Here is a 144179-nt window from a genome sequence, read left to right as displayed (position 1 = left end):
CATTTTACTCACCCCACCCTGTACAGTAAACTTGTGTGAAATCTAGGTCACTTTATCCTAAATGTACGTACACCTTCTGTAACAGCTGGGGACGTGGAAACATAAGTTTATTGGTTTATAGCAAATGGATATCCACAAAATTGCATTTTATAATAGCACCATTGGGCTATTTAGGGGTTTGGCAATGACTCATACATTTGTTCACTTCACCAGCCCTAGTTATTCTATTGTTTTTTTTTTTTTTAGTTTTCATTTTTACTGGGGTGGAAGTTTTTTTTAATATTTTTTCTCCAATAAACATCCTTCCTTACCAGTGCAAACAAGGCCTGCCTTAAGACCACATGTGCAGCAGATTGCTCCTTCTAGTAAGAACCAGAGCTTACCAAGGCTGGAGGACAGGCATGGCCTGTGCAACACCACTATCCCAGTGTTCAGGAGCAAGGTGAGAATGCTTGTGCAGACTTTTGTTGTTACCATCCTGATAACCTTTAGAGTTTGGGTACATGAACAGCTGCTGCTTCACTGTCAGTGAGGAGCTAAGCCTAGATTCTATAAAGCCATCTCCATATAGACATCTCCAGACATCCTCCAGACATATAAGCCTCATGTTGCAGCCTAACAGAGGCTTCACAGGATGTGGTACTGTACTCTGTAAAACCCCTCCCCAGACACATTTCTAGCAGATGTTTTTTTAACCTCTGCACTACAGAAAATGAAGTGCAAACTGTTTAAAAAAAACATAATTATTTTATTTAAATCATTGTTTGAAAGAGGAATAGGATAAAAAAACACACAAACAAAACAAAGGCCAACAGAAATCTCTATGTACACCTGAAATTTACTAGTTACAGAAGTTTGGTGGTAGAAAAATATGTATTCCCTTTTTCCTAGCCGCTCCATCAGTGAGGTTTTCTTCAATGCTTCAATGCTGTCTTTCAAAAACAGAAAGCAGCCTGTACATGAAATTTTCTCTCTGAGTGTGAATGTTCCTCTGTGGGTGGCATGTGGGAGAAGGTCTGTGGCACCTGGCTCAGTTTTCAGCCTATAGAGGGTGAGCGATATTTCACATCCGAGGTGATTGTCATCAACAATCCCATTCAGCTTGAGGACTTTGAGAAGAGCATAAACTACATATTCAAAACATTTAAAAACCAGTAGAGATTTTGCAGGCTTTGTTTATGTTTTAAATATATGTCATTATTTTGCCAGATGGATTTCTTTTGGAAAAACTGATTCAGGTTATGATTTCAATGATTTGGGTAAAAGTTATACTTAAAAATACTTTATTTCTAGCATGAGTTATTTTCCCAATAAGTGCCACAAAGTCATTCCATTTAGATAATAGGAATACTTTTTTATAGTTTTTACAATTATAAAACTATGATGGTGCCTTTTAATGTATAGTAGCTCCAGAATGTAGTAATTCAAAGGATGTACAAAACCTGTTTTAATGAATAAGTAAAAATATTGGGAAGAAAGTACATGATTTTGGATGTCACCAATGATATGCCCTGGTACTTTATATTGAGAATGGTTTGTTTTCTTGGCACTGACAAGCTGAAAATGATTGTTTTGGCTCCTGGCTATTATGATGACTAGTAGCTTAAGATCAAGACAATTTTGCTATTTGTCACCCTGTCACAGTCCACTGGGCCAGGGCAAAGTTCAGCTGCTTTTGCACTCTGCTGGTACATATAATTTTTTGTAAATCAATGTAATCTCCGAATCAGATTTGCCATTGAGCCAGTAATGCCTTCTGGTGCCGTTTTCTTCAAAAATTAAACTGAACTTTGTAGCGGGGGGGGGGCAGTTAGCTCTCTCTAGTTTTAAAAGGTATTGCTTATGTATCACAGCATGAAATTGCATATATAGGAGTATGAAAAGTATCATAGTAACATCACACACGAAAACCCATCCCAGTCCATTAATATATCAATAACCCCAACATTTAGGTTGTGGTCAATGAAAAGGCTGATGTAGAAAGTCAATAGGGACAGTTGTCAGTTCTAGTGGCTCTATCCCACGTAATCAAGCATATCAAATCATGTCTTTCTTTAAGTTTTATATCTGGGAGATATTTTCAGGGGAAGCAGAAAGTTATGAGCTACATTTTTTAAAATACATGGTGAGAAAAGCAATTTTTTTCACAGCATATTTTCTTTTTTGGTGTTATGTGAGAGCCACTATCATGAAATTGCTGTCTTGTGTAAATAAACACAGTAAGAATAATGTAAGGTTTAAGAGAAAAAAAAATCTGTAACTGCAAGAATGAAAACAAGTATGCAGATTTTCTGCATGAATATGACTTTGAAAACAATTGTGATTTTTTTTCTCAGGATATTCCCTGCTGCAATACATTCCAAAGTTCTTCTGTTATTTTGGCTGCTGTTCCGGCATCCCCCTGCCAGCAAACTCCCATAAACACACTTGATGCTGAAGTTCAGACTCTGCAGGGGGCATTCCATGAGTGTCAAAGCTATAACTGCTTTCGTCTTTCTAACAAAATCCCACTGTCCTCTTGGTCTTTTAGACCACAGGCAATCCCCAAAAAATGAATTCTCAGCATTTTACCTGATGAAAATAAGTGGATTTAAAGATTCCATTGCTTGCAGTAACAACTTTTAATTGTTCTCTGCTGGATACTATGACTTCTCATTTCCATTGTTAACTTCATGTTCTTGGGAAACTGTGTCTGTTGTCTGTTATACAGTGAATTGGATGCAAGCACTTTGTGTTTGTGATAACTTGGCTATTCGTTTTCCTAAGTGAAGTTGGAATGGTTATTCTTACACTTCATATCAAATGTTCACAGAAAGTAGAAAGGAGAAGAATCAGACTACAGTAACCCCATTTTAGCTGATACGGTACCTATTGAAGTAATCTAGAGGTAGTTCATACTGAACAGAATATAATATAAACATACTGTATTAATGTTTTTTTTCTAATTCAAGTTATGTTAAACCCCTGCAAGTAAATAACTTATATAGAATCTACAGGATCAGAGTTGAGATGCATCAATAATGTTGAGGGTTCTAGTACTTTAAAGCCTAACTAAATATTCAAATATTCCTGCTCACCACACATTCCTGTGGTTTGTTTGACTTGAAACATTTTTTTGAGGAAATTGCTGCCAAGTTACCATATCTTTCTCTGACCATCTATATGTGTGAATGCTTAATGCCTATAAAGTAGAAATATTAGAGAGGCATTTAGCTTTTGTTGTATGAGCAATCCCAGCACTGTTCCCCCAGTTGTTCATGCAACTGCACAATGTCATAAACGAGTTCATAACCAAAGTTTTACTATTTGAAACTTTCCAAACTTTAGAGATTAATTTTGATGAGAAAGACATCTAAAACTGGTATGATTTATGTTTTTTACTTCTCTTGTAATAAAGTGACAGTTTGGACTTGGCCCATAATGGAAATTAAAACAATTCGTATACAGTATGTCAACATTTTGATATTGTTTTCATCATATATTATTAGGTTTCACCACCGAAAAACCAAATGAAAAACCAAATGAGCTTGCTGGGTTTATTTCCTTAAACATTCAGTTTTTCCTTATTTAATTTAATCTAAATTTATTTTGAAGTGTGTTTGAAATATCTGTAATTTGTAGCTATTTGATGGAGTTTGTATGTCTATATGGGTTTCCTCTGGGTCTTCCAGTTTCATCCCACAATCAATGTTAATTGGCTTCTGTAAAGATTGGCCCTGGTGTGAGTGTGTGATCTGTGATGGACTGACATCCTGTACAGGTGGTATCCTGCCTTGCACCCATTGCTTTACAGGATAGGCTCTGGCTCCCTCGTGACAGTCTATTGGATAAAATGGTTAGGAAATAGATGTAAAACTAGTACAATCATTAATTTTTGAAAACCTGAATTGCCCAAATTTCAGAGTTACTATTAGAATTGCATATTGCCTCCAGAGATGAAAAGTTATGTAAAATATGGTGAACTACAGTAGATGTACAGTGTCAGTCAGGATCTAGACACAAATAACCCCCCCCCCCTCCCCTAATGTAGCTTTCTGCCTTAATAAATCTATAAAAACAGACTCAATCCTTTTTATGATATTATTAAGACGAAGAAGGGATATGATTTGAACAGGGAATATCATTGGCATAATTTGCCAGTCTGAGGAGAATGAAGAACATGTATCAGAAAACAAGAGAAAACGTATCAGCAATGCAATTTTTAAGTTACAAACACTAAATATGAAAGCAAGTGGAAATTTTAAGACTAAAATGAAAGATCCGACAGAAACCTTAGTAACATTTCCAAGTCAACAAGGGGGAGGAAATTCTCTTGAAGAATGTTCGAATGAGAGTGAAGAAGAAGAACTAATAAGAAACCTGTGATTACTGAGGCAGAATTCTCAATTGCAAAGCAATGTTTATGTGTTTAAAGATTAGATTTGAATCTGATGTAGACTTCAGACCTTCAAAGGGCCAGCTGGTTAGAGCTAAAGAAACTACTAAGTACACGTTAATGTGCACAACCTCCAATTTACATAATAAAATGGAAAAAGTTTCAATGTATGCGCAGAACCATATTGCCTTCTTTGTGATTCAGATCAAGGTAACAAAACTTCAGATGGCACGAAAACTGCGCTATTACAGTACATTGTAAGCATGCTTTAGACCAAACGAATTTTGTTACTGTATTAATACTAAATTTTTTCATGAAACCAATACAATACATAAGACAACATATCTTTTACATACTTAAAGTATAACAAAAAAAGCAATATTCCAACCAATTAAATATATTCATAATAATGTTGTTGGAAGACTTTTGGAAGACTTGTTGCTTATAGAGACTAGTGAGTAGGAAGGGCCTCTTTCACGCCAACTCCCGTTCTCACCTATGGTGATACCAGCAGTTTGTCGTCTGCCTAAGACAACGTGGCAACCATACAGTTCTTTCACAAAATTCACAATTTTACACTTCATTTGAAATGTGTAAAATTTTGCGATATTGTCAGTTAATTTATTTTGGTACTGAAATTTAATTAACGGTCTAAGAAATTGGGACTGCAGTTTTATTTTAAAGTGGCATTATTTATAATGCATATGCTGGACATGAGACTGAGAGGATTAGGACAGATTTGGGCTTGAATGGGAATCCCAAGGAAGAGTAGTGATTACAGCTTGTAAAACACAGAGGAATCTGAGAAGATTCATGAGGCGAATGTGACACAAACATTCCTCCTCTATAAGACAGTACAGCATATGGACAGTGCTGAGCAGTGGAAAAGCTGGAGGTCTTCAGGAGATGAAGCAGTCATTATAGATAAGTGACGCCGTTTCATTGCCTCTGAAGCAGAGGCTACACACTTGATTCCACTGGCAGTTTACAGCTGCGTTAACACTGTGGTGCAGAATTTTTATAGCAGAACAAGAACAAAGGATCCTAATGTGACATTGTGCACAGTGTGGTTTAAGTTACCAAGGATGTTTGACAGCTTGTGTTGAATGAGAGTGAAAGAAAGTGGAAAGAATTACCTTGATGCAGCCAGGCTTGGAATCCTGAGATGGGACTGAGGAATATGTGCTAAATGGGACCCATTGCCAATGGACTGAATAAGATACCCAGAATAATACCGTGCATTTGGCCCACAGTGATATAGTGAACTTCAGGAAGTGTTCCTACAGGGACAGCACAAAGCAAGGATTAGGGAAAGGAAAAAAACAACAAAGATTTTGCTGGGACCAAAGGTATTGTGGGTATGATATCTGATGATGAAATGGGAGGGATGGGTGGTAAAGAAACTAGAGAACTGATCAGTTATGGATTGTAGACTGAGAGAGAAAGAGATGTGGAGCAGCTTTGACATTTCTTTGTGTTTTTTGCTGACATTTAACTTCATTCACCCTTGAAAGTTTTGATTAAAAATGTTCACTTTAAGAACATTTCAATTTTCTTTGGATATGCAGGGAAGAGTGGAAGAAAATAGGAGGGATGGGTTAGACCAAATAAAAGAATCTGAGAATAAGTAGGAGAGGTGAATGGGGGCCTAAAGAGATCTGGACAACAAATAAAATCTGTATAATCTGTAAATGACTGGTGTCATAAGAAAGAGAGCCGATTGTAATTTCTGAAGCAATTTAAAAGATATATTTGGTTTCTGATGTCTTTGTGATATGGGAGTCTTTCAATCCCTGTAAAAGAACACAAATGGAAAGAAGAGGTCATCACTTCTCTAACACGTTCCTTGAAATTGTTGTCCATTCTTGATTGATTCTATTCATCAATGTAAATGACAAGCATTTTCATTTGCAAGAGACGGATAGTAGGTAGACCGTAAGAAGACTGTAGATTTGGTGATTGTAAGTATTAGATTATGTTAGTATATGTATATATACAGTATGTATGTATAATATATGTTAGTCAGCCTAAGAAAAAGGTGGAATATCAAAAGGACTTTAGTTTGATAGCTTTATGAATAGAAATCACGCTAGAGTGAAAGAATTATACAGAAGTATCAGTTCAATTCATGAATATCCCTTTGTCAATTAAAAAACTGCATTTTAAAGGTTTGGTTTTGAAAGTCAGTCTCATTGCTGTATAAATGACAAAGTCTAAGGAACAGTGAGAAAGGAGGAGAATTTTTAGTATTTTTGGAGTGGAAGAAGGTGTAAAAGAGATAACTGTGTGAATCTGCTTTATGCTGAAAAGAACATTTGCCAAAGAATCTATTATGAACTACACACAGAAATAAAAATTACAAGACTCCTGCAAAAAGGTATCTATCAGACAAAGCTTCAGTGTAACAAAATCTTGTAACTACAATAGGGTTCAGTTTACTGTAGGTTAAGTGGTGATTGTGTCACATTCTGTGATGTAAAAACCTTGGTAAAAATATTTTTCAAATAGTTCCACTTTTGAACTATTCCACATTTATGACAAATCTTTAATTGCTACCTAACATTCACATATAAAAAAATTAAGTGCAGTATTTCTGATGTTATCTTTCCAAATGATCAAAAATTGTTAAAAACAATTTTGGTTTGATCTTTATGAATCTTTTTGCACTTATTTGAAGCCCAGCAAAAGTCACAGTTAATTTCAAATGATTTGGCTACCTGGTTTTCAGTCTAAAGGGAGATATCATCAATTAAGCCATTTCAATTAAATTGAGTTGAAAGATTATTAAGCATTCAGTGATCGATGTGGTGATTTAATTATTTATTAGATAAGTTTCATCCAATGGAATTCATTCACCTGTTGAGAATTCATTAGGAAAACAAAAGCACCGGTGAATTTTACCGTGCCTTACATAGAGTATAATCTATCCATTTTCCTTATTAAAATTAGTTCATCTTTAGATTTTTTAATAATGTTGTCATCTGGGAGACAGAAAGGTAAACTTTTTTCACAATACCGCAATTCTGCATTTAATTTAACCTGGGGTTATACCGTTTCAAATGCCATGGAATCAATTAGAATGAGAGTTCTACTTCTTTGAGAAGGTTTTTCATTTGAAAATAGAAATCAGCTTCATCCTAATAAAACTGTAAGGAAGAGAAACTGGGTGACGTAAGTTGGTCTCACAGGATGAATTTTTAAGCGCTACAGGAAAAATATATGGTGGTGCAATGAATGGCATCACTGCCTTGTAGTGTTGGGGTTCTGGGTCCAATTCCAGACCTTGGCTGCTCTCTTCTTGGAGTTCGTATGTTCTCCCTATGAGCTCAGGGGTTTCCTCTGGGTCCTGATTTCTTCAAACAGTTAAAAAACATAGTGGTAGGTTAATTGGCTTCTGGGAAAATTATCCCTGTTGTGAATGTGTGCTCATCTGTGTTTGTGTCTGTGGGTCTGCCCTGTGATGGACTGGCATCCTGTCTTGTGCTCTTTTCTTGATGGGATAGGCTCCAGCTCCCCCGTGACCCTGCTTTGGAAGAAGCAGATTGAAAAAGGATGGATATTAAAGTGATAATGAGTCCATTGTGTTCTGGTATCATATTACAATTCTAAATATATTTAAAATGTGAAAAGAATGAAGGCCAAACACTAAGCACTTTCAAACCTATACTGTTTTTTGTTGCCATTTAAACTATTGTCTTATACAGCGCTGAACCAATATTTCTTGTTTCAAGTACTCAAGTATAGTGTTAATGTTTTCAAATTAATTGAAACTTGTAGGAAGTCTTTATCTTGAGGTATGAAATATGCACATGAAAAATGTGCTTCTGAATTCAGACACAATTTGCATTATTCAAGAAATGCCAGCTTCCCAGTCACTTAGAAATTGATTTCAACCACTTTTCCAACCTCAAAATGCGAAGGATTGTCTCATGTTCCTTGGCTTTCTAATAGAAAACACGCCCTAGCAATAATACTGATTAAACTGGCTTGTAGCCATCCACCATCACTGGCTAACAGCATATTGTGTAAATGTCTGCTATAAAATTCCTAGAAAGGAAGGTCCTGCCAGTCTCGTCTCAGGTAACACACAACCTTGCATTGACCAGAGCTGTTCTTGCCTCTAGGAGCCAATCAGAGAAACAGACTTTACTGTAATCAAGAAATGGATGATGACTGAAACCTGCTAATGTCAACTGACTGATGATGACTGAGGAAAAGGACTGTTCCTTTCTTATTATTATTCATCTTGCCAACTGAAACAGAACTAGCATTCCATACATCTACTCACACACACCTGTACAGACAGGTATTTGTATTGATACATTCAACTAGTGACATACTGTGGTGCTCAATTCACCTGCTAAGTTGGAAACCCTGGACAGCTTAAAACATATTTTTACAGATTCTCTAGAGGGGTTAAGAAATATGAAGGTAAAAAATTACATTGTTATTTTCCAAAATGCAAATTGTACCCTTACTATCAGTGTATTATGCACAATGTAATGTAATCTATTATAATAAAGTAAGGTAAATGTCTGAGTATGTTATCTCCCACACATTTGTCAACTTGCAAAATATCATATCACATTCTGAATTAATTTCTAAAAGTAATCTCTATAAATGTACAGTATAATAAAGTATAAAGCTCTGAAGACATGCAAAAACATCGAATAAAAACAAAGAAATGAGCATCAAAATACTCTAAATATGTTGTTCATTTCTATTGTACCATTAAAAATTAAGGACATCAATCTAAGTGAATAAACCGGTAACAAGCTTAACAAGCTGTTAATTGAAAATAAACTGGAGAATCATCTCTTGTATATAGTGTCATGCTTACCCAGCTGCTGCTCTACAGGGTGAGCTAGCTGAGTCATGGCAGTTGGTTATGTCATCGTCCACCTACCTCCCTACCATGGTTGCTGTGGATACTAATCACCTGAAGAGTTGGAGCACCTGGAGGCGGTTTTCAGCCATGCCCGTCTCAGGTGTTCTTGCAGATAAATACTCTGATCTGTTAAGTTTGGGTCTCTTTCATTGAATTTAACTGCTGAGCCCTTTGTGTACAGTTTGAGAGTTCTGCCTCTGGATGCCCCCCCCACCCCACCCAGCTGTGTTTTGTTTGGTATTCTGACCTTTGTTTTTTCTCTCGACATTGTCTCTTGGATTTGCCCTTGCTATGGACTGATTCTGGTGTTTTCTGTCTGCGTGTGCAGTTCTGCTACACCTCTAAGTCTCAAGCTAGCCACAGCACCACATCTGCCTGAGTGCCTGATTCGTTCAGCTTGCCTGTCAGTGAGCAGCCTGCTTCCTGTCTCCCGAGTGCATGCTTCTTGCTCCCTCTGGTTCCAGTAACTCACAGCTCTGGGATATTCCCTGCATGCTGCTTGCAGGATTCCTAACTCAGCCCAGCACTTGGATGTTCATGTTCCTGGATCACGCTGTAAGTTCATTCATAATAGCATGACATTACATATAGAAACAGGACTCTAGGACATAATCTTTATGGATTTAAAAAAGTAATTTGTTAAAGTTCTTTGAACAAGCAGTAATAGTAATGGATATACAGACTATACAATATTGCATATTTAGATTTTTTAAATATCTTTTTAAGGCTCTTTTTAACGTTTTTTTTTTTAAGTTTAATTCTCCAATTACAAGCAGTAGGCATTCAAGCACTAAGTGTGTTTGAGATCTGTTTAATGGATGAGGGGCAAATGCTGCAGTTGTGATGTACTGTACTTTGTGGAGTACCACGGGGATCCACATTGGGTCTGTTCTTATGAAGAACATACTATCCTTCCTAATTGATATAAATGAATGATCAAGATTCTGATATAGCTAATAAAGTAGTGAAATTTGAAGAATATATCCATAGAGGAGTATTATCAAATGCTGTAGAAGCTGTTGAAGATTTAGATGGAGTTCTGGCAGATGAGTTAATATAGACAAGTGGATAGGAAAATACACAAACTATAGATAAAATATGAAATAATAACCTTCAGAAAGATACTTACAGTAGCTGTTTATATTGACACATTATTTTAAACTTTCAGGCACTTTTGGGAAGCAATTAAAAAAGGCAAACAGAAAGAATACATACATCAAAAGTATCCACTCCCTTGGTCATCTGACACACTGGAGATTACTTTTCAGTCTCTCTGACAGTTTCATTGCCTGCTTCATTACAGTGGGGTGTGCTTATCGTGGAGGCAAAGAGAGAAAGGAGGATTCATGTTATTTATTTTAACTGATTTCTATATGTTTGTGATCTGTTGTTTCTTTCAGTTGATGTTATTTAAAGACAATGAAATAGTACTTTAATTATCTTATAAAGTAGGGCTACCCATGTACTTTAACCATAATACATACTGTATACTGTACTTTATTACGCAACAGTATAGGGGTGGATTCACTTATATGAGAATCTGACTATTTGAGACAGTTCTTTACACCAAACTCTCATGTTGAGACCCTATTATATTTAACCTGAACTCATGTGAAACACCTTAATTGCACACAGATGGACTCCATTCAACTAATTATGGGACATCTAAAGACAATGAGTTGCATCAGAGCCTATTTAGGTGCATTATAGTGAAGGGGTGAATACTAATGTAGTTTTTTCCATGTTTTTTATATTTATAGTTAAGAAATTAATTTTTCACTTTGACATTCTAGAGTATTTTATGTCGATTAATGGCAAAAATTCCAATTAAACGTATTATGATTCCATATTGTAACACAATGTGAAAACCTTCTAGGGGAGTGAATAGTTTTGAAAGCCACTGTACTGTATATCACATAAATATGTATGAAGAATTCAGAAATGTTTTGGTTCTGTAATAATGATAATATTGCAAAGCTAGTAAGAGTAGGTTTTGTCTACTGCCAATCACCAGATATATTTCATTTCAGACACCACATATGTCTACTTCTGTGCATATTTAATTTTTCCATCTCTTCAAAACCCACTCAAACTCGGCTACAAAGAGCAGAGACAGTGTCTGTGCTAATCTTTACATTATTTACCTATTTTCTCAGTCTGTCCTCCATAAGGAACACCATGTTCTCACCATTAGATTTGCAAGGGGCTCAAAAGATCTGACTGATAACATCGACATACTAATAAACAGCTCCAAGCCCCCGTGCCTGTGCATCTCCTGTGATCATGGCAATAGGATTTTAGAAAGCCGTTCATTAAAACAGAAATGTGTGCAGCACTTGAAGATGGGGATAACAAGGCCCTTGAGTCACCTGCACACTAAGTCTTCAGTACTGAAGTGCAGTAAATGCATCCTTTCATCTCATCTCACACAACAATATGAACACCTTCCAGCTCAGCAGGGTGCGTCTCACTGCCACTAATTCAGACATGCAAATCTGTGTTACTTTTTATTTGCTGAGAAATCTTTTCAAAGGTGTTTTAAAGAAAACCAGTGGTTTTGTAACTTTTAAAGGAAAGTGATAAGGTTAAAAGACAATGCACCTGTAGTAAGGAAAATGAATTTTACATAATTAACCCAATTAAATAGAATTTAGAATATGTATCCTATATACAGTACACACAGTATGTGTTTTACAGTATTTTGCTGTAGCCGCTTTATAATTTCAGATAAAGTGTATGGGACGTATGTGCGGACAACATATGTGGCTTTCTCTGAATTTGGAAATTCATAATACCTAACACTGATATATAACCTTCAGGCTAATAAATATGACTAAGGCTTCTCTGAGCCTCTTCTATTGTTAAAACAGTCAAGTGGGAATTCTGGGAACACAGCCCTCACCAAATGAAAATGACAACTAAACTAGCACTGTGCAGACATTTCTAGTTTAAAACCTGCAGTGATGCTTTTGCAGTTAGACTTTACAAAAGGAACTGAATGCATGCAGTAAATGGCTCCTGTGAGCACCTGTGTGCATACACATAAATGTAACATTTAGATGCCAATACAATCTGGAAATACCTCCAGGAGCATAAACAAAAGAAAGTGTTCTCTGTGCAGCATAGTATCAACTACAACAAAGCCTGTGTATTGACAGCATTGCCCAGTGAACTGGGCAAACAGATAACAACCAGACCCTCATGGTATGCCAGCACACTGGGCCCATCCAGATGGGGATGGCAGTCCCTAAACAAGATAACACAGAAATTCTAATCTGAAAAGCAAAATACATTGTGGGTCCTTACCTCTGAGTATGTTGGAATATATTTTTCAGTACTCAGAACAATTATAGATCACAAACATTCACATTCTAAACATCAATACCTGTTGCCAAATGGTAATGTAAATAATTGTTAGTTCCAATACATGACCTGATGCTTTTCAGCCACTGTAGTCCCTATGATCAAACAATATGTTCATTATGGATATTCATTTAATTACTAGCCATGATATCCAGAAAACCTGAACCAAAGCAGTAGAATAGGCTAATAAGGACACTTCTTATGTGGCTGAAGTTCATTTTACCAACTGTTTATACTTTGAGGTTTTCAGATTGGATTAATGGTTCATAATTTCTTATCACTGCCAACCATCTTGTCTCCGAAAGGACTCGAGTAAATTGTGGATTATCATGCTGAATTTGCTCAACTTTTCTTCCAGCTCTCTCCGGGAGATCTGTGAAAGCCAGTTCAAGATGGTTGACAGTTCTTCAGGACTAAGGCAAGTTATTGTGAATTTCAAATTGTTTCAGGACCTTTGCTGCCAATATAGCAGGCTCTCATACATTTCTTACCTTTATTTCTGTAGAAATCTCAAATCCTGATTAATAAAGAATGTGTGGCTTTGCATTGTATCTTATTTCTTTATTCCCCCAGTTTGCTTGCAGGACTCTTTGTCTTGTGTTAGAGTTTAGAAACTGTACAATTAGTAATAAAGATTAGGCTACAGGGTTAGAAAGTTTAAGGGGTAGAACTCATGTGCTTTAAAACTTTACTGTTCTCTGCTTTACGATCCAGCTCTTCATTAAGTACATTTTCAATAAAACCCACAACAACTATCCCCTCACTTATTTTGGTATGCCATAAAATTCTGATGTTTTTTTTCTTCATTCCCTTTTTGCCAGGTCAACCCTTTTATTCTTCACCTCTTTTTCCATCTAAAGTCAAGGTGTTTTGTTACCTCTGCATTGTCATAGATGGGGTACTACACAGTATTCACTTCATATTGTAAAATAAAAAACAATGTTGGACTATGCCTAATATTTCTTGATTATCTGTATGTACATAATTTTGTTTGTCAATTTGATTGCACTTTTACTGGTTAGTTTGCAAATATTTTAAATATTTACCCAATAGAAGTAGAAATAGCATAGTAAAAATACTATTCTTACCATACTATAAGGTTTTTCTTGAGGATCGGGCATGTAAAGTTTTCACTTTTAGCAGTAAAATGCTAATAAAAATGTGCTGTGTCTTGAGAGATTGCTTCCAAAATTCAATGAGGTAAGCATGTTCATTTTGTTTTGTACAATTATTGAACAAGCCAAGCCTTTTCATGCTTGGGAAACTTGACTCTCAGTGCTGTACTTTCAGTTACAGCAAGAGGTTTATTGGGAATCTTCTTTTGTTGATATACAAGCTATAGCTTTGTTCAAATTCATCTGAAAAGCAGTCTCTAAATCCAATAGGTATTTTGAAAACCAAACCTGTTGGTGCTGAACAAATCTTAGTGTGGGGCACATTGTCAGAGTTGGTCTGGAAGCCAAAATGCTTCACCACACACCTCAGGTTAATTGAAATGCATTAATTCATACTATCAATGATGAAGTTAAACATTCCAGCTCTGAATCTTTCCATACTATACTTCATAGATCTGTGTTCTGGGCATTTCACCTGTTCATGTTTTGGTACAAAATGCTTGTCTCTGTAATAGGTCTGTGGTGTAGGTGCTGGTTTGTTCTTGAGCATGTTTCCTGTTTGTAAAACTGATCTCTTAGATATGTTGAAGCACAAATACACACCGACCCCAGGAGCTTGAATGCAGTCAAGGTTGATATCCCAAGCAGTAGGATGTAATTCCACAAATTTACCATTAAAGTAGTGTCAAGGAAGATCCACTTGGGCTTGCAGGAACTGAGCTTTTGTTTGTCACACCAGATAGAGTGGAGGCTTTGCTAATTTTTTGGTGGATTTACCATTGCAGGACCAAGAAAGACACTTTAGCATCAAAATCCTATTTTCATTTGCCTTCAGCCTTTATGCAAAGATATTCCAGCGAATGCATTGAGCCAGCAGAAATGGTCATAAGTTGTTGAAGAAAACCAAAAAGGTTCACTGCTTGGAGACAGTACTGGACAGATTACCAAAAAGATTGAAAAAATATACCGTATAAAGCATGTAATGTGCTTTAGCATGTAAAGACCTTATCTGTTTAATATGTGCCTGTAGTCTATAATATCTTCCTGCCATATCTTCCTTGCATTATCAAAGGTTGTTCACCACAATCAGAAATATTAAAGTCTAGCTCATTTAGTATGTATCACGTTACTGCTGAGATTTTAAATTGGCACATATTTCAGAACTTGTTTGGTGGTCTTTCCACTTTGGTTAAAAAAAAGTGGCAGGGAATGCCAACTCATCAACGTGAGAGACAACTGACAGCAAGTGATATTTTGCAGTTTTATTTTCTTTCTGGATAAGTGATTGTGCTTTCTTGCCCTTCACCAACATTAAGTCTTCACACAATGAAAGAAGTATACATTGTTTTCCATGTCCTTTTTTGTTTCCATTTTTTAAAGGTGACTTACAGGAAAGTTTCCAAACTTGGACATCAGTGTTATGATTCCAAAATAAGATTTCTCTTATGAGTAGATTCAATTATTTCATCATCACTACAAAATAAGAGATCTTTTTTATTGATAAATCTAATTACCTCTGTAGTTCACATACCCTTCACCAATACTGCTTTCCCGTCTGTTCAGTATGACTGCAATGACTGAGATCACATAAGTTAAAATAATTATAGCCTATTGCTATTCTCATGTACCAAGATCTTGAAAGTTGGATGAGCCCAATCACTCATGAGTGGGGGCGTGCCCAGTGTGTAGGCAAAGCCCCAGTAGAAGGGTGATGCCTCGACTTTGTTTCTCAGCTGTCTTGGCTTCTAGATGATGAGCCCCAGCTGGGCAGGTCCTATAAAGACACACTGGACAGCCTCCGAAGGGACGAGCAGGGCCAACTCAGAAGGAGGAGTTGTACACCGACAGTCCCAGAAGGGATTGCACCCACGTGAGGTTTTCTTTTTCTATTCTTTTTCTTTTTGCCTGTCCCATGACGCACTTTCATTGGGGCAGGCACATCTTTTTCACACACAAGTTTTGTTTTGTTTTTGCCTTATGCGCCCTGCTCCACTAGACTGGACCCCGCTAAATAGGGTCAGTCTGGTCACCGCTGTGCTAGGGGCTCTTTTTCTCCCAGGCTGGACCCCATTAAATAGGGTAATCCCATCTTGGAGGCACAGCGGTACTCTTTCTCTTTTATTTTTGGCCCTTGCTAACCTCAAACCAGTGCTTCCGTCCCTCAGATATGGGTGTTTTTTTCTGATGCACTTGTGACTTGGATACCTGCCCCTAGTGCTCTATTTTTGAACTCATGTCATTAACTATTTTCTGTTTCCCACAGTCTACCTCAGACTCTCATGTTATTTTCTTTAAAAATCCTCACTCCTCACCTCTCACACTTTATTTGCAGCTGTCATTATCTCTTGTTTTAAGCCTCCTTTCTCTCCCACATTCCCCATCATCCTGAGTTTTGCTTATCCCTTGTCTACAATAATGTTTTTCTCTCTGTTTATTCTCTTCTAGAGGTAAAAATACCCTGCCCTTTCAGGTAATATGTGGATCTCTTAGCCACTGAAATAAATATAGAAATATATAGAGCCATGCTGCAGTACCATGATAAATGCCTTGAGACTCCAAAATCACTAGGGATGTAAGATGGTTAAATAGATATTGGAATTATGTGACTATAAATATTTTGTCTAACTTAAGTTTAGTTTGTTAAACAAAAACTATAGAAGCAGCAGTTCAGGAAAAAGATTTATACAAAATTCCAACATCTGGCAGGTGACATTTAATGTAGACACATGTAGAGCGTTACACACAGAGACAAGCTATAAATATGTAATGGAAACTACAAAACTTAAAGAAGCTAACTTTGATCAAATTAAGTGTTTGTACATTACTTTCCTACTTTACACACTGTGTGAGAGCAATAAAGAAAAGGCAAACAAAATTCTGACAAAATGTTGTTTTTGGATGTTATATTATAATTGTATAAGGGAACAAGTAATAGGTTTATTCCGTGCTGAAAAGAGAAGAGAAAACACAACGTTTCGGCTGTGAAGCCTTCTTCTGGTTTAAATAGCACAGGAGAACACAAGCTGGGAGAGGGGGGGAGGCAGGAGGGGCAGAGAGGCAGAGATGACACTCAGGAAGTGCAAAGTGGAGAGGGGTGAAGACAGGTGTGAAGTCAAAACCGGCATGAGAATAAAGAAGGTTACATGAAAATAAGTCGGTCATTGAGAGAAGGGGGAAGGTGTGAACCCAGTTTCAGGATGAGTTTAGTTTCTGCACTCTTTCTGCTATGGGAGCCGAGAAAGCCTTCTTTGAGAACAGAGATCAGTGTGATCATGGCTGTCTGGGGTGAAATGAGAAACTGTGGTCTTGGAGAAATCTTTCATCTTCACAGCCCTATCATGTTCTCAGAAGCGGTCTCCTAGTCTCCTTCCTGTTTCCCCAACGTATATAGCTGGGCATTTTTTGCAAGATATACAGTAAATGAGGCTTCTGGAGATACGGGATGTCGCCTGGGTGATCCGGAATTGACCTGAGGGGCCCTGAATGATTGTGTTGTTAAATATGTATTTGCAGGTGATGCAGCGAGTTCTGTTGCAGGGGAAGATGCCTGGTGGGGAGCTGTGAACAAGAAGTTTATGTAGATTGAGTAGTCGGCAGTAAGAGATGATTGGGCAAGCAGAAAGAAGGGAACTGATGGAAGGATCACCCTGTAAAATGGAGTTGTTGTTGTTAATAATGGTCCTGGAGGTAGAAAGTGTGTTAGAGTGGTAGTGAAACACCGAAGGAATGCGGTTGTGAGACCGGGGGTTCCTGATTGAGTTGATGATCCGAGGGCTGTTTTTGGCCCGGGTGAGGGCCCTATCGATAACATGGGTAGGGTATCCTCTGTTGAGGAAAAAAGAAGATTTTGAGTGCTTGGTCCATGTTATAAATGTAGAATACACAGGCAAGATGTTATTTAGATTATTTGTATAGTTTCTGTTAAAAATTGCAACAACAAAATTGGTGTTTACAGAAGTTCAGGAGGAAGTCAAATTCTAATGTTGCATGTCCATTCCTCTATGCATTAATGTTACCTTGCTGCAGACAGTGCTGTGCACATCTTTCTAGCATCCAGCACTGCTCAGACTTTATCTTTATTGCGTTCATCTCTTGCAGGCCACGACTCAGGTAGCTTCCTCTCCTCTTCAGCCTCAAATTCTCCACCGAAAACAAGAGCTCTACTTCCTTCCCCTTCAGTCTTTTCTTATACCCACTTGCTCCACTATCCCTCCTTCCTCCCTTTTGTCTTGTCTCTGTAATAGACTTCTGGTTGAACACAACCCACACCTACAATATTTGTTGCTTTGTCCCTTCCTTTTCCCCAGCCCTTCTTATTGTCTTCACAAAAGCCCCCCTGTCACTGACACCCACTCTGCCCTGTGCATGCTAGTGTACACTGTTATTCTGTACTGGATCCAGGCCTCCTTATTCATAGCTCCCCCTGTTCCTGCCACCTTCAATGGGTTTTCTCCCCATTCATCTCCTCTCTCTCTCTCAGTTGGTGTCCAACTGGTGCAGTGTCAGCCATCAACTCTTCCCCCTTCCAAAGCATCCATCCGCAAACATAGCTGATGTTTTCTCTTTTGGGGGGGGGGGGGTACTCAGAATACATTTGCATCCATTCCATCTAGCAAATTTCAGCAAGCAGTATCTCTCTTCTGAACATATCATACTACTCTTTAGGTTGCCGTAGAGTCATTTGCTGCCCACCACAGAATCTGAATTTCAAGCTAACCGTATGTATTGCATCTATAAATATACTGTATATACAGTACATGATTATATAATGTATTGCTACTAGTGCTGCTAGCTGTTACTGCTGCCACCTGTTTTCTGATTCTTTTTCTATCACCCACATCATCTGTGCTTCTCATTTACTTTATTCACCGTCTGTGTTGCTTGAAAACAGTTCATATCCAAATGTACTTATTCTGACAAGCTCAAGACTGCGCCATACATGCCTCTCATTCATTTCATGATTTGTGCAGGTCTTGTGAAACTGCAGTCGAACTGACTAACTCTTATCTCATTGTGAGAAATTTGTGTCAAGTGTTTTGGGGGATGCTTTGGGGAGATAAAACAGTGATGTTCTCTTACCAGTGCTGTCATTTCATCAGCCAAGCAAGTTAATATCAAGCCATTAAGTATGATATCCTTTTATATTCATCAACTTATTTCATCATTCCTCGCCTAATCCTTTGTAAGTGTGTGTAGGGCAGGTTTGTGATGATGATCTCCAATCAGTCATTTCCTCAGGTAGGCAAGTTAATTCCAAAGTATTAAGTATGCTATTTATTTATAGCTCTGTTTTGTCAACAATGTGAGTTAGCCGATTCTCAAAGTTAGCAGAACAGTTAGTGTGTAATGTTGATAGCAAAATTTCCACAATTGTAACCATGATGAAGCATTACAACATCTGTACTTTGTGCCTGATCTATGCAGCTGTGAATACATAGAGTGGTGTTAGTGACTCTCTTTTACATCTACAAGAAAATGGCTCAGGACTGTACATCTATTACAATAACATATGAAAATTTATTTAGTCTATCCCCTTCTTATTGCACATGAGTTCCAAATGTCTGTATGCATGTACAAAACCTGAGTTTTGATGTTATAATTTAAGGAAAACACAAATAGCATACATAAGTTTATGGTACTGAATTTATCAGAATGTTTTATTTTTCTATATAGGATCATGTGGAATTATTTGTTTAAAGTCTTTCTGACAAATGTAACCCCTAAACAAAATATTCACACAGAGCTAATGATTTCATCTAAAAGTAAAACTGAATTTTATTTTCCTATAAACTGTTTGAGGTACTTCAATATTGAATTAACTATAGCCCAGTCCATATATAACAAAACCACATGTGATTCCTGATTAAATCAATTTACTGTATACTGTATGTAATATTTGCTTATGGGCCTACATGTTTAAGGACTAATATATACAGTTATGCTGTATTTTTTACTTGACCTTATAAAAGTGAGCCAGCCTTTAAAAATCAAAAGAAATCAATCTAGCAGGCTGTGCCGTGATCCCATTTTCCAACGTTATAAGTACATCAAAATTATCTTTTTCCTGCATTGTGCTTGTGTTGCCTAAAATCATTACTTGATGTAAATGAGATATTAAGAAACATGCTGTTCACTTATGTTAAGTTTTAAAATCCCAGATTCATACATACAGTAGTGCACCTTACTCAGTTTTGAGTGAGTCTATTTTGTCCATGGTGAGACAATCAGGAAGACTGCTTTCAGTGCATCTTGTTAAATGCCCTCAAATAATTTGTGGCCTTTAGGTTAACTCCCTTTCAACAGAGTCCTGAGGATTTTTATTTTTCTTACAGAACCCCCAACACCATCTCTTACTATTAACACCTCTATAAAAATTATATACTGTACATTACATGCATCACCCCCACAGTACATGACAGCTATATAAAGCTTCTCTCAATAAAGATTTTTATCTTCAGCTATTCAGTAGCAACCATTCAGATTTATTCTTTAATTCATAATTTGTTTTGAATAAAAACTGCTAAAAATATTTTACCTAAATTTCAATGAGTCAAATTTACTCTATAAGATAGTTTACTGTATGCTTGAAACTACAGTTTTTCAGACATGAGATTTAAGAAATTTCAAAAGTTACTTTTTTAGTGTGTATTGTTTCCTAATTTAATAACATTTCAGAAATGCAACACTGTGCATTAGACATACTTAAAGACTATTGCCAAATTGCAGTGACAATCAAGTCATTCACATTAATACTGGATTAGGGTACATACAAATATAAAAAATCAGATGCCTTTATAAAAGAAAGACAAGTTTGAAAGAGATCATCCTGCTAATGAGGTAAAATATATGGGATGAAAGAATATTGTTTTTAAAGTATTTTATGTTACCTTATCACAGCCACAATACAGAAAACTAACATAAAGTTACTCTGGAAACTTCTGAATATTTACAGATCTTTCTAGCATAGCTGGTCACTTTATTTTAACAGGAATAATGAGATTATTTTAAGTGAAGTGCTTACTTGCTCAGCTATACAAGACAAAAGGAAAAATGCAAAAAGAAAATAAATCTTTAAAAAAACTCGATAACTAGCCCAAACACTCTTAGGAGTGTATTGTTGGACTAATAAATTTGTCCCTTGGGTTTCTGGCTTTATTGAAGGAGTGGTCTTATAAATGTCTGCACTGTGTTACGTTTTCACCCAGGGTATCCTTAAGACCAAAAGGCAGACTGGTAAATGATGATGAAGTCAAAGCTGTTGCGCTGTGGTTATTTAAATACTTGGACAATGAGAGCATGTAGTGGCGAAGAGTCAAAGCAGACTGGGCAGCTTGTGAGAATTCTGAGCCAGTGAAGGGGAGGGCAAAATGTGTTAATAATGGATCAGGATAAAGAATGAGACTTGGCTGTGTTTAAGCAGCATTTTATGCAGAGTTTTAGCCTAGAAACAAAGGTCATTTATTCATTTTTAAACAGCTGTCAAAAGGGTACAGTGTTTGTGGATGTAATTGTTTGCTCAGTTGTGTTTGCATTTTTAAGTAATGCCATACTGATCAGTATGTATTGAGTATGCTTCTGTTAAAGTCTGAAAGATAAAATCCCTTTCACTTGAACATGAGCAGGCTTTTTATGCTAAATGTATTGATTTGTTAATTTCATACACAGGCTAAAGGTTATGAATATTGAAGTCATCAATGTAGTCAATGTCTTAAAGGTGTGTGTCTTTTTTGAGAATTGCATGTTCATCTGATTTTGCAAGAATCTTGTAGTTTTCAGAACGCAATTTGATCATTGTTTTGACAATCACGACTGCCAAAGCTCAATCAATTGAAAAAGCACAATTAGCAAGTACAGTAAATGTCTGTGGTATAGCAAAGTCACCCAACTAGGCAACAGACTAGATGTCATAGAGCTGAAGTTTACCTTGGATTAAGTACAGTTTTTGAGCACAGTTTCAAGTTTAAATCACAGATGTTAAATGCATGACCTGCTGGCTAGAGTTCAGAATTATTTTACACCCTGTTTGCTAGATAACACATTCAAGGGGGGAAAATTGGAATAGGCCTATGTACTCATTGGGTGCTGCTGCAGTTAGACAACGGGGGCAGTTAGACCCCACAGCTGAACAACTGTCAAGAGGACTGTATCCCATCTTCTAGACTAAATGACCCAAACAAGTCATAAACTTGTTTTGGTAGCCAGCAGCCATATCACCCTGCAACTCACAACTGGCAACCCACTGAAGCTAAGCAGGTGTGAGCCTGGTCAGTACCTGGATGAGAGACCTCCTGGGAAAAACTAAGGTTGCTGCTGGAAGAGGTGTTAGTGGGGCCAGCGGGGGGCGCTCACCCTGCGGCTCATGTGGGTCCTAATGCCCCAGTATGGTGATGGGGACACTATACTGTAAACAGGCGCCGTCCTTCGGATGAGACGTAAAACCAAGGTCCTGACTCTCTGTGGTCATTAAAAATCCCAGGGCGCTTCTCGAAAAGAGTAGGGGTGTAACCCCGGTGTCCTGGCCAAATTTCCAATTGGCCCTTACTAATCATGGCCTCCTAATAATCCCCCTCTATGAATTGGCTACATTACTCTGCTCTCCTCCCCACTGATAGCTGATGTGTGGTGAGCGTTCTGGCGCACTATGGCTGCCGTCGCATCATCCAGGTGGATGCTGCACATTGGTGGTGGTGGAGGGGAGTCCCCATTACCTGTAAAGCGCTTTGAGTGGAGTGTCCAGAAAAGCGCTATATAAGTGTAAGCAATTATTATTATTATTATAATTAAACCTCTTACTAAGAAGCTTTAGAAATATATCAGTCTATTTGATTAGTCCAAGACATCACACACCTCAGAGCACCCAAACCATACAATCCAAACAAGTACAAGGCCTACTATAACACTGGGCCCTCAGGTCAGGGGCCTTGAGCAATTTCACCTTCACTACAATATACTTGTCTCTAGGGTGGTAATTAGGAGAAATACTGTAAGTGGACCTTCCTTAACTATACTGCTTCTTCACTGTTTATAGCCTGAATACCCAAGGTCCCTTGGAATCCTATGGAAGGAACAGGGCTGATCAAAGAAAGGCAGTTAGCCTTCAGTAGACTGAAGTCTTCTGTCAACAATCTCCAGCTGTAACCTCCTGAGTGCCATCAGTCTGGAATAACAATGAGTGTAGAGCAGTTTCCTAACCTTTGGAAACATGGTCAACATGCAAGAGGCAATTCAAAAGACTTGAGTCACATCACCAGGACTGTGCTCATGTTTTTAGGTATCAGTTGAAATGATAGACACAACAACATTAGTGTTCACTCTTAACACAGCACCACAAGCATTAAAGACATGATCATCCTCTGGAGCCCCTTTTGGGATATATTGTCAAGATGTCAGAACTAAGCCAAGACAATAACAGCAGAGGAGGACAGAAAAGGCATAGAGGAAGAATATCTATGATAAAGCTCAGCAGTTTAAGAACCAAAGTTAACAGTAAGAATATCCAGAGTATCAAAGAGTTCACCATGACTGGATTGTATGCAGTATGCTTACCTTGTTGCAGTATGCAATTAGATATCTCTCAAGATATCACCTGATCAACCTGCCAGAGAGTGTACATATTCCACATTGTCATTGTCAACTTCTTATGGAAGGCCATCATCCTCAGCTACAAGGGAGAGCCCATGAATGAATACTTCCTATGATCTAGCCAGCTCAAACCACCTGTAAAAATGTGAAACAGTAAAACAGTAAAAATGTGGTGGTCAACACTGTGATCAATTACATCTAGGACATTTTAACCAAAAAAATATACAATGAGAAATATAAAGACAATCTATGATATGAGTTCTGGCTTGTTTTCAATATATTTGCAGTGAAAATTTACTGCATTAATATTTACTAATTTCTGAACTAATGGCAAGCCAGGTTTACATAGTTGCAAATTTTCATTGTACCTTTTAAAAACATTTCTACATTTTATTGACACTTTTTTAACATACAGTCTCTGTTAGCGGTGTATATTTTGAGAACTCAAGTGAAGACTTCAATTAGACTGAAACCTGGCACTTTGGCGGCCAAGGTTACATCGTAATAACACCTAAATACTGCAATAAAGATTGCTTGTATTACATTGTTTTTTTATATTGATCCAGGGGTCTGGGTTTAGTTGAATTTGGCTTGGGATTGCCAGCAAATGTGCCAATTCTCACCTCATATACAGTCTATATTTTAACCTGTCACTGAGCTTTTAAGGTCTCTGTTTTTCATGGCTAGTTACTGCAATTATATAGGCTTATTCCAACTATGATATTTCAAACATGCTACAAATTTGATCTTTTTACTGTACATACTCCTGCTGAGTCTTTGACCTCATATTACAGTATGTAATCAATTTATTCCTGATTATTAATGTTTTCTTTTTTAATCACATATACTTTAATAAAATTTTAAGTGTCTCTATAAATCCTCTAAAATTTAAATGTTGTTAGAGGGTTGTATGTTCAGAGAAAATGGAGACACTTGTCTGAACCACATTCCCCAGAATGCTGTGGGAAATGAGCTGCTACCCTCAGTCACTTAACAGTTGGGAGAAGACAGACAGCAGATCATTTATTGTGTGTTTTTACTAGGGAGAAGCAAAAGACTAACCATGTTACGATGGAACTTGCATGTGAAACAGATTTGAAGTAGTCTAGGTAGAAGCTCAAAGAAGAGCTTAAGCTTTTGTTTTGTGATTTTTATAAATCCCTCTGCACTGTAAATAAAATAACGGCATTTTATGCCCTGCAGCAGCATCTAAGTCTGTTTTTTTTAGAGTTGATTAATTAAAGAAATCATTTTCTATGTTATCTCAACCCTTGGTGTGTAACAGTACTTAATTAAATATTTGGTATGGCATGGTTGCATGTTAGCTGTTGATTTACAGCTCTGAGACTCCATGCTTGATCCTTTATCAGACATCTTTCTTTGTAGAACTTGAATATTCTAGTTGTGAACATGTGTTCCCCGGGTTCTGTAGTTTTCTTCTTCCTCCCAAGGAAATGCTGGCAAAGTGTGACCAGCTATTCCAAGTCTTCCATTTCTCTCTGCCAGTAGGAGGGACAGGTGTCTGGTCCAGGGAGGCAGTAATGCTACTGTATGTTCTCAGTCCCACCTGGTCTAGTTTTTAGCTATGATATTTCCAAACACCTGCATAGATTCGTATCAGCTTATTTTCTAGCTGAAGAACAATTTATTTCAATGTTTTTGACATTTTATTATTGACACTTCATACAGTCTCTGTTAGCAGGTCATATTTTGAAAACTCAAGTGAAGACTTTAGTTTGGCTAAAATGTTGCACTTTGGAACATTGCAATAACACTTAAGTACTGCAATAAAGATTGCTTGTATTACATTGTTTTTTTACATTGATCCAGGGGTCATTCTGAACTTCTGAACATCCTGTCTGAACTTTTATCGCCCTACTCCCCACCTCGCAACCTCCGCTCTTCAAATTCTGCCCTCCTTACTGTCCCCCAAGCCCGTCTACATTGTATGGGCGACAGGGCCTTCTCCTGCTATGCCCCCAAGCTCTGGAACTCTTTGCCCAAGGATATCTGAGAGTCACCTTCTCTAAACTCCTTCAAATCCAGACTCAAAACCTTCTTCTTCAGAAAAGCCTTTACTTAACTGGTTCCATTCTTCACCCCTCTGCTCTTCTAAGTACCACTTCCACGGTCTCCTCTATTGTTATTGTTGTAAACTGTGAAATCTTCTTATTTATTGTAAGTGTCATCCTGTAAAGCGCTTTGAGAAGCCACCTTTAAAGGTGCTATATAAAATAAAGTTTATTATTATTATTATTATTATTATAATTCATGTCAGCTTATCTTCTAAAACAATTCATTTAAATGTTTTTGCTAAGTAGAATTTCTATCAATAAAAATGACACTTTCCTATTACAAAGACATGTACTGTATATCCTGACAGTACACAGGGGTGTATTTTCTAATTCCTTTAGGAAGGGATTTAAGGTCTGTTTGGGACAAACAGATTTCTGGTAAAATATTTCATGTAAAATGTGAGCCAAAACATCTGCACCGTTACAAGAGTAAAAAAAAACCTGAAACAAACAATGTTGGAGAATAAGTACAGTGGCAGAGTGGTATATAAACTAAGAGCTCTCTTGAGCTTTTGTGGTTAATAGATTTACTGGAAACGGGGGTGGAGAAGGGAGGAGGGCCTTTCAAAGAGAACTTCCAAAAAAATAGACATTTTGTCTCTTTATTGCAGGTAAAACCACAGAAAAATTCTGCTATAACATAAAATGTCTACATAAACAAACATCTTTTATTATAGTTGTGGAACATACAAAAGCTTAGTCTCTTTTTTTTCAGCTTCTTTTTTGCACACGTGTCATTTCATTCATATCATAGAACTACTGGAGATCCAAAGCACTGTGCATGCAGTCACCCCCAACAGAATACCTCGCTGAGGCTGCTCATTTCATTCGTGATCAATTAATTATTTTCCCTGACCACCTCACTCAGTTCCCATGAACCAATGTAAATACAATGGCAGAAACCTCATCATTTTGGTATAAGAGAATGTCTTGAATTCTTTTACTATACTGTAATTATGTCTTTGTTTTATGATTTTAGTTAACCACGTTCATGTGGAGGAAACTCTTCAAGCTTTACACCATTTTAGAGTGTCTTGCAATAAAGCTATATCCTGGTTGTCCACATTACTTTATTGTTTCCTTTATTGCAGTAATCCAATTTCCTGAAGCAGCAATAAAACATAAGGCCCTGTATGCAACACTAGACTGCTGAATTCACAACAAAAGAGAAATGTCACAGAAATGTAAAGAAATTAACTTAAACTGTTAATTAACAGTTTACAGTGCCCTCCATCAAAGGTGGTTGAATAAGTTTGCAGCCTATTTATTTAAACAATTTTTACATTCACTAAGGGCAGTATTTTGGATATGGCTGGTCCCAAGAAATGGGAGTTTTAACTGATATTCTGGGAGAAGGTCCCACCCTAATCTCACCCATTTCTTCTCTACTGCACATACATACTGTATCATAACTCTTGAATAACTTTCTTACCTGCACTTGATCATACTTCAGTTACTCTCACCTACTTTTCTTGTCTTTAAGATTCTTCCATTTTTTAACTACATATGAATCTCTAACCTTAATTGGAGCTAACTGATTCCAAATTCCTTTTCTCTGGCCAGATCAACTCCATCTCCCAACCCCTTTTACCTCTTTCAAGGGCTGTTACTCTTCTCATTCTTTACTTCCATCCCCCAGCTTCCACAGTCATCTACTAACTTGAATTACTTCTTTGTTTTCAGCCCTTTATCTCTCAGCTCTCACTGACCAACCAAGCCTACTGGAAGTCTGGAATTCTAACCATCAATCTAGCGTCTCCAGTCTGTCTCTACAGTTTCAGAGTCCATCACTGCAGTTTGTAAACCTGTTGCTACACCATCTACAGTATGAAGTCCCCGTCACCACATCCCTTTCAACTTCTTCTCTACTGCTGTACTAACAGGTGCTGTATGCAATATCCCTACACTTTTACAAGAACAGCTTTGGAGGCCCCTACACCTGCACCTCAGACCCACACAGACTTCTTTACGGTTTCTTGCTCAAGGTCTGCACCTCCTGCCCTGCATCAAGTTCTGTCTCCAGTCCATTGATTCCCCCTGACTTCAGTAACAGATAATCTAGGATTATCATCCTCCGTGACTTCCATTCCCACACCACTCTGCAATGTGATAGTCCCGATACAGCCTGAAGCAATATTTAATCTTCCAATAGAAGCTCAGAATAGCAACTAATCCATTAAAAAATTTAACGTACACTGAGAAGCCAATGATATTGGTTCTAGCGTTGATAAATTTGAATTGAAAAATTAAATTTTTTAACAACATAATCAATAATGTGGCATGTGATGACAAAATTCTCACGAATATTTTTTTAATTTAGCTCAGGTGGGCAGCTGCGTCAGCATGCGTAGGCTACAAAGTAACAAGTAATAGGTTTATTCCATGCTGAAAAGAGAAGAAAGAAAACACAACATTTCGGCCATGGAGCCTTCTTCAGGTATCAGGTGTTCACACCTGAAGAAGGCTCCACGGCTGAAACGTTGTTTTCTTTCTTCTCTTTTCAGCATGGAATAAACCTATTACTTGTTATTCTTTTAATTGGTCTACATGTAGAAAAATGACAACTACTTTGTCCATCAAGTGCTTGTTAACAATATTCTATGCTGTGTGTGGTCAGTTCAAGCTGTAGCACTAAAGATTGACAACAGAATTGTGTTCAATCAAGGAAAAGCAACAAGATCAGGTGAAGAATGGTTCAAGCATAGTATTACCATAAAGCACTTTGCTTCAACATTATGGTTATCAGAAGGTGTGCATGGTCTTTATTCTTCATGCAAGGTTTGTAATGGTAAACAGAATCAACTGACCTATTTCAGGTTGGCAGGAGATAAAAAGAACTGAATATCTCATTTGTCATATTGAATTCGAACTAGCATGTGAGCCAATTGTACGTAATGTTAATAATTTTAATTCTCAAATTGGTAATGTCACTTGTTACTTGCACTTACTCATTGAACATGTTGAATACCAAAACTGCATTTACATTATTGTTCTGCACCCACGCTCTGTATACTGTTTTAGTTTATACTTTTTAATTTCCAGCTTCATGCTTTTGTTTTATTATGTTGCATGATTGCTTTCCCTGCACTTAACATATAATGTCAATTTGTATACATAATAAGAACTTTTGTTAAGCAAATAAAAAATGACCAATTAAATAACAGTTTTGTAGTGTAATAGATAAATGAAATGATTATACTATCCAACCAGTACACATTTGTGCCACACTAACTTAAAAATATAGAGTTCAAAATATGTGCTGATTATTAGTTGCAGGGTGATATGGCCAGCAGCTGACGGTATGGATGAGACGTAAAACTTGGGTCCTGACTCTCTGTGGTCATTAAAAATCCCAGAGTGTTTCTCAAAAATAGTAGGGGTGTAACCCCAACGTCCTTGCCAAAGTTCCCATTGGCCCTCCTAATCCCCATCTATGAATTGGCTTCATTATTCATTACTCTGTTCTCCTCACCACTAATAGCTGATGTGTGGGGAGCATTCTGGCGCACTATGGCTGCCGTCGCATCATCCAGGTGAGGCTGCACACTGGTGGTGATGGAGGGGATTCCCATGACCTGTAAAGAGCTCTGAGTGGAGTTTCCAGAAAAAGCGCTATATAAGTGTAAGCAATTATTACTATTATCATTACTATTTTCTTAGAACCATCAATTATGTGTTTCATATAATGTCTTTTTTTTTGCAATCAGCATTTGCAGTTTGTAACCAAACATATGATTGAATTTAGTATTAATCAGAGTTCTTTTTAATACCATAATACAATCTTTATATTCAAGGAGCTCTTCCTTGCTGCCAGGCAATGACAAGCAGATTGTGTTCCAAGACAGGATAAGTGCACCGACCCATTAAATCATAGGGATACACAGAACCAGTGAAAGAGGACATCATAAACACATTACCTAGTCCTAAATACAAGAGAAGAATTGCTAGCATTATTTATTGGATGCATTGTTGCTTCCAAAACATGAAATCTAATTCTTGAGATTGGTTTAGACCAATGTTAGTTATTGTGTTAGAAAAAAGAGGTGAAACCTCAATTGTCTGTCTTGGTGCCAGATAACTAATGTTTTGAGCAAACACCAGGACAGATGTTTCATAGTTGTTTTGAAGCTGGGGGACAGTGAGAAACAATATTGTTGTTATGCTATGAAATTATAAAAATAAACTTCTCATCTATTTAAGATAAAGCACATGTTTTTGGAAGCTTACTCTCTCTCTCTATAATAATCTGATACTAATTTTAATAAGCATACAATGCAATGTATTACCAGTATTCTTCATAATAGCAAACCCAGTCCAAAGTCTAAATGCTGAACATTACGCATTGGATGAATAACAATCCCTACTGTGTATTTGATGTTTAGGTTCAGATTTTAGGAAAGAAGGAACATTCTAATCCAGATTTGAGGAGTCCCAGATTCATATGACATTTCTCTGAACCTGGAACTTCTTTTCCCTTGGAATCACTCAACAGACAATCCATTCCCATGAATGAATGAGACAAAATAATTACTTGCAGCATACAGAAAAATAACGAAGCCTGTGTTGTAAGCAAAAGTGAGTTTATATTTTCTTTCCATCTGTACTCATCTTATGAAAAAATGGGCTAAGGGCTGCTACTTTCCTCTGGTATGATAGGTTCAGTATACTCACTTTAATCACATTATTTAATCAATTAATCACATGATTTGAAAGACTATGGGGTTTACAAGATAGTATACATATTCCCAACGTCAAAAATGAGACAAATTCAAATAGCTGGTTAATGATATTCACATTATTTTATGATTTTTAAAGTCCTTAACCTGTTCATTTTGGTAGAAAATCACCCAAGAAATGGGTGGAATTAGGTGCCTCTGACAAAGGATAAGTACTGTACATAGAGCATAATGTGGAGCATGGGAAAATACCTACACTAAATGCGCTGCAAATTCTTACAACCAGGTATTTTGGAACATCAAATTCTTTTGTGAAAGAATTTACCAACCCAAACTTATAATAACTAGGTATAATACAAAGGTATCATAACTGATAAACACATATTTGCAACATTAACCACAACACTGTAACGACTCCCAAGCTATAGGGAAGAAACCAGACATAAATGCAAATCGTAAGTCTTCACCGGCTTCACGCGTGGTCCATTAAGGAGAAGACTAGGCATGTACAGTGTAGTGTAGAGGTCTTTGGCCTTCACAAGGTGGGGGATGGTCTCCAGTGAAACAAAGTAATGAGAGAAATACTGTCTAAAGTGAGAGTTCACAGGCAAACTGGGCTTATTAGGAAATTAACATCTCCTTTCACTTATCAACCCACCATTTTTGCTGATGGTGTGTGGGATTGGAAGTGATGATAATGGTTAATCTTATTCTTAATGTCATTCTTATCATGAACAACAATAATAATAATAAACATAGTGGTGTTCACATCTCTCAGGCGCTGGGTTCATTTCCACTTGTTTCAGAAGATTATGACTACGTACAGAGGTTTCTTCCCACTCTCCAGAGACATGCTGGCTAAATTTGTGTATTAACAATGTCCCTTGGTATGTGTGCCTTGTAATGGACAGCCATCTACTCCAGAATGTAATCCCACCTGGCATGCTGTGCTTCTAGGATAGGTTCCAGGTGTAAATAGGCAGTTTTATGACAGTGGATGGAATTATTAATAGAAGTAACAGTAATTATTGCAATACATGAGCAATGCTACAAGAACGAGACTACAGGATAAGATTCTGTATCCATGTTGTGTCAAAAAATTCTAAGTCATACAGAATCATTCTTTTGTTCACCATGGCTCAAGTAAACTACAGAGAGACACAGAAATTCCAGGGATTAGCAAAGTCTATACACACATACTGCACAGGTCACAAGGGCTGAGTAGGGGAAGTATTTACACATTCTTTGTAATTCTTGCCATTGCACAGCAGGCTTCAATAATGGACACACGCCTTTCTCTGATATCGGAGCAGGTATTAAAAGCCACATGGTGGCCTTCAAGTCTCTACTTAAAAGAAATATAGTGGATTTTAAAAGAAATGTACTGGATTTCTTTTAAAACGATTCGATTTTGTTTTACAAGGGATAGAGAGTACCTGCAGAGCTGTTAGAAACCTGTCATGGTCAGTCATTTGATATCTGCTCATGAAATTTTGTGAGAAGGGTGAAACTTTAACAAAGTTGTTCTCCTTTTCCAAGCTTGAAATTCCCCTGAGAAAGAGCATTGAAGTCAACATTTAACAAATAAGAAGTGTAAGGCCTATAAATAACACCCACTGAAAGATTGACTGACGTGCACCTTATTTGGATTATTACTGTAAACTTGATAATTGTATAAGATTGAACTTTGGTGAAAAAGGTTAATTGTAACAGCATTCATTCATGTGAGCTTTCAAAGTAGGAGAAAAAGTCTTATTAATTTCTTTACCTAGAAGTGGTGTTTATAGCTCAACATTTTGACAGATGGATGAACTTTTCAATCAATCTTGTTCAATCAATATGCACAGCAATATACAGTTTCAAAATGCTGATGCCAACCTTTTCTTAACCTCATACTATATGTTACGATGCTTGAAACATATTCTTTACTCAGCATAGTTTGAGATTTTTTCAGATTACATCATTGCTTTCAAGCAAAAACAAAATTCCTAGTGTCCTCTAGTGGCAGGAAGAGCAGAACTTTTCTGTCTATTCATAATTTAGTCATTTCAGAAATATATTAATTTCTAAAAGCATTCCTCTTTTATGTGTTTTAAAGTTTGCAAAAGTGATGTAATGACTTCAACTAGTTAAACCATGATGCAATCAATAAAATAACCATTTAATTTTTACATCTAGTCACCAAAGCAAGCTCAAGCAATGTTTATTTTGGCTTGATCCATATGCAGCTTTTTATGTTTGTAATGTTTATAAATACACAATACATAAATAACAACATGTAACCTTAATTACTAGATGTACTGTAGTGTCAGCATTGAAAGCAATGGTAGTAAACCTTCTTGTGGTAAATGTTTAAAATTAAGTTGCTATGACAGTAATGTATTTGAAAACCAAGAAAATGCCTTCCATTTTTTGCTTACCAATTTACACCTAAAATGGGAACATTATATGATGTGTGATATATTAAATGCGCTTTGTGCATATGGAGGGGTGTTATAGCCATCAACTATCATCATATCACTTTGCAGTTTTGGAAGACCTGAGTCCAGTGGTTGACAAGGAATAATGCATCATCTCCAAAGATTCCAAAGTTTCTTATTGATACGAATCTTATACAGACAGATTAGGTTTGCTTGGACAAAATATTGTGCAGATCCTCCTCGCGCTGTAGATCCTAGATTCACCATTTATTAATTATATGGCAAAAACATCACATCATTCCATTAATGGGTTGTTAAGAGATCAGGTAAGGGTATTTACAGTGATCAGGTTTATGGTATCTCTTTCTGATTACAATGATAAATATTTGCTTTATTCACAGAAGATAATGCACCATTAAAGAACCCTTTGGTACCTGCATATTGTTCAATTACATTACCCACAGGTAGAATCAATTTACAGAAACTACATTACACTACAGTGTTATACATTGTACATCAAATACTATGGGAGCAGCTCTCCATGAGAATTTGAACTATTGTATCAGAAACCCACAACAAACATAATGCCAGCTGAAATTTTTATAATGTTTTATCAAAAAATAGTTTTATTTTAATTTTACTAAAGTATATTACACAAATATCCCTAAAAAGTAAAACAATGACACATCTCGATATCTTGATGTGAAATTTCTTTAAATGCAGAGGTTTTAACTGTTCAGCTTATTTTTCCTAAGTAATGAGATCATACTTGTGTAAAGTACCTCAGCAGACCTGCCAAAAACCCATGACATTTTTAATTAGAGAGTCCATCACTCTCCTCTCTATAGGGCGAACACATGTGAGCTCAAATCGCCAACCATTTTGTAGGTAGCAGGTCAAAAATGAAGAACTTCTCTGCTAATCAAGACAATTGAGGCGTCCTTACTTTTGACTAATAAGCCAAAATATTCTCAGTATACAGTATGTTGTGCAGTTCTAAGTTGTTTAGCAGTCTGTACCTGGAGAAAAAAAGAGCTATGCAATGGCCCTCGCCTCAGAACTGTAGGATTTCAAATGAGGGAAAGCTCAGTGAACCAAAAGCGAATTACTTTTTTCCCTCTGTGACAGGCTTTCAGATATTTACAGCAAAACAGAAATGAAAGGAGGGCATAAATACAGCTTTAACATTCAGTGAGGCAATCTGCCTGACCTCTTATATCCCAGTCCACCAACACCACACCCACGGCACTCTGCGTCGGATTCCACCCTAGACAGACCAGGTTGCCAGAGCTACACAACTCCCACCCATTAGCTGCTTGAATCCAAGATATCCATGGCAACCAGTCTCTCACCCCCAGGGAGACGAGCAGCAGAACTGAAAGGCTCCATTCAATTTCCACATCCACAGCCCACTGAACTGACAGTCTAGCAGCTCCTCTTGTTCCATTAGGGTGGGATGTGGGCTCATTAAAAAAGCGAACACACACCCTACATAATCTCTGGATTAGATCTTTTCCATTTGTTTCAATATGCATGAATTGTGTTTAATATTCACAAATAACACATACCTGTATTTAAATCAAGATTGCTGGGTATTTAGTTGAGCTTATGCCAAATATGTATAGTTGGTTCAGTAAATAATAGGGAATGAAGAATTCTTAAATATGATTATTTGATTGGACTAAAGAACAATTGTTTTTGGAACTATTCAAAAAACAGATAAGCAGACAATTTTAGTATTTCAAAAAATGCAAAAGTAATTTGAATGAAAGTATTGGTTTTCAACACCATAATTGAAACACAACATGTTTTGAAAACACATAACCAAATATAAAACAAAATATATTTTGTTGGCCATTATATTATATGCACTTAATATGTCTGACCATAATAGACTATAACACTGTTACACTATAACAACATGTTTGAAAGGCAGTATTTTTATGTTATTGGACTTGATTGTTGCTCATGCATTGTACATACTGTACCATGCTTCTCTGGTGTATTTATACTTTATTTTCTCAGACAAACAGTAGATTATACCTCTGCTTACTTTTTGACAGAGATGAGCGTTCAAACTAAGAACAGCAACATAAAAATATACAGAATCATTTACTCTGCACATGTTCATATCAATTTTTAAATGCCCCAAATTAAAATACGGGTTTAACAGTAAACCTTCTGCTGTGCTTATGATGTGATAATTGATATGACATGAATTGGTTAATATACAGTAATATGTCATAACTGTCAGTTTAGTAGCTTGGTCAGATTCTAATGAATGCCATAGAGAATGTACAGCATGCAGAGAGTATGCGGTGTTACTCACCTAGCTGAAAGAACCCCCCCCCACCATTTTGAATATTGAGCTAGGGAGTTGCTGCAAGGGTCTAGAAGCGTGAGAGAGATGCAAAAGAGAAGTGAAGTACAACAAGACATACAGTAGGTGAGTGGAAGTGTGCGAGATTAGGGTCCCGTACTTGTGCTATATACTCCATTAAGAGGCGGATAAAGATCAGCACAACTAAAAGCTGATGGAAAAACAGGTGGAAAACCAAACCTGAAGCTCAACAAATAAAAAAAGGGCATTTCATGTGGAAAATAGGATAATGTTCTAAAATTAATTTCATGTCCTGTCACTCTTTGAGTTATCCTTAGAAGTATTGGTTCCTGATGGTATTTTCCCTAACAAAATGATGGTCATTCATAGAATATTTCAACTTTTTTTAAGGATGGGAGCTGTACCTGTTTTCTTTAAAACCACAGAGGAAACAATTATTCATTAAAAAAGGGAGATGAAACTGAGCTAGAAAACAACAGACCATTCATAAAAACATAAAAAGTTTACAAATGAGAGGAATCTGTTATTAATAGCTAATGGATCCAAGAAGCTCAATTAGTTGTTTCTGGAAAGCAGCCTGGATATCAGCTTAAACAACACAATTGAATAGCTTGTTCCAGGCCCTTACAACAATTTGTGTAAAAAAATCACCTGCTTTTCTGTTTAAGGACATCTATATAGTTTACACATACATCCTCAAATTTGTGTTGTTTGCTTATGAAAGAGTCAATTGGATATACTTTACCAATGTTGTCTTTGAATTTTGAGTACTTGAGTCACTTCATTTAGGTCTCTGCTCAGAATCAAAAAGGTTAAGTTTTTTAGTATTTTATCAATGTATGACATTCTTTTAAGCCTGGAAATTAATCTAGTTACTCTTATCTAGACTGATTCCAGAGCGGCAATGTCATTTTTGTAATGTTGTAACCAAAAATAGTAAAAATAGCGCAATGTACTTTTCTAACTTAACATCCCTTGATTTATTATGAATCTTACCTCTGTTATGGTAACATTAAGGAAGCAATAGTGAGAGTTCAACTAGCAGGATACATGCAACACAATGGGATTTTAAGAGACAGCAAACATGTCTTTAGAAATATGGTCTTTTTTACTAGAATTCATTGAACAACCATTAAGGTCTATAACTTTAAATTATATGATTTGATACAGTATATTTTAAGTCTTTTGAGAAGGTTAATTTCTCAATTTAAAAGCCATAGGAATTCAAGCTAATTCATGCACGTGGAGTGTGAACTGTTTAAGAGACAGGAAAAAGTGTGCAATCTTAAGGAGCACAACAAATGTAAGCATTGGTGTACTGCAGGAGTCTGTTTTAGGCCTGTTGCTCTTTCTGATCTATCTCAAGACCTTTGATCTGGTATAGTCAGTAAACTACTTAATCTGCATGTAAAACAAAAACAGGGGGAGGTGTAAACAAGAGAACTAGCAATGGAATTACAAAAAGACATACAGTACAACTGGTATGCCACTGATTAAGAAGGCTCAGCTGCCAAAATGTTGTGTTTCTTCTTCCATTTCTACATCCATTCATCTATTTTCCAACTGCATTGTCCAATTCAGGGTCACAGGGGAGCCAGAGTCTATCCCAACAAGCAATGGGTGTAAGGCATAATACACTCCGGACAGGGTGACAATCGACAGAGTCGATTGGAAAATAAAATTTTACATGAATAAGTGCAAAATTATTCACATTGGCAATATAAACATACAATATACATATTGCATGTGTGCTTCTGAGCTGCAGCAAGTTACACATGAAAGGGATTTGGGTGTTTATGTAGATTCTTCTATGTCCAACTCAAGACAATGTGAGGAGGCAGTAGAAAAACAAACAGGATTTTTGGGTGTGACAGCAAGACAAAGTGTGGAAATTCAGTCAAGGGAAGCTTTACTCCTTCTTGTGCAAAGCACTAGTAAGACCTCACTTACTGTAGAATAGTCTGCTGAGTTTGGATCACAATGGTCAATGATAAAAGTCAATGATAAATCCACTTCTTTACACAAAGAATTGCGAGTATCTGGAATTGTCCTCTCCTCCTGTCCAGACGGCCGTGGCTCAACAGGATCGGTGCAATGAAGAGGTGTTAGTGGGGCCAGCAGGGGGTGCTCACCCTGTGGTCCACGTGGGTCCTAATGCCCCAGTATAGTGATGGGGACACTATACTGTAAACAGGTGCCGTCCTTCGGATGAGACGTAAAACCGAGGTCCTGACTCTCTGTGGTCATTAAAAATCCCAGGGCGTTTCTCGAAAAGAGTAGGGGTGTAACCCCGGCGTCCTGGCCAAATTTCCCATTGGCCTTAACCAATCATGGCCTCCTAATAATCCCCATCTATGAATTGGCTTCATTACTCTCTGCTCTCCTCCCCACTAATAGCTGATGTGTGGTGAGCGTTCTGGCGCACTATGGCTGCCGTCGCATCATCCAGGTGGATGCTGCACATTGGTGGTGGTGGAGGGGAGACCCCATTACCTGTAAAGCGCTTTGAGTGGAGTGTCCAGAAAAGCGCTATATAAGTGTAAGCAATTATTATTATTATTATTATTAAATGACTAGGAAGCAAATCCACCAGAAGATAATCCACAGACTGGATTAGCTGCAGTGTCACACGTAATATAAGGAATTTAGACAATACAGAGTTTTATCAAATTGATTTATTAATAGAATGGAGTAGCCCAAAACCAAATTGTCATGGTTGCTCAATTTTTAATGGTTTATTGAACTAGATAAGTCAAAGGAACAATATTAACATTTACAGTGCCAACCTGAAGAGTACCCATTTACAGTATATAGTAGGTGTTTTACTGGGGCAATATTGCTCAATGTTACCACAATAGCATCAACCTAATTCAAACCTATGGCCATCCAACAGGATGTCTAGATCCCTGGCATAAATTACATAAAGAAAACCCTCTTCGAAAATGCAAACAGACAAAACAGTCAGTTAACAAGCACACAGTGCTCCAGATCTGCAAGACAGAGAGCACCAAACACTCTGAGGCTTTTTTATACCTGGTGTCTTCCTAAGAGAGCCAAGTTATTGATTGATTGGTCAATCATAAACCACATTGCTCTCATTCCCAGGCCAATCCCTGCATCAATAAGACTCCCTGTAGTGCAAACATCACTCAAAGATCAGTACCACAAATTAATAGGATGCCAACTATTAGTGGTTTAGCATATTAAAATAGACAAGGAATGTGGAGTTTCTTGTATAAACAATGCTTTATCCTCCCAAAATGCTTTATATTCCCAAAAACCATTAAACGTTTTTTAAGTAATAGATGCAAAACACCTCGTCTGTCTGTGGTCAGTAATCTGTTTTGGTAATTACATACAATATGCATTCTAGTTTAAATGCATACTAGATCTTCACCCGTCTTTCTGTATGCTGTAAGAGAAAGTCATGTCAGTGCTCTGGCAGATGTGAGGCTGCAGAGGAAGTGGAATATTTGTTTGGCCTGGGGGTTCACCTTCTCCCAGCAGGGAGCCATCTTCTGAGTCTGGTCAGCACTACGCCCTTCAAGGCAGCTGTGTGGGGCTGTGGGCCTGCAGAGAGGAAACTTGATTCTGTAATGTGAGGGAATTTGAAGGGCGTGGAAAAATAAACAGGATGTACCGTTTCATTCTCAGTGGATTGAGGGATTTTGATATTAAGAAGGAGCATTTCTGTCACTTGCTCTTTTTCTGATTGTCACACAAGTAATATAATGTACTATATACAGTAAGGGAATCCTTCAATGTTTTTGTTAGTGTAGTGATATATTTGTATTGTTTAGAAAAAACTGTAATAGAATACTATTTTATCAATTAAGTTCAGCTCTGTAATTACTGAATCACTTTTTAAATAGAAATGTTACATGCAATGAATCTGTAACAGCCAAAAAGTTTTTTCATATCAGTAATGTGCAAAATTAATTTCTGGTACAAATACAGTAATGGAGAGTGACATGGAGACACAGTGGTTATCATTGTTGCCTTGCAGAACTAGGGCCCTGGGTTCCAATACAGACCTGGAGTGGTCTATAGGTGAAGTTTGTACAGTATGTTCTCACCGTGTTTGTGTGAGATTCCTTCCACAGTCCAAAGACATACTATACAGTAGTTGTAGGTTAATGAAAAATTGGCCCTGGTTTGAGTGTTTCTGTGTCTGTCTGCCCTGTGATGGGCTGTCACCCTGTCCGAAGTGTATTATGCCTTACACCCATTGCTTGCTGGGATAGACTCTGGCTCCCCTGTGACCCCGATTTGGACAATGCAGTTGGAAAATAGATGAATGGATGTAGTAACAGCTTGGAGTAGAATTTAAATTTTGTAGTTCAAAAAGTTTACTTAGTAAGAGAGAGGATTTCTTAATTTTACTCTCTAGTAAAAGACTATTTCAACTGGATAAACAAATGTTGATAAAACAAAAATAAAAAAATCCTACAAGAGAAGGATGGGGATTAGCAAGGCGGATCTCTTCCTTAGTTCAGTAGAATTCAGTGATGAAGAGTGGGGATAATATTCTGTACGAAAGTCAGTTCTTCCGCTTGGCTGACAGGAACACCCTGTCCAGGATAGTATTCACTCTGGGCTTTTAGCCAGTAGCAACAGCTGAGCGCCCTGGGATATATTAGCCAGCAGACTGCTGGGAGCATGGACCACCACACCCAAAGGCCAGGGTTCTGATTTTACAAGGTGAGGAAATCTATCAACAAACATTTAGAGAATACAAAGTACAAACATAAAATGGCTTAATTAGGATATTATCTAGCTACGATAAAATTCTGAGAACTCTCGTCTGAAGAAAGACCATGCTCATCTAAATTCTTCATTAATTTTGAATTCATCTGAAATCTAAATTTGTAGTCAAACGGCTTCATTTGGGTATGTCCTTAAGTGAAATCTCTGTGCATTAATTTCTTATCACAACAGCTATTGTTGCTTAACTAAAATTTGAATGAGTCTAATTGATGATGTATGATAATGTATTGAAAAACCTTAGATTTTGAAAATACTAGAAGTGCAGTGCATGTAAGATATTTTTTCTAGCAACTTTAAGAAAAAACTAACACTTTTTATAAATGATGTTCATAATCATTTCATAAATGGAACATATACAAAAAGTATGGTATAAATAAGGTGGTAACCATATTATACTGTATGTTAATTGGATGATATTAACAAATTCCTAAAATCTTGACCACGCCCTGTAATCACACCCTTAACCCTAACCATAGGTATGTAATAATGTTCTTTAACAAAATGATTAATCACACGCGAATAGGCTATTTATAGATATTAATGGACACAAAACTTTAGTGTTAATACTGAGAAAACCATCTGAAACATTTAAGAGAAAAAGTCCACATTTTACATCTACATGTTATCCTCTTATTAGTGTCACAATAAGCCAAAGGTTATCCCAGACTTGTAGGCTGGACTGAGAGCACTGGACCCACTTGTGTGATGGGATGCCAGTCCAGTGCTGGGCCACAAAAAATGGACAGTTTAGACAAGCCAATGCAACCTTGCCAGCATATCCCTTGGAGGTGGGAGGAAACCAGATCATTTAATAAAAATGCAGAGAACATGGGACTGACAAACAGACACATGCCCAAGGCTGGAATCTAACCCAGAACCCAAGAGCTATTAGTCAGCAGCACTAATCATCACACCAATTTTCCTTCTAGTCCTTTTTTATTGTATAGACAACATATAACTTTTATTCTTAAGTTTCACTTATAAATTATGCAAATATATATCAACAGTAAAATCATTTTGTTACCTTAAAAGTCTTTGGTGCTGTTGATTGAAAACAACTGTATCAGACCAGCTCTTTGGCTAATTGGTAACCTTTTTTTTCACTAGAAATCATACTAAATCCAGAAAACAAAACTCAATTTTGTAGATTTTATCATCTTACAGAGCTGAAGAACAAATCAAATAAACTGATTTACAGTTTTCATCTGTCTGTCTGTGGCCACATTTTGTGATTCTTGATCTAATGTGTGTACTGAGCCTGTTACAGGTGACATCACCCCTTGGAAAGCTTGTTGGAGTTGAAGATGCTTTGACAGGGGATCAGCCTCACAGTGAGGCAGAATTCACTGCTGCCGGGAAGTGGTGCTGTGTGGCTCAGCAGCTGAGGGTGACTGTTATGTCCCAGTGAGGTCTGTGTGTGTTTTTGTTTCTATGTTCCACGCTTCCTGACTTTGGTTGTTCTCCCTCCCCATTGGTTTATTAATTCATCCACCTTGCTGTATTACGTCATTCATATTCTGCTTCTCGACCGATCAGCTTCTTCTGTATTTAACCTGGAGGTTTTCAGAATGAAGGGGCCTTTTGCTTGACTTCGATTCTGCTCAGCTTTGGCTTCGTTTCGCTTACGTTTTGCTTCAGCTTTGTCTCTCTTCGTTTTCGTTCGTTTCGCTTTGCGTGTGTGTTTTCATATAGCTCCGGCTCTGTTGGTTCGTGTTCGTCTTCTTGTACTTTCATTTGTTTGTATTATCCCTTATTTTGCCATTACCTTGCCCAAACTTGTTATGTTAAATCTCTGTTTTTTTGTACCCTATTCCTTGTCTACACTTGTTTTCCTTTATTTGTATTTATATCTCACTTGCGTATTTGTGTGAACTTTTGTGTAAAGAGTTAGTTAAGGTTGTTGGGTACATTGTGCACACGTAGTTGGTCTTTGTATTAGTAACACTAGTTTAGGATGGGTGAGTGCCTTTTGTCTTGTATGGTTTTGGGTTGTTAGTGAAGGTTAGCTAGGGCGTTAGAAGACGCCAAAGACCGAGTGTTTCTGGTTTTGTTTTGTAGTTAGGTCAGCTTCCCCTCACTTAATTAATGTGCTCTGTTTTGTTTGTTATTTTTCGTTCCTTTGGCACCACCCATATTTCCTCTTCCCCCATATCAGTTACCTATTCAAATTTAACATATTTCACTTCTTTTTACCTATTCAAATTTGTTACAACTATCTTTTCCCCACACCAAAGATTTCTTCCTGCACACCTGAAATTCCCTTGATGTCGCACTCCATAGACCCCTAGACTATCGGGGTGCGTAACAATGCCCAACAGCATATCTGTTTCAAATTCGGGCATGGGAAGAGCTGCACTAGTCAAATACAAGTCAGAAGTTTGAGTTTGAAATTCTGTGGTAAAAGGGATGGATAAAAAGAGATTCCTGACTGGAGATTGGAGGAATCATAATTCCTGTGTTCTTTTAGCTTCCACTTATTTATTTAGTGAGTTATTTTAATGTACATGTTTATGAAATCAACAACGTTTTCTGCCTTTTGAGTTAGATTCTTATGAAGAAAGTATTTTCATAGACTTAGACTGGTTTACATTAAGCTTTTCAAAATTGATCATTTTGATTTAACACTATCTACTCTAGGTCTTTTTCTTGACCAGCTTATCATGATGAAAATCATTTAGTGAATCACCATGAAGAAAGTCTTATACAATTTATCAGCTCTGAAAACACTGCAAGATGGCTTGAATAGCCTCCTCTCATTTGTAACATTTCAAAAATGAAATGCACATTAACTGCTATTCCTTTCTGTCTTCCAATATAATCTTTCCTCATTTCAACACTTGGGAAATGCACAGGGTGAAAGGTAAGCATCTGGACTCATAACTGACAGGTTACCGGTTTGGGTCCTGCAGCTGACAGGCTGTTATATCTTTGACTAAAGTACTTTACCCCATTTGTCCCTGTCCACCCAGGTCGATCATTATATACTGCTTGGAGTAATCCTTTTGAAGGACTGACATCCCCTCCTGGAGGGGAATCACACTCTTTCAGTTTTGTTAATGCTACAGAAAATAGGAAGACATTGACTTTCCAGTTTTACCTACCATTTCAGTACATGTATTGGTAATGGGTCAGTTATACAAACCACATACCAAAAGGTGTTTGTACCAAATCATCCTACACAGTAATTCTAGCAATTGAATAATAAAATCCCGCAATAAGGTTAATACCTTGTTTTTTTAATAGCAATTTACTGTACTTGTTTTACTGACAAGCTCTAAAGGAGAAGTTTAAATGCATGATAGGCAAATGTTTCATTAACTTCATAGATCAGTATGGTCTCATGAAGAGTGTAATCTTAATAACTTATCTTAAAAATCACATTATTTTTGTTTTCTATGCATTTTTATAAGTTATAAGCCTCACTACCAAGGTATCCTAGTACATGTTGTCATACAGAGGATAAATGATAAACAGAAAATAAGTTTAAAGTTTATCATATACATACAGTTGCACTTCTGAATTGACTGTATTTAAAAAAAACTGCAAAGGCCCCTTTTGTTATAATGTTGTCACATTGTCCAAGCTACTATAACACAAGAATGTCATGAAGATTATAAGTATTGTTGTTTTTTTTAATTGTGTCCCAAGGCTGGGAAAACTATTGTAGAGATTATTTTTTCTGCACTTTTGAAACTCAAAGTCCAGGCAGTCTTGCAAGTCTTGCAGTACCTTGCAGTCTCACAGGTACACACAGACAGGTCATCCATTATTTTTTTAAAAAGTAGTGCATCAGCCCTGATAATGACCTGATGCACATATTTCAAAATCATCTTCGCCAATTGGATAGAAATTTGATCGTTATTTAACAAAATAAGACTAGTGCTCTGAATGTCAAAATGATGTTCCTGCATAGACCAAGATAACTGTCTGACCTCTTTTTCCTTCTTGACTGTTGTAAGAGTTTTGTGAATTTGCTGGGACAATTTCTTAATTGTAACAATAAATCACGTGGTGATCTTTTTGGCTATTAGGAATATGCATTTAGTATACCATTAGTTATACTATCTTGATAGTCTCATTAATACCGAATCTACATGAGATTCTCATAAGTAAATACATTACTTATACGAATTAAATTAATATAAACCTCTGTTGAGATACAATTGAACTCTCGATCGGCAATGTAGAATAGTAGATTTACTTATACAGTACGGATTTATATCTCCCGGCACGAACAGCGAAGATCAGCTGACTGGATCTGTCAATCCAATAGGTGCTCCGCTGGCTCGGGGACAACCAAGGAGAACTTTCTGCTGCTTCGCTCCAGCAGGGGTTGCTCTCCAGGGACCCGACTAGTTAGCCTTGAGCTGAACTAGCAAACTCTGCACAGGAGTGACTGCTCCAGTCAAGGCAAGTCATTTTTTAGGCGGAAGAAACTTGGTTTGGCAGTGGCTACTTCTGAATAAAAGCATTTAGATGTCGAAAACGTTCCAACCGTATGGCTCCGGTGATCAGGTGGATGCACGGTGGTGCTAGCAGTTCGTGAGGTCCTAGCTGCAGGCTTTGATCACGGGCAGAATTTAGTCTTTATGTACGTCTTCCTCTGGCTCAGCGCTTGGAACAAAGTTGCATGTCCCACACTCAGGCAACAGCGCTGGCAGTCACGTGACTAAGTCGGGGAGAGCGTGAGAGCCACTGAGCTCTGTGCAATGCCTTTTAACTGGGTGACAATGCGGTTGGTGCTCGAGAGGTAGCCAGGCAGGTGAGGTTTCCACGCCCTGCATGTTCCTACTGGGTTGGCCAACTTTAGGAATGAGTAACCATGACCTCTAACTCTAGGACCATTAACCGGTTGTGATAAGAGTCTCACTCAGACAACGAGGCACCAGGAATGGCTGTCCATCATGACTAGTTGGGCCATCATGACCAGTTGGGTGCATCCCCAATCCTGGGAACTGTTCGTTATCCGGATGGCAAACATTCCTGAAACAGTGCACAGCATTAATGGCTTGAGAGAGATGGGGCCTCGCTGGGAAAAGCACAGCAACACCGTCTTATTGTCTTATTGCTGCTACACTGTCCATACTCAGCCTGTAAAACTAACTCCTGTTCACAATCCATGGCCAACCAACTCCAAAGTTCGTATCATTTGAAACACTGCACAGGGCACAGTGAGGCAGCAGTGATCTTTTAATAGGGAGCTCTCTGGAAAACAGACACACAAACTGATCTGCAAGATAAAGTACATACAGTAGTTCTCTTTTGCAATAAGAAAAAAAAGAAGCAAATATAACAAAAGCTCTCTCCAAACTCTGTTTTCAATGATTCTTTCTTCTTCTCTAGACATGACAAAGTTGCAACTAAGTTGCTTATTGGAATCATAACCCAAGGTCTCTGTCTCAAAAAACCCAGTTCAGAAAACTCATAAGTGTCTACGATTTCATCACTCAGTCTCTTTGCTCTTCCTCTGATGCTGTGCATAATAAAGGCTCTGCTTTCTTTCTTAGAGAGCAGAGATTGACAATCACTGGAACCCTCAAATTCCTGATTTAATCTGTCATTGAAGAAATTCTTTCATCAATTTGTCAGGTGAGCAAGGATGGCAGGTCTTTCTCACTGCTTCCCTTGGAATGTAGGTTCAACAAGAATCACCATCTTGCTTCTATCTTCCATGTCCTTACACAGTCTCCTGAGCCCTTTACATCCGATATAGAGTCTAGGATGGATTTCCATTTTGTTTTCTTGTAAATAAACAACCCCTACAACAATATCCTGAGCACACCATGATAAACATCATGCTAATAACACGATTAACATGTTCAACTGGGAACCCTGCTTATGGATGAGTTCCATGTTTTTCTCAAGCTTCAAACTTGTCTTAAGAACTGCTGCAATGATTGACTTGAAACTCGGCACATCATATTAAAACCTGTTTTAGGCATTTACATCACATGTTGCAGTGAATCTTTTTATGCATACAGTCATCACCTGCACTAAACTCACCCCTCGCTGCTAATGACTCCTTAAGAAACTGCTTGGCCAATAGACTCCAGACAGTAGCTGTCATCCTAGTTTTCCCTTACAGTTCACTCACACTATTAAAGTACATAGACACTGCAAAACTGTTTTCATGTTTCTAGCCTTTTTTTGTTTTTCTCATAAACGTTTTCCTAAAGAAGTTGCCAGGTTATTGATGCTCATTGGCCCCATTACCCTGGAAAAACAAAAAATTGCATAAATGGAATAAGCATTCAGGCTGAGCTTTCTGAAATAAACCCACACCCATCTCTTTCTGCCAGTCCTAGAGTGGCTATAGTCAGGGTGTGACGTAGAGGGGTTTGTTAGCAATTAATTCAGGGTGTGCCGTGGGCAGCACACACAGCTGGCACAACAGCACACAGAACTGTCAGGTCAGCACAGTAGAACACTATGTTTTTAGCGAGGCAAACAGCTGGAGTGCCTGGAGTTACAGATCCACAATGCTGTTTCTGTGCTTCTAATTTTAATGAACCACGTGCAAAAACCTACAAGATTCCAGTGGAGAATGGGCATAAAATATTTTTTCTCCTCATGCAGAAATTTAAATGTCATCTCAATGCAGACCCTTTGGACATCTCCTAGAGAGAGAGAGAGCTGCCCTGTTTGCATTGTTTTAACCTTTCCTTAATTTTGGTGTAGCAGAATTGTCACACATCCACTTCACAGTTATTTGTCATGTCAAACTCTGAAGTACTTCACAGGACAGTCAGTGCAGGGAAGTGTGCATGTCTCACTGTAGTCACCACAAGCTTTCAATGAGCTTTGGAGCTCATAGCTTCCACGAAAATGTTGTTGTGCTGATACTTGGTCAATTAATGCCCACCTATCCCCAACAGCACTTAAGTGCATTACCATGTGAGGAATCACAGTTTAAGCTGGCTAGTGACATGGCTCAGGCTGGAACTGATGACAAGTCCTTAGAAGCACCAGTGTTTAAGTAGTATATGTAAAACTAGAACTAAAACAGAACTGGCTTGGTCACCCACGTTAAATGGTCTGTGCGGGTGATTTTTACCTGAGGAGACAACTGGAAAATTAATTATTTCAGGTTAACCTCTACACTACAGAAGATTTAAAGGCAGCACATGAAAAATAATTTAATTGAGTTTTATATAACTTCAGAGTGAATGGTAGAAATTGAACTGGCACTTGCAGAACCGTATTATGTTTGAATTGAGGAGAGGACATATTGAACCTGAAATGGAGTTTGAATCTGCAACAATGTCAAGATATCCTGTCTAGGTTAATTGGTGTCTTTAAATTGCTCCCCTTCTCTCTCCCTGTATGTCTGTGAGTGAATAAGCCTGTGCTGGATTGAGCTTCAGGTCACTCTGGCCATCCAAGGATAAAATGGGTACTGAAAATTGATTGATGGACGCATACTAATCTGGGTTTTATTAAATTATTATGGCTATGCCTAATAGTCCTATGAATAAGAAATTATTATTGAGTGCTAGTAAATGGCTAATACAGGTCTTATTAGTGATATGTGAAGGCTGTGTTGCAGGATTATTACTGATGAAAGGTAATTGAAGTCAGGCATTATATAAGGGTTGCCCATCATGTGTTCATGTACTATTTTTTTTTTATTCACATATTAGCAGCCCATCTTTACAAGTGTTTTCTAAAGTGTTACCCTCAGATGATTATTGTATCACAAGTCTACAACAGATTCTATGCTGAAAGAGACAACCAGCATCTTTTTAAATTTAGTTTTATTTTTTTATTTCTTCACATCTCTCCTGCATTTTATTAGTAAATGATATGATGGAAATATTTCCAAGCCAAGTGAAATATTTACTAAACACCTCTGACACTAAATGGTATGACTGTCCTTGTGAACATTTGCTCGGCTGGCAGTATCTCAACACAAAATTGCTGTTTTCAATTTTTTTTCGGACAAATATTGTATACAGCTTGATTCATATGATCTGTTTTCAAAGTACTTTCCCAAGTTCTCTCTAGTTGATCAATAATTGCTAATTTTTTGCTCATATCATGCAAAATCTTCTAATGTTTATCTGATGAACCTCAGACAACTTTTCTAATTGAAGTTCTGTGCTAATTACTTTTTGATTAATTTTACCCACAGCAATTTTTAAAAACTAGCTGGTGTGATTAATACCAAATATGATTATGAGGCATGTTATTCCAGTATTTCCAGTATGCAGGATATGAGCCTGTCACCAGGGACTGTTAAGTCCCAAGTCCTTAAGTCTCAAGTCCTTAATTCAACTGGAAAATCGTTCTCAATGAGAATATATGGTAAGAACCTTAAAGCATATTAGCAACAGTCCTGGAACATACTTATGTCTGCTTAACCCTTTCACCATTTTCTAAATGTTATTTTTTTATTAATTGTGTCACCCATCTATTTTCAATCACCTCTTAATCCAATACAGGGCCATAGTATACTATCCCAGTAGAAAAAGGTTGCAAGGCAACCCTGGACGTAACACGCTATTTCAGAGCACACACATACTGTACACACACTCAAACTGAAGAACAGTTTAGAGATAGTTCAGGTGAGTAGCTGCGTCAGCATGCGTAGGCTGCAAAGGAACAAGTAGGTTTTATTCCATGATGAAAAGAGAAGAAAGAAAACACAACATTTTGGGTGTGGAGCCTTCTTCAGGTGTGCAAAAAATAGGGCAGACAGCAAAGATATTATAGCCTTGGAAAACAAGCCAGGACAGAGGAGGAGGAGGGAGCAGGGGAGAGGCAGAGTGGCTAATCAAGTGGTGTGAGATTGAGAGAGGTGGGGAGAGGTGTGAAGTTGAAACCTACAAATGAATAGAGAGAATTAGAAGAAAACGAGTCTGTCGTTGAGAGGAGGGGGAAGGAGTGATGCTAGTTTCAGGATAATTTTGGTTTCGAATGTCTTCAGGAGTTAAGAAACCCTTCTTTGAGAACGCAGATGGAGAGATCAGTGTGATCATGGCCGTCAGTGGTGAAATGAGAAACAATGGGCTTGGAGAAATCTTTCATCTTCACAGCCCTAACATGTTCTCTGAAGCGGTCTCCGAGTCTCCTTCCTGTTTCCCCAATGTAGATGGCTGGGCATTTACTGCAAGAGATACAGTAAATAAGGTTCCTGGAGGTACAAGATGTCATCTGAGTGATTCGGAATTGTCCTGAGGGGCCTTGAATGAGTGTAGTGTTAGATACGTGCTTGCAGGTGATACAGCGAGCTCTGTTGCAGGGGAAAGTACCTGGTATGGATGATTGTTGAGGACGGTCAAGGGAGTTGTGAACAAGAAGGTTACGGAGATTAGGTGGTCAGCGATATGAGCTGATAGGGCGGTCCTAAATTATACCTAAATTAATATCTTGGTTCTAAGTAGGTGTAAAGAAGAAGAATATGACATTTCTACTAGTAGTATTGAAAGGCAAAAATAGTGACGACTATGTCAACCTAGACTGTATTCTATATTGAAAGGGAAAGGGAATGTGATGTTAGGATTTGAGTCAGAGCTCTGCCTAGGGCGGAGCTGTGGCACTGTGGCTAAGGATCTGTGCCTGTGGCTGGAAGGTTGCTGGTTCAAATCCCATGGCTGGCAGAGAAATCCTACACTGTTGGGCCCCTGAGCAAGGCCCTTTACACCAACTGCTCCAGGGATGCTGTACAATGGCTGACCTTGTGCTCTGACCCAAAGCTTCTCTCTGTGTCTGTGTCTCATGGAGAGCAAGCTGGGGTATGTGAAAAGACAAATTCCTAATGCAAGAAATTGTATATGGCCAATAAAGTCATCTTAGCAGATCCAAGATCCCCACCACCCATATAAGAGATAGCACCAAACACAATGGAAGATATTTGTATAACCTGATATACAAATATTTAAAATATTTTTTTAAACTGTAAAAAAAAAGTTTAATTCTCTTAAAAGAATACTTAATCATTATTAGGTTTATTTTAAGAATGATAGCTCTGCCCAACAAATATCTTCTATAGCCCCCGTTCTGAAAGTATACAAAAGCATTATCAGATCTGTCCTATATTATACCTCTGGATATGAAATGCACAAGAAAAAATAAAATCCTATCAACAGTGTGAATGTGTGAATTCATTAACTAAAAAATTTAAACATTAACGGTGAAGCACCAGAAAACCTGTCTGTCAAAAGTTCCACTGCTAATTGGTTGAGAACAAAAGAATCTGCAATTAAGCCAGTCTCACAGCTGGTCTTCAGCCTAGATATAAGTTTGACTAAAATGATTCCTGAATAACATGGAATATTATGCAGTTTTGTGTAACAGAACATTAAAAAGGGAATGGTTTTCAAAATTAAAGCTTTTAGAAAAAGGTCACAGCAGACAGCCTGAGACGACATGACTCCTGGCGATAGCCAGCAAGGAGGAATCTTGGGAAGCTCCCTTCGGGCTCTCCGCTGCTTTGTTCTTCTCCCACGAGGGCGGATGATTAATTCTGAAATGTATCAGGTGAGCCCAATGATTTCAGAGAGGATGTGTAGTCAGTCTCCAGAGATTACTGGTGTGCTTTCTAAGCAGCTGTAGATTGTGACTGAAAATGCTGCTCAGAAAGACCCTTAGGCGGAATTGCTTGACAGGTACACCAGACAGAACACAAATTGTATATAACACTGTCTGTACAAATACAAATCACCAAATATCACCATCCAATTGTATTTCTATTCTCTTTCTGGATCTAGCACTGCTGCTTTTCATGCCTGGCTTTTTCTACTGCAGTTTGAAGCTTCACATCAAATCACTTCCAAACAGGTACTGTACATGCAAACATATTTGTAAACTTGTCATATGCATGTGGCACAACCTCCATGTTATTTTTTCACCATTCTTATTTACATTGCTTAGGATATGAAAATACAAACATGAAAAAATTCTAGTGTTGTGATATTAATGGGAGTCAACAATACTTTCAATAAGCTAGAATAAGCCTTTATTATACACACAGCTTACATGCATAAAACCTAATATAAAGCAAACACATTTATGTTAGAACTTAAGTTTAAATTTCTCTTGGATAAAAACAAAACAGCAAAAAAAAAACCTTATCTACACTCCATATTCCACTTGGCTACAACTAGCACAAATGAAAATATGATTTTCGGCTCATGTTACATCTCTCATGCCAGATATTGCTGTATTTAACTTTGGTCATAAACATCTTGTAAAATTCATAATACAAAATCCTTCACCTTAAACATTTACTTTTAGGCAGAATACTGTTATCTTGGACATTAAATCTGTTCTGAGTCAAATTATTTAAATTATTGAGTTATATGTACATATTTTGCAAGTTAAATTCACAGGATTCAGCTTTTCACACTTCTGTATACCTAAATTAATATCTTGGTTCTAAAGTGCTTCACTTTAAGCCTCCTATAATTGGTTTTCAGGTATTTTAATATTTAAACTGATTAACACTGTAGACAATTACATCAGGTATATGTAGAAGAAACTACTGAATTAACATCTGTGATATGTAAGAAATATCAAACTTCTTTAGCTGAGATGGACAATCTTAGCTTGATTAAAAGGGGCAAGTGTAAATAAATATTAGAAGACTATAAAAATGTTATCATGAAAGGTATCATGCAAATGATCATTTCAGCATTCAGAACAATCGTTTTTAAAAAACAGGAAAGGAAAGCACATACAAAATTGTTGTTCTGATCTTGTCCCCACACAGATGAATTGGCAAAGAGAGAAATGGTACATTGGATAACAATGAGCTGTACTGTGAATCCCTTGCAAGGGAATGATCATGAAAAATCTTTCTTTGATTTGGGCAAAGGGCTTCCTTTACCTAGATGAATGTGACCCTTAATTGTGAGAGTATTCCCTCTCTTACAGATTAACAAACCACCTGTTTAAGAAAGGACTTGCATATTCAGAACAGTTACTATTAACAAAGCTGTACCAAAGTATTTACTCCACTAATTTTTCTTTCCCAATGGGAGTCATTTGTGTCCTGTTATAAGCACTGTGGCAAAGTATTGATGTCAGGCCGCAACTAATGTGTCCCTGGACTACTCTGCTCTCTCTCTCTCTGCCTGTCAAGCACTTTGAGCCTCTGCAACAGAGGAGCTTTCCCAATTAATGATTGTGGATGAGGGTAAAATTCTATGTAATTTTTTGCATGCCTAGGGTGTTAACAAGAACATCAGTACTAATTTATTATTTTGAATCCTATATTTTTAGAATAAGGAAATTAAACATACACTTGAAGCCTGATTATTGTAAACAGATGACAACACACAATCTAATTTTGCAAAAGACTGACCCCCTGCATTGTTTGGTTTTTCTCGGATTCTCCAGAGCTGTCTTTGTTTTTACAATTTTAAAATCAGTCAGCAAGCAACTTATAGAATGAGGCCATATCATGAGTGATTCCTTGTCAACAAAATGACAATGTGAAGATGAGTCTGGTATGTGAAGAATTAGGGAGTCTTGCTCAGCTATAAAACATCGCTTTTGCACAAGAGTTCGGCATTTGGTTTGCAGCATGAGGATTATTAAACCACAGTCATGTAGAATGTAACAAAAAGAATTACACCTGAAATCATACTTCTGTAAAAAAAATATACTCACCAATTCAAGCCAAGCCATTAACAGAATGACCACAGTTTAGCTCTGGTTGTTAAGATTAATTTGTAGAGATAGCATCATAACACTTGTGCAATTTCAAGTTAACTTAGTCAACCACTTCAAGGGAAGTGTTTCTGAAACATGTAGAAGAACATGAGCACTGACCGTGTGATTATTACACAATTCAAGTTCCTCTGTGGATCGCACTGTTAGCAAGGCACAGCACCTGGCCAGGTATCCCTATGTGAATACTGTCCATTTTAAATTACCCATAATAAAGGCAACATGACATGTGCATACAGTAGATGAATCATACAACAATTCTGTCCCTGCAGTGTGGGAAGGCAACTACAGCTATGCCCACCACCATCCTCTGCTCCTGTATTACTCAAACACAATACAATTTCAATATCTGAGATTATTTTCTGGCACTGTCTTCCATCACACAGCAACTGAGAAAGAGCTCGGCTGGATTTGTCCTTCTAGCTCCTACATGTTCTGCTGCAGCACCAGAAGTCATGAAAAACACATTTTGTTTTCCATACAGGGCGAGCTAATAAAGGGCGCTTTGAAATCTGGTAGATGTGTCTGAATGCAATACGGCGCACACTCATCTTCCTGACACTCTGTGTGTCCCGTTCAACAGTGGAGTGGAGAGAGGACACGAGGGAGCAGCCTGGCGGGACCCTCAGGTCACAGGCTGTGGGCTGGATTCACAGCACCTGCGTCTCATTGTGCTCCATCCCAGCTGCTCCCAGAGAAGCTCCTCTGAAGCACAATCAGACTACCAGCACTGCTTCTGCTGAAACAGTGGGAGCCGCTCAAGCAATCCCGACACGCAGAAACTAACCAAAACACTGAGACAGAATCAAAATGTCTTACTTCAGTTTAGCAGAATAGCTCATTTTGAAAAAATTGTGCAAATACTGCTTACCTTTTGGGTTTTTACAGTTGATACCTCATCGTATCAGACTTATTTGCTGAGGTGTGACAGAGGCCACATCATCCAAAACATGTAAGTTTACATTAATGTGTTATGCTTTCAGAACACAGTATTTTCACATTATGGAACAAGTAATAGGTTTATTCCATGCTGAAAAGAAAGAAAACTCAACATTTCAGCTCCGCAGCTGAAACGTTGTATTTATTCTTCTCTTTTCAGCTTGGAATAAACCTATTACTTGTTCCTTTGCAATTTATGTATGCTGACGCAGCTAACCACCTGAACGTTTTCACTTTTTGCTAAGTTTAGTTCCAGACCAGGAAGAGTATAAGCTGTTTATGCATGTATTGGGGGAATTGTTTTAATATTTCTCTCCACTTAAAAACCAACTGAATATTTATATATAACACACACACATGCATATATACATTTTCTTTTCAGGGTTCAGCCTTTTCTCCCGATGCCTTCCAGTCTTAAGTTGCAGAGCTTAAAGAACGATGTTCTCTGACACAAGCAATAAGAACAGCCTTATAAGGCAAAAGAGCACCTACCCCCATCCCCCACTGAAAGCACAGTTCCAACCTGAGACAGTGTAGGCTTTTCTTTTTCATTCTCTATACTTATGAAGCACTGCTTCTATATTTTAAGATCCCTAACAGTGATAAATAAAATCATGTAATAAATGTAACAGAACAGGCCCAAGAGATCATTAAATGTTGTTAATAATAAAACAAAAACCATCAAGAGACTATTAAGTGCACATTTCCAGGAATACCAAGCTCACATTGGACTTTCCCTGTATCAAGGCATTTCCCCAGCAATGTCACTGTTATCACGTGGGAACAGAGATGGAATGTGTCCTTGTTTTGGATGCAAGATAATTCTTTAACATGAAGACTTAAGATCTGTACCATGCAACCCCCTTTCTCACTGAGATATCTACTAAATGAGTCTTCCAACTAAAGAAAATATCCGGACGTACCACACACTGAACTGCAAAACAGTAGATACTATCTTCATGAGCCCATTTCCTTTGTTTCCTCTGACGATGAGCACAAAGCAGCTGAATAGAATTAGACTGTGACCAGCCTTTTTTTCTGAAGCACATACACACCTAACGTGGAGCCCTGAAGACAAAATCAGAACTTTAAAGGTCAAATGAACATGTACAGTCTGCACACATCTTACTCACTTGTCATTGTCATTTTCCATTTCAGAGCTTATTGCTGTACATTTGTATTTAAAAGACAGAACTTTTATACCAGTTAACACTACTAAAAGGTACTACGACAATCGTGTGTGTAGAGGCATTTTCTGTGTAGCTTTTTTCACAGGAAAAGTCTTTTAGTCCTCACCTGTTTTTGAAACGTTTTTGACAAAACAAATTACTGTCATTGTAAACCAGCACAGAAGATTCCTATGAAACAATAATACTGCAAGACAGAAAAGCTATATTGTAAGCATACAGTATAAAAAAATTAAAATCATTTGAATTAAAAACAAACTGAAAGATTAAATTTAAAGCATCTTCAGTTTCTGTTGGAGGGGGAATACAAACTAAATTTATTTTTCTAAAAATGAACATTGATAACTTATTTGATTAAAAGGCCAATTAACTGGCCTGCACTGGAGCCCTGGGACATGAGAAACTGGTATAACAACACACAGTAACACCTTATCCTCTTAGGAGACTCCTAGATTCTTCCAAGATTGATTTGCATCTAGTCTATGTACTGTATGTCTAGACCTGGGATGTATGGAATATATAAACACTTATAGTTCACCCTGTCCTCCTTATATGAAGGGAATAGATACTTAATCCCGTGTGGGAAATTACAGAATACACAACTGATCTGTCATCAATAATGGAAAAAGTGTATAGTGTATACAGTACCTAATAGATAGATCAACATAAATATGCCCAAGGGCAACAGTGGGTAAGAGAAAACAAATCCAGTATCACACAGGTTTTATACTATAAAAACGAACACAAAGCATGTACCTTTAGTTACTGAGTGCAGTACCCCCCTGGTTGGTGTGATGAAACAGGGGAGATGCAATGGTCGACAATGGGGAAAATCCATGCGAGTGAATTTTGAACTGAGCCCCGGAGATGCCTCTCAGGCCAGGCACAACCACATACCTCAAGCATGCGAAACCATGGATGGAAAAACCATGAAGGAGGATGAAGAGGTGTAATACATGAGAGATGGACCTTTTGTTTGGTACCTAGAACCTTATTAATTCTTTAATTGTGTTAACTATTTTCTACAAAGATCTCACTGAATCATACTCCATAACAATGAATTTGCAGCCATGCAGTACGAGCCCATAACAACTTTGAACAGGTTACGGAAACTATGTTGTGTTTAACTTTCATGTTTAAAATTTAAAGTATGTGTTTTGAATTGATCTTCACGGTCCATTTCTTCACTACCTTAAACTGATTGACCCATAATGCTCTTCATTCTAAACTAAATAAAATCAATTATTTTTCAGCTACCCTGAGTTTGCCCATACCTATAATCCATGGAGTTAGACTGGTCGGTGTTCTTTGGTGTTCTTAAAAGACTATCGTCTTTCACCAATGAAAAACTAAGTCATGTTCCACATCTGGTCAAAGCAGAGCAGTTCCACCAATTACTTCATTTTGTAATGAAACCAAAATTCTCAGACATAACAAGATACAAAAATTAATTGTATTTTTCATTCTGTTTTATTGGTGTTTTGTAACAATGTAATTTACAATGGCTATTTCATTGCCAAATGATTCCTGGTAACCCCAACATCATAAAAACCTGCACCAGACAAATACTATACAGCAGACAGTCTTCTACAGTGAAAGCTGCATCATGTGCTACATAGAATAGGAAATGACAGAGGATGGGCAGCACATTTTTTTCTCAAACACTTAAGTATACCAGTACATCAGTTTACCCTTTACCCTTTTCTATATTCACGTTCTTAATTTTCAAGGACTACATTGCATAGTGATCATTAATAACTTCTTGAAGTTTCATTAAAAATACTGGTTGAGGAAAGCAATGCTAGTTTTGGCACTTTGTCAGAAAAATGCTTAACTAACCAAACATAAAGAAAACAAAACAATAGAAGATAGTCTGTATCTGCAAACAAACTGAAATGGTTTGGAGGTGTTTTTCTGAGGAGTTCACAAAATATCTTGTAGCATCTAAGATTTTGTATGAAGTTACAGAAAACAATCCTCACAGACAAAATAATAAACATCTCTTTAAGTCCTAGTTAGTCCACAAAAATAAAATGTGACTTGGAAAAGATAACTCTCTCTCTATAGATTTAAAATGGCCAATCATTAATTAGTTCTAATTTTTGGTGGTTTCTAGATATAGATAATATCTTAGGCCAGGCAAACACCAGTAAATTCCCAACCATTTCAGAATCCAGTAAATCTGAAAAAGAAGCTGCAGTTTCTAAATAATATTTGTCAATTATCTGGACAATATTTACAAATATTGATAAACATCACATTTCTGGTTCATTACCTACTACAGGTAAAAGCAAGTACAAAACTTCTTACTGTAACAACTGTGGACTGCAGTGTCTCATCTTCCTGGTGGATGACCTGAGCCTGACTAGAACCTGATGAGTTTAGCGTGTGTTTAAGAAAGGATCAAAACAATTTTTTGCAAAGGTTATGAAAAAGAACCAACACATCATGAAGATAAAAAACAGAGCAAAAGCAGACCAAAAAAATGCTTCACAGGGGCACAGAACTTTCCACTTTGAGTAATATTCTAACCTCACTGTTTAGGTTTGTGAACAGCTGCAATGCTGCTCATGGTTTCTCACACCGAAGTGTGATCTGACTTTCTCAGGTTAGACAATACCGAAAACAAAAAAAAGGCAACATCCCCATCACAGAATGAGCAAACTAACAATAAAAATCAAAAAGCAGTAACAGCCTTGGGGGACAGAATTTGTCTAGTGTGTCTTTCTTAAAGAAGCTTAGAACACCTACACTTACAAAAGAAATTAAATCATGAAAAATTATAGATACAATGTCCATAAAATCTGACTGTAAAGCACTTTTTACTTTTTTCCGGACACTATCTACTAGCATCAGTTGTGTAACTGCATAGCATGCAATCTGTGATCACACCAGCAAAGTTTGCATTAAACTTACAGTATAAGTGTCATGATGAGAACTGGCAAAGGAATCACTAGACTGCAGCTGTTAATTACCTCTGTCTAACACCAAAGTCTGCAACACAGGAAGCCAATGACTCTCGCGACTACAGTTTTGAATTCTGACTGAACTTTGGGTTTAGCTTTTCTTGTAAGAAGCCAGTAATGTTTTTGGTATCACACAGCGCTACAGAAGTAGCTATCCCTTTGTTGCAAATTCTATGTTGTGATGGAAGGCTGTACAGCTTTTAATATTCAGTGTTAAGAGCAAAGCCTTATGGCCAGTTTATTTGATTCCACACATATATTCTTTTTGCACAAAACAGATTTCATACATGCTGTTCTTTGGAAGGGAAATACATTCAACATTTTTCAAGTATTTTCAATACATACAACATTGTCTTTTGTGTGTCCCAAAATAGAGTATATGGAATAAGGTTGTACATGAAAAGCAAAATTTAATTTCAAAACATTGCAATTCACTTTGAATTATATTATTGTAAGGTACTTAAACCCCATATTTCAACACAGTGATTTTTTCCATGAAAAAACAAAAGGTTTTCTCATGTCGAAATATTAATTACACTTACCATTACACTGTTTCATTAAAGAAAAGCTCTTATTTGCTTGACATTCAAGGATTATTTGTATGATACAGTAATGGACACCCAGGTGAAGCTCTGTATTTCTACACTGATATTACAAAGGCCTGCAAGCTTTAACTGGCTCACAACACTTTGCTTTCAAAATGTCATAGGCCAAAGCTTTTAAAGTCTCTGTAGGCAAGGCTTTTTTTCCTTATTTATTTTTTATATTCATCCAAAAGGGAATAACATACTGCATGACACCTTACCATATTTCAGCATCATGGCTTTTTGTTTCCTGGTTTTGCTTTGCTATTTGAGCCACACTTAATCTCTGTCAGTTCGACATCAGACAGCATGTCTTGTGGCAGGCTGCTCCGCATGCGCTCTATGGTCTTTTGGTAGGCTGCCTTCTCCTGCTCCAGTGAACGAATCAAGTGCTTCATTTTACTCTCCCGAGTTAGAAAGTTTTCCATGGTAAGTTCCAGGCTCTGTATTTTAAGACGGGCAGCCTGCAGTACAAAAAAAATCCTTCTGTCTTATGATACACAAGATCTTCTTCTAAAAACCTATATCTGCACAACTCACATTAAGGATAAGATAACCACACACTTATCCATTTCTTGTCAAATACTGTGGATCAGGAGGACTTTGAAAGGATCTTCACAAGTTCCATTCCATATAACAGTGTTGTCTGTTCAATCAGCTTATTAATGTCATTGCCAAAGGATTCAAACAGATTGTAAAAACTATGAAGAAAGTAATATGCTACTTTGAGGGATGTACTGTGCAAAGGCCCGGAACTGATAGTTATGTGTTTTCAAATCTAGAATTAAAAAACTATTTCTGAATTAACACTATTCTGATTAATTCAGTGCATTAAAAAATACAACTATGAGAAATGGAATACGAAATAAGTATCTGAATGATAATGAAGTGTGTCTTTGGATTCCTTTTTATGATACCCTTGCTATTTTCTTTTTCTTAGTCTTACATTTATAACTGTATAAAAGCGCCATCTGCTGGAAGAAAGTTCAACTGCTAAACAGAATCCCACCTTTTTGCAATGTCCAGTGACCAATCAGTATATAAAGCTCTCAAAATAGGTTTCAGGTATTCGATCACTTTCTTATAATGCTTGCACTGTACTTTGTTACAAAATGAGAACAGGTAAACTGTATGTTCATTTGCCATTTTACAAAATTCTTCAGGTCTGTGAGTTTTGATTTTAAAAACACTCTCTTATTTTGGTCTTAGTGTGACACAATTATATTAGTCACATTTAATTAATGCCTTCACGCTGAGGAACTGAACAGAGTACAGAGTACAGAGTGTTAAAGTGCAGGGTTTTTAGGCCAAAATACCTTTTTACCAGTCCTGGAAATTGGATATTTCTGAACCACCTTCTTAAATGTCTAACATAGCACTAGATTCTGACATGTCTGCTCACTTCCTCTTTAAGAAGAGAAAAAGGGGTCTAAAGTGAGAGAGGATTATTGTTGGCCAAGAAGGACCTCACCTGTAGTTTTTCAAGCAGGTCCATGTTCTGCTTCTTGAGCTGACTGTTGGCCTTCTCTAATTTCTCCAATCTGTCCCCATCTTCAGTAGGTGAAGATGCTTCCAGCATTTCATCCTGTAGCACATGATATTCGACCTCATATGCGTGGAGCTGCTTGGAAATGTCCATCTCTAACACCTGCAGCCAGACAACAATGATAAGGCTTAATCACAGTAGTTTCATTAGAGGAGCACTTAGCTTGGTTTTTCATAGTTACATCGGCTTGCACATGTTTCTCTGGATTTTACCTTTGCTCTGGCCTCACTCAAATATATACCTGGTAATATTTTGCATTTTGTACTTTAAGCTTTTAGGACACTCATAGAAAGAAGCTGCAACTAAGCAATCGTTGAAGCAGTTTTTCACATCTCTCTGCCTATGATGTACAGTATAGTGAGATTGTTGGCTGCTGTGCATCACCAAGCTGACCGAAGTGGATCCATTCCTGTATATAAAGTGGTCTGTGATCCTTTGGGATAAAAAGCTCTACATAAATTCAATTAATTATTTTTGTGATTTCTTCACTCCTCTGGGCTTTAAACCTTACAGCAGCTTACTGGTGCCTCACTTTCAAACCCTTTTCAGATGTTAATTATGCTTCAGTGATCTATCTAATACTATACAGTCTGTAACGGTGAACATATACACATGGTCAGAATTAATCCTATTATTGTAAATTAAATAAACAATGATAAAGCAGGATGAACATCTACAGGGCTATTTTCGATGTCTCTCTGTGATGCACATTACTTTTGGTTATTGTAAAGAATAAAAATACCCTGTTTTCCAAACTGAGACATGACTATAAAGAATGCAATTTCCTGCCACTTTAAAGTACAAGTACTGGTATTGTTATTTTAAGTTTGAAAATAACATAATTATAATGAAATTTTAACAGTAATATTAGGATTGCTATGCAAAAGTAGCACAGTTCACATTTAATATACCTATATATGCATACATTTTTCTCAAAAAAAATTATTTTTAGTAAAATGGTATTTACTTCACTATTTACAAAAATAATATAAAACATTTTTGTTTCACACCTGGGAGATTGTCTTTTCCATCTGAGCTAAGGTCAGATTTGGGATGGTACTCTTCAGAAAGTCCACAATGGTCTCAAAGCTGTCACATTCCATAATACGCGATTCATGGCTACTCAGCAAATACAGAGCCACTTTAAATATCACTTCGGTCCCCTGAAGAAATATTAGATCTGCAACAAAAAGGAGCAAAATTTAGTACTGAGGAATGGAAATAGCTCAATAATTACAATTGATTAAAATTACAATTAGCAATTATCAATTAAAACAACAGCAATTATTAAAGGCAGGATAGCATTGTTTATAGTCTATAGCATTCTCTTGTCAGTGTCTTTGTCTGTATTTGCACCATAGACCTGGAAAATGATATCCCGCTCCTCTGTATACCTGTAAATGGCTGGATTGACAAATAAGCTTGAACTTGAGGATGTATGAATATATGTGGCATTCTTACCCTGTAGGTTTCAGACCCAGCAATTCCTGTTTCTTCTCATGTTTCTTTCCAAAATAATCACTAAAGAGATTACTTGAATCCTACAAAATATTCTGATTTATCATTGGAACGCTTTTAGCATGTCTTACAAAGGTGTGCATTATGAACTCCTCAGCAAACTGCAACTAAAGTTTTATACTGAAGCCTCAGATCTTCTGAAGGAAGGACTGCACAATTATTTTCAGGCAATGTGTTCTAAATACTCATTGAAATAACAAAAAGAAAAGGTGCTTGAAAAGATATTGCAGAAACAGTCACAACTGTCACTAGGAGAAAGAGTCTTTCCGTACAGTGTGTATAACCACAGAGAACTTCTCTGAGTGAGAACCTCCTTCCCCTATAGGTGTATTTATGCTCTCAGTAAGGGCTCTCAGTTTTCTGTGCCTTAAAACCACAACAATGAAACTTGTTTAATTACACTTGAATGCTTGCCTTCATATTATAACCACAAAACCATTCAACAAAACTAATGCAGTGCAACAGTTAAACACTATTTTTTTTATTTGCATAACAGCATTTATAACACTTTGTAATAGAATGCTGTATTACTTACCAAATTAACAGTTAATCTTTAAACACAGTTCTGTTACATTTTCCACAGCTACTATGCTTTTAAGAAGTCTTAAATCATAACTTGTGTAGGCATTTAATTTTTGCCAGACAATATGTTCAATAAGTGTTTTAAGATTTGGTAATTCCACAGTATTCATATACCTACTCGGGTATATTTTAGTCTATAAATAGTAACAAAGCTTTACAATCTGATCAATAATCAGATACAGTGAAAGACATCATTTCCATCGTGTGGAAAAACATTTCTGTATATACAATTTCTGTAAATATGATGGTTTTAATTGTTTAACTTTAACTGAGTCAATCACTTAGTATAAAACTTTTCAATTTCTTCTTTGTACATTTTGTGCACTACTGGCCAGAAATGCTTAGACTCAGCCAACCACAGTAAGCTACAAGTAAATAAAAGATTATCTACTCTGTACACCAATGAAATAATAACTGGTAAGACATCTAAAACTAAATCAAGCCACAGTGATCAGAACACTCAGTAACACACTGCTGTATTACACAAAAAAGATTCATTCCACACTATCCTTACAAGGAAAGCAATTGGAGTTAAAAAAAAACAACTGTAAAAGGAAGTGGCTTTTAAATCAAAAGACAAAGAAAGACTGACACCATATGAAAATTAGTAACCAAATCGGTAACAATCCACCCATGGTACTTACCATAAATGCTGGCCACAAAGCCCAGAGGAAACTGAGAAGCAAAGAGAGTGAGAAACCAGGGAGCAGCATAAAGGCTTGGGCTGATCTCATTCTCTTCTAGGTGATCATACAGATCCCTGTGGTAGTCATGGAGCAGTCGGGAAAGCTGGTACATCTGGATCTAGGAAGCCAAATTGATTCGCAAAGTACAATGGACAAAAACAAAAAGATCTGCTGTGAACTTTGTTCAAAACAAAAGCAGATAAATGCACAGTGGAAGTAGTTAAATATTACAATACTTGGTGATAGATTAACTTCTAACTGACACAGGTACGTTAACATTCACAGAACGTTAGGGAAAAAGAATGTGTATATATAACTAGGATCACAAACACCCGATTATATACTAATGTATGTATCGGGTACCAGCTCATTAGAAAACCCTATACTCTACTTTTAAGGACAATCTTCTTAGTTTTACCTATTTTTACTGCTAGTTAAAAATCCTCTCTTGGATAATTTTGTTTTTTTGTGCAGAATGATAAAAGAAAAGAGATATTCTTTTCATCTATCCTTCAAGCTAAGTGACATGGCTGGCATTGGCTGTTTCTAATTTATATGCAAGACTACAACAAATGACATTTGCACTTGGCTTAAGCATGAAGAAGGGCTAACAAAAATCTTAGTTTTTTCAAATCGCAAAGTAGGCTATGATTTTTTTTAGTCATTGCCTGTTAGTCTTATACAGAAAGGACAATTTATGCCCAGAGCCTCTGTAAAGCTACAACTGCTTTTAATCTCTATTTTAAATGACATGTAAAGTTTCCTCACCTGCAGGGAGACCATGTCAGGCTTGTACTGCTTGCGGAAGCCCAAATCGTACATTATGAACTTGAGCATCTCAAAAGCCTGCTCTTCACTCATGTGTAACAGCAGCACCCCAGCCACAAAGCTGATTCCCTGGCAGTAGCCAACCTCCATGTCCAGCAAAGAGTAAGCCTTCAGAAGATTGAAGAGTGACAGCTGGCCGGCACCCAGCTGCGTGGAGAAGTACTGGTGAGTGGGAAATGTCCGTCCTGAAGGACACAACAGAGAAGCACTTGATTATTAATTAATTAAATGGGAAAATCACCAAAACTAATGTTTGAAAGTACAAGTCTTTAGGAAGGCACTGCAACATTTGTTCAAGCAAATACCAGCAGATCAGTACACAAAAACTGACACCACTACAGTGTAAAAACATAAGCCAAGAGTGAAATATATTTTAAATTAAAAAGTGCTGGGGTCATGAGGGTCTTGTGAAAACTGAAAAGGGGGTGTTGTGTCAAAAAGTTTGGAAATCTCAACCTTTCAAGGTTGAGGTTTTATGGCATCATGCTGACACAAGGTGGCACTGTACAGCAACAAGAGAATGCATTAAAATAATTTAAGCACGTTCTTTCTGTTGCTCCTCTCCGTTGTGTTACTAGTACAAAGGAAGCATAGACAGATCAAAAAATATTTATATTAGTCTCAAGCAGTGGTTTTTGGTCTGTCATGGTGAGCCACAGGATTATGCAGACCTCCTTAGTTTCTTAAAAATCCCTCATTGATATGTTTGCACTAATAGATTATCCTAACACTTTTATGTATCTACAGTACTTGTTTATTAGTGGTCAGTAGGGAACATGACTACACGGCTAGAGAAAGTGTATGTATTTTACCGGCACCTTGGCACTTTACTCGTTGTGAAATTAAGCTTCACCTCCTGCTCTACAATAGCCTCTGAGCCACCATTGGTCTCTATATTACAAGTTCCAAAACACGCCTCTGCTTAGGTCCACACATTTCCTCTTATGTGTGTCTTCACTTTCACAAAACTTTGCCACATTTTTATTTATTCAGACCTTGAAGAGTTTTCTGTATGCCAACCTGTGCAACTCTCAATTATCCAGAGACAAGCAGCCAGATGAGGAAACTACTTTCATTTGAAAGTAGATGTTATGCAGTAATTACCAACTGTTTTGTAGAAGTTTCTATTTGTAACATACTGTACAGCACCATAACGTTCTGTAATGTAAGGGTTCCACATAGTTAAAACAGAGATTAGAACCCTGCACTGCTCTTCGAAGTTCAAAAACAAAGTTTATATGTGCTGAACCTTGCAAATACACCCATATCTGTATTAGTCTAGCAAAATGTGGACATACTAAGCATCTCCTAATGACAATAATGCAGACTGGAGAACCTGTATTTCCTTTTACGGTTCATTGGTCGTCACTGATTTACAATCAGGCAGGTGCTGGTTACTAGTGATCAGTGGCTATACCATTGAGAAGAAGAGATGGGAAGCAGAGCTTACCAAGATCTACAAGGATGGCATGCTGCTGTGCAGTGAGCTGCTTCAGGAGCTCTTTATAAGAAGTGTCGGGAGGTTGCTGTTTACAGGGAAGCCGGTGTCGCAGGCGATACTGGTGAGCCAGAAACTGCCAGATCTCCCCACGTCGATTCTTTGGTACACCTACATACAAAAACAAGACAAGTGTGAGAGGGTGGTGGGTACAGACAAGATGGAGACTCTCGTCAGAACTACATTCACCAGAATGCTGTATCCTCGATAAAATTTAAAAACCAGTATGTAGAAGCAGATGGTGTTTAAAGTTTTGAAGACAGAGGCTTTGTTTTGGAGCTGAAAAGCAGCTTAGGTACCCAGATACTGATAAGAGAGTCTTCAAAGAAGAGTTTGGAGGATGTTTGGTTTGTGTTTTGGAAATAATTACACCGCATACTGTAAATAAAATAGCACCTTTTCTTTTCTTTGGCTGGTGTGTGCGTCTGCTTCACCTAAAGCCTTTGTCACAGTACAGGACTCGACACAACTTCTAGTCGGAGAGCATGTCAAATTTAATGACTGCAGTTGATGAATCACCCTGCTTTTTCTTCCTGCCTTGTCTTTCTCACACCTGAAGAAGGCTCCACAGCCGAAACGTTGTTTTCTTTCGTCTTTTTTTCAGCATGGAATAAACCTATTACTTGTTCCTTTGCATAAAACTATTTGTTGATGTAAACAGACACTGTCTGTAACTTAACACTGCTTAGTACCCACACACAATAGCGCTGTGACTGCTATATAACTTACACTGGAATCCAGAATCCAGAGCTCACCTTGACTCAACGCACTGTGGATCTCCTCCATATCACACCGCGCCTTCGCCCGACCAGGAACACTCAGTCTCTTGTCCCATGCTGCTGAAACATCCTTTGGACACTGGCCCACTTCCTGATAATCAAGCTTTATCTTTCGGGTATGGAGTTCATCTCTGCTGGCTGCAACACAAGAGTAAAATCAGTTCTTACTGCCATCTAAGGATATTGCAGTTAAATGTCTTATAAAAAGATGAACAAAACAAGACCTTATCAGCACCAACCAAAACAAAGGAAAGAAACACATACAGGCAAAAACCCATTGTCATCATGTAATCCTAAATCACCCAGGTATATAAACATACCGAAACAGTTTAGAAACACAACACATATTTCAACCCCTAATTCGCAGTTCTAAAATACTAAATGATTAACCAGCTTCAGAAATCTTTTGAAAAACAGCTTTGATATGCCAGTAAAAATCTTAGAGCCAGAAATATGTGAGAACAGTGTTGTCAGAAATGTATATTGGTGAGTCTGAGCATTCATCGCACATGCATAAAAGCACACACTCATCACTTTACTCACACAGCAAGAATGCCAGTCCTCAGTGAGAAAGAGAACCTATGAGAAGCGAAATACCAGGACATTCTGGATCCATTTATCTACCATCACTAGACTACAGCAGTGCTACCATCTGACAGGAAGCAGTTGTAATCAGCTTAAACCCAATCCACTGCATATAACAACCCAGAATACTCCACCTGAGGGACCACTTCTGCGCAGTGACGACTGTGGCTGCTAACAGAACTCAGTATTGTGGATTGACCCACAAATCCAACTTAATTTATCAACCTGCTTAAGTGTTGCCACAGTCTGTCATATAGGTACCCACAGGATGGTAACATTATGACTCAATGTCATGGGGCAGACTGGCAGCATCGGAAAGTCTATTTAAGAAGTCCTGGTACAAGGTCAAAGCAGTGATTTGTATATGGGAAAAACAATGTTTTAGTGGTGGATGGTCATTAATGACAGGCTAATATTTTGCTGGTTGCAGATAATGGTAATCTCACTGTATAGCGCTATGCTGACAGCAGTCTGTGACCTGTGCTTGGCCTGTTGGTACTCCAACACCATAGGCAAGACAAGTACCTCAGTGTAAAAAGTTGGGTAGATGTATAAGTTCACCACCCACAATAACATTGCTGCTCTGACAGCTGCTTGTCCTATTAATATGTATTACGTGTGTTGAATTTTTCTTATCAATAATTTTCAATTTGATGAAATGGAGAAACACCCCCAAACCCACAGAAAACCTAAATTAGTTCTGTAATTTTTACTTTAAATATAGGGTTGGATTTCTAAAATGTTTCAGCTTATTTAAATGCGTGAAAAGGACAGAGGACAAAATAATTTCCTTTAATTAATGTTAATAAGATTTAGGTTTAATTAAAATTGTTCATTTCTGAAGGACAAAAAAATGGAAAAGTGAAGTGAACCACATGCCAGAAGAAAGTTTCCTCTGTTATCCCATAATAATACCGAAGCATGCCATCGTATTGATTAGTGCCAAAACCTGAGGGTTTTTTCTTACCTTCTACTTAAATTGAATATTCACTGTTAATTCATCTCAAAAGAAAAAGGAACAGGAAACAAATAAACTGACAGAAAAGTGAACATCAAACTTCATCAAAGCTTTCTTGACTTAGTAAATACATGTAGAAGGGCATCTCTGCAATTGTAATTATTTCCACAAGAGGATGCTCTCGCCATTAAAAGCCACTTGACCACTGAGCCTCCCTTCAGTTCGTAAGACCAATATGGCTTTTGCTTTCTGACAACAACACATTACAGAGTACTACCAGACAAACCTGTCAATATACGGTGTTTAATCCACTATAAATACCTATTGTACTAAACAAATCTAATAATATTTCCTAACAAAAAGGGAAAATATCAACACAACAGAGCTGTAGCGTTTTGGATCTCTCATTCATAAGTTCGGTTTTGTTGCTAAAGCATCTATGATCCGAGGAAGTGTCTCTATCCACGGGTATTCCCACTGGGAATGAGCGAGTGACTGACCTTCAAGCCGCTGGTTCTCCTTCTCCATGCGCAGCAGCAGGATCTGCTGGTGGATGGCCTTCTTCCACAGGGCCCTCAGATCCTCTGCTGTGTGCCTGGGCCTCTTCTCCACGAAGGCCTCCTCAGGCTGGAGCAGAGCGGCCAGGGGGTCCTTCTCCAGAGCGGGCGCCAGCGGGGACAAAGGCAGAAGCTCAGTCCCATCCAGTCGGTCTACAACCCAACAAAAAGACGCCTGTAAGGATGCACCTTATCGGCAGGCCTTTCTGACAGAACTCTCAATGGAAATATTACTCATACATTAAATTTGGCTGACACTTTTATTGAAAGCAATTTATATTTGCACCCATTTACACAGCTGGGACAAGTTAAGTAAATGCTCAAAGGTACAATAGCAGTATCTCACAACTGCTTCAGAACAACAACCATGCAGTTACAAGTCCGGGATCCTGACCACTATGGCCACTGGTGCCAATGTATACATTTACAGTCAATGCCTCTAAAAGACTTGACGGAGTTTACACAGATAAGTTTGTGATCAGTTCCCAATACAGACAGTCAGAGCTGAGAAACCCTTTATTTATTACAGCTTTCAGGATAGCAAATTAAAATTCTGAGGAGCTAAAGTTGAAAATTAAATATTTTTAGAAATGTACAGCATGGTACTGTATATAATTCTGGTAATATCACTCCTAACAGTTTAAGAGTCTGTTTTACAGACTTGAAAAATGGTATTGTGAGTGGCGAATTGCAGCTTTAATTTACACCCGAAGAGGGCTGCACAGCTGAAATGTCGTTTTTCTTTTCTTTGCTTTTCAGCATGGAATAAACCTTTACTTTTTCATTAATTTAAATTTATTCATTCTGCAGACACTTTGATCCAAAGCGACTTACAATTGAATGCAGTCAGACACAAAGGGCCCAGTAACAGCAGCCTGTACAGAGTTTGAAATCTGGTTAAAGTCTGCGCATTTGAAAGCAATGAGACAGACACCTGTTATGTGTAATATTTCCCAAAAAAATGTGACTTTTAAAAATATTGTCCCATACTGAATACAGTATGGCAGTCTGCATGTAGAATTTAAAGGTTAATCCTAAATATACACTGGTCCTGAAATACAGGCTTCTCTAAAACTGGCATTTATGGTAACTAAGAGAGATGGTCTCTCTTCTAAAAGTATAAAAGATGCTTTCTTGCATTACAGTGTGTTCCTGTTCTTCTCAAATTGCCCTTTTCATAACAAAATAAAACGTTTGCTGAACTGCGCTGTGACTTCTTGCAACCCCACATGTTGCAGCAATATAATGCAAAACCACAAGACACTGAAAATGAAAACAACTGAAGGGACCTTTCCGCTGCATCGCGGCGGGGGACTTGTTCATGGGCGAGGCGACCCTGAGGAAGATCTTCTGGCGCCAGGAGATTCGACGGGGGGTGACGGGAGGAACCCCGGCGCTCAGGGAGTCACTGCTGCACCCCGAGAAGGTCCTCTTCCTGCCTTCACCATTGCTGCAGGACAAACGCCACTGTCACCGACAGAGAACAGCCCGCACACACTTCTGCTGAGCAGCTCACGCAGCAGGCCCTGCTAGGGTTTGAACTGCGACACATTAAAACTGCCGGTCTGTTAATTACGCCCAGTCGGAACAAGATGCTCTCTGCTGGAGATAGCAGCTTATCCTCAGATGTTTTATTGTCTTTGTTTTCCCTCGTACATTTGAAGTACTGGGCAACAGTGCTTAAAACATATTATTTTTTTTCTATTCTAAGCACAAGTAGCATTAACTACCAGACTGAATGGCTTCCTCTCATTTTAAACCTTTATTTTCTTTTGAGAGTCAATAACAATCATGGAGAAATAAAGTTTTTCTCTTAATATAAATGTACATTGAACATAATGGTTTTAACTTTTTATTGATGTCACAATCCACCTGTTATTCTTGCATTATAGAACTACAGGTATTGGACAAAAAAAGTTGATACCTGAGTAAATGAAGGACACCAAGATTATTGAGGGCTGCCTATCACCCACACAGAGGTGGCTCATGGGCTAATTGAGCACATGACATTCAATCTGCTTAGGGTTACGTATAAAAATGCAGGACAGACCTGGTTGACTACAGTTACGGCCAGCATGGCTGTATGAGACCTCAATGACTTTGAAGGAGGGGCGATTCTCGGGCTGCATTTACCAGGAGCTTCAGTGACAAAGACAGCTCAACTTGCCAATGTTTAATAAGTCAACACGTCTAAGATCATGTCAAAATGGAAATTGGAGGGAATTACATTATCAGCAGGCAGCAACAGTGGGCAAAAAAACTTATTCCAGGACTGTGGTATCTGTGGATTAATTCAAAGTCCGTGTCAAAACAAGCGAGAAACTGCAGATCACTTGACTGCAAATTTCAACCTTGGGTACAAGCAGCTAGTTTCCTCAAGGAACAGTCAGCTGAAAACTGTTTAGTGTTAAAGGCAGCATTTTACTGGCATGACTTGGGTGCATTTACTACTTAATGGTACTGAGGAATCATCTTCACTACATATTTTATCATTTCTTTCTTGCTGGTAGGGATGCCCTAATCCACAGAGCATGCTGGTAGATTTTACACCATGGTGCAAACAGGCTGCGCTGAACCCATGTAGTGACCCAAAACTTTATTAAGTGACCTTACATCGATATTTCCATTTTTTGTCCATTACCTACATGTTTTAAAAGTTGTGTAATAAAATACTATGATCTATGGTTCAATATTTCAAGGAACTGATTGGTATATTATATTTTAATACTAATTCCCACTCAAGAGAGGTATTCCAACAGGTACCACAAATCACCTCTTACCTAAGACAGGAGCAGCTAGAATTATTTTCCAAACAGTTGATACCTACATAATTATGCCCAAAGCTAGACAAATTTATAATGGATGTCATATACAGTATAACAACAGTTTAATGTGTGTTATTTAAATATAATTCAAATAAGTAATGACATAGATTTCAATATTTAAATATTTTTTAAAAATCACCAAAGCTGTATTAGATAATAAAGAAAAACCATTAGAAAAACAAAACATTTTAGTCACGTACAAAAACAAAAAAAATAAAGTGATATGATTAAATACAGCTTGATTAGTACCTTAATAATTAGTAAAAAGCTGTAAGAAGAAGCTGCATAACAAACATAGTAAGTCAGATATCACAGATGCAAAGTATTCAAAGTACTGAATAAAATGTCAAAAGCTTACAGAAGTGTTTATTTTTCAAATCTCTGAGAGGTTTCATGCCTCTCAGCCTAATACCTTTAGGCCTTAAAGTGCATAAAGAACAGGTTTCTGACAGAAGTAGTTAAAAGTCAATGTGATTAATGCATTAAGTTTAACCTTAAAGACTTTTCAAGGTGAATAAGGCAATAATGCTCAGAAAAGCATTTAAGCTACTTGACAAAATAACAAGGACCTCTGTTCAGCACACAAAGCCCACTCGCCCTACAGTGGAAGTGTTCACTGCAAATGCCATCTGGCTTTTTGGCTCTTCCTATTAATTACCTTTTTATTTGGCAGTAATCTCCATTAACCTGCCACACAAGTATGAAGAAAAATCTAAATTGGAAAGCATGAGTTAGCCATCCAATTGCAATGAGATGATGCTTGGTAGAAGTCTTATTAGTTACAGACAAAGCATAATGCACCACTGTTTCATCTTCGAAAAGTGCACAGAAGCTCCTCCTGTTGCAGCACAACCTGGCATATTCAGACAAAAGTAAACAAAAAAAAAAACGGAATTACAGAACAGATTTAATTGATTGTCAAGGGCGCAGTGGCTAGCCTTGCTGCCTCGCAGTGCAGGGGCCCAGGAATTCCAATTCGATTCTGAGTGGAGTCTGCATGTTCTCTCTGTGTTCGTGTGGGTTTTCTTCAGGTGCTCTGGTTTCCTCTCACAGTCCTTAAACTTAACAGCAGGAAAACTGCCCTGGTGTGACTGTGTGCGTGTTTGTGTCTGTGTGTCCTGTGATGGACTGGAGCCCGGTCACAGGTATAACCTGTCTCGAGCCCGTTGATTTCCAGGTTAGGAGTGGTTAGACAATGGATGGATATAACTAAATGTCACCACAAAAGCACCCCACTAACATAAGTGTGTGACCTATCAGTTTGAGTCACACAAACTAACGTTTCTAACGTCAATGAAACCCTCCATTATTTTATGTCATGTCCATTATTTTAACAAGAAAATAAAAAAATGAATTCAATTGAAAATAACAATATACATATAAATTCACTGAAGATATATTTCACTCACCCAACAGCCTTTAACTGCCATTTCATAAAGCATTTCAGTTATATGAGTTGAACCATAATATCTAATATTCTCCCACCGAGACTTTTTGGTTTTGTATTCAACAACTTATTAAACACAAGACTAACACCTTTGCAAAACAAAGACTAAACAAAACTGCCGAGGAAATGTCCTATCAGATCCTATTTACTAACCCAAAAAACAGAAAACAAAGCAGATAATTGTCAGTTTAAAACAGTTTAGCTTCCATACCCTACTACAGAATAATTACCACACAAACACAATATTTTCGTGATCATGGCAGATGAACAAATCTGAGAATCTTCCTCCCAAATAAATTACAAATATAAATACTAGCACAGCTCAGTTATATTTCCTTGTTAAAGGCTGAAAGAAAAAAAATGCCTAAAAAAATGACATTCAAAAATAGTAACAAACTGTATAGCAATCTCTTTTACCACACATAGCTTCTTGTGTGTATAATTGTACAAAAAAGAAATATTGTTTCTGTCAAGGAGGTAACCACATTATAAAGAACTTACTACACCTTATATAAAAAAGATGTTGATCGCACAGCATACATTGCCTTCATTTTGTTCTAAATAGTTTCTAAAACAATCTGGAGCATTTGCTCCTGTTATTTGGCGAAGCTTACAACAGAACAAAGGCTACATTTACAGCTGAACTTTTTTGAAAGGGGTTTCATTTTAAGTTCCTCAATTAATAATTAGTGTCAGCTGATGAGAAGCCCACATACGACAGGCGGCACGAAAAGGCTGATTCTTCCTCGCTATCAGCAATGACATCACAGTCCTTCAATGACAGGTCCTGCCAGATTTACTTAATCCAGAATCTTGATCATTTAAGACAAAAAAGCATTTGTCTCTATTCACTTTAGGTTCTTTTATCATACTGTAGTTTTGTTCTGATAAAGCTGCTGTTGACAGACAGAGCAGACTAGACTGACATGGGAAAGGGCACTCCACAATCACATCTCATTTCACATTTTAGTTCCCATTTTCTGTTCCATCAGCTTAGTTGGTTTCTACTGATATGAAGCTTTTTTCACTCCTTTTCTTCTTAGGAGCTACAGTTACTTTTATTAAATATATATTTTTAATGATCTTATCACCCTCTGGTTTCACTCCAAATTAAACATTGGCAGTACGATATGTTCTTTCATGTTTTCTATTAATTACAAGCAAGCCTATATCACTACGTCTCTAGTTGCGTAAATTATAACTTCTCATAACAAGGTATGTCACATAGTCCTAATTTCACAGAATGTCCTCTACAGTATAATTTTTTAAATGGTGACCCTAAAGCAAGTATTATCCTCATGAAAACCTTAAAGGATGTTCACAGGTAAAATGAATAAACAAACGAATAAACCAGCTATTACCAATCAATTCCAAAACTACAAAGATAAACAATTTTTACATTAATAATAAAAGCAGAAATTAAACGGCTGCCCTCTTCAGGGTCTATGCTGGTCTCCACTTCCTAAATTCATTTACAAATCTCTGCTGGCCTTTAGTAGACAGACAGGGCACATTGCTTATGTTAGTCCACTTATCATATACTACAGTATTAGGATATTAATTAGCACATCACTGATTTTTTCATAGTGGAAAATTCATTCGCAAAACAACAGGTTACAATGCAGCGCTAAAATAGAAAGACCTAAAGCAAGGGGTTTCAAAGCAAAATCTGACACCTAGCTTTAAATTTTTTCACCGGAGAGATACAGGAGAAAATAAACCGTGACAAAAAAGAGCCTGAAAAAGCTGACTTTCCACTATGGAAGTTACAGTGATTAGACAAATTAGGAATATAATTAAAGGCAGGAAACAAGCACTGAACAGCGGAGCCCCCTTGATGGCACCATTCACCCCCTGAAACACTGCTGATGGGGCAGAGTAGGGGTGGGCCCTCTCACCTCTTGAAGTTCCCACTGTCGGCCAGAGGGAGGGGCCGGCTGGAGGCCTGGTAAAGGTTTTTCAGGAAAGTGGGAGCTGAGAACGAAGCGGGGATGCTGGAGGAGGAGGAATCGCTTTCAGAAACACTGCGAGTGCGCCTCGAGATCGCAATGGGGCTGGGTAAGGCCAACGAAAAACACATTTTCACATTTAACAGAAAGGACGAAAACAATGTTAAAAAAAAACAAAGCTGTATATTTGCTTTATTGTATATCTGTATATCAATTTTCTTGATGTTAGGGACATTAAGTAAGGGTAGCACTGGTCAAGAAGTCTGCTAAGATAAACAAGCATCTCGGTGGTGAGTTCCAGCAACTGTAATATAATCTGAAATTCTGTTCTGGGCTTCTAGCATCTCTACAGACTTGGCATTAGAGAGACACAAATCTGTCTAGATCTGTGTGGAATCTGTCTTTAAAGCATTTAACACCCAGACTACAACTATATAGCATATGCAGTAGTGGATTCCCATTAATAAATCTCCAAAATGAAACGTGCAGTTTAATTACAACTTCTTTTTTAGCTACAATAAGATTTTTGGGACAGTCATACCTTGTTATTTGCTGGAGTTTTTGAAAAATACAACAGATAAGGAATTGCCGAATAATGAAGCAATTACTCACACAAAGATTAATGTAAAATAGTTGGGTCAATTTCAGGGACTTACATACATTTGCAACAGTACAGTGTTCTTTCCTTTGATAGTTGCACAACACAACAACACAGCAATGAAACATAAATACAAAATAAACCAGGCCAATGTTTGTGTTTTAATGTAACCTTACCTTTTGTATCGTTGTTAGAGTTTGGTGAACTTTACACTAATGTACACGTTACTTATTTTATTCTGATTTGCTGTTTGCTTGCAGGCAAGTTATCAATCTTTGAAAAACACTGAATGTGCATGCAGCACAACGAATTGTAGTCCATGCTGTCGTCTGCAGCCCATCAGCCCTACTTTAGTTGGGCAGCTTAGGAAGCTGCTGGTGGAACATATCACAACCATGACCCTGCGCTGCAGCAATGATGAATAACAGGGTTTGAAATAAGTATACCAGCAATGGATAAAGATTAAACAAGTAGCATTGTGGGACTGTACATACAAATAGTATGTTGTTTAACTAAATACTAAAATAATGTTTAAATATGAGTAAATGCCTTCTAAATATGACTAAATAGATACTAGATAGTATCAATTATTCAGATATTTACATGTTTGGTACAATAATATAACAATAACAAGTGTTCTGTCATAACACTTGTCATGAGGTTACATCATAAAGGTTTCTCCTTGCTAAAGCTAAAAGCAAGCTCTCTGTTAAAAAGAAAAGTTTGTACTGTGTTTGCATTAAATTAGTACCAAACTACAACAACTGGGAGTTATAAGCCACTTTTCTCATAAGCAGTGTTAGCTCAGATGGTAAAAAGCACGAGATTAAATGTGAATTAAAACATCTTCCATTCAAATTCATATCTCATACTTTTCTCACAAAATCAATTTGCTTGCCACTCTTCAGCTATTTAAGATGAGTTTTTTATATAGTTTACTTTACTACAATATATAACAGACAGAACAATACATGTATTTTTTTCTGTACACTTCATCTGGCATCACCAGTCTTTCACAACAGGCCCTATAGTATTGGGGATGACAATAAGAATCATAACACACCTTCTATCGTCTGCAAGTTCAGAAACAGAAAATTTGACAACAAAATTCCTACAACAAACTACATTCCTTCCTATCTGAGTCTGTTTTGCAAAGGGTAAAAAGAAGTTACGAGAGAAAATTAGATATAAGGTCCACAAAACCAAACGATGTAGAGAGTATTGCTGCCTCAGGCAGAAAGCGCGAGCTGGTTTTCACTGTACCTGCTCTGCAGCAGCTCAGGCGCCACAGACTGCTGCCTCTGGATGGGCGATCTGCTGCTCTGAGATCGGGAGTCTGGGAAGGAGATCCTCTTCTTGCTGGAGGGTGGGTGGCTGAAGGTGTGAGCTCGTCTCCTGAACTGCGGAGAGTCGGGGTCTTCCTCGGGGAAGGCCTGTCCCAGCGAGGACACTGGGGAGGCTGGTGGGGTTGTAGGGGGAGAGTCCCCGGGGGAGCAGTCCTGCAGAAGGAACCATGCAGCTGACTTTCAGAGGTCTGAGCAGCTCATGGCAGGAAACATGACAAAACTCTTGATCCATACACACGGAGCCACAGATCTATTGTATGTAAATTTTCTGCTGGACTCACTTCCTGTGACTCGCAGCGACACCACCTCATGTTTTTCTAGAATCATACTTGGAACCAAGTCTACTGTAGTTCTTTTTTCCACCCACCAGAGTTTTTTGTAAATAAAAAGGGCACATTTTAGGAGTTCAGCAAACCCTGTGTAGTCGGAAAACACCCCTTGACAACTGAATCAGTGCTTCCTTTTCATATCAGCAACATATTTCCTGTAGCCTTCCAAATATTCTGGAAGACAAACTGTTATTTCGGGATACCACTACTCATCAAAAAGAGATTTCAGGAAGGCAGAAATTTTCGAACAGTAATGTGACAAATGACACCAGAGACAAAAGTCATCCCTGTTAGGACAAAAGCCCAAAAAATAAAACAAAAAAAAAAACCCACAAATATCCATTTGACATCAGTAATTCATAGCAGTTAAACCTTCTGTTCGATTACACATCTACTTTCAGCTATATCATCACAGAAAAAAACGTCTGAGGAATGATATCTTAGAGCTAGTGCTTCTAATAATTTTCCATAATCTGACACGCTTCAGGATTTGATTTGAACATTTTATTAACTCTAACAAACCAGGTCAGAGACTCAGTTAAAGGCTGCCATCGCATCTCATGCACAAATCCCACAAAGACTTAAAGTGACAGATACATTTTGAATGAGGTCTCATTAAATACATACCTTATCGGAGGCTAGGCTGCTGGACCGCTCATAACTGTCCATGCTACCAAGACGACCTCTCATTCTGCTTGCTCCCTGTTTTAACGATACAAGATTAAACCACTCTAAAATCTTGTTCTATATAAATAGAAAATAATAAGTTCAAAAATCGGGATTAACCTACAATATTATCACAAAATATTGTATATATTATATATTATACTGATAGCTGATGTGTGGTGAGCGTTCTGGCGCACTGTGGCTGCCGTTGCATCATCCAGGTGGATGCTGCACATTGGTGGTGGTGGAGGGGAGTCCCCATTACCTGTAAAGCGCTATATAAGTGTAAGCAATTATTATTATTATTATTATTATTATTATTATTATTATTATTATTATGTGCATTTATTATCATTCCGAGTCATATTTGTATAGTTGCATTTAAACGAATGGCTATGTACCTGTATTTGTTTAAAAAGCCTTAGAAAGCATTTTAAAAATTGGCTGTTCTGTTCCAAAGTTATAATAACTTAAGATATAATAAATAAGTTATAATAACGATTCCCTATCATTAGCCTTTTTGTTCCACACAGCCTTTTTGTTGCAGAGAAGCTGTGTTTATGGCATAAATGTGGCTCATCATTACATCATTACATTATTAATGTGGTAAATCATTACAAGATAAAAAAAAACCTGAAACTATGCTTGCACATGATTTATTTCTTGCTAGCAATCTAAAATTATTATTCTCTTCCTTGCAGAGAACAGTGCAAATGAAGTTGTGTGTGATGATCCCATAGCCTACATCACATTTGAATATTCCTGTTTGTAACATCTTATGATACAGCTTTGAATTCCACAAAATAGACACTGTTTTGTGCTTTAAAACACAAACAGATGATTGGGCAGGAAAAATGTTCTCTTCTCAAACAAAAGGATGTATTCATCTATCACTGTGGTGTAAATAGGTCAAAAATAAACTGCTCCAATGTGCTAGGGGCCACTGGAAAACAAGGAACAGTTTTCTTAAAAGTAATTAACCACAGTGATGCATGAGAAAGTAAGGAACATTGATGCAAATTAAGGAATGTAAAACATTGGGATTTCCACATATGTAAGAATGTATTTAGTTAAATATTAATTTAATTATTCAATAAATTTACTTATTCACATCAAAGGCCTCCTGTTCAATAGCTGTCAGGTGTTCGATGTTGGCACTGTATAATGTTTCTTTGTTTTGGAGTGAAATTAGCCATTTCAAAATGAATCAGTTGTGCCATCAATTAAATACAGCTGTCAGCATTAAGACAAAAACCTAAGCAAAAAAGAAACAGCTCTGATCTCAGCTCAGTCTTTACTGATGCACATTTCTCTATGCTCGATGTGTCTGGCTGTGAAACCAGCTTCACAGGAAAAATAATAGGCTCTCTGAGTTCAGTAAAATCAAACAGGAAACCTCTCACACTGTTCTACCATGTGAATTAAAAATGGCTCAACAAGACAAATTACTATTAATTTACAGTAAATCTAACTACAGATTACTACTAATCCTTAGGATTCGGATTTAGTCTAAACATTTCCTACTTAAAACTGCGATAAGCTGCCAGCTGGTTAAAAACCTTTATTCTGGTTAAATCTATGCAAAAATAATGTTTTCCCTGTCATCTACATTTCTGCCAAACCAATGCAAACAAATATTTTTTGTACTTTACATACCTTTTCACATTCTCATTTCACAATTATAGTACCAAAAAACTATAACAGAAAAAAATAACAACAGCAAAAACTACCCAAATAAACAGGTTAAACCAAAGCTAGAGATGAAGGCACTTAAACAAAACTAATTATCATGAGATGGCTACACACCCTTGAAAATATATTTTCCAGAGAGTTGGTCAGAGACTTCCGAGCCTTGTTCTTCAAAATGTCGAGTTTAAACCTGCCGCTTGTAGAAACGCTCTCCGACAACCCGCTGTTTGATGAGTTTGGCTTTCAAGTGCAACACAAAAAGGAGAGATAACACAAACATATAACATGTTTTGTTCATATAACAAAAACGTGAGAACAGTTCATAGAAAGTCTAATTAAAAAATGAAAAAAACATACTTTTTCAATTTTGTCAACAATTATTTCCAGAGATTTCCAAATATAGTCCCCCACAGCCGTAGGGGGAAGTTAATTTATATAAAGTTAATTTATTGCCACACAATATAAAAAATAGTTCTCCAGGAAAAGAGGATTGAAAATGACTAGATGAACAGCTGGATAATAATTTTGCTTCAAGAGCAGGAGTTTGCAGTTCAGCATCACCATACAACACACTGTACACTGAAATGTCCAGAGTGCTTCCACAAGCACTACAAGAACATAATACAGCAGAATACAGGTCTACAATCACACGTATTTTACCAAAATCCTTTATCAACATGTAACAACAAATTCTTGGGAATATCTACTTGGGTTTTTCCTTTCCACATTAAATCTGAAATGAAAAACCATGAAACCAAAATTTTCAAAACCTTAAAAATTACCACAACTGAGAAAGTTTTTTTTTAAACTAAGTTACACACAATACACAATCTACTTAAAAAATAACATCAATGACCTTCTTTTTATCTCCCAACATGAAATGTGAAAAGAACAGAATGAGATATTTTTTTATCTAGTTTTTAAATAGTTTGCCTTAACTTCAGCCAGCCAAAGATGTTATGTAAAAATTGAAGACCCAACAGCAGAGGCCTTTTTTTACAGGACATTGTACTGTGCCTCAATTCCTACTGAATGTGCGAGATCTCTATTCCGAAACGTCTGAAAAGGGCACTTCCCCTCCTGAATTACAGTTGTCAGGTAAGGCCAGATGGTTCCCTGATCATTCCTACTATGACTTTTCTGTAAATTTATTGACAAACATAAAAAGCTTTTGTTTTGAACAGAAAGGAAAAGGTAGAAAAGGTTCTAAATTAGAGAAGAATTAGGGATTATTTTCAGAAGAAAGATGACATAGAGAAGTTATAGGAGCTTGTTATCTTCAGCTGCTTTGAGACACAAGTACTGAATTCATCCACATCTCTCCTGGGTTTTAAATTTTAAATAAGACAGATAAGCTGGTTTAACTGAGTGGGGCACTGTGCTGCCGCCCGGTGCAACACACGATTGGATTTTTTTCGTATTAGCTTAAAGGAAAGAACCTGTAACCATGTAAACCTATTTTGCATACAGGTACAGGGTAATCCCTTGCATTTACAAGGGACATGTGTGTCTGCTATGATGTATATGCAAATCCCCTCCAATCTTTACAAAGTCTGAGTAACAAGGAACCCTAACAAACAAAACCACACTTTTAGATCAATCCTATTATGTTAACTGCGCTGTCACAATCGTAAGTGAATAAAGACCCCTGTCTGATTTCATTTTCATGGTCTTGTCACTTCGGATATAGTGCACTTATCTAACAACAGGGAGCAGCAGTGCTGTGCTGCAACAGGGAGCAGTGGAGTACGGAGCCGTACCTGGGGAGTCTCTCCAATGTGGAGATGGGTTTTTTGTTTAGCTTCACACAACTGCCTTAGGTGCAGAATCACCAGCTCGTTTTCCTCTTGATCGCTGCTTGGCTTCATTTTCTACAAGGAAAAGGTCATGAAAATAAGCACTCACCGTCTTGCATCTTTAGGATAACAATTAAGATAACAGAAAAGCCATTTTATACCTTTTTTATCATTATTGAACAAATAGAAGCACCTAATCTAATGATCAAGTTTTGTTTGGACTGATATATAATGTTAAGAGAATATAAATCCACATATTTCTTTCCCTGCAAACATTAAATTGAAAAGCTTAATTAATACTGCTTATGTACAGTATTACTGGTATATCAGGTGGGTAGCTGCATCAGCATGCGTAGGCTGCAAAGGAACAAGTAATAGGTTTACTCCATGCTGAAAAGAGAAAAAAGAAAATAAAAAGTTTCGGCCATGGAGCCTTCTTCAGGTGTCTTACTAGTATTACTATTAAGATTATTACTAGCGGCTTATGGACACACCAGCTTTCGGGCAAGTTGGCTGTGGTTTTTGAATAGTATCGGGAAAAATAAAAAATGGAAATGGGTCTTCTCAAGACCAAGGAAATCATTAGTTTTTAAATTGGTAGGGTGGAGGTAGACGTTAACTGGGCTGAGCTCTATTCATTTTGGAGCAGAAGAGAAGAAGAAGCCAGATGGTGAGGTTCATCCACTAAAGAGGACTTGGCAGTTGGTTAGTTTGCATTTGGTATTAGTAAATATTGGAAAAAAGAGCTATTATTATTTAGCTAACTGATAAATCTTTTTAAAAAGCTAAATACAGGGATTCAAGAATACAAAAAGGTTTTTACCAGAACATGGTAGTAGTCAGGCTGAAACCAAGTTCTGCCTTTTTCACATGCAGGAATCTAATATATGCCAACAGATACATCTGAGCCACCCGACTCCCTAGCAGGTGCAATATATACGCACATATTTTACCTGAACACGTTCAAAAATGTCAGCCTGTTCATTGTCATTCAACAAGGAAAGATGTCTCTGTATGATGAGCTTTGCTCTTGGTGGGTAAAGACCTACATGAGGGTTAAAAAACAAAATAGATTAATCTTTTTTATTCATTAAGTTTTTCTAAGACTGGAAAAGCTAATGTTTCAAATTGTGTAGGTATGACAATGGCATTTGTATTAAATTATCTGGACATACCATAATAATTATCTACAATGTTAGATATGAATTGTTTAAGATTAAAAATATAAAGTGACAAAGAGAGTACTTAATGCAATCTTATATATTGATGCATTTCACATGAAAATTAGTAGGCACTACACTAAAAGCAAAATGGCACAGTGGGCAAGTGTCGGGTTACCTTCTATCCTTTCACAGAGTTTGTGTAAGTCATGCATTGGGCAGGCTTCACACAACTTGATTTGGGTTTTTGCATTCTGAAGAGCAGCAGCAGTACTAAATGCTTGTTTCAGAGTCAGCATCACCTCATCCACCTGCCAGGAAAACAGAAAACCAGAAAGAATTGGGTGGCTTTTTGATCTTGTTTTTGATTGGGTGACTGGTACAAAACAAGAAATACATACAGTGCATTATAAACACATTTGCTGTTGCCAAAGAAATACAAAGGGGCAGTGGCTTTTCAACAAGTAAAAAACAGTGGAAACATGAAGAAAATACTTTAGACAAGCCATGGCATAAATAATACAGTTGTGTGGCACCTATCATTGTTTTTATGTGAATAGCTTGTGAATATCACAAAGCACGTGGGGGCTAAAAGAAAAATGCACTCTTTGCCTGAATGGGACAGGATGATAAAGAAAATACTTTTACAGCTACATAAAATAACTTTTCCTTGATGCAACAAATCCAACACTGTTTAACAAAGCAACACGATGAGAAAGGGAATACAAAACAGGCTTTAGTGTTGTGGGAGAGAGAATTCCAAGAGTATACTGTTCTCTACAATGAGACGGCACTCACCAGAGACTCACTTGCACACTGGAAAACATAGCACACATACTGACTTGGACCTGACTCAATAGCTTCACGGCAAATGAAACCAAAGTGATCAGTTTGTTTAATGCCCTGTAGAAAAGAAAATATACAGATACATATTCGTACACATACATTGAACACTGCATCAGTCTTGCTCAATTATTAAAAGATTAAACTTAACTTTTATGGTATACAGATACAGTGCTTATTTATTGAATTTAAAGTGTTTTCTTTTCCTTAAAAATGTAGGCAAAAACAGGCAGAGCATTATTGCAATTTTTCCTTATAAAGATAAATCTAGAATATTGTAAGCTTTTTATTCGTACATAATCATTTGAAGATTAGGTAGTTTCGCCCTATAATCAGTACACATAGAAATATTATGTAAATAGAATCACTGACAATTGTTTTATTGATATACTGACCTGAGAACATGAAGAAATATCTTTAAAATTCTTTTCAAGCACCACTGATTTACTGTCAGGACTAATGAGGTTTACTTCAAAACGTCCCACCTATAAAAAAACATAAAATAGTCTATCTGAAAGCCGCTCTCTAAGGAAACCAACAGTACTGAAAACTAGTTCATAATATCTTAAGATGAGTGGAGAGTATCTCACGGCAGAGGGACATAAGGCTTTATGCAAAACCCTGTCATTGTGAGCTACATACTATAACTCCACTGCTCCCATTTAATCATTCCATCCAATCTCAAAATAATTGTATTTCAAACTAGACATGATAGCACCGCTGTAATGCACTGTAAAATGTGTTTCCTAGTTTTGGAACTTAGTCATTCAAAGGCAAATGCTGAGCATTTGTTAAGATAGAATATTAAGAGCGATTCAAACACAAAAAAAATCATATTATTTTAATGAGGATCTGCTTTGTAATCAATGCAATCAGTGGAACTTTTATTTCTGAGTTACTTCTGCAGTCCTCTCCTCTCCTCAATTTATGAAGCATCTAGTAACTCCTCTCTGGTCTCTCTGCCTCTCTGTGGCAAACCTAGACCAGTCACTCTGGCATGTTTGCTGCTCTGTGATAGCCCAGGAGATTACACCCAGGATTACTGTAATCTACAAATGAGCACCCTTGTACCTGGAAGAGCATGGTCCTGTTCTTTTCTGCATCTGAGGGCTGCACATGGCTTGGCGCACTGGCGTGTCTCCGGCGCAGTGGACCCGTCAAGCTGCTATCTGACACCTTTTTTTGCAACCCTGCAGCCAGGCTGTTACACCGGGTCCTGAACTCCTGCTGATCATCAAACCCTGAGTCCTCCAAGATGCACTCCGGAAAGGCACTGCGGGACCCATGGAGGCTGGCTTGGCTTGCGCTGGCCGAAAGGACACTGTTCCCATTCACGCTGTCCGCCGCCCCACCGCCCTCCCCGCGATCGGGTGGGCTGCTCAGGAGCGGCGTCAGGGGGTCTCCTTCTCCAACTATAAAAGATACCGAGTCTGTCGACCCTCTCTGGTCATTCAGCAGCTTGATGCGTTTGCTTTCCAACTCATGCTGCTTGAACTTCTCAACGCAGTCGTCAATCAGGGTGGAAGGGGCCTTTTTGTGAAGGACCGTCACCTTCCCGCAGTAGAGAACCTCAAACCTCTGGGAGTTGTAAAAAGCCTCCTCTCCCTCCTGCTTGGTCTTGGCATCCTCTTTGAGGGCTGCCTTCGACACCTGCCGGATACTGCTGATGACATCAGGCACCTGGGGGGATAGACACAGACGAACTTCAGCAAAAGACACTAACCTGCAGGAATACTCTCATCTTCACCCAATACACTGATAAAGCACTTCAGTGATAAAGGTCACATTAGCTCAGAGAGGTAAAGAGGGAGGACTTAGGAGCTGCAGTTCTGGACTGTGAAGTACTCAGCAAAGTTGCAAATCACTGTTATCAACAGTAACAATTGTTACATGGGGAGAAAAAATCCAAATAAATATTTAAAAAAATGAGGAACTGCAGAACAGATTGGAAGTCATGAATTAACTACGGCACTGGGCCATTGCATGGTCACTTTTGTCCTTTGAAAAAATAGCACAGTACGACAAAGAATATAGTTTTATAAATGTTCAATGAGGAGCTGTCAGCATGCTTTCTTAAATACTCAAATACTTAGACATCAGCTAATTTATTAAATAATTTTAATATGAAAGAGATAGTTAAGTGCACATAGAACTTAAAACAGAGCAATACCTTCTCTTTTTGAATCCTTTTGAAGAGAAGAGACATTTTTTCTATTAATACAATCACAGCAAAACACCTTTACTTGGTACTGACAAAGTCTAACAGCTATCAAATAAAGCACTGTGTCGTACTTTTGAACAAAAACACTCAAGAAGCCATTTACTTTAGATCATTTCCTCCTTATTTGCTATTTGAGGCTTAAGGGCAGTTCTTAAATCTCCTAGTTTTTTCAAATTATGTCACTTAGCTGTTCAGCAAAATGAAACCGTTACTCTGGGAAATGTGTTTTCTGGGTGGAACTACACTACAAACAAATTTCAAGGGACAGAATTTAAAAGATTATGTCTGAAAAATACATAACCACAACTAGAACATACTTAATCTAGGATATTTATTTTTTATTTCATGTTAATAAAACAGAATTCTCTGAATTCTTAATTTACCTGAAACCAGTTCTTGCTAAAATCCATACTTTTAATACAACTTAACACTTTATGTAGGAACTGATTCTTAAAAATTTGTTTTTAGTGAGGTGCAACACGTTATAGGATATAAGCCAAGATATGATGTTCTACCAGAACACAAAAAAAAACAGTTTGGGGGTAAAGGAGTTCACATTCAGGTTTTTCTAACACATATCAAGTACTGCAGATCAGTGGGTGAAGATCCAAGTCTATTCTGTTGGTATTAAAATATCTGGCAGCATAAATATGAACCTGGCATAGACACCTAGTAGGGCAGTGTTCACATGTCTATTTTTTGTGAACCACATGAATAATTATTCCAGATTCAGCACCATAAAACTGTAATTGTTACAGAAAACACACTGGTTGCCATTCATTTTCAATGTCTTCTCAGTTTATCATACATTTAAAACATTTTAATCTGTAATTCTACAGGCATTATTATACACAGAACAAAAACACAAAGTCAGCAATTCAGACAATTACTCAGCAATTAAGATCACTGTCAGTATAAAATATACCGATCCCTGTAATTCTCTTCTTTGTAGAGAACTACACGAGGTTTAATTAGTCCGAATTATTGTGCTGTACAGAGGGATTAGCAGGACTGAAGATGTAGTTCATGTGAGCCCGTGGTTCTCACAAAAGTCACCAGACAGCAGTAAATGTAAATTAATTAAAGCTCATTATTAATCACTTAACTATGAAATGAAAATCAAATATGTGTAACAAATGCAGCTGAACTGTTAAGAAGAAGCAAGTAAAGGAGCCAGATCTGCACCATTTGCAGATTAGAACACTTCCTTTTGATATTTCTCTTTAGGGTGAATTTATGCGTTTTATTCCTCCTCCCCATTTTTCATCTGATTCATAAAAGCTTCTCGTTGTGTTTTAGTCAAGCATATTTCTCCGTAGGTCCTCCACACAAATGTTATTGTGAAATGTTTTCTTTGCTATCATCAAACTCAGATACGTCATTACACAGCACCTGGTTAACACAGAGTGTATTCTTTGGCAACAGCTTTTATTTTCTGCCAGTTAAACATTTGAAAAGTAAACCTTGCAAAGCCTAACAACAATAAAAGCAATTTAATATAACTAGATGTACCTTGACAGAAAGCTTTGCAAAAATAACCCTGGTGACAAAACTGGACCGCCAGCCAAACCAGCCTGAGATGAAAAAGCAAGCTGGCACATGTAGCTAACAAGAGAAGTGCTGGCCAAAAGCAAAGTCACAGGCTGGTGTGATTTTATCACACAGCTTAAATTCAGCTTCCCTGTTCTGGAAATATATGAGTACCCTGCAACACTGTGTCAGGTCTAATTGATAAATGCTTTCTATTTCAACTACAAAGCTCTGGAGTTACAAGGCCACTCCCTCAGAGCAAACAGCCATACTGAAGGTGGTATGGAACTTGATCACAGATTCTGTATAACATTTCTACCCTTGCAGACACAAAACCTGCTTTACTGAGGAACAGCTAAAGGTTAATTCCACACTGAAAAGTAGAGAAAAGAAAGATTTTGGCTGAGCCCTCTATAAGTGCAGAAGACTCAACATCCAAAACGTTGCATTTCTCCTTATTATTTTTCAGTGTGGAATTATCCTTTAGCAGATCCTCCGCAACCAATAAACGTTCACACTGACCCCCACTCAAACGTCTTCAATCAACGTTTTACTATAGCTGTAGTTAGTTTGGTGACACAATGGATTTAGTGTAGGAACTTACAGTACCATCGGGGAACTGTTCAGTTGAAAAAGGCCAGATTTTTTACTTGAGTTTAATTATTTGAGTGCTGCATAACATAGCATACAGTTTATGGATATCACTCTGTAGTGACTAAGGAGGGAACTGCAGGAGGTCATATTTATAGCCAAAGAAAGTGCTGTGAGACAATGTGGTAATCATAGTTGCTGTTAAGGACAGCCTGGTTATGCACTACTTTGAAGGACGTCACTCATCATTTACCAGGTAACTAAAACAGCGGAATGGTAGTTTTACTGGCTATTGTTTTTTGCTTAGGGTGCCAACCCTGAGCTGAGTAAATGCAGAAAGCCAGCAACCACAAGTGGCCGCCCACTGAAGCTCAGCAGGTGTGAGCCTGGTCAGTACCTGGATGGGAGACCACCTGGGAAAAACTAAGGTTGCTGCTGGAAGAGGTGTTAGTGGGGCCAGTAGGGGGCGTTCAGCCTGCAGTCTGTGTAGGTCCTAATACCCCAGTATAGGGATACTTGGATGAGACAAAGAACCAAGGTCCTGACTCTCTGTGGTCACTAAAAATTCCAGGGTGTCTCTCGAAAAGAGTATGGGTGTTACCGTCGTGTCCCGGCCAAATTTCCCCATTAGCCTTTAACAGTCATGGCTTTCTAATAATAATCTATAAATTGGATTCATTACTCTGTTCTCCTCTCCATTGAGAGCTGGTGTGTGGTGAGTGTACTGGTGCACTAAGGCTGCTGTCGCATCATCCAGGTGGGTCTACACACTGGTAATGGCGGGAAGTTCCCATTACCTGTAAAGGGCTTTGAGTGGATTGTCCAGAAAACACTATATCAGTGTAAGCAATTATTATTATAAAGAAGTAGACAGGATATCAATTACATGTTTTTAAAGAAAGTTAAAAAGGTAATTATTAGGTCAATTATTCTTCTCTCTACTACTAAACACTTTGCCAGATCAAGTACATACATAATAGCAGAAAACAGGACAGGAATGTCATGTCTGACTTTAATTCATTTTAGATTTCTATTTGATAGAAAAACTGTTTCTACTTTTGCATCTTCCTTATTTTCAATCCAGAACCCAGCAGCTTTAGAAAGTGACAACATGGTTTTAATTCAGCTTTTAAATTATGGAGATTCTATCAGGAAAGAAAGTACAGTGCTAATTTAACATCTCAATTTGACTGTTGCTTTTGATAAGCAGAATAGCTGGATATCAGCAGCCTCCTCCTTCAACCAACAACAGACGGTTAAACTAACAACTCTCTCGGTTCTCTGGACAAGGTCAAATATAAAAAGCTCACAGCTATCGGCTACACTGCCACCTCTTGCAACAAGGAAAGGCATAATAAATAATAAAGACTGTCTAATATTTCAATACAGTCGCTATTTATTATTTTTACTTTATGTTAGGAAAGCTTAATTCTTCTATAGGAAGTACGTTTGGAAAGAAGCTGGAAATAATCTGTTGTGATAATGTCAAGAGTTTCACACCTTGTTTACAGAAAAAAAACATTTACATCATTGTAAATTTACTCAATAATGAAGACTGGAATAGAGTGATTTTTGTTTTAATAATTTTGCAGTAAATAAAAGAATTTCACATTTTCATTATTCTTTTGGTTGGATCGATGTGTGAAGTGGTAGAATTCTATTACACAATGATCAAACTCATATTTCCCTATTGAGTAATTCAACATAGCTCACGCAGAAGCTAGAATATCAGACTTCAACAGAACCTGTAGGGAATCTCATCTGCACAATAAACTAGACCAGAATATCGTAGGATGTATCCATGATCTACAGCTGCAGAGGTTTCTGAGGGTATTTTAACAATTAAAAATAATTAATACTGTATCGGTAACAGTGGCATTACTTCTACAACATACACATTATTTGATTTCATGTTGAAGATCAGGGTCCTGCCAGCAAGACATTTCTTTAAAACCAAGAGAAGCTGGAGAGTCCTTGAATTAAAGAGACGGCTCTAATTCAACTCAGAGTACTGAACAGTGTCCACTAAGTATTATTAGTATTATTAGTTTCTCAAATCCTTGAGAAAAAGGATCTAACTGGATGCTGAAATTCAAAATGTTTGCATTTTGCAATTAAAATAAAGGAACCAAATGTTCAAGAGAGGAAGCATGAGAACCATTTTCCAGATGGATCTTGCAATGAGCTGAGTTACTAATGATATAACCTGCACGAGTGCAGATAAAGTGCAGCATAAAAGGCTCAATCTTCCAGCGTAAAGGTGATGTTTATTCCCCCACTGAACAGGATTTGCTATTATATCACCCACAGAATCAAAAACGTATTTATACAAAGCTGGAATTCCCACTATTAACCATGAGAAAATGTACTTTGATCTGGTCGCTCGTTTATAACACACATACTGTATATGCCATAACTAACTGGAAATGAGGTCTGCATTGTGCATACAAAAATATCCCAAACAATAGACCACCCACTGAAAAGTGTGAGCCGGACAGAACTGGGGTAAAATTATGCTAAACTACATTAAGAAAAACAGCTGCACTGAAATGCAAGGATTTGTCTTTAGGATGGGAACGCTTTGAAACTGAACTACTGAAAGCAGGCACCATGTGAACAAAGCAAAGAGCTACTCTTAATGATGCGTGACCATTCTGCTCGTGTTTAACCAGATTAATGACTCCACACTCTCATTCTGATTTTATCAAATTCTGTAAGATGTGCTTGGAGTACTTGTCATGACTCCGCATAAAGGCAGCTCATTATCTTCATTTCTTTTCCAGATGACAGGAAAAGGTCATTTTCCACTGTATGCGATAACACTTTCATTGGCACAGCTGTTAAGGCATGAGGGTGGGTCACCATGCTGAGTCAGTCTTTCTCACCTTTTCTCTGGTGCAGGGCACCGCTTTTTTTGTACATTCTCAAGGCTAGATTTTTCACCAGACTCGAGTGAATAATCTTTGTTTGAACATGCATTTGCATTTTCCCAGTTAGAGTACTTCAGGCAAATTGTGTACCAAAATGGATAAGTATATACGGTAGTATATCTATGAGCTTTTCTATTATACGTTTTTATCACCTATTACTGTCAACACTTAACAGTTAAAAAGTCAAATGTTTTCAAACTCCCAAACCCAAGCATCACAAATTATTAACAATGAGAAAGCAAAAACAAGACAAGAATTTCCCTACTATTACATATATTTGCATCACTTAACCTATGTAACACTTAAAAAAAACAGTCTCTCTTCCAGTTCACATATAAGTTTCATACATATTGAAATGTAGAGGTTGTATTCAAGTTTAATTTGAAATTGGTGACGTGGCTTCCTGGGAAGATACTTATCTAGCTTTCAGACTCAAGCCCAAATAATTTAATGGCCATCAGTGGTGAAGTGGCCAGCCTCAGGGCTCAACACCAACACGACTGAACAGACAATGCAATTACAGGCCTTAATGGTCTCAGTGCTTGACCCTTAGTAAAAGCATTATGTGGCTGAATCTAATTACTGTTAACAAATCTTGCATATGTAACAAAAATGTACTCACTGCCTTTTATAAAGAATTTGAGAAAAATAAAGCTTCATTGCATGACATAATGCTGAAATAGTGGAATTACTGTACCCCTTTTGCCATTCAGCCCACTGAAGCTCAGCAGGTGTGAGCCTGGTCAGTACCTGCATGGGAGACCTCCTGGGAAAGCTAAGGTTTCTGCTGGAAGAGGAGTTAGTGGGGCCAGCAGGGGGCGCTCACCCTGCGGTCTAATCCCCCAGTATAGTGACAGGGACACTATACTGTAAAAAGGCACCATCCTTCGGATGAGACGTTAAACTGAGGTCCTGACTCTGTGGTCATTAGAAATCTCAGGGCATTTCTTGAAAAGAGTAGGGGTGTCCTAGCCAAATGTTCTCCTGGCCTTTACCATTCATGGGCTCCTAATAATCCCCATTGAGAGCTAGTGTGTGGGGAGCGTACTGGCGCACTATATAAAAGCGCTATATAAGTTCTGTGTAAGTAATTATTATTATTCAAGAAAACAATATCATTAGAATGCAGTAAATGTGATGAACGGCCAAAAGGCAAACTATAGAAGCAAGAAGTAGTAATTTTCCAATTTAAAATTTTACAAAAAAATGTCCAAAGCCCCAAGTGTAATGTCAACTGAAATAGAGGAAAAATATCCTTTAGGTGGTTAAAAGGACTGATATAAAACATACATTCATCATACATCATCATCATACAAATGATTCAGATAAATAATGCAGCTGCTGCCTTGTTTCCATGGATGCATCATGTGTTTCAGTAAAACTAAATCTTAAACAAAAGTATGCAAATTTTTCAGGAGCATAAATAACGTTTATGTATTTTAGCTCACACAAAAAGAAAAGCGGGAAATGCATTTTCTGATATTAATTAAATATAAACAATGTCAAAATGTCATTAAATAATACAATGTAAAAATCATAAACTTAATAAATCTTCTTTTCTTTAAGCACCACTAATATTAACAAGTGAACAGTCAACTAACTTTTCAATGCTCATCCATTAATTACTTTCCACTATTTAATGTCAGCATTTGTTTTTTTATGTTTTTAATTCTTAGCCTGCAATCACATTTTAGCACTATTTCAGAAAGTTCCATTTAGAGAGGAGGCTCTTGGCAAGAGATCGTCGTGTAGTGCCTTCCCACGTTATTCTGCCAGTGGCATTCCAGCAACTGAAAATAAACAGTAGCCCTCATAAAGACTCCTGGGAAGCTCAAGTTCAAGAGTCAAATATGGTGCAAGCGATCATTTCGCATTCCAGCTGCAGCACAGTTTCTAATCATTCTAATCTAATACTGGGGAAGTCCGTGCAGCTGCTGCAGCTGCTCATTTGTCTGATTTTACAGTAAAAAGAAGTTTTGGCTGTTGTGCTACTTGTTATCCTGTAGTCTTACTACTCCCATGTTCAATACTTTCAAAATTCTTTGTTTTTGTATTGTACAAAATAAAAATATCTTCACTTACACTTGTTGGTGTTTCCTTATAAAAAGTCTTCATCAGAGAACGCTCGTATAAGCTAGCAAGAAATGAATGTATATAGCAGAAAAAATATAGCAGAAACTCAGAAAAGGAAGAATATTATCTATAAATCATACATTTTCTTTTTCCTGAGGAGTTCGGTTTCGCTAATCAGTAATATCATACACAATTACAGCCTGGGAGAAGTTGTAGGGTAATGTAAAGGACAAATTTAAAACCCATACTAAATCTAAATTTAAACTCACTGGAAATGAAAATCTTGGTGCGTAATGGCTGTGTTTTCACTGTGAGCAAACAAGAGGCCACTTGTGTGGCAAACTCTGCCGTGTCGTGGGGCTGCACTGTAGCAGCGGACGGAATGAATCTCCGTATAAAGACCTTTGGGATCCACTAGAATAAAATCTGCTCTAAAAATGCAAAGGACTAAATAATTAAAGTACTGTGTCTCAAACCTGAGACTAGTGGGTAAGTCAAGACTTAGGATTCAGTCAGGGTCCTCTCTTTGCTGGCAAATGAACAACAAATGTTATTTGTCGGAAAGAATGCACTTGACTTAATAAAATCTGCCACTTGCAGCAGCTCTATTGTAGTTTCAAGTTCCATGTATCCCCTGAGCCGTTGTTTTGCTTGTTTTGCAAGACGTGAACTAGAGACTCCGCTACCTGCATAACAGATTGCAGCTCTGACGTCGGACTTGTGGAAACACACCTTCCACCTGCCGCACTATTTCTACTGAGAAAAGCAAACCTTCAGTTTTAAAGGAACAGTTGTTTGAACTTTGCACAATAAGTCACCTTCGACAGCTGTGTTTTCATAGAGAACATGGAAAAATGCAGTCAGCACATCACAAAAAACTTTTTCTTTCCAAAACTCAGCTTGGGTATAAAAGGGGGAGCAACAAAAGTGATTCAACTTTAAACATGCAGCCGCTTTTCGTGTAAAGAAATGGGAGTGTATGTTTTTGCAATGCTGCAAGTATTGCCAACAATCAGTAGTCAAGCAAGACAGCATTAACACCCCTACTGGAATGTCTACAAATCATTAAAAACAACCTGAAAATCTTTGCTTTCAAACACAGGAATGGGAACTCACAGAGCTCTGTGTTATGGGATTTCTTGTTTGTGGAAATATAACAATGGGCAGCTGGACACTGCAACAGAGGGTAGATGAGGTTAACAAACGATTGTTCTCAGCAAAACAGTATATATTATGTGATAACTAATTAATTTTGTAGCAAATTCTAAAAGCTTTTGGGATACCATTAAATACTCCTATTAGATTAAACTGAAATTAAGGGAAAAATCTGAATAGAAAAGCTTTATTAATTTAATAATATAATAATATTTTATTATAACCTTTGTCTAACATCTGTAAGTGGTGATGTTCATTCACTCTAACCCTGAGGAGATTGTTGAACACTGAAAGTGTTACTGAAAGCGAGTACTATGTGAACCAACACTTGTGAACATGCGCCCATTAAATCCGCACTGTGAAGCAGAAACCTTTAGAAAATGCTGAGCATATCCAATAAAGGGAAAAAATGAGCCCGTCTTGCGGTTCAGACTCATTATGTCTAGACATGTACAGTATGAACTCTATATCTAGATTGGGAAATCCTGTTCATTTTCAACCCCACTTTGTATTTTAATACTTTGCTGAAGCTACAGAAACCACTCCTCTCTTGCTATTGGTCTGAACATAGTTAGTTTAAAAAGCTTTTCTTTAAAATTTCTTCATAAAGCCTCTTTTCAGTGCTAAAACCAATCTTTGCGATCTTTGCAGACAATAGTTCTCTGGTTATTCTGTAGAGGTTGTGGAGAGCTTTAAATATCTGGGAACACATATCGATCAGAGTTAAACTGAGTATTTAGACTACATTTTTAAGAAAGCAAATCAGAGGCTATTTTTATTTCAAAGTCTAAAGAAGTTTAATGTTAGACAAAATGTCCTACAGATGGTATGGTACGGCATGGTATGGAAACCTGTGGATGAAAAGCAAAACTAAACAGCCCCAGCTCTGCGATTTTTATCATAATGCAGTTCTCAGAATGGCGAGGAACATCACAGCTGACTTCACACACCCACCCCAATCTCAATTCATAATACACCCATCAGGGAGATGGTACAGGATACCTAATTCAAATAAAAACAGTTATAAGAAGTTCTTTGTCCCCTCTGCAATAAAACTGCTTAATGACTGTATGTAAATGTAGTCTCCTATCTATTTATTTATCAATTTATTTATGTATCAAATACTGTTGTTGTGATGTTATGTGACTCTCATGTGTTTTATACTTCTATGGGAGAAGCCAAGGATGAATTTCCACAGTAGTAGTGGACCATAAAGTATCTATAAACATAAATGCACACTGTACAGAACCAACTCTGGTGAGAAGATTTAGAAATGTGACAAAACTTGATAGACCAAGAAGAAAAAAAAAAGCAGTTTAGCTGTTTCTACAGAAAGCCGAGATAATTACCTAAAAATAAAATGTGTTTGTACTAAGGGCACAAATGCTAAAAGGCGTGAATGGGCTATACTTGCCTTTTACAACTGCAGCAAACTCAAGGTTCAGATAAACAGGGATATTTGTCTACAATGTGATCATGTTTTGCAAGAAATAATTCACCAATACCCTGCAGATTAGTATGATTGATATACAAAGGGAAGAGAATGATACAGCTTTATAACGCAACGTCTTTATGCCACGTTTGTCAGTCGTGCAATGTTAACCTTCAGAACAATAAACAACACCTGTCACTGCTGCTCCTGCTGCAGCTAGAAGTTCAGATATAAAACTGTCATAGACCTCAAGAAATTGATGTCCTATTTAGTCTAATTTTGCATAACAGGTTTTGACTATGCAAAGGATTCTGTGATTTCTTGTTCTAAAATCTTATCTGATTTCAGCTTCACTCACTGAAGGTCAGATTTATTTTATAGGAAGTTTATATATTCTAGCTCCACTCCTACACATCCTCATTATAGATACAATTTTTTCCAATTCAGCTGCACAAATGTCAATATTTTTTTAAATAATGCCAAGGAGGAATATGTTTTGTTGTTTGTTTTGTTTATAGCTTTATAGCCTGACCAACAGAATTGTTCAGATGCATCTTTGGAAATCGTTAACAGAGCATGGTGATAATTACTTACCAACTGTATTCTTTTAAACTCCACTCAAGATTCAGGTATGTACAGTCCATCATGAAAATAAAAGCATGGTAAGACAGTTACTTGGACTTATTACTATATCGCTTTAAAAATAAACTTGACTTCACAGGACAAGCTTTGTCATCTGCAAACTAATACAAATCCACAAAACTAATTTAGACCAGGTCTTGGGCTGGGGAAATGAGAATATGAGAGGTAAAAGAGGAGGCAGGATTTTGTCTCTCTTCCAAACAACCCATCTAAGTTGTTGTTCACTTACTTGGCTGTAACGACTTACATTTGTACCCACCGATATTCTGGGTATTTTGCTGAAGCTACCTGAGAGAAATAACATCAGCAGTACCTTATCCCTGCCCTCAACTATATTCTAACCTGGTCTCAAATACAAATGTCAGAATTTAATAATATTTAATATTTACTGTTAAACTGTGTAAAGAGTGATACAGGAGCCATTCTCAATAAATATATACAAACTAAACATTTTGATTAAGACTTTCTTAATGACCATCATGGTCATACCATGGTCAAGCAGGAACTGAATTTCTTAGTTCTCAAACTTGAAGGGGTGTTTAAAACTGGCCAACCACAGTTCTCAGAAAGCAAGGTTATAAGAACACATGCTCTAATAGTACCATGAAGCCACTCAATCACAGTGACTCTGAACTGCTTTCAGCTAGAGTCTGCCAGCTCCCTTTATGACAGCTATTCCCAGGAGTAGAGCCTGTTGATTTTGCACTGGTGTACTACTGACATCTACATTTTTTCCCTTAGAATTAAAAAACCCAGAATTAAAAAATACAGATGCTCCCTGCTTAACAGAGCTCCTTTAAGCCATTCAGAAAACTCAGTGTTTTTTTTTATTTTAAGCCTAGTAAGCATTTATTGTGGCCTGTCTTTCTTTAAATACATGATAAGCAGCACTTGACAGGATTAAAATGATTTATATTTACCACTTTATAAGGTTCTCCTAGTCTCCTTGAAAGACAGCAGAGTGTAGTTATTAATATTCAAGATGGACTCAGCGTTATCCTCTCAGGAAAGGCACAGCTGAGCACTTACTGTAAATGATTCAGAGAGCAGCGCAGTCCCTCCCTCCATCACGGCAACCACATGATATCCAAGTAACAACAAACCAGTCAGGACACATAATACTGGCAGACAATGTGGCAGAAAAGAACACTGATAGCAATAAAACATATTTAATCTAATTATGATGACCAAAACTATCACAGGGTAGAACATGCAAAGTATTTCAAGCTGTATTTTTTAAAATATTAAATAGCCTATTAAAAGCTTTGCTTATTTGTAATAAGGTGTATTTTACATGTGGAGGAACAAGTAATAGGTTTATTCCATGCTGAAAAGAGAAGAAAACACAACGATTTGGCTGTGGAGCCTTCTGCTTTGTATCAAGGTACTTTCAGAACACAATAATCTTTCAAAATAGTTACGTATCATGTTTTTACTTTCCTTTCCTTCTTGCGGCCTGTAGATTGTTACTCACTCCATTAGAGGTACCGTGAAATTTCATATTCCAATAACCTCACGGCTCCATTAAGGAAAGGGTTATTATATGGGATATTTCTTTAAAAATCTAAACTCTTCCCGAGCCCCATAAACTGGGGGGTCCTAAATAACTCCACCACTAAAGGCTATTGCCTGAAGGTTGGGTAGAGCTGTATATGTCACAATCGTAAGCCCTCGTCTTAAGGATGCTCAAGCCCTTACTTGTTTACCTTTGATTTCCCGCACCTGCCTCCAGTTCCAGACCCTTTCCTACAAAAGCCAGACGCTCCTACCAATTTGGGCTCAGCTTTGGAAGATGGACGCCCAGAAGCCCGCCTACCAGTGAGTCCAGGAGGGGCTCGATGGCATAAGCTTCACAAAAGCATCCTGACCTTCTGGGTCTGGGGCTGGGAGCGCCTGACCCTGTTACCCTTTTTATTCCTCTGACCCTTCACCGGATCCCGCTCCGGCTTTTGACTCTGTCTTGTCTCTGTCATGGATGGATCATGGACATTTGCTTTCCCATGGATTTTCTTACGGACTCCCTTCAGACTTTTTAGCCTTGGCCACGCCCCCCACGAGCACCAGCGAACCTTGGACATGCCCACCTGTTCTTCTTTCAGCCCTTCCAGTCTTTTTCCCCGTGTTTGTCTCACTCCCCTGTCATCTGCATAGGGTCCTGAAGAGGGCTTCGTTAAGAGTATAATGTAGACATTGGAAGTTCGAGCTTGGGTCACGTCACTAGAAGACTACAATCGGGATTCCCAAAAGACGGATCACAACTGGCTCAGCAGGTCTGGGATCAGTTTGCCAGGGATCTCCGAGATCCCAATGAAACAGCAGCCTTATACTTACAGTATATTCAGGGAGACCTGAGAGAAGCAATCAGGAGCAAAAACAAGTGAGATCTCCTTAAACCAACACCCAACATTCCAACTGACACTGAAGGACTGTTTATCAGCCTGGACACCTTCCAGAACTTGCAATATCTCTCACTTCCCAGATTCCTTTAACAGGCCCAGAACTCAACAACCAGAGAGCGGTGGGACGTCCATGCAGCTGTTATCTCCAAAAAATGTCTGCACTTCCCCCTCCCCCAGAAAGACAAATGAGAAAAGTAAATAAAATGTCAGAAACCCACTAAAAGGAGCCATTTGTAATAATGTATATTTATTTACAGTAGGAACTGCAGCGTTTATAGAATTGTTCACCACTAGCAGTTTAAGTGTGGGGTTGCTCTTTTTTCACCATGACAACCAGGTCCTGTTAACAAAGATTGCTATGTACACAGTTGCAAAAGAAACAAAAGAGTAGGGCTTTAGGTTAGACTAAGAATACCATGAATAACTAAGCAATAGTGTAAAAAGGTTGTGAGCCAATAAAACTGCAGTGAGTCAAGTAATTTATCTCAGCTGCAGCACAGTGAATCCCTAGTGATTCAGAAGGAGATATATCACTGAACTGAGAAATAAGAATGTCAAAATGATTTACCCTGTAAAACGTATTTTGTGTCATTGGTGAGTAATGGTGTCACAAACAGTCACTGCTGCTGATCTTTCAGCACTATCCCAGGTCTATCAGTTATGAGTTTTGCATAAAGAGCATATCCTCATTCTTCTTGATCTCAGTGCTGCTTTAATATGATATCTTACTTTCTCATCTTGAGACTGTATTAGGAGTTTCTGACACTGCTCTTAAATGGTTCAAGTCTTACCACATGTCTGCCTCGCTGGCAGATTTAGTTTTGAAATTTGTCTGGTTAAGTCTGGTGTTCCTCAGGGCGCCGTACTGGGGCCCCCAATTTTTAGAATCTTTATATTTCTACTTGGTCAGCTTTTAAGATTACATGGCCTCTAATATCACTTCTATGTTGACAATGCTTAAATCTACATCCATACCAAACCTGACACTGATGTAGCTACATCTACATCCTATGTTATCACTAACTGTTGCTGAAAAGCTAATCAACACATTTGTCTTCTTCCAAATTGACTACTGTAATGCTCTTACTTGCTGCAAATTTTAAATCCACATTGAACGAACTCCAGTTTGTCCAAATTTCGGCAGCCAGAATCCTAACCAAGTCTACTGCAAGTGATGACATTACTCCTATCCTGGAGTCCTTGTACTGGCTTCCTGTCAGGTTTCGTGTGGACTTCAAAATCCTTATGCTCACCAATAAGGCTCTGCATGGCTCGGCACCTCAGCACCTGTCTGTGCTAATATTGCCTTACTCCCCACCTCACAACCTTCGCTAATTCTGGTCTCCTGCCTGTCCCCCAAGCCTGTCCACATTCTATGTGTGAAAGGGCCTTCTCCTGCTATACCCCAAAGCTCTGACACTCTCTCCCCAAGGATATCAGAGAGTCAGCTTCTCTAAACTCCTTCAAATCCAGACTCAAAACCTTGTTCTTTAGAAGAGCCTTTACTGAACTGGTTCTGTTCTTTACCCCTTTGCCCCTAGCAAGTTCAGCTCTCCCTTCTACTGTGTCCTCTCACTGTGAATTTTCATTGAGCATATATTGTGTATTTTTTGGTTATTGTTGAAGTTCTGTAAAGCGCTTTGAGAAGCCACCTTTAAGAAGACTATATGAAATAAAGTTTATTATTATATTCCATCCTAGATTTCCCTTCACACCCTTTGTTTAGTGAATTCCAATTACTCCCTTCTGAATGCAGATACATTCTTCCCAATTTAAAACAAATAGGTTTAAGTTCTAATTTATACCTGTGGCTATAACCTCGATTAACAAATGATCCTTTTGTGCATGAGTATACATGAACTGCTTGTTTGTGGGTTTCCTTTACATTGTCTGCTGCTGTAAAATAAATTACTTCATTAGGACAATAAAGACTTTTTGTTCTTGCATGCTGCTCCCAGAACGTAGTGGCACAAAACAATGAAATAATACACAAATTATTAGTAGCATCCTCACATTATAATTTTAGATTGATAATGGATTACAAGGAAGAACAATCTCAACGGATATTATCACCACACAGTGCACACTCACAGTACTAAGTTAATGGCTCCTCCCAACATTTTCTTGCTGCAGGCATGCTGGCGCTGGACTCAGACCAGGTTTGTTAAGCTAAAACTACTGCACTGACTTTTTCGGGATGTTGCAGTCAGTCATTTTATGATTCAAGCTTGCAAAACAGCCCACAATTCTTAACAGTTTTCAAAAGTACACCAGAGACAATTACAGTAGATGCACACAAACCTTGAGCTAAAAGATTTATTTCCAGTTGTTTTTTTAATCACTGCTGTCAGTCTGGACATTTGAAAAAAATAAAATAAAGTACTGTATATAAAAATGGCTTCTGTAAAACCACTGAACAGTTGAAAAAATATACTTATACATATACTACATATTTTACGTACTAATAAAGAAAAACAAATGACCACACTTATAGGCATGTTGCAGGGGATTAAGGATTACTGTATAGCCACTGAGCATTATGACCAACCCAGAGTTGATTACAAAAAAAGAAAAGCTGTGAAGTGTTGATACAGCTGGCTATATACAATAAAACTAAACCCTCTTCAATTAGTTTATACTGTAGATGACATCAAACGAGGGGAATAGTCAGCACTTTAGACAGAACAAATGAAACTCAAAATTATTAAAATAAAATTCAAGACAGGGTGAACGGCAGGTGACAGGATGTAAAAATTGAACTGTATTAGTTTTGAATAGATAAGACTACAAGACATCTGTTTGAAGTATTAAAAATCCTCAAGAGGCATTAAAGTCAACCCAGTTGACTTCTTCAGAATCAGCAGTGAAAACAGAGGACACAAGAGTAAACGTTGATTTAAAACCAAGAACAAGAGCCTTTATGAAAGGGGATGTAGGTCCATGGAATAAGTTGAATACATTGCTGCCAAAACAACCAGTTGAATGAAATTTGGTTTGATGAGCTCATACGATTAAAAGACGTACAATACAAATAAGAATAATGGCTGGGTACAACAGGCTATAGTATTAAAATACCAGACAGGCAAGAACCAGTACTGATTAAAAATCCCATCACTATATACTGACGCTACCTCTGCAGATCTGTGGTCATCTAACTTATTTGGTCTATCCACGAGAAGGTTTCCACTGATCAATAAAGTGCAGAGATGGACAGTGCTTGTGATTGTATAAAACAGTTTATTTTTATAATTCTAAGCCTATTATTTTTTTTAAATCTTACTATAGCTCCTATTCATTGTGTATTTAGTTTTGATTTGCAGAATTAATAAGATATACAGTAATTGTTGCTGGTATACCTGTAAGTGGTACTTTTCCCTCTTGACCAGAATTTCCAAACTAGTGCCCCCATATGGTGACCAGGGACGGGTGTAGGAGGTGCTGTCCTTTGGATAGGACATTCAACTTATAACATCATGACCTAATTACTTCACTTTAAAAATCCCATAGCACTGTTCATGAGAGGGTGTATCCTGGTTAAATTTAACTTTGGGTTTGTATAATCTGATCTACTGAATCTTGGCCTCCTCCTGTATGTAAAATGTGTTGGAATCCTTTGGGATGAAAACCACTATTTAAATAAAACATATTATTCTTTAATAATTATTGCATTCATCAATTCATCAACTCATCAATTTCCCTACGGGATTAATAAAGTATTATCTATCTATCTTGTAAATGTAATGCAAATTGGTTGCTATGATTGTTGAACTCAAATTCTACATATACCTAATTCTACATTATTCTGCATCGATGACAATACTATCCCATCCAAGGGATCTAGCAGCGTGCTTGAAAAGAAAAAGGAAAATGTGAGTTAAAACCTGACACTTGCAAGCCTTTAGAAAAACTGATTAACAAACCAAAGCTATGGTCTGAAAGAGAGTGTGTTTACAGAGCACAATTAATCACAGATCAGAATTCTGATTTTGCTCAATGTTTCACGGGTCACTTAATATGATCAATAATTACAAAAGCAAAAGGCACAAGGTTAGAACCACATGGCACTGAAACCCAATCCAGATGTGGGATGTTCCAGAATCATTTGCAATATTTCCAAGGTCAAAAGAGGGGCTTGTATATCAAAGAAAAATAAATATTTTTTTAACACCCACTTTAATTATCCTTCTGATAACCATCCAGATCACAGAAAGATCAATGTTCTACCCAATAACATGTTATGCAGGGGTGAACCAATTACAGGATTGAATTTATTAAGTTTCCTATCCTTACACCAACAATGGTGATATGACTTTGGGCAGCTCCTATCTGGGCATGACTCCAGTCCAGTCTATGGATCGATATCTGTAGATCAGCAAACAATTTCCAAAGCAGTTAACTGTGAACTCATATTTTTAGGTTTCATGAAATTAGTGGTAAAATTAATTTTGTAGACGAAGAAAAAGCACTCTACAAGTTGTTTCATTTCTAGACAATTTATATTACAAACATAAATAACCAAATAAAACTGTGATAAATGTATATGTATACTGCACCAAATAAAAACATACTGTATAAGAAGGACTGGAAGAAAACTGTAATTTCTCAGGCAATATGTTGTTTCTTCAAGTTAAAGTTAACTTATAAGCTCATTTTTGGATTATGTAACAGTTAAAAAAAACAGAACTTTTCACTCCATATACCGGTCTACTTCAGAGAGCAATTAATAATAATAGTGTTTCTTTATTAGCCCTATACAAGTTCTTGCATTAGGAATTCGTTTTCACATATCCCAGCTTTTCTCCATGGGACCTCTCCATGGGCCACTAGGACCTCTTCCATCCTTGTCAAGGGGAGTGCTAACCTTCTCTCCTTTCATACAACACACACGGCTCTTTCATTTAGATTTTCACACAGCATTAAATTAACATCTGAAAAGGCGATATGCTCTCTGTGCTCCTCAAGTACATATCAGCAGAACACTGATCACTCCAATCAGCGATGTATTGAGCCTAGGGCTGGGCGATATGGCCAAAAACATTATCACGATACAAAATGTTCATTTCAGTCGATATTGATAATTATCACGATAAATGTCAAATCATTATTTCTTTCAAGTTTAAAGGCAGATTTTTTCTCCTGGGTGAAAGCTGAAGAAACCAGACAGTTAATTGGTAAACAACAAACACTTGCCAAACAGCAGAAACATTAAACAAATCTGTTAGCTGCCCGGACTGCAACAAAGACGCGCACTTGCGCAGTATTTTGTGCGCATGCGCATATCACGCGCAAAGCATAAACATATATATCGAACATTTCAAACGTTTGTTAAAATTATATCGAGGAAAATTATATCGTGATAATTATCATTATCGAATTATCGCCCAGCTCTAATTGAGCCTCTAAAATAAGTGTTGGAAGTCTACAAATTAAAATTTAATAGAAAATAACAATAATTTGTTTAAACAGTTAATTTTTCTGCAGACTTACAGCAGGTATCACTGAGTCACAAGTACAATGAATAAACATGTTTCAGCTACAAGGTGGCAAAAGCCTAGCCCTATGGGTGTACTGAATGCTTTGTTCCAAAAGGTATGTTATAGACAACATAATACAAAAGGATTCATATATCACATAAAAGCACAGTCTAATAAAGACTTTACTCATTGTTGATCATGCTTCAATAACTTAATTCAAAGCTCAATGAGTTAATCCAAATACTACAAATCACTCTACGATATGGAGATCATCTTAAACTTTAAAGAAGAAGTCTAGAAGCGAAGAATTAAATATCTGGAATATTTATATTACTCACACTATTCAATACCTGCAATAATGTAGGCACATAACACTGAAAAAAGCACAATGATTTATTGACCTTAACTATTTTAAGTGGTATAGCACCACAGATTAAATTAGGAAGATGAGTGCTCAGGTTCATGCACTCAGATCTACCATATCAGTCAGATCAGGGCCAACAGCTCTCTTCCAACACCCTACAGTCTGAAAATGGATGGGAATCAGGATAACCATGCAGTCAGTGTACAAGGTTGAAACATGTTGCACTGCTTCACATCATAGTTGCAAATGAATGTTTGCTTTTGTACATCAACACCAGCAGGCTGTATTTTTTTCAATTTCATACTGTATTTAGTGTGATGAACATAAAAGGATGGATTAATGAAGTAAAATCGTGTTGAGTAAAAACCCATAAATTAATGTTGCCTTGTTGAACAGGCTATTTAAATAGCCACTCAATAAGCTGTCAATTTGATAACAGAGGGTCTTATTTTCCCTCTAGGCAAACTGTATCCATGTGGCCTGAATTAGCTAAAAAAGGAGTTTTATTCAAAAGGAAACTGGACCAAAAAGTTTAAAAAGGTACCTGAACTGTAGCATAGATGCAAAGAATTGCACATTATAAAAAATGATTTTCTTAAAGTACCCATTTTTACCAGAAAACTCTTTTCATTGTTAAAATATACTTTGTGTCAACATTGCTGGAATACAATTCTAAAGCTGTCCAAACTGAAGTATAAATATCACAATTTTGTATCAGATAATTCAGCAACAAGTGTAGTTTTAGCAAGTACATCTACTTTAAATTGACATTTAAATTTTATAAGCAAAAATCTTTGTGTGGAAGTAACTACTATTTTTTTAAACAAAACATTAAAACCTACTACTTAACATCCTTTAGTAATTTAGCCCTGAGTCTTTTAACACACACAAAGTTGTCCTTTACAAATCTGTCAGGTTACCAAACTACTTACCTGTCTGTCTTCAAGAATTAAATTAAGAAGAATTATGCAACATTATACATTAAAGCCAGACATATTTCCAGGATTTTGTATTTTCAAAGATATAAAAAGATAGATTAAAGATAAAGATTAAACACACATTAAATTGCTGTAATGAAATGAGATTCAGCAAGTACATATTCAAATTAAAGAAACTTGCTTATGAAAATGAAATTGGCTCTTCTTTACTTATGTTTTTTTTATTCCTTTTTAGATTTTGTAGCTTTAATGTTCTGTTCTTTGTGGAAAGTTACTAAAAGCCACTGTGACCTACAGTCCCTGCTATCAAGCCAGTTTTTCCAGTACAACAGCAAAGCAGCAATTCCACAGTCCCACAGTTGCTCTGTTGGTGCAGCACACTCGGAAACCAGTTAACAGAAACATCACCATCTTTCTCTCCACAAGCCTGCACAATTCCTTAGCTTGTTACTCTCTGAACAGGACCTGCTGAAACGCATTGATGTTATTTTATAAATCTTTGATGACAGACTCTAGGTTGTGTTCAGATGCCACATTCTTTCAAAGCAGAAATCAGAATTTTAACTACTACTTAATCTATAGATAATAGATGTTCTCTCATGGTATTGTTTGACACTTATTTGTTTTTTTTTCGCTGTTTTGATCCTGGTCATTTTGCTTCTATTTCATGTCTAAAAGAGAAAAAACTTTTGCCCTAAGCTGACTTTTCAGAACAGGGGTAGCTCACTCTAGGCTAGTCTTTATATGATACAGTACTGCATGTTTTACACGTACAAAAAAAGTGCTTTACAGTAGATGTAAAAATGTTAAGGATAGCAAATTGCAAAATAAGGGACATTACAAAATATAGCATATAAGAACATTAGTGGTTAGAGGTATAGCAGAAGATACTGTACATGTTTATTAGAAAATGGTGCAAACACAGACAATAATTAAATTAAAGCCTTTCAGGACTAACATTCTGCACTTGAGGGTGAAAAGTCAAGCCGGTATCAAATATGATAATTCAGACCATGTGATTTTAATATCTGACCAAGTGGGAACATGTAAATACTACATAGTAGGGCACCCAGTAACTTTAGAACTAAAAACCCCAAAGAAAATGTCAGTGATTGGAAAGATAAGAGTTGAACTATTTAAGAGCAATGTCAGAAATGTAAAAACCGTCTCAAGACATGAGAGTAGGTCTGGGAGAATTAGAATAGATAGAGAATCAGAATCAGCTGTGCAATGAGATAAACGTTAAATTGTATTACAACTAGGGCTGGGCGATATGGCCAAAAACATTATCACGATAACATTTTTCGTATCAGTCGATATCGGTAATTATCGCGATAAATGTCAAATCATCATTTCTTTCAAGTTTAAAGGCAGATTTTTTCTCCTCAGTGAAAGTTGAAGAAACCAGACAGTTAATTGGTAAATTAAACAACTCTTTATTTTAAGAACACAACAAACACTTTCCAAACAGCAGAAACATTAAACAAATCTGTTAGCTGCCCAGTCTGCAACACACACCCGCCCTCGCGCAGTATTTTGTGCGCATGTGCATATCATGCGCAAAGCATAAACATATATATCGAACATTTATAGAACTTATAGTGAAAATTATATCGAGGAAAGCCCAGCTCTAATTACAACAGCACATTCGAAAATGGCAAGTTAGAGATAGTAGAAGTCGTGCTTGAGTTTTTAGGCACAGACACAACTGAAACTGTTTTAAAGGCCATTGGTACCACTCCACGCACAAGAACTCATTTATTATGCTGAGGACTTTAGGGCAGAGGGCTGGAAGACACGAGTGAAATAAAACAGAACGAATGGGATCCAGCAGACAGGTGGTGAGTTTCACATGCAGCACTAATTACTAAGGCATGCAGTGTCAAGTTGAGAGGAACAAGAAAGAGTAAAAACAGGCTTGTAGGGAGGAGTGAAGTAGTGGCAAGTGTGGTGGGGAGAACGTGAAGCTGGATATCGTCAATCCTGGTTGTAAAAAAACTTTAAAGTGTTCCATAGTTAGGATGAGGAAGGTAATGCAGTGTGGCATAGGCTTTAGCATTCGATTGACGACAACAGGTACACATGTAGCCATCTAAACTGCTCTTCAAAATGTGCGCCAGTGGAAAGCACACTGCGGTATACTACAGCTAACTCTGTTCAGCATGCTGAATTCAGCCCTTCACTGCTCAATGAAGATCAGTAACTCAACGCAAGTACCACCTTGGAGTGGTAGCTTAATTTAATCAGTTTTTTTTGTCTAATAATCACATTTTCTGAAAACATAACATTTTATGTGTTTTCAAAAATATAACACAGCCTATGTACTACTTTAAAAAGTGATGTTTGTAACAGGTATTGTAGTACATGCCATGAACGGAGCGTGGATTGGACCTTGGTTTTTAATGTTTCTGGCACTGAGAGATATTCTCAAAAAAATTAATTTTACAGAGCGACTATAAATTGATCAAAACAACTGAAATTGTTAATATTGCTATTTGCTGTTGAGATACAGAATGCATTGTTCAAAAAACATTTTAATATCATTTTAATAATTGGTTGCAAAACATTCGTGTAATTAATGGTGTAAACAAATTAACAATTTAAATCCTTTGATCTAAATATAGTGCAGACTTGTTTAGGTTACAATGCAACTTACTATTCATGACAAGTCATTCAAATCACTACTCAAAACTTTTAATTCAATCTGGCCTTTTTTATTTTTTAAGGGTTAATTTGCAGGGGTACTGCAGTCCAGCATCAGATTATGGAAAAAATTAAAAAGCCATGACTTGCTTCTGTCTGACACCACGGTGTCTACAGCAGTATGCCGAATGACACCTTGCACATTATAGACAGCTGCATCTGTATCTGGGTTGTTTCGATTATTCTCAATGAGAAATCAGAAGTAGCTAGATCTAGCAGATATCACTGCATCTTTATAGTCAGCACCAGTGCATTGTTGACAGACAAAAAACAATACCTGCTAAAAACAATATTTTATAAGAACAAACAAATCATAAAACATTATAACAGTAAAAATGCTATCAGTTAGGAACTATAGCCAGAAGTTCCAGTGGTTTCTAAGGATCTTTAGGTAATGTTCTAAAGACAAAGATCCTGGAAGCCTTTTCCCTAGAAACGTCTACAGCACAACAGTTTTCACAGATAGCAGCAGCAAACCAAATTTGACAAAACAACAGACTATCAGTTACATGCACCCACTCTGCAGTGAAGCGCATCAGCTGACTAGTACCAGAGTTCTATCGGAATATCAAGGAAAGTTCTTGTGATAAAATACAGAAAGGGAAAAAGAACTCAACCTTGATGCAGCAAGTGCAAACATTAATGATTCTTTTTTCATAACTATATGGTTTATATATAAATTTTACTATGTAGTTCAATAACATGTCATAATGCTATTAAATATTAAGTTTGTAATAATAATTATTACTATTAATAATTAATTAATTATTGTTATAATTCCTATTTGAGACATCCTACCAGGAGGGTATACAAATCTAATATAAAACTGACAAGCCACAGAAACAGGCATGGCTTGGATAAATCTATGTATTACTCTAAGTATTCAAGATTTGGTTCTGTTTACAAAGCAAACATTTAACATTCAGCTTTTTCAGGTAATAAGATCTTTATGTTGAACTATATAAAGTAACATCAAATCAGAGATTTTACACTTCTGAAAATGTGCCAGTTTAAAATACTGTTATCAACATACCATTTTAAAAGAGCAAATTCTAATACATAATCCAGGAATTAAAATAAGTCTCCCCTTGCAAATCACTTAAGATTTTTTTTAGGCTGTTTCAGATTTCTTAGGTTCAGGCTCTTACTGTATATGTAATTTGGAGTCAGGCACTGGATGTATCATCTTCATTATTTCTTCTTGAGCAAATCTTAATAAATGGACACAGTTAAAATCATAAATCAAGTGTAGACTTTCAAAAGGCACTGTGCACCATTAGAAATTTTTTTTGGAAACTAAATAAAATGGAGGTAGGTATACAACACAAACTACTTTAAACAATGTGTATAATGTACATGCATAAATAATGTACAGTATGTAAGCACCAATGCCAAGTTATTGAATATGCTTTAGGTGCCCAAGTTACATGATAACTTAATTTAGTTAGAGGGCAATTTTAAAAGCCTGTCATGTCTCAAAGTGTCCTGGATTATTCGGCCAGGTGGCAGCCTAGTCCCACATCTGTCAACAATGGTTACATCATCAGTGCAAAATCCTGTTTGAGAGTAGCTTATTTGAAAGACACTCTCAAACCTTTGCGTACTCATAATGATCAGTCACTGGTATTAATGTTTTTAAACAACAGAAACAACCTACTGTTTTGAATATGAGGAATTAAAAAGAGAAAATTACAAGGAACATTTTAACTTCAAACCCACAGTGAAACACCCCACATTTATTGACTGATCTGTACTTTTTAAGTTACTCGAAGATCAGCAGTAAGAAAACTTCACAAGAACTAGAATGTGTGGCAGCTTATAGGGTGATCACTGTCCATTAATTATAAATAGTTTTTATTTGTTCTTCAAGCTTTTATTTTGCTTTTGTGCAACCTTTTCTTTTATGTTTCAAAGCTATATTAATATTTAAATATGCCTGTGAAGTCGAGCCAAATTGCACCCACATTACGGACAGCATATGCACTTAGCCCTAAACCATGACAGGTAAAATTATTTAACATTTCACTTTAAATCATTTTTAAAATTGGGGCTTTGAAATCAAATCAATTTCAGCTCTATAATTAATTTTTGATGCAGTGTTAAAAGTTATATTTTACTGTGTTACAATTGGATGCTTTTTGTGTTGAGCACACCCTATATCACTTCCTCAGAATGTCACTTTGAAATGAGTTTAAAAAAAGGTCATTCCCAAATTATGTTCCTCCTTAAATGAACTGAATTCAGAAACCCACCCTCACTCCCCAAGTACCCCCCTCACTTAAGACCAGCACCTCACCTCATTTTGCAACATTTTGGAATAGGCACTTATTAATAAAAAAACAGAAAGTCATCTACTATTTTTACCCCAAATACATCTGTGAAAAAAAGAAGCTAACCTTTAAAATATTTCTTAATGGACAAAGGATGTGCATTAAACAGTTTAATGTGCATAACCCAATTTCTAGTTGTACAGCAAATTTCTAAGAGGCTTTAATGTTTATGAAAGAATTGTAGTGCATACTTTATACTTTTGAATACCAAATCCCAGAAATGTAGAAACGGCACAAAGGAAATTAAATATCAATCCATTTTTACTATAGGAAAGATCTCACTGGATTCTTATATCAGGATTTTGATCTGTAAAACACTTTATAGTACAATTACAGTTTTAAACTGTAATTTATTCTTTCCAGTGTTATAAATGATGGTACCTTGGCTTCACTGAGTTTTATTATGGAAATTAAACCAAAATACACTATTATTTAAAATGACTTTGCTTGGCATGATGACACAGTGGTTAGTACTGCTGCCTTGTAGCGCTGAGGCCCTGGGTTCAAATCCGGACATGGGGTCTTGTCTGTGTGGAGTTTGAATGTTCTCCCTACGTTTGCATGGCTTTCTTCTAGGTGCTCTGATTTCCTCCCACAGTCCAAAGACATTCTGGTAGGTTAACTGTTTTCTGGGAAACATTACAAACCTGTTGTCTCTCAGTGTGTCCAGGTTTATTGGGCCAGGTGGCCCAATACTACTCACACATCTGTCAATAACAGCTACATCATCACAACAACATCCTGTTTGAGATAGTTTATTTGAAAGTTTTTAAACAACAGAAACAATCTACAATCTTTGAACTATAACTTAAAAAAAGAAAATTACACAGAGAATTGAACTTCAAACCCAAAGTAAAAGACCCCAGATACAGGCCCTGGTGTAAGTGTGTCTGTCTGCCCTGCAGGGTGTTTACTTGCATTGTGTCTGTTGTGCCACAATCATAAACTACAAACATTTCTTAGAAAATTATTTTTTATTACGTTTCATAAAATGGACATAAGAGATATACACTAACCTTGCCTGTTCTCTTACTAATGAAAAAGGGAGATGAAATGATCATAATCACACCAGTTTTCACATTAGTGGTATTAAAATAATATCAGTGCCAGAGTACACACACTGTGGCCATGGGACCTTGTCAAACAGCTAAGCTGAGAGACCGATATCACGCCTCTTGTTATCTACTCAGTCGACACCCACAGTTGAGATAAGGGGCATTTATTTACAGTTCATAGGTGGGTAAAAATGATTTAAAACAGACCTCACTTGAACACTTGAACAGTGTTCAAGTGAGAAGAACCAAAGGACTATATAGGAATAAATTCTGCAGTTCGTTAGTTTTATATTGAAATGGTAAAAATCAACTTGTGACAACATTTTAAACATCACTGGAATCAAAGAGTTAAAGCAACACTTCATCTTAAGTGAATCAAACATATGTTAAAATACATTAGGTCTTCAGTCTCCTCTACTATAGGAGACTGCCTAAATTATTGAAGTTCAGAGTTGATTGATGCATAGAAAGCTTATTTAAGAAAGTGGCATTAATGGCATTTAGTCTTACAAATTTAGTAAGTGATGCACCTACAGAACAATCTTAACATGTATATGAGTGGGTAGGCGAAATATCACCTGAAATAAAATCACCCACTAAAAGAAAGCTGCTTATTCCTGGCAAGATTCACAGTCACCTGGAGTCTATCCATCAAGCACAGGGCACAAAGAAGAGCTACATCCTAGAAGGCCAATTGATTGCAGGGAACACACACAAACTCAAGTACACAGGTACAATTTAGAGACACCAATTACTTGAAGGTGGGAAGAAACTGAAATACAGTACCTGAAGAAAACATGCAAATTTAGAGAGAACATGCAAGCTCCACACATGTGCACCTACGTCCAGCAGAACTGAACCTGTGTCCCAAGAGCAGTGAGACTGTAGAGCTAGAGAAAATCAAATATTATTTAGAACAAAGATACAATGCTTCTGATAATATATATTAACCATGCTTCAGAATTTTACTTGTTTGTCTTTCATGTTTTAATGACATTAACTACATTGTAATCCCCTGTAAAAAGACCCACTTGAGTTCCATCACTGTCCATTTTTAGGCACAGGCCTAATGCTACAAACTTTGCATTTTAGTAAAGATTCTACTTAAAGGTTGCAAAGGAACAGGTAGCAGGTTTATTCTATGCTGGAAAGGTAATGAAGGAAACAACGTTTCCACTGTGAAGCCTTCTTCTGGTGTCACACCTTTCTTTTCTTTTCAGCTTTGGAATAAACCCGCTACCTGTTCCTTTGCAACCTAGGCATGCTGACGCAGCTCCCTACCTAAACTACGTAAAGGTTATTGTGAAAGTATGGTAAAGCCGATGGAATTAATGCGGGCACAAGATGATGATAACAATAGAAAGACAAAATAGAACAAATGGAAGTATCTGCCTTTTCTTTATCCTCTGAATAACAATACATATACGATACTCAAACAACAGCTGAAACGTTGTGCTTTCTTTCTTCTCATTTCAGCATGGAATAAACCTGTTACTTGTTCCTTTGCAGCCTACACATGCTGACGCAGCTACCCACCTGAACTACATATACACATTCTCTATAATCAGCAAAATGGACTAGAAAGATTATCACCAGCAATAAATGAACAAGATCCCCTCATTTCTAAATCCTGTAAACTCTTGCCCTTGCCTGCCCATACACATTGCCTTGAATACAGTACATACTGCACCTAACTCAAATAGCATTGTCAGAGTCACAAGGAACACAGATCGTACCAGACAGTACTGTGCAATATGTGCAGACCATGCATTTGATTTCTTGGAATAACAAGGGCACAGGAAACATACAGAGCTCTCCCCGAGAGCTCTGCCTCTTTGTTTATTAAAGGAGTTCAAAAAGTGTGTGGTGCCTAGTTACAGTACTTCTCAAACAGTGTGTCTGCAGTTAGAAAAAAAACAGCTGTTCTGAAAATGAAAATATTTCGTATTTGGTAACAAGGATTTCCATTAAAGCAAATAAGAAGGAGTAAAAAAAATGGACAAGGGCGAGGTTACAAACAAACTAACAACCTGGTGAAAGTAAGTTTTGGTTGAAAGCTTTTTCATACAATCTTTTGGCAAACTGGAAACAGTATTTCACAAAAAAAAAGAAAATGCAACATAAAATGTTTAAAACTGACAATTGAAACATAACAACACCAGTAAGATACTGTTTGTAAGATATTTCCCCGAGCTTTGTCAATATTAAAAGCCTGTGTTGTTTTGTGGGAGCTCCCATATCTGAGGAATGAGGTGCTGGCCATTATGCTGACACCTGAACACTGACTTAAGTGGAAAATGCAATATAAATCAATAGTTCTGGATGTGGTTCCAGCATATAGCTGCAACAAGCTGAATAGCAGAAGAGTTGAACATGTCTGAGTTTCAATAAAAACGCCTTGTTCACAAAATATCTGCAACATCCACAAACTTTTAGATGGCAATGAAAGGCGTGAAGCAACTTTCCAGCAAATTATTTTTAATGAAGGTTTTTCTAAGAAAATGACTTGTTCAGTCTTAATTTAAGTTATATGAAAGCAGCAATTAACTAACCATAAACGAAAACGTACTTTTTAAAAATGATAATTCACTGAATGTACTGTGATAATTATATCGATAATAAAGGCCTTGGAAATGGCTCTGTGGGCTAAGCCAGCACAGAACTATCTCTGAGCTTATTTTGGCCAGCCTATAAATATTCCAACAATGAACGGAAAGAAGAGACTAGGCTATATTTCAGAATAAAAATAAAATATGTAACTAAAAACTATTTTATATGATAAACACACAATAAAAACATATTTCACAAACCATTTCTAGAACCCTCCAAGATTCTATGTTTGGAATGAGGACATTTTATTTTTATACTGCCCCAATCTGGTATCCCTGATTGTCAATCACCTGTCCCATCATGCACTAGGACCCCAGCGCCAAGGACAACATAGACAGGGGTGGGGTCACTGCCGGAGGCAGGAGCCAAACAGAGGAGGTTCAGCAATAAGGCAGATGCTTTAGAAAACATGCATCTAGCATGTCTGCTGAGCTAGAACAGCCCATTCCCCACCCCTTCAGGGGAGATGCAATCAAGCCTGTCTCAGGCCCACACGTTTAGGAGGGAGTCACCATCTCTAAAAACAAATGAGAACTATAAAGTCACTCCCACAAATCATCCCCCATCACATCCACCATTTCCAACACTACAGATCACACTGTGCCTACAGCAGGGCAACTGCCAGCAAAAGAGCAATGCGCCTCTCACTAATGACACCATAAGATGACAGACAACTCAGTGCAGCTTCAGGCACCTGTGCAGTGCATCATGGGAAATCCTGGTCATCGCCAGCTACTGATATTATCAAGACTTATTACAGAGTTTGGGGTTTCTAACCAGAAGTATTTAATCAAAATGCATTAAAGTCTGAAGCATGAATCCAAATGTATCTAGCAAAAGAGATACTTTCTAAATATTTGTTATTCATTTATGTTATGCATTTTATGTTCTTATTACTTTCACGTTTCCATTAATAGTTTGCTCTACAATCTCACAATGATAGTTTGATATTTTCCATTGAAGAAAGAAAAAGTACTTGTATCATTTATTGGAAGCAACTACAGCACTTTAATTAAAACCAGAGATCATGTTCCTACAGCTCTGGAAATAATTTTGAAGAAGTGTAATTAAAAAGGTACAAAAGCCAGAGATTAAAAGTGTTAGACATTTAGAATGGCTAAAAGGACAATACTTCTTCACATCTTTAGCAGTTTACTACCTTGGAAAGGAAATCGGTACTATTAATAGAACTGCACCTTACAGAGAGAGCATAAGAGTCAAGACCATATTTTAAAAATCTGCTTGGCATGAACACACGTTTTATAGTTACTACTGGGCTTTTGAATGATCTATATTATACAACTGTCCAGGGCTGAAAATAAAGGAATGTTATTTGTCATATACAAGAGGTAATTACAAAAAGAATAACTACAAGACAAAGTGCCCGAGAGAGTTTACATATCTGGGATTGTAATACTTGCGTTACCTCGGTTTATATACACTGCACAGAACGCAGTCCACACCCATCTATGACCTACAGCGAACAGGGAGTTGAGGCAAACCTCTTCATGTGGTAGTCAGACTCAATGTTGCCACACTATGTTTTTTTTCCTAAATAATACATATTTACAAATATATACTGAATCAAAGATTACAGCTTTTATCTTGTACATAAAAACAAACATATTCAGGATTAAGTCGCATACTGCTTTACATACTCTGGGCAGCTCCAAGCGCTGTACATAACGGAAGACTTTAAGGAGGCAGAAAACTAGCAAGAAAATACAAATTAATAATTGCACAGAAATTAAGCTTACAAACAATTTTATGTTAAAGGGGTTAGATGACGAAAGTTTTTAATCTAGAATAAAAAAATTGCTAATAAATATGCATCAACAGACGACAGTTTAACGTCATCAACGCAACAGAATAACGCAGCTTCTCTTAGGAAGTTGTTTTCACAAATCTGAGTATGCCAAGGGCTGATGAGTTAGTCCTACTTAAACAGTCATGTGTCAATCCATTTCGTTCTCGACGCAATACAGTTTTAAAAAATCTGATGTAATGAAAACAATCAGTAATGATTCAGGCAGATGTTACATGTACCCCCTTTTTTTACTTTGAGGGTAGGGTTCCAGTAAGAGCCCGGCGATTTCAGCCTGTAACAAATTAACCATTACCTTAGCTCAATTGTAATAAAGTAAACTGATCAGCGACTTTCTCGAATTTCTAGGATCGAGGGGATCGAAATGACAGTTTCTAAAACGATAAGGTTATTTTTAAATAACGTTGCTGATAATTTAGTTAATCAGCAATGTTCCAAGGTCTACGCTTTTCATACAGGTTTAGCTCAGAGTAGAGAGCACATATATATATATATGAACTGTGAAAGCATCCTATTCATGAGCAACAGAAACTGCTTTCATGTCACACTAGCGCTCACTAAGCAGCTCACCCCGTGAAGCCTAGAACACCCAGTCAACTGTGCTCATAAAGCGTCTTGATTCAGTGAGATCATGGCAGTTACAATCGCCCGTGCAATAACAGATCCTCAGGAAATGCAGTAAACATGTCGCTCACTGTGCAGTGAGCCTCTCTTGCGAATCGGCGCAGCACCAGTGCACATGGACATTCCACAACAGTCCGGTTCAGACGAGAGTTACTACTAAACTGAGGACTTTCGCGCGTCAAAACGTGCCTCATCGTAACCCTTAGCAGCTGAAAGGAAGGGCTGTCTGCTTGCTAACCTTGTAAAAAATTCTGATCGTGTAGCCTCTTGCACGGACCGCACGTGCACACTTCCATATCGATGACCAAAGGCCACACGAGCCTGAAACGCACTAACCTGGTTTGGGTCTGATGCCTTGAAAACATGGCACGCCATCTCGGATTCAGGGTTGTCAGGCTGAGTCCTGATAAGGTAGGCAAAATAGGTGATGTCATGGCTGTTGTGAATGAATCTGGATATATGCTGTGCTTTGTGCTCGAAGATGAAGACGGACGAGCTGCTGTTGCTCGCAGGAACGCAGCGTATGAGCGGTGGGATCAGAATAATCTGCACCTCCCTGGCCTGGGCCGAACCTGCTTCGCTCCTCTCACGTCTCCTGCGGATCTCCGCCACCAGCCAGGGCAGCATGGGCAGCGTGGTCCGCCTGTCCAGAGGCGACCAGCCCATGTACCAGAGCGCAAACCTCTTCTCGGGCTTCGACGGGTTATTCGTTTTGTCATCCTGACTGTCCGTAACTTCCATCTCCGTTTAATTCAAGACCACCACGAGAAACCAAAACAAAAGGTCTTTAAAAGCCAGTCTGTGTATCGCTAATATTGGGTTTCGGTAGGGAAGCTACGAGCTATCGTTCTGAAGAATGCAATCGCTTGTAGATTTGTAAAGTCTGTAAATTATTGCAAATGTTGATCTGGGAAATAAACTCAGTATACATTCACTGTAAACTTTTCCTTTAGGATAAAAAAGTTATTACTGAGGACGCGCTTGCATCATACATGTGCACTTCTGCACAAAGAGCAAAATGCATAAAACATCCAGTTCTTCAGGTTGGAGATTTTCCTGCTGTTCCGCTCTATGCTTCGATTCGGTTTTTCGCTGATGATTTCCGTCCGAAGGCAAATCTTTTTTTTTTTAACGCACGGGAAACACAACTCAGTCCCCTACCTTAAGAGCATGAGCACGTCGAGCTTAAACGTGGCGTCCTTTCCAGCTGGCAACACGGAAAACGAGACGGGGGAAAAATAGATAGCGAGAGAATGTGAAAACTTGTTTTCGTGTGTATAGACGCGCACGGATGTATTTAACCCATGATCTGCAATGCTGGACTGCGCTCAGTTCTGGATCTCTTGGAGCTGCTTCCACTCCCCAACGAGCATGCCCTCCGCACTGTTTATGTTTGCCACTGCTTGCTGTAATATCAGCGGGGGGACTGGTCTTGCCTGCCTGTAGCTCCGAGAGGAGTGGCTGTACTTGACACGACTAAGGAGGCTTCCTTCTACTTCACCGTGCAAGGAAAAAGGCGCTGCTGCGTCCTTACGGTGGGAGGAGAAACTGCACATGGCGCTTTGAGTGCCCATCTTTCCAGCCTTGCCTGTGCACCAAGGTTTCTCTGGATGGCTTGACAGAGACCTGTACTCACAGGCTCATGGCTTCTGTCCTGACTCGGGTAGCATCTCAGAATGCATTTCCGAAAAACCGACAAGATACACTACACGAGTTTTGTCGCTAAAATGACTGTCGCTGCAGCAAAAAAAAGGTTAAGTTACTAAGGTATCTACTGTGATTACGCAGGCACAGAAATAGTGTACCTAGATAGGATACCTCAAAATGAAGGGTTAGAACTTTGTTACATTATGTCATAAACATAAATTATATGAGTTTCCAGCCATAAGGAGTAAGTTATATGGGGTTATGCACTTTAGCATATACTTAACAAGATGCTGTCTAGTCAGACGGAAAAAAAGGGCTCATAACCCTTCATTCTTGTCTCGATTTCTTTTACGTCAGGAGATTTATGCTATCCTTAGAGGTCTAATGAGTGACTAACTGATGAGATGACACATATTAATGTTGATGAGATTAGATGCAGCATCTAAGATCGAGGAACGAAGAGCAATTAAAAAGGCCTGGAAGTAATTTTAAGAACATTATAATTTCACAGATTTTATTAGTAAAGTCTTTATTAATAAAATAAGGTTTTGTGTATATATCTAACTTGATGTGCTTTCTGAACTTATATTCAATGAACGATTGCAGAGCTTGAGATTGTAAACCCTGAATTAGATGAAGTGTTTAGAAAATGGATGGTTGGATAAGGTATGCTAAAGGTATATTTCAACTATTCCTTGTGTGCCCAGTTTCTCAATATTCACACTGGACTAGGCTTCAGTGTGATCAGTTTTACAAGAATTTAGTAAAATCGGAGTCATGTGGGTTAAAAGTATTAATAGACTTTCACTTTGGAAAAATATTTTCTTGTGACCTTAGGTAGGTAATTCATATGTCATCAATGCTGTAAAGGAATTATTCAGTACCCATAACACGGCTGCTCTTTTTAGGAGCTGTATACCTGCGGTGCAATTTTCCTTATACACTACAAAGAATTCTGCAACACACTGTTTTTGGTTAATTTTATGGTAAAGTGTACAAACAGTACATCCAGGTGGAAAACATCTGCTAGTGCTTACAGTCCTACTGTCCAGCAAGAAAGCTGTAGTATACATCATATGGAACACAGCCAAACACTAAATAATACTTTCTTGGTGGTGTTGTGTCTGTGAAACCTATCGCACACTGAGGTTAGGAGTATCAGCTGTGCTCAGTGCTCCAGTGCTGTCTGGAGTTCCTTGAAACCTGTAACAGGATTCCCAAGCATTAAGCTGTCTCCCAGAAATAGATAAAATATGCAACTAATGTAGCCCCACCACCACTTTCTGAACATGTGGTAATGTACCTCACCCCAGGGGCTGGCAGACAAATAACAGACCCAGTCAGAGCTCATATTCTTCCGCATTTATGCTATAGACAATGCAAAAGCTCCTCCTGCTTCTCTATAATGTCATTAGGTTGCAATCTGCAGTGTCAAGAAACAGTTCCAACAAATCACAAAAGCAGTACATTAAGCCAAGTCACAAGTGACAACTCCAGGATATACTGTACTCCAGTGTTTTATGCTGCATGATCAAATCATTACTGTAGCCATAGTAAAGCTGAGTGGAACACATGGAAGTTTTTTATTGCCTGTACAGTATACTACATGGTAGGTCCAGTAACAACATGCACTCCATGTAAAAGAGGGTTGTGTGATGTCTGATGTAGATAAAAAAAGCTATGTATAAGTGGTGACAATCACTATTCATTTTTGCTAGTTCAGACATTTGTAAAGGAGAAACTGATAAAGATAGTGAAACAAAGGGTGGACAGCCAAGTTTATTTTTATTTTAAAAAAGAAAAGGTGGTGTAAAATGATTATGTTCATTATGTTCACAGGTCACTCATGTTTTATGTCTTTGTTTTAAAGTATTTTAAACAGTACCAGCCAACTAAATAAAGGCATAACTGGTGTTGTCTTGATCTTTTTAAATAGAACTCAATTTAATACTACACACAATTCTGTAGATTTCAGAACAGACCTCATTCAGGGACACTCTAGCTTTTAAAAGCTCTCCAAAGATGTGTTCTGAATAACAGATCAAAACATGCTTGTGCTGGTACGGTCTTGTTTAGTGTACTGCAAAATAAACAAATGTTATAAATACAGTCATGCACCTGTATTCTTTTGTTCTCTTTTTTCTCTTCTATATACTGCATCCCACAACACAGTGAAAGCATCTTTGTACTCAGTGACAGTTATACAAAGTTGCCATCCGTGTCCTGTTTTATGTTTCAGGAGAGATCATATCAAGCAGAATAAGTAGGAAGTTCCAGGCCGTCACCATTACACTGTTTCTAAAACAGCTGCCATTTCTCTGAACTGCCTGAAGAAGTTCTGAAAATAAGAATAAAATAAAGTTATAATTGTAGAAGAAAAAAAACAGGTAAACAAGACAAAATTAATATATAAATCAAGTCTACTAAAATTATGATTTTATTACAAAAAACAATCAGGCTTTCTCCTGTCAGTATGCTATATTTTAGTATACAGTATCTTTAAGCAAGAATGCAAAATATTAATTCTAATTGTAATTAAATTCACATTGCAACAATGTCAGTGAGAACATAGAAACAGACTCTGGAGTTTAGTATTGGGTTTGTATTTTGAAGACCCACTTATATTGAAAGTTAAGTAAAACAAGGGAACTGACCTGGAACTGTGGGACTGTCATTTCAAAGGATTTACTCAATAGTTGCCCTGTAGTGTCAGCAATCTTTAAAGTCATGGAGACGTAAGGGTAATTGAGGGACCTGCAGGTGTCTGAGCTCACAGCCATTCCCAGTTTCCACTGCAAATCAACCAACTAAGGAAATAAGAAAAAAAACTATGATGAGGTTGTTTCTGGAAATATTAATATAATACAATATTACAACAGAAATATCCATGACTGTAATCCCTTTCAATACTGAAACAAGTTAACAATTCTTGACAATTACTTTAGACATACTGTATTTCCCCTTGCAAGGTTATTTTGATGCATACAGTACAAGATCTTAGTTTTAGTGCATAATTTTAAAAATAGAATTGCTCTCATTATTCCTCTCATACAGTAATATTTTATTGCGCTCTGGTTTCCTCCCAGACTCCAGCCATACTGGTAGATTAATTTGGTTTGTGGGGAAATTGGATTTACTGAGAGTGTGAGAGTGTGTGTGTCTGCCCTGCGATGGGTTGGCGTCCCATCAGGGTGTACTCTGCTGTGCACCTGTTGCTTGCCGGGACAGGCTCCGGCTCTCCTGAGACCCTGAATTGGATGGAATAATTTATCACCCCAGTCAAGGGGAAGCCAGAGCCCATCCCAGAACCAAAGGGTGGAAGGTGGGATACACCCTGGGTGGGATGCCAGTCCATGGCAGGGCAGACACACACGCAAGCACTCACATCAGGGACAGTTATGCCAGAAGCCAATTAACCTACCACAGTTTCTTTGGGCTGTGGGTTTCTGTGGGAGGGAACCAGGGCACGAGGAGGAAACCCACACGAAGACAGGGAGAGCACACAAGCACCAAACACGCAGAACCCCAGGAACTGAACCCAGGTCCCCAGCACTGCGAGGCAGCAATGATAACCACTGCACCCCCCATTGTGGCATTATGCAGGGCTTTCAGTGCAGAGGCCTTAGCAACCACAGCTGCCCTGGCTGATTAAGGGTGAGCTGCAGCTGTGGGGCCCTTTAAGACACACCGAGCACCCCCCGGAAAGGTGAGCAGACCCACGCAGGGGGACGACCTCCCAGCGACAGCTGTGACCGAGCGCAAGGCCGCATTTTTCCTTCATTTTCTTTTTTCTCTTTTTGCCCGTCCCGCCGTGCAGTAAATCGGGTCAGCCCAGTCTGGATTCTGCTGTGCCAAGCGGTCCTTTTTCCCAGGCTGGACCCCACCAGATAGAGTAAATCCAGCCTGGATGCAGCAGTGCACAGCGGTGCCTTTTACTTTTGCTTCCCCCCTGTGTGTTATTTCATCACGGGCGTCTTACCAGTGTTCGCCGCGGCTCCTCCCACTCCCACATTATTACACCATATTTGTCCTTATTTTGGGAGTTCAGGAGCAAAAGGGCTTTACCTGTCCAATGTTTATCATGGCTTTTGCATTTTGATTGGCCAAGACAAATTTTCCCTGTTCATTCCACAGCTTGTGAATAAGCTGAAGAGCTTGTTTGGACCATCTGCTGCTTCTTTCACTCAACTTCACGATGAGCTCTTCAGAAGACAAATTGTTTTTTCCTGCTGTTCTGGAGTAGAAAAAAAAAGCTTTAAATTTCAACGTCACTTTTTATTGTTCATTTTCAGCAATATATGTGAATGTGAGTGCTGGAGGAGAAGTCCTCTAGTTTAATTCCATCTTGAAATAATATAATGCCAGTGTGTAAATAAAGAAAAGAATGGTATTAACAGTAAAAAAAGCACAAATGGTGTATTATCAAGCTTTGCATGACCATGCTGAATCTGAACATAATTTGACATTTCTATGCCCACCCTCTGCTGCAATGCTGTCTCATTGCTGTTGCTTTTGCTCACCCACCTCCAAGCAATCTGTTACGAGCGCTCAGTGAAATCAGCCTCATGTAACAGCAGTACGATAAACTGGGTCTAACAGAACAGAAACATACAGGGCTAGATTTCCATGCTACAGTCATTGTAGTTTTGATGGAATTTTACCTGTTTTGATAAAATTGCTACACTACATTGTCACTACATTGTCAACACCCCTACTAGCACAAAGAGTGTCATGTGATTTTTAATGAACAGCTAATTCGGGACCACCATCTAACATCTCTTCTTAAGATTGGCACCTCTTACAGCAGTGTCACCTGTCACTATACAGGCAGTCCTTAATATGTGTCAGACATACAGTAGGAACCAGAAAGTCACAACATATAGCAAAAATATAAGGAGAACTTCTCCCCATAAGAAGTGCTTAAACATTTCCCATGTGCTTTAAATTGAGAATATTTTCCCATAAGAATTAATGGGATGAAGTGAGGTGAGGGACCATAAATTAAAAAGAGGGTGTTTTACTTGTAGCTAAACAAAGGAAGAATGTTCCACTGTAAGTCCAGGTTCCATTCCTAAATAATACAACTGTGCAATTAATAGCAGAATAATTATTAATCAGCTTACATTTCCATTTCAGATACAGGTATGTACATTTAATTTACCTATAATATATAAAAAACCAATAGAGATACAGTCACCAGCTCCTTTCGATCTGTGGTGTTGTCAAAACCATGAAAGTCATTCGCTGTTTCAGGTTACATTTTTTCCCCACACACTGTTCATGCATTATGAACAGGGTTAGTGATAACCTAACGAACGTTAGCTATATCACACCCTGACCCACTGGTTGGATCAGTGATGTACAGCACTGCATGGTGGTAAGACTTAACCTAAATGTTGGAGCACAATGACTCATAATCTAAGTCAAGTGTAACAGCATTGTCCTGTGAAATGTTGCTTTGGAAATAAAGTATATTTTGATAATAAAAACAGCACTGTGTACAAGAAGAAGAATTTGTAATGTTTGATTTTGCTCTTCACAATTTTTTTTTTAAATTCTGGAACAAAATAATCCATGAACCGCCTACCTTATTGGATTTTGGAACCTTGAAAAACAACATTTAAGTGTGGGCTTTTTTATGTTGTGTTCAATTTATCAATGCCATCATTACAAAATGATGTATAGCTGGGCAACTTGTAACAGGAACTGCCTGCACTGGGACACTGATTTGAAAATTCTGTCCAGAGGGAAGAGAGCCACCTACTGGGCCAGCATCACAGTTCACTACAGCAACCTAGTTTTCCTTGTCTCCAACCCCTGACCAGCCCTCTTGTTTAGCTTCTGATATCTGAAAGACTGGGTGTCAGGGGGCCTTGTACAACGTCACAGCCTTTTCTACTGTGCCCAACAATGATTTGATAATGTATAAATTAGATTAACCACAACAACTGTAATATGCCCATAAGTAATGTAAATAATCTGTTTTTTTATACAATCATTACCTGAATATACTTGGCAAATTGTGAGTAGTACATGTCATACAAGTGATAAAAGATCTGCTGAGGTTTATCATACTGTACATTAGATTAAAAAATATACAAGAATACCTGAAAATGAATAAGACCATATGAATTATTTTCTGGAGAGCCTCCAAGTCTAATTTCACTCCAGCTTTCTGAAGCCTCTGTTTTAAAATATGAAAATGAAAAACAGAAGTTACCATTATGGACACTGAATTCTTACTGGCAATGAGGTCATATGAAAAGGTGTGAAGCAGAACAAAGTGCAAACTCACTTCACAAAGGTCACCTGTGTCCACAGCTGGGCTCTGCCCCTGCAGGTGTGTAACAGCCTTCTGACACTGAAAAGATTACACAGGTTACCCGGATTGCAAATTCCACCATTCACCACGCAGTTCAACATTAAAGTCAATCAGCTTTATGGACCTTTTGCTGTGCTTTTGTGGCAACATCTGCATAGTGGTGGACACTGTAAAGCAGCAAAAAACAAACTATTTCCACAAAACACTATAGGATTAACATAAGTAAGAAAAACTTTGCACAAGCTGCAAATCAAGCTCTCAAAATATAATATAAACAGTACATTAACTCAGGCTGCAATAAACGTATGTACATCCAGCATACAAATAATAGTTCAGCTAATGTGAGTTAGTTAATTAAATACTATAGAACTGACCTCCAAAATGAAGGTACTATGTTAAGATTTATTTAAATAAAAAAGGCTTCTAATATTTCTGAATTCATCCTAACAAATACATTTAACAAACGTCCATGATGATTCAATGACATTTACAAATTCATTAACAGTTTACTAACAAGTAATATTACTCACATTAAACACCCATTAAATGTCTCATCAAACTTCTAACGTTCTCATTTTTTAGTTAAACATCCAATCTGTATCAACACCTTACATTACATCATTATGGTGTACAAATTTAACATGAAAAATTCAAAACAATCAATATTGACCCAAAAATTGATGTCGTTTAATTTTCATTCTTTTGGTTAAGCTTTCCGCATATAAACTGAAACTTTATTTTGAATGAATTCATCCATTTTAAGTTGGATAGATCTTCCATCTGCTGTAGTGAATTGGTAGTTCAACTGCATTCATTCAAGTTGCTCCTTATCCTTTCTCATATCTGCGCACATTAAGTGGATTTTTTTGTGACATCAGTAAATACCACCATCACTGCTCTACACAAGAATTTCAACTTTCTCTAAGAAAGAAAATAAATTTAATTGAATTGAAACTGCTGCCTTGGGGATGAATAAACTATTTTTAACTGAACTGGAAATGTGAACATCATATTAGTTTCTGAAAGACACTGCAATAGAACCTGAGATTCTTAATGGATCAATTAAATAAACACACAAAACTGAGATGTGTAATACACCCCTGAGGTTTGCTCATGTAAAAGAAGGGGCTTCAGACTTTGGTAAAATATTTATAATAAGTGCTTCTAGTAACTGATTGTTATCATGAATTTGGTCACACCCCAAACAGCTCATTCAACTTGAATTTATTTTTTATTAAAGTGATGAGAATAAGGAATAATTCTAGTCAAATTACTTTTAAACACATTTCCAAACCACCTTGGTGTGGAACACAGTTTGTTCAAATTTACATAGATTAATTAGAAATGTAGAAAGTTCCATGTCTGCTGACAGGAGAAACTATTTTCTGTCTTATAGTTTTTGTTTGTTTTTTTTTACCATTTGCGATCACAAATAAGAAAGAAATGCAGGTTACCAACAGCTAGGAACCTAAAAGGTATACAATGTATATACAGTAGCTACGGATTTAAAAAAATTCAATACATTTTCTTTGCAGCACTTTTCAAGATATATTTACTTTACTATTGTAGTCTTGGCTAGTACAAATATAATGTAATGTTTTTAAGTAATAAAACCTTTAAACTGTAAAGTATACATATTTTAAAACCTAACTCACTGAATGATTCATGTGCAAACTGTGGTTCACATTTCACTATTTGAAAAATGAAAGTAATATTTACATATTATTAAAATTGAAAATAGACTCGTGGTTGCAAAACACTTTTATAAATAACTACAGCTGGTTAATTACTATTTTTGTGTCATTCCTTCTTTCTGACTAGAACAATCCTGATTATAGCCTATCTGTAACCCTAACTTATAAAACCAACGACTGGTACACAAATTACAGACTTGGCCAGAACTGATATTTTTACTTGAAAATTACCATATTTCCATTATGTTAAAATGACACAATGGTGCCAATTAATGTAAGTGTAGAAAACTGGTAGGAGGCCACAGGCTCCTTTGACCATAGTCTACGTCAATCACTATCCATAAGAATTTTCACTATATGAATCAGTGATGTCTGTTATCTTATGACTTTTGTTGTAACTAGAAAAAAAAGTCTTGTACATAATCTGATAATTAATTTGATGGACACTATCAACAATATGTGAAAATGTTACATTTGTAACCAGATTATCCTAGTCTTATTCATTTGTAAATCTGAAAGACAACAATGTTACAAGTGCAATGGAGAGAGAGATTCAGATTATTTGGGAAGGAGTGCTTACTATTTCTGCAAACAAGTCTGGAGGTAGCTTTCCAATTCTTTCAACAGTCTCCTCAAAATCTGAAAAAAATCCAATACTTTAAATTTCAGTTCCAAAAATGTACATCTTCACCTAAATTAACCTTGTCAATCATCGTAAATTAATCCATCTCTGTCTAATACACACTGATTCATTATCGCAAGACTGACTAAGATTATCGAACCACAGAGAAAAAGTATAGTCTGTCCTCGTTACAACCTCCCAGTGACACTGACATTTCCGTTTTGTTGTCTCAGACAGCTGATCATGCTTATGAGAGAAAGGCTATGTCTTTAAGTCAACCTTATGAAAATAAGGCTTTGCAAATGCTGCTTAACAACAGAGCTTGGCTCGCTCGATAAAAAATAACGTTAGATAATCAACATTTAAGAGTAGGCGAAACCACAAAAAAAGAAGTGCGTATCTAGAAGATAAACTTCATGTGACATGCAAGTATATAAAATATTAACTGTCGGTAACAAATATGCACCCCAGTTTAATTCCAATATTACACAGACCCCCCTGTCTTTCCTTTTGTGGATTACTGTCATTAAATGTATAAAACATCAAAGTAAAAAGTGGTTATGCTATAGGGATAGTTTATACTGACCACAAGCCAGGCCCACTTCAAACATCTCTGATCTGATCTTCAGCTACAGTTTCCGGGTGAGGATGACGTCTGTCACCTCGAGCGCGATTGGCTGGCGAGCACCCCACTGCGCGAGCTGGAGCACCACCTTGTACAGCTCGCGCTGCGGGGGCAGTATTGTCCTGTTGTCACCGCGCGCGGAGTTTGAACGCGTGCATAGTGCCCGAGTACCGCAGCTACTGTGACTCATTCTTTAAGTAAAATATACTATGGTAATGTTAAAATGTAAAAAAACAAAACAAATCTAATTCACAGCGACAGCGGAAACATTTGCAATGTCATAGATGTGAAATTTTCTCTGTTGTACTGATGTATTATCACACGTTGTGCGGGTACTGTACATAGTATTTTCATAAACACTGTTATGAGCCGAACATAATACATGGGATTGTACAATGCGAAATGCGTCCACTTCCTTTATGCATTTCAATAAAAAGTATTGAATAAAATAAGTTATTGATTATTTCATGGCGCTGATCTGGCTAAATCCCACTTCTGGCTTTCAAAGTAATCTCGAAAAATAATAATAATAATTGCTTACACTCAAAGTGCTGTACAGGTAATGGGGACTCCCCTCCACCACCACCAATGTGCAGCCCCACCTGGATGATGCGACGGCAGCCATAGTGCGCCAGAACGCTCACCACACACCAGCTATCAGTGGGGAGGAGAGCAGAGTAATGTAGCCAATTCATAGAGGGGGATTATTAGGAGGCCATGATTGGTAAGGGCCAGTGGGAAATTAGGACAGGACACCGGGGTTACACCCCTACTCTTTTCAAGAAGCACCCTGGGATTTTTAATGACCACAGAGAGTCAGGACCTCGGTTTTATATCTCATCCAAAGGACAGCACCTGTTTACAGTATAGTGTCCCCATCAGTATAGGACCCACATGGACCACAGGGTGAGCACCCCCTGCTGGCCCCACTAACACCTCTTCCAGCAGCAACCTTAGTTTTTCCCAGGAGGTCTCCCATCCAGGTACTGACCAGGCTCACACCTGCTTAGCTTCAGTGGGTGCCAGTTGTGAGTTGCAGGGCGATATGGCTGCTGGCCTAATCTCCCAGAAATCATTTCCGTGCCTGTGGAGCTTCTGGTTCACAATTGCTTTCGAGCACAATTTATTATTATAGTATATATAAAAACAACTACATATAATCTATACTGAAGTACTATACTATACTAATGCCCCAGTATAGTGATGGGGACACTATACTGTGAACAGGCGCCGTCCTTCGGATGAGACGTAAAACCGAGGTCCTGACTCTCTGTGGTCATTAAAAATCCCAGGGCGTTTCTCGAAAAAAGAGTAGGGGTGTAACCCCGGCGTCCTGGCCAAATTTCCCATTGGCCCTTACCAATCATGGCCTCCTAATAATCCCTATCTATGAATTGGCTACATTACTCTGCTCTCCTCCCCACTGATAGCTGATGTGTGGGGAGCGTACTGGTGCACTATGGCTGCCGACGCATCATCCAGGTGGGGCTGCACATTGGTGGTGGTGGAGGGGAGTCCCCATTACCTGCAAAGCGCTTTGAGTGGAGTGTCCAGAAAAGCGCTATATACGTGTAAGCAATTATTATTATTAGTAGTAGTATTAGTATTAGTATTATTAGTAGTAGTATTATTATCACCGCCCACAAAAGCTGTCAGGTTTACAAGTGTCTCTATCAATAAGGTTGTATGAGTCAGCAAATGTTACATTCGAAACAGAACTAGAAATACAATGTAGAAATTGAACGGATTGCGGGGAAAGCACGGATCGCTCACGGCTCCGAGGGGAGAGAGAGACGGTCCCAGTGCTCCAGATGTAGAAAGACGCCCCCTAGCGCCGGCGCCGCGCATCCACGCTTCAATCGGGCTGACTCACTGCCTCCGGCGGTCTCACCCCTACCCTCTGACACGGCACCGTCCACCTGCGTCTCAGGGGTGTTTCACTGAGCTTCCAGCGCAAGCGCTGCAAGATACAACCATGAAGACAACACCCCCTGCACACATGTGCTTTAATATCTCGGTTCATACTAAAAGTGCTCCATGTTGTCTGGTGGAATTGTTTGGAGTCCAGTTTTAGCTCATACCGCTCCCAGCCTGCACCCCTCTGTGGGCGGCGAAAGTACAAGGCGGAAGCTCGTCTCATCTGTCAGGCTAAAGTGGCGAAGCGCTTAGGAACTTTAAACGTCTAGTTTTAAAAAATCCACAGGACAGAATCCGACCAGTCCGTTGCCAACATGGAGTGCCAGCGCTGGCTGCCTCTGGAAGCAAACCCCGATGTACGTATCTGCTATCCTGCGCTTTTAAAATCCACATGCTCATTCATTCTAGCGTGCCCGGTGTGATTGCGTTATTTTATCATCTGCGCTCAACTTGAACAATGGCAAACCGCTTCTTCTCTTTTTCGTTGTTTTACAGGTCATGAATCAAGTGAGTCAGTAGATTGTGAAAATCAGCGCTGAGCCCCACAGCTGGATTGAAATAGTAAAATGTTATAAAGGGAGTATGATGAAACAGGAGACAGTATGATTTATTAAATGAGATGCATTTTTGCATAACGTTCTGAAGTGCTCTTTGGACTAGGAATGCGCATAATTTCAAAGACATTAGTATTTTTTCTCTTTTTTTATTGGAAAGCAGTTTTGAAACAATTCCAATCCTGCCTCAGAGTCTGGCAGCTCTAATACACTTGTGCTTAAAAGCATAGTTACTGGTGATTGTAAACGTCACATTGCTAATTTTGCACAGTTGTCATCGTCTAAAATTGCTCATTCATGATGGAACCCCAAACTGTAAACATACAGTAGCTAAAATCCACTTTCACTTATTCAGGCTAAGAAATGTCACTTACGTTTTCAATAGAATATTTCCTGGTTTTGTATGTGAACTGTTTGTTATGATTATGATGATGATTCAACAGAACTTTATTTACAGTAAACTGGGAGAAAAAGAATCAGTAAATGTAAAACACTGAAATAGTAAATAGCCATACTGACCAGAAAGAGCACATCTAAATTTATTTAAAATAATAATAAAAAACTTTTTGTCAAGGACCTTCCCAGATGTTATTTCCTTCTGTTTTACAAGAACTTAAATAATTGTTCTTGTTATGCTTTTATGTACTGTATTTACTATGCAAAAAAAACAAGGAATTTGGTACCCAAGCAATAATTGTCTGTTTTATGCCTGCAATAACCAGAGGCTTGTTTTTCTGCATTAGTTTCTGAAGCAGCTGGGTTTGCTGCCGACTTGGCAGTTTGGAGATGTGTACGGTCTGGACCCTGAGCTCCTGAGTATGGTACCAAGGCCTGTGTGTGCGGTCTTACTTCTCTTCCCAGTGACAGAAAAGGTAACCTATCATTTCATTTAGATTTGATCTAAATTACAAGTACGTAGTCCACACCAAAACAGGTAGCCGAACACTAAACCAGGACCAAAAGAGAGACCACTGTTCAAACATAAAAAAACAGTTGGATTATGAGGCAGAAACAGGCTTTATTCTTCACATTTCTTGGGAGCAGCATGAAAGTGAAGCCCTTTTTTGATTAGAAGAGGCCGTATCCCAGGAGTCACAGCTTGCTTCACACTGTTACGTTTTGAATATCCATCTTTTTTTCCATAGTTAAGTTCCTCCCTAGCAACAGTCTCAGGGCTGAGCTGAAGTTTCAACCTTTTAAAGTGATATTAAGGAATACTCTAATTTTGTATGCAAGTAGCAAAATAATTAAGTGGCAGTAACAGCTACCATCAAGGAAATTGCAAGTCTAGTGCACACATGTCCTGCAGTCCCTCAGGTTACATTTCTGTGGTGTTAAGCTGGACTTCTGTTCGTATATCTTGTGATGGTCCTGTCCATTATCGTAAGCTGTACAAACAAAATACTTTTGTAAATCTAATAATAAATCAAAGTAATAAGGTTGTTTTTGTACTCTGATTCAGCTCTTGTCCAGAAATAACATGCTGTAACACTCTGCGTTAAATGCCTTTATTGTTTTTGTTTCTTCTATTTCTTCCCAGTATGAATCCTATAGACTGGAAGAGGAGGCAAAAATCAAATCACAGGGACAAGAAGTTAGTTCAGAGGTTTATTTCATGAAACAAACAATAGGAAACGCATGTGGAACAATAGGCCTTATTCATGCAGTGGCAAACAACCAAGACAGACTGGAATTTGGTAAGCATTTTTGGTCAGAGTACTTTGTTTTTTTCTTCAATATTGTTATGCATTGTGCAGTAGATGGCACTCTTACACTTTATTTCTTACAGATATTTAATAAAGTAACTGAAAGATTACAACACAAGAAATCAAAAAATAATTATACTTCAATAAGAAGAGTGGTTATGTTTGACAAAACAAGTTTCATAGCCTAAGCTGGGTTATAAATGGATTTATTGCTATCTCTGTTTTAATAAAAGTTCAATCCTTTTCTTGAATAAATGTCATTTTTAAATGTACACTTTCTATTTTATTTGCAACTTGCACTTTAAGAGGAAGAAAACATGGACAAGATATTTTTTTTTTTACATTTTGATAATGCTCGCCATAAATGTATAAAAGTAGATTCATTAAACTTTTGTTAGGAAAATGTACAAATACAAAATAATATTTTGAGTCTACTAAAACCTTTATATTTTGCTGTCTTGTCAATGTGAAAGTCACCCAGTGCATTTCTTTTTTTAAATCCTGAACATTGTTTTGTTTGTGAAAGCAGTATATTACTACAGGACTTAAACAGAGAACCACAGAACCAAGCAGACTAGATGGAACCAGCCAACCAACTCTCATCTGTAGCCATTCTTATTTTCTTGTTTCTATGAGCTGCACATAACGTCTCTATCCCTGGATTAGACAGCAGGCCGTCACAAGGTTCTGGAGAATTCAAATTTAGAACGAGATCATTTTTAGTGTTTTGCACACATTCCATAGTTGTGCTGTGTTGCTGCTGCGTTTAAATATACTCTTTTTTTTGCTTTGTACATACATCAAAGGACAAGACTAAATATTTCCAAGACAGACATATCTGTCAGCGTGCTGAAACTGATGTTAATATGAAACATTGGGGGTGAGATATAAGTATGATTTCTGTGTACCTGTGTGGTCTGTCTAAGGCATGACCTGTCTGGATTTGAAATGAAACTTAATTTTGTTTTACATTTTATATTTGTTTTTTCATTTATTTCCAGAACCAGATTCGGCATTGAAAAAGTTTCTCATTGAATCTAGATCCTTAAGCCCAGAAGAAAAGGCAATTTTCCTGGAAAAAGATGAGGTAAGAAACAATACAAAATGACTAACATTAAAAATGGCATTGAATTTAAGTTTATTTTTTTAAATTGAAATGTATGTACCTGAGAGTAAGCATGTCCTAACACAAGATACATTATGTTAAAAACAGACCTGGCAGTTTCTATACTGAAAAGGAAATGTTGAGCAAAATGGTGTTTTGTAATTTACAGAGGAATATTAATCTGGATTGAAGAGTATTCAGAACATTTGTTCGTTGAACGTTGTTCAGTTCTACCTTTTGCAATTTTGCGACACCTCATAGTGCACAGATCCCACCGCTAGAGCCTGCAGATTCAGGTCTGCGGCTCAGTGACTGTGGTTGGGATTCCACCTGGGATGAACATGTCAGGCTGCCCAAAGGACTGGGCCTGTTGCCTGGGAGACTGAATAGTGTAAGCAAGAGAGTAAGAGTGTGCCGAGGGCTTCCACGTGTGCCTCAGAGCACTAATCCTCGTCCTCTGTTCTCACCAAGGGGTTTCAGAGCAAGCTGGAATACCTGAACATTGCTGACGCATTCCAAGCCCTGATTTAAGAAATTCATAACTGAAACAACATTTAGCTCATAGGATGTTGATTTTGTCCTGATGTTAATGAATGTCTTCAGTTGGAGTTAATAGAATACTGTTTGAATGGTATCTGAACTATAAATATGGTGACCTAGTTTCAGATGGAAACAACATGCTGCTTCTCTTCTCACAGTCTAGTTGGGTGCTTTGTCTTTAACCTGTGTTGGAGATCAGTACTTGCCTTTTTGTGTGCATCATTTGAAGTTGTAGCATGTATTCCAGTAAGAGCAAGCAGCCTGGTTTCATACATAAAACATATTTTGCTGTTGTGCTGTTTCAGAGTATCCGTGTAACACATGAATCGAGTGCACAAGAAGGTCAGACAGAGGTGAGTATACTTTTGATTATTTTTTTCCCTTATTGATTCTTTTAAAGTAGTAATTTAAACCATATTAAAGATATCTAGCCACACAAAAGACTCTCAGGATTTGCTTCCACTGTTTTCTTCTGTCTGTAATTGTATTGTCTAAACCATCAACCTTCAAAGACACTTTGAAAATAAACACAGCATTGGTTACAGCATTACCTTATTTACATTGTCAAAGAAATACATCTGTATGTTGGAGTCTGAAAACCATACAGTATATTGTTTTTACATTATTATTTTACAGAATCCTTTGTTTTCAATGTTTTGCTTATTTCCCACCAGAAAGTACATCTGGTTGTAACTGAAATTCAATGTAAATCATCTGATATTAGAGTCTACTTTCTAATGCTTGGCATAAAGATAAAAATCTTGGTAAAAGTTGGTTTTAATTGTAAATGCCACTATAAAAAGTATTTCCTGGTTGAAAGGTCCTTATGTAGGGTTAGCAGATTCTTGTAGTTATGTGGGTTTTGTTTAGATGTTAGTTTCGTGATCTGAGATGGTAAGGAGGTTGTTTCATAGAGAGAATTTTCAAACAGAAGTACAATAATTATACTAAACAGGACTGTTGGACATCTGACTTTGGAACATAGTCATTTAGGTCATTTCACTGGCTTTAAACCAGTATCATTGAAATGGGAATGTAAAGGCAGTTTTAAATCTCTTGTATAGCTTGCCCATTATTTCATCTCTTAATTGTTCTATGCTCTGTTACATACTCTCCAGGACAAGAAACCATACATGTATGTATACACATTTGGATACTTATTGTACATTAATAAGAGGTTTCGAATGTTTTTAAAATATTGTGATAAATCTTGGGAAGCACAGATCACTTGGTCAGGATTAGTTTGTAGAGAATATTGAGGTTACTCTTAATGTTGAGGTGAACTTGTGCTTTTCCATTGGAAACGCATACAGTGCTCTCCAGATTTATTCATAACTCGGATGAAATAGAAAAAATACACATCATATAACACAAGGTTTTATGGATTGAGTAAAGTGCTCAGTGGAATAGAAATCCCAAAATTAACATTTATAGAGAGATAATAAGAAGATATTAGCATAGTTTGTGAAAGATAAGTGCTTTTAAAATATTCATTAACTGGTGTCTTCCATTATAGATGGTGATGGTTAAAAAACAAGTTCTGTACCCAATGTATTGATTAAGTTTTATGGAATTTTAGTGACTTTGGCTTATAAAGGTGTTAATTTTTTTAATATGTTTTGAATTTTTTTTTTCCCTGTAATTAGGCACCAAGTATAGATGAAAAAGTGGATCTGCATTTCATTGCATTTGTGAGCGTTGGAGGACAATTGTATGAGTTAGGTAAGTCCAGTAACGACAATCATTTTTTTTATACGCATTTAAAAACTCAGGAGTTTAGAGTTTATCTACATCTGCTATAAGAAAGCAGTTTATTCCTTGGAAGGCTACTCGGCTGCTGTGGCTATCGAGGTCACTGGCAGGCACATGGCACTGCAGGAGATGCATAAGCAAGCACTCGGGAACAGTGCAGAGACACTAATCAATCAGGTCAGCTTGTCTTTGGAAGCAATATGAAGCACCTGGGGAAACCCTGCAGTATGTGGATCAGGGAGAACATGCAGATTCCCCACAGAAGGTGTCACAGGTCAGAATCAAACCCAAGAGTTTTGAGGCACTCAACGCTCTGCCACTGCGCCACCTTATAATTCATAATCTTCTTAATTAGGTTTGTTTTAACATGTTTTCTCAGGCACGCTGCAAATTCTAGGAAAACACTGTACACTGACATCACAGGTTTCTGTGGCTGATACACAAGTTTACATTTTTGATTGTTGCAGCAGTCTTGAAAATATCCTCACTATGTACCACTGTATCTTTAAACTGTGTACATACAGAATTGTTGTCTTTAGCTCTTTTGAAACTGCATTTTAAATCTAAAAGAAAGATCACTAAGAGTCTTGTTTTTGGAGAGCAGGTCACAAGTATATGTGGAATCTGGAGATTGGGTTGGGTTGATTGCATGTTGTTTTTGTCACTTTAGGTCTTCATATACCAGTTTTATTTTGCTAATTTCTTATTTGTTGGAATCCTTCTGTTGTCTCATATTTTGTGTGGTCTGTTCAATGTTGCAGCAGATTTGCAAATTCACACCTTGATTTTTGACCTCCATGAAAAGACCACCAAAGGAGGAAGTTGGGTGCGATCTCAATATCGTGGCCACATGGTTGTATTTGTGGATTTTTTTATATCGATGGTCATGATTTTCTTTTTTTTCCTGATATAACAAGGCCTATTAGTTCACTGTTCAGAAAATCATTGTCTTTTTCTACAAACCTATGGCTGAGCTGGAGAGCAGTGCTAAATGTCTTGATTGAAGTCTGTCTTCTATTTGAGCTGACTGCTGACCAATGTGATTCCAGGGTTATTTTCTTTAGCTTTGTCAAACAGTAGAGGGGGAGACTCCTGTTATCACCTTTTAGCAGTTTTGCAGTTCAAGTAGGTGGTGGCAACAGCATGCGTAGCCTGCAGAGGAACAGGTAAAGATTCAATCATGTTGAAAGTTAAGGAAAAGAAACACATTTCGTCTGTGGAGCCTTCTTCAGGTGTGAGGAAGAGATGGAAAGTAGCAGATAAATAAGGCACAGGAGAACAAAAGACAGGGTAGGTAAGAAGGGGTGGGGAGCAGTGGGGAAAGGGGCATGAAGCAGGTGAGAATGAGTGTCCAAACTCAGGGAGAGCAGGAGGAGATGTGTGAAAGCTGAAATCTGCAGCTGAATAGATAGGATTCAGAAGAAGATGAGTCTCTTGTTAAGAGAAGGGGGAAGGTGTGGTCCAAGTTTAAGGATAGTTTTGGTTTCAGATGTCTTTCTGCAATAAAAGATAAGATCAGATCACTTTATTTGCCATATACAAATTCTTGCATTAGGAATTTCTTTTTACATACCCCAACTTGCTCTCCATGAGACACACAGGCACACAGACAAGGAGAGAAGCTTGGGGTCAGAGCGCAGGGTCAGCCATTTATACGGTGCTCCTGGAGCAGTTGGGGTTAAGGGCCTTGCTCAAGAGCCCAACAGAGTAGGATTCCTCTGCCAGCCGCGGGATTTGAATGGGCAACCTTTCAGGCACAGAACCTTAGCCACAGAGCCACCGCACTGCCCCATAGCCACCACACCGCCCCAGGTTTGATAACCTTTGTGCTATTACGTTTATGTAAGACTTCTGTAGATCTCGGAGTCTCTTAAAAAAAACAACAAATAGAATTCTCATTTCCTGGGTTTTCTTTGATTTGGAAATCTGTCAAGGTTGCAAGGGATCTTCAAGAAATCATGGCTGAAACCACTGCATGGGGACACATATGGAGAGAACAAAAAGATTGTGGCTGTTAGAGGTGAAGTGGGGAGCTATTGGTTTGGAGAGATCTCCCAGTCTCCTTCCAGTGTAAATAGCTCAGAATTTTCAGCAATAAATGCAGTAAATAAGGTAGCTGATGGTATAAGATGTCATCTGAGTAATTTGGAATTGTCCAGAAGGGCCTTGAAAAGGTGTGGTTTTGGATATATTTGGATGATTGGTGAGGACGGTTAAGTCAGCTGTGAACAAGAAGGTTGTGCAGATTAGGTCCATGATGTGAGATGAAGGGGTGTTCAAGAAAGAGGGTTCCAGTGGGAGAGCTATAAGATTGGGAAGTTGTCATTAATGGTCCTGGGAAAGAGGGTGTTAGGGAGGTTGGCTGTGCAGTTGTTGTCCACTCTAATATAGCATTTGCTTTCCTCGTATAGGCCTCTGATGACTGTAAAAAACTAGCGCTCTCTGTTTCAGCTGTCAAGAGCACCTTGAGCTTTTAGCACTTTTTCCAGGATCTATCCGAGAGTGAAGATGTAGTCATATAGATCTCCTTTCTTAGGCAAGATTAATTTTCTCCTTTTTTCTGCCGCTTTTGGACAGGTTCTGTTCATCTGGCATTGTTATGCACAGTAGCTCTCGCGGCCTTCAGCAGTTTTGTGCACATTGTTGACGTCCATTGCTTTTCTGATTTCAGCTGTCGTGTGAGGTTTGATGTTAGTATGACTGGAGTGCGTTTCAAAAAAAAAATGTGAGTTGGTAGGTGGTGAATGTAGCTGGAGCCAGATTAGCATTTTTGTAAAAATGTCCTCCCATCTGTTCGATTTCTTTGTGTCTTCTGCTACATTGTCACTCCCTTTTTAAATGCGTGGAGATCAACACACATCTGTACAGCAGCATGGTTAAACGGGTTTTGCTGTATGAGACGGAGACCTGGGCCGTAAAAGAGACACAACTTGCTGAACCGGTTGGCTTTGACTTCTGCTGTCTTTACATTACCTTACATATAACGTTAACAAGACAAGGCCAATGACAACACTGCATACCAAATAACAAACCAGCAGAAACGAAGACTGATGGGGTTTGGTCGCACTTTGAGATTGGACAAGTGCCGAATTTCCAAACAAGTGTTGACATGGGCACCTATTCCAAACACCAAATGCTGCCCTCTCTCAGGGCAGCATTTGGTGTTTGGAATTGGGGTGGGGGGGAGGAGAACAAAGTAATTTAGCCAATTCATAGAGGGGGATTATTAGGAGGCATAGGAAATTTGGCCAGGACGCAGGGGTTACACCACTACTCTTTTCAAGAAACACCCTGGGATTTTTAATGACCACAGAGAGTCAGGACGTCAGTTTTACGTCTCATCCGAAGGACGGCACCTGTTTACAGTATAGTGTCCCCATCACTATACTGGGGCATTAGGACCCACATGGACCGCAGGGTGAGCGCCCCCTGCTGGCCTCACTAACACCTTTTCCAGCAGCAAGTTTTTCCCAGGAGGTCTCCCATCCAGGTACTGACCAGGCTCACACCTGCTTAGCTTCAGTGGGCTGCCAATTGTGAGTTGCAGGGTGACTTGGCTGCTGGCCAAACACCAAATGCTGCCCTAACAGACCAAAAACTACTTGGATGCCAGTGATCAAAACAGACCGACAAGAGCGGGAGCTAATTTACAAGTTGCCAAGACAGGACTGCAGGATGGAGAAAACAGTCTGCTTTATGTTATATTAGGCACAAGTCATTAGACAAGAATTTCTTATTGTGTTGTACCCATAACCTTTCATTTATAAGCCTTCAGTGGTAACATTATTTTAAACAGAGTGATTCTGCTTACTAAATCGTTACTCTCTTAAAATAATACACACTGATATAAAATAAATACTGTAGATGTTACTGTTTAATTGACTTCATCAGAAACTTTGAATGGAATAATAATAATCCTTATAGACATGGGGAATGTAGCTGTTTCATTTATTTTCTGACAGATGGTCGCAAGCCTTTCCCAATTGTTCATGGAAAAACTACGGAAGACTCTTTTCTAGAGGTAATGAATACTCTTTCCTTTCATTGTCACTCACAAATTCTCAGAATTCAGCATGCAAATTAATTGGTACTAGATTTGGTTAATAGCAAAGTATACAAAGCTTTTTTTTGTTTAGGTGATTTACAATGTAGATTGCTTGCTGTATGTGGGGCATGGTGACTCTACTTAACCCCTGTAAAATTTTGAACCGGGATGGGGATACAAGTTTTTCCTTAAAGGGAAAGACAATAACATAAATTATAACACACCTGTAAATCCAAATACTGATGTCATGTTGCTGTACTGACCTGCTGCTTAACCTTTCCTCGTTCACTCATTCTCACTTCCCAGAGTAAATCAACAGCAGATCAGTGTGTCTAGTGTGATGGAAAGAGGAAATTAAAGTAAATTTTGGAAAATTATAATAAATGAAAACAGTCACTAAAAAAGTATGATTTTTTAAATTTTAAAATTATTTTTTAATGTTTATAATACATTTGCAATAACATGTCAAAGAGCCATTGTCTTAATAAAATATGAAGTTATATATATGATAGTTTTGAAAACTATTTTTGGAAATGAAAAATACAAATGTTGATTTTTGCCAGAAAAAGCTAAAAAATGCTTAAATGTCTTTTAGTGGCTCTTAAATAAGTATCCTAATAGATCTGTGCCATTTTCCATTTTTTGTGTTCTTTTCTAAGAAATTTGTCACGATAGTGAACATTTGGTTAAGCACTCAGAAGTCTTCAATTATCTCCAAGTAGTTAATATCTTACTAATTTAGAGTTCTTCTTTCAGTCACATCAGTAACTGGTCAACTATTCGTTTAATCTAATCATTTGCAGGAAAAATAGAATGGCTGATCACAGTACCTCATTCGTCATGCATTTCAATTTGAAATCAGTATTCATTATTGGCAAATGTAGAATCAGTTACATGTTTTTTTTCTTCTAGTTTAAGGGAAAACATAAAATCCCTTTCTGTTTTGGGGTGTTACTGGCAGGAGTGATATAGTTTTTCTATCCATTCTAAAAATGTTGGTTAAACCTACAATAAAAATTATCCAGTTATTGTTTTTTCTTAATTTAGTGCACTTTTTTCTGCTTTAACCTTATCAATGTATTATAGTAAAAGAATATCTCAGGATGAGCTTGTTTAACACAGTGTAACACAAACTATGATAGAAATTGAACTTTTGCAGAGATAGATACTTTGTTGATCCCGTGGGGGAAATTGCAGAGATGACTCTCAAGACATCTCCTTTCTTAACATTGCTTCTTTGGGAGTTCAGTGCTAGCAGTGCTAGGTGTGTTCTTTGAGTTAGGACGTGTGATGAAAATCATTTGAACCAGGTATGGCATAGTGTTTTGGCTGTTGCTATAGCGTTTTGGACCAAACTTCCTTACAACTGTGGCCATTCAAAAAATTGAATTGAAAAATAATACTATAATTGTGTTATTAAACAAACAAAGTTTTAAGCAATAATTTATATGCTCTACATTTATGCAAATCTTTACCTTAGTGATACCAGACTACTCTCATTGGATTACTGAATCATTTCCATTGTGATGTTGACTCAGGCGAGGTGTCCTGCCCTGGGCTGTGCTTGGGCTGAGTGGGTTTGAACCGCTTCATTATAGTGACACAACAGGTTTGGGCAGTTAGGAACTCCGGTCTCTTGTTCATATCAAAAACAAGAGAGTGTGCGTGGAATTTCCATAAATGTCACTTGTGGAGCAAGTTGAACAGGTGAAGGGATGTGTGTGCAAAATTTCCATAGTCATGTCCTCGGATACTAGGGTCAGTTCAGTGTTTCTGAAATCCCATTTTTGTTTCACAATACTTTACATTGTGCAAACAACAATCACATAGTCTAGGTTTTTAAATAAATTAGGAACTCTGTTACAAGGTACTGTAACTACAAGATAGTGAAGATTTAAAAAAATAAACAAGGTGCTGGCTGGACTGTTAGGGGTGGGAAACTCACATCTTTGTCTATTTTGGTCTTTGCATTCACATATGCTCTTTATGTTCGAGTGTTAGATAAATGAATGTTGCACCTTTCTGCTTCTTACAGCGTGAGCTCTTTGTCATGTTTCTAGGATGCAGTGGAGGTGTGTAAGAAGTTCATGGCACGCGACCCCGAAGAACTGAGGTTTACTGTGGTGGCTCTTTCCAAAGCTTAGGTCGTGTGCTCCTGCCGATGACACCTTTTGATAAACTCTAAAGAAATATTGCAAACTATTCATAAGTGTGGCAAGGTTTAGGATACTAACATTTTTACAGTGTGTAGATGAAACTGAAAACTATAAAAATGTTGTGATTTTCATCCATGACTTTTGCAGCCAAATTAAAAGGAAGAAAAGAAAGAGAATGCCGATGAGTGTTTGGGTTGTCTACCTTATCGTACATAAGTAAAGCCCCAAATTCATGTTTAAGTCTCCATTGTGAAAGGGTATCATGTAGTGTGATGATTAACATATCCTCTAGATATATTTGGCTAACCGGTGCTCAGTATTACTGTTATGTATTTCATTTTTTATTGACCTGTTCTCACACTGAAGCTAACAAGGGTGGTCTTTACACTTGTAGCAGTTGAAATTAAGGCTAAAGGTTTGGACGTACTAAACAGCTATGAAGATTAGTGTGGATCTAAATAAACACAGACTCAGTTATGTGTGTACTGTCCTCTTTCAATTTTTAACTCATTAGTCTTTGTTGTGCAAGGAATTTCAAAATACCAAATAATTATTTTTTTTCTTTAAAACAATAAAGCATCACATCCTTCACATTGCATAAAAAAACACTGCTTCTGTAAATATGTGCCCTGATATTATTCATTTCAGAAACTTAAAATGTTTGCTCTATGCCAGTTTTAAATTTCTATTTAAATTCAATTATATTTATTTTTCTCCTTAAATCCAAATTTCCAACAAATCAAAAAATATAATGTGTTACTTGAATGGTTTTTACCATTGCATTTTATACATTTAGTTTGAGTATAGTTCAGTCTGTATTCATGTGGCATAAATGAAAGCTCTTGTTCAATGTATTCCTCTTTTTCAGTATATTTCTTTCACTTTGAAAGGCTTAAGTTATAAAGACAGTTCATTTTCAGTGCTAGCATGAAGATCTAATATTGAGCAATTCTATAAAATTCGATTTTTAATGCATTTGAATAAAAATGATGTATTTGTTTTAAATTTAGAATATTTGCACAACTGATGTCATTTACTTTACCAAATGTAATCACCTTTCCTACTGTTGAAACAGTTTAGGGTAGATAACATACAGACATTTGTGGATAAATCCCTTATCTGACCAAATAAAAAGGTTATCACAGCATAGCACTTACTCAGTGCATTCAATCAGTGTGATGCTTGTATTTAAAGTATAGTTCTGTTTAACTGCAAAGCTTAAACAGGGTTTTCCTAATAATGTAGAGAAGCATCACAGAAGGTTTCTTATTTTTAGGTAGCTGTTTATAAGAATGTGTGTATGTATTTTTTCCCCATAAGAAACAAGTTCTCCGCTTTTACTTGAGGCCAAAGATCAAGGCATTATTTCAGGAAACTGCATAATCTGTGTAAAACATATTAATGATGGAATGCAGTAAAAAAGCTGACAGCTCATCAGTGCTTTTCTTGTTTATCTACCCTCTTTAGTAGGGTATTTTGAACCTGTTAAAACGTGGTCCAAAATTAGTGTGATTCTACATATATTAGATTTTTTTAGGCTAAATTAACACTACTGTGTCATTAGCCATTGCGTCGTTTCTATTTTAAAATACAGTTTAATGGTTGAAAACAGATTCAGCAAAACCATGGAAGAAAAAATGCTAAAAGGCACAAAAAAGTGATTAATGTTTTCTTATTAAGATCGGAAAATAATAAACTCAACAAAAAGAATCTTTAGAACATTTTAAGTAGGAATCAACTTGAAAGGACTGAAATGTGAGCTAAGAAAAAATAGTAAATAAAGTCATGCTCTGCTTGAGGGAGTGGTGAAGTCATCTATTCCGGTCTGACCTTAAAGATCATCTGGGGACTCGTTACACAATAACGCTATATATTGGTTGGAATCTTAAACAATGGCACTCTGTAATAACAGGATCAATTTTAACTTTCTTCAGTGTTCCAGCACAAAAGTCATATAAGCCATTGAAACCAATGAAAAAGTATGGCTTTCACAATTTCAGAAAAAGAGTTGAACATCTGAAGAGGTAAGGAAAGACAACAACATACACTATCGTTGGCTTCAGGTAAGGTTTTGTGTGAAAGATTCCATTTCCTTGTAGTGAGTTTTTTCAAATATATCATCCATCCATTTTCTAACCACTTCTTCCAGTTCAGTATTGCAGTGGAGTTCAGTTCAGTATTGCCTGTCCTCCAAGCAACATGCTCAAGGCAGGGTACACCCTGGACGGGACGCCAGTGCACACAAAATACAGACAGATACACACTCGCACCTAAGGCCAATTGTCCCAGAAGCCAATTAACAGACCAGTGTGTTTTTCGACTGTAGAAGGAAACTGGAACACCTGGAGGAAACCCACGCAAACACGGGAAGGACATACAGACTTCACACAGACAGAACCCCAGGTCAGGAATTGAAAACAATTTGCCTCTTGGAAGTAATCAAGATGCTGTCTTCCAGGGCCCCAGTGCCACCGTGTCTCCATATACAAACATTTGATTACAGTTAATTACAAAACCTGGCATACAAAATTGGGTCCATGGCCATATCACAAAGTATCATATATGTCGATTTTCTTCTCAGGTAACTAATCAGGTTTTGAATTTTATGTGCCTTCAAACATTCCAACAGTTTTGTCAGCTGTGAGTATTAGTATATTGGAGTGAAAGGCAACACCTGTTGGACTCAAGTGCTCAGGTATGTGCTCCACTCATTGTTTACATTTTAATTAGGTCACGCCGGTTTTTCTACATACTTGAAAATCTTTAGCATTTTCCATGGGTGTGACATTCTTTGTTCCACTCATAAGTAAAGAAACTGGCTTTTTTTTCAAATCCTGAAACTCAATAATAATCAACCGTTGTGCCGTTCCTTTAATTACCTTCGAACCTTTGTTCTTATTCATTTTGTTTTATAGAAGGTTATTGTATAGCAGAAGCATTTAACCCTTCCTCTAAAAGCGCAAAGAGAAAGCCATTTCTGGAAATTACAGGGATTGTGTTAACCAAAGGAAGGCTCTTGCAGATGCTTGTAGAAAGCTAAAAGGAGACTAAATTGGGGAGTGTCAGTTACTGACTACTCATTGAAATCCTCAGGGTGGTTCCTCTTCTACATGAAAGGCATGTTTTCGGAACAGTCTACCTATTACGTGTTTTATCTTCTTGCCAAGGATGAGACTTCTTCCCCATTCCAGTGTTAACGGAATGTTGAAGACGGGCTAAGATTTTCACAGAAGTGTGATCTGAATTAAAGAGTAAAGGGGTCTTTATCAGGAAGGTTCTGATGTACGGACACAGGCTCGATGCCTTTGTGTTCTATAAGTTAACTCCATAACAAGAATTATATTACAATATAATATATGCATGAATCCAGGAGGCCATGGGTTTTATGAACCAGCAGACCTACTTCAGTTACAGCTTTTCAGTCCGTAGCCTTTCACATGCTTTTCAGAATGCAAGAGTGCTACTTGTGTCATGAATTGGATTATATCTTAAGAAAATATATTGTACTTTATTATGTCATTAGTTATTTGATTGTTAGTGTTTTGAATTTTTACTTCTCATTTAAATTATTATTCAGATTTTGGTTCTGATATGCAAGTTGTATTTACTATAATCAAAATAATTACCCTAACAGGATCAATATCACATATTTGAAACCTAAGAGGAAGCCAGTGCAAGGACTGTGAGGCAGGAGTGATGTGATTATTAGCGTGAGACCTACAGTAGTAAGGATTGTGACTGCCTAACTCTGAACAAGTTGTGTCGTTTAAGAGGCTCAGCCACATAGGATTACAACAATGAAGCCTTTAAACACAAACATCTGAACCATTTTTTTTTTGGAGACACATGAAGGATCAATCCCAAGGCTAGTGTTGTGAGAAGACCAATAATAAGAATTTCAAAATGTTTTGTAAGACTTTTTTGTCTCAGAAATGCAATCAAAGAGTACTGGATCAGCTACCTCTGTCAGGTTTAGGGTGGACATAGATTCAAATATAATCTGCATAAAACTGATAAAAACAGTAAATGTAATTGTAATATTCCATATTTCAACACGGGGGAATATATGAAAACTAAAATACTTCTTATCACTAGAATGCCTCCATTTATAATATCATGTACAATATTGGTTACCAAAACAAACATTTTTTGTTGCTCTGAAATCAGTCTAGAGCAGAGCAACCAAACAAATTAAGGGGTCTTAGCGAAAGTCCTACATAACAAGCTAAAAGAGACACATCTTTTTTCAATCTAAAATAGACTAGTTTACAAGCTACTGTACCTGATTACAACATGACATTGAATACAGGAATGTGAAATCCTCAGTCAATGACAAAGTCAACCAGGTGATCTTTCTCAACATCAACAGTGAAAAGTGGACTCGAGCTCACAAGTGGAATTGCATTGAAATCCAAGAACAGGAGGCATTTTTACACAAAGGGTTGTGCATGTATGGAACAAGC

At 37.6% G+C, this 144179-nt stretch overlaps 3 protein-coding genes and 1 non-coding gene across 8 annotated transcripts; 1 reads left to right on the top strand and 3 right to left on the bottom strand.

Moving 5' to 3' along the window:
* Nucleotides 1-55851: 55851 nt before the first annotated feature.
* Nucleotides 55852-116518, bottom strand: tbc1d4 (TBC1 domain family, member 4). Of its 3 annotated transcripts, none has more exons than XM_088644459.1 (20): nucleotides 115368-116518; nucleotides 83207-83815; nucleotides 82531-82620; nucleotides 82091-82195; nucleotides 81471-81603; nucleotides 81086-81177; nucleotides 80097-80207; nucleotides 78454-78576; nucleotides 76609-76683; nucleotides 75570-75805; nucleotides 73658-73813; nucleotides 68777-68937; nucleotides 67431-67640; nucleotides 65364-65525; nucleotides 64561-64719; nucleotides 63051-63295; nucleotides 62241-62400; nucleotides 60507-60676; nucleotides 59422-59598; nucleotides 55852-58414 (listed from the first exon to the last, which is right to left on the bottom strand). In XM_088644459.1, exons 1-20 carry the CDS (start codon nucleotides 115770-115772, stop codon nucleotides 58184-58186), a joined length of 3810 nt encoding a protein of 1269 aa, XP_088500585.1. In that variant the 5' UTR covers nucleotides 115773-116518; the 3' UTR covers nucleotides 55852-58183. The 3 variants fall into 3 exon arrangements, with proteins under 3 accessions (XP_088500585.1, XP_088500587.1, XP_088500588.1); XM_088644461.1 differs by having other exon boundaries at nucleotides 73658-73753; nucleotides 115368-116517; XM_088644462.1 differs by lacking the exon at nucleotides 73658-73813 and having other exon boundaries at nucleotides 115368-116511.
* Nucleotides 101862-101991, bottom strand: LOC148675636 (U6atac minor spliceosomal RNA). The gene has a single exon (XR_015931095.1). It is a non-coding gene; the product is annotated as a U6atac minor spliceosomal RNA (small nuclear RNA).
* A 1921-nt stretch (nucleotides 116519-118439) lies between the features above and the next one.
* On the bottom strand, nucleotides 118440-126043 carry commd6 (COMM domain containing 6). The gene is made up of 7 exons (XM_088644463.1): nucleotides 125903-126043; nucleotides 125275-125333; nucleotides 122974-123039; nucleotides 122786-122862; nucleotides 120744-120912; nucleotides 119333-119485; nucleotides 118440-119016 (listed from the first exon to the last, which is right to left on the bottom strand). The coding sequence occupies exons 1-7, from the start codon at nucleotides 125925-125927 to the stop codon at nucleotides 118966-118968; spliced, it is 600 nt and encodes a 199-aa protein (XP_088500589.1). The 5' UTR covers nucleotides 125928-126043; the 3' UTR covers nucleotides 118440-118965.
* Nucleotides 126044-127983: 1940 nt separating this feature from the next.
* On the top strand, nucleotides 127984-140193 carry uchl3 (ubiquitin carboxyl-terminal esterase L3 (ubiquitin thiolesterase)). 3 transcript variants are annotated; one of them, XM_088644456.1, is made up of 9 exons: nucleotides 127984-128214; nucleotides 128354-128365; nucleotides 129156-129284; nucleotides 129953-130109; nucleotides 131120-131205; nucleotides 132069-132116; nucleotides 133410-133485; nucleotides 137478-137536; nucleotides 139621-140193. In XM_088644456.1, the coding sequence occupies exons 1-9, from the start codon at nucleotides 128173-128175 to the stop codon at nucleotides 139702-139704; spliced, it is 693 nt and encodes a 230-aa protein (XP_088500582.1). In that variant the 5' UTR covers nucleotides 127984-128172; the 3' UTR covers nucleotides 139705-140193. The 3 variants fall into 3 exon arrangements, with proteins under 3 accessions (XP_088500582.1, XP_088500583.1, XP_088500584.1); XM_088644457.1 differs by lacking the exon at nucleotides 128354-128365 and having other exon boundaries at nucleotides 128000-128214; XM_088644458.1 differs by lacking the exons at nucleotides 127984-128214; nucleotides 128354-128365 and adding an exon at nucleotides 128426-128458.
* The last annotated feature ends 3986 nt before the right edge of the window (nucleotides 140194-144179 follow it).

The sequence above is a fragment of the Lepisosteus platostomus genome, chromosome 2 (assembly GCF_059453375.1).
Source record: "Lepisosteus platostomus isolate fLepPlt1 chromosome 2, fLepPlt1.hap1, whole genome shotgun sequence".
Taxonomy (NCBI): domain Eukaryota; kingdom Metazoa; phylum Chordata; class Actinopteri; order Semionotiformes; family Lepisosteidae; genus Lepisosteus; species Lepisosteus platostomus.
This window is presented reverse-complemented; position numbering and strand designations above follow the sequence as displayed.

Excerpts from the sequence above, each read along its gene's own strand:
- tbc1d4 (XM_088644459.1), bottom strand. The coding sequence starts at position 115,772 with ATGGAAGTTACGGACAGTCAGGATGACAAAACGAATAACCCGTCGAAG. Across the intron at positions 78,577-80,096 it reads ACATTGGAGAGACTCCCCAG|CCAAACTCATCAAACAGCGG; the intron begins GTACGGCTCCGT and ends TGCACTTGAAAG. Across the intron at positions 67,641-68,776 it reads CGCCGCGATGCAGCGGAAAG|ACCGACTGGATGGGACTGAG; the intron begins GTCCCTTCAGTT and ends GTTGGGTTGTAG.
- commd6 (XM_088644463.1), bottom strand. The coding sequence starts at position 125,927 with ATGTTTGAAGTGGGCCTGGCTTGTG. Across the intron at positions 120,913-122,785 it reads ATGGTCTTATTCATTTTCAG|AACAGCAGGAAAAAACAATT; the intron begins GTATTCTTGTAT and ends TTTCTACTCCAG. Across the intron at positions 119,017-119,332 it reads TGACAGTCCCACAGTTCCAG|AACTTCTTCAGGCAGTTCAG; the intron begins GTCAGTTCCCTT and ends TCTTATTTTCAG.
- uchl3 (XM_088644456.1), top strand. The coding sequence starts at position 128,173 with ATGGAGTGCCAGCGCTGGCTGCCTCTGGAAGCAAACCCCGAT. Across the intron at positions 132,117-133,409 it reads CACAAGAAGGTCAGACAGAG|GCACCAAGTATAGATGAAAA; the intron begins GTGAGTATACTT and ends CCCTGTAATTAG. Across the intron at positions 137,537-139,620 it reads CGGAAGACTCTTTTCTAGAG|GATGCAGTGGAGGTGTGTAA; the intron begins GTAATGAATACT and ends TCATGTTTCTAG.